At 25.0% G+C, this 144,179-nt stretch overlaps 6 protein-coding genes across 7 annotated transcripts; 4 read left to right on the top strand and 2 right to left on the bottom strand.

Moving 5' to 3' along the window:
* Nucleotides 1-57,776: 57,776 nt before the first annotated feature.
* Nucleotides 57,777-76,887, top strand: LOC134828510 (zinc finger protein Xfin-like). Its single transcript, XM_063841490.1, has 7 exons — nucleotides 57,777-57,889; nucleotides 66,028-67,815; nucleotides 71,819-71,922; nucleotides 72,335-72,593; nucleotides 72,666-72,959; nucleotides 76,260-76,653; nucleotides 76,708-76,887. Exons 2-7 carry the CDS (start codon nucleotides 66,044-66,046, stop codon nucleotides 76,885-76,887), a joined length of 3,003 nt encoding a protein of 1,000 aa, XP_063697560.1. The 5' UTR covers nucleotides 57,777-57,889; nucleotides 66,028-66,043.
* Nucleotides 76,888-79,946: 3,059 nt separating this feature from the next.
* On the bottom strand, nucleotides 79,947-115,835 carry LOC134829297 (protein real-time). 2 transcript variants are annotated; one of them, XM_063842325.1, is made up of 8 exons: nucleotides 115,383-115,835; nucleotides 84,300-85,292; nucleotides 83,983-84,241; nucleotides 83,008-83,129; nucleotides 82,548-82,622; nucleotides 81,679-81,931; nucleotides 80,543-80,643; nucleotides 79,947-80,480 (listed from the first exon to the last, which is right to left on the bottom strand). In XM_063842325.1, the coding sequence occupies exons 1-8, from the start codon at nucleotides 115,443-115,445 to the stop codon at nucleotides 80,301-80,303; spliced, it is 2,046 nt and encodes a 681-aa protein (XP_063698395.1). In that variant the 5' UTR covers nucleotides 115,446-115,835; the 3' UTR covers nucleotides 79,947-80,300. The 2 variants fall into 2 exon arrangements, with proteins under 2 accessions (XP_063698395.1, XP_063698396.1); XM_063842326.1 differs by lacking the exon at nucleotides 82,548-82,622.
* LOC134831138 (solute carrier family 22 member 2-like) lies at nucleotides 97,714-100,686 on the top strand. Its single transcript, XM_063844794.1, has 5 exons — nucleotides 97,714-98,105; nucleotides 98,169-98,370; nucleotides 99,198-99,649; nucleotides 99,706-99,907; nucleotides 99,967-100,686. Exons 1-5 carry the CDS (start codon nucleotides 97,729-97,731, stop codon nucleotides 100,624-100,626), a joined length of 1,893 nt encoding a protein of 630 aa, XP_063700864.1. The 5' UTR covers nucleotides 97,714-97,728; the 3' UTR covers nucleotides 100,627-100,686.
* Nucleotides 108,686-110,603, top strand: LOC134832246 (uncharacterized). Its single transcript, XM_063846222.1, has 3 exons — nucleotides 108,686-110,220; nucleotides 110,277-110,359; nucleotides 110,427-110,603. Exons 1-3 carry the CDS (start codon nucleotides 108,774-108,776, stop codon nucleotides 110,601-110,603), a joined length of 1,707 nt encoding a protein of 568 aa, XP_063702292.1. The 5' UTR covers nucleotides 108,686-108,773.
* Nucleotides 115,836-117,718: 1,883 nt separating the features above from the next.
* Nucleotides 117,719-118,911, top strand: LOC134830784 (small ribosomal subunit protein uS17). Its single transcript, XM_063844366.1, has 3 exons — nucleotides 117,719-117,743; nucleotides 118,173-118,298; nucleotides 118,493-118,911. The coding sequence occupies exons 1-3, from the start codon at nucleotides 117,729-117,731 to the stop codon at nucleotides 118,820-118,822; spliced, it is 471 nt and encodes a 156-aa protein (XP_063700436.1). The 5' UTR covers nucleotides 117,719-117,728; the 3' UTR covers nucleotides 118,823-118,911.
* A 16,465-nt stretch (nucleotides 118,912-135,376) lies between these two features.
* Nucleotides 135,377-136,183, bottom strand: LOC134828509 (skin secretory protein xP2-like). The gene has a single exon (XM_063841488.1). It carries the CDS (start codon nucleotides 136,181-136,183, stop codon nucleotides 135,377-135,379), a length of 807 nt encoding a protein of 268 aa, XP_063697558.1.
* Nucleotides 136,184-144,179: the final 7,996 nt, after the last annotated feature.

Raw genomic sequence — 144,179 nt, 5'->3', positions numbered from 1 at the left:
ACGATGATGGTGGAATATCGTCATTTTTTTCTTTCTTTTTTCAGCCAACTTGCCTCAACAGCAACTTTATGACCTAATCATGACAGTAATTTGCCTTAAAATGTTAACGCGCTTTTAATGCGTTCGCCTAGAATTTATTGGGAATTTATTGAACTGGTTAACTCTTACGCGAATTGCACTCCGGGTTTACAAGTTTTGCTCTTTAAAATTTATTGTTATGGTTAGCAACTCTTTGAAGCATCGGACGATGGACGATGAACACGCGGAGATTAACTTTTAATGCTATTTTAAAATAATAATTCTGTTTAAAAGGGTCAATTATCATAAAATTTTATTCGTTCATCGCATCAATATTTGCATTTTTATCAATTAGCGTGTCATGAATCTTTTTTTTCAAAGCGATGAAAAGGTGAATTTTGCATGAAAGAAAAGAATTTTAAGTTCTAGTTGAAGAATTAAATGTTTGAAGCTGTTTTATTAATTAGTGAATTATTTAAAAAGAGCGGCACGGCGATAAATGTTTAACATTAAATTCATATCTTTTGAAATTAAATTGAAAAAAAAATATGTTAAAGAGCAATAAATTAATTTTATTTAATATTTCTTTGAAAATTTTTTTAAAAAAATAAATTAATTAAAATAATAAAATAAATAATAATATTGATCATTGTGTTTGAATTTTCAAATATTTTTAATTTTTCAAAGCAATTATTTTTTTAATGAAAAATTTAAATTTTAGAGAACTCGATTATTTCTTAAAAAAAATTAAATTTAAACTCGGTTTGATAAAAAAATGTTTTGTTTAAATTTTATTTTTTTAATTTGTTTAAAATTTTCACAACTTTTTGAAAATATTTGAAAATATTTTATTATATTTTTCTTAAATTTATAAATATTTTTCAAACGTATTTAATGAAATTTTTCAATTAGTTTTTAAGTAATTATTTTTTAATAAAATAATTAAATTAAATTTAATTTCATCAATAAATTATTTTTTTTCTCCAAAACAAAAATTGATTTTTTTCATTTAAAAATTATAAATATTTATATTATTTGAACAATATAAATAATAAAAAATTTACATATTTATTTAAAAAAAAAAAATTAAGAATAAAAAAAAAACTTTGAAAAATTTAAAAATAAAAACATTTTAATCAATTTTTTTTTTTTAATTTTAATTTTTTGTCTTTTTATTATATTTTTAATAATTTTAGTAATATTAATAATTTAAATAATTTTATAAAATATAAACCTAATTTAATTTTTAACTATTAAATAAAATTAATATTATTAATATTTAACTCAAATAATCAACATAAAAAAGCATCAACTCTCTCTAAATCGATTTTCTTTCATAAAAAAAGAACATTAAACATTACTATCGGTTCTGCATGATTAAAATCAACATAAATTCATAAATATAAACATTATTATGTTATTTATTTTGTAATAACTGTAATGATTTTTACAATAATTTAACATTATTATAATAAAACAACTTGTAAATTTATAAAGTATTTTGTATAGTTATTCAAATTCAAACGAGAACAGGTTCAATGATGCAATTCTACAAGTGTCTTATTTGAAACATGAACTTAAATTTATGTTAATTTTCTTTATTTTATTTTTTTTTACTAAATAATAATTAAAATATTTTCTTTATTAATATCGCCGATTAAAAATGTTATTCGTGTTACTTTTGCGCACACACCTAAAGCGAAAAAGAGAAGAATTTCGCTAAATTACATACATCTATAATTTTATCTTTTTTTAGTCATTATTGATGTTTGTTGTACATAAAAGAGCATTTCTATACAATTAGTACTCGTGTCTCTGTCGCTCCATACATCATCATACGATATAATTTTAAACAATGTGGGCCTCATAAATCAATTCATATATATTATTATTATTACTATTATCATTATATGATCATTCATTTATATAAAATACACATCTATATAAGACTTTTTGTGTGCATGGACGACGACGACGTCTATTGAAACGAAATGAAATACGAAAATACATCATATTATAAATGTTCTTGTTTGAATGGTAACACACACACACAGCCCCATTGGTGGAATGATAATAAATTATTTTATCATTCATATTCATTTCAATTCAATCGTGTTACTGTTTGTGTTTAGTTTTGTGGCAGACATTACACGCCGTCGTACAGCTGTAATTTTTTTTCTCGTATTTTTGTTTTGTTTGAATTGCTCCGAGCAAGTGAATGGAATTATTATCATTATTATCATTTTAGAGATGTGGTTTTGAAAAGAACGTTTCTTTTAGTCTTGTTTGAGCATTTTTTACGAGGAAGAGGAAGAATTAGGATGTCCCGAATAATTTTCTCAAAAGAAGAAATTTTTTCAGTAATAATTGGTCATCCCAGCGAAAAAAATCGATTTCATACCGCGAGAACGTGCTGTTATAAATCAATTGATTGACATTTTTGTATCGAGAGACTCAAGTTTCAAAAAATGCCCATTTTCTGTGTTCAATAAATGTTAATTATTATCATCATCGTTTTTATATAAAATATTTATGTATTCACTTTAGTAGGTTGTTCGGGCATCAGACGCGTACATTGATATTATTATTATTGTGAATTAAAATGCTAACAGTAGAAAATGATATCAAGGCAAATATCACCATATTTTATGCATAAATTAACAGATATCATGACATATACGAGCACAAACACAGACGGACATGCCGTTGTTGAATGACGCGCGCTGGAATAAGCGAACGGACAACGACGACGACGACGAAAAAAACACTGATGAGGTATTTATAACGCAACAGGAGTGCGGAAAATATTAAAAGAAGGCAATTCTATTTTACGATTATTATTTGTCAATTTTGTGAAGCAAATAAAATTGTATCGGGCAATAAATTAAAGAAAAATAAAAATTTATATTTTAAGACAATATTTTTTGAATGGCATTATTTTGATTGGCAATCGATTTTTTTTATTTGATGGTCCATCCGTTTTTTTTATTGAAATTAAAAAAAAAGGAAAATTATTTAAAATTTCCATCATCATCAATTTTTAATCATTTTATTTTTATTTATTTTTTTTTTTTTAATTTTTTAAATTTTATAAATAAATTCTTAAATTCATGGACTTTTATTAATAAAATCGGTAAAAATCTTAATTTTTATTTTAATTTATAAATGAGAGTTTTTCATTTATCATTTTATTTATTTTTTACGTTTTTATTTTCTTGGCATTTCTTATTAAAAATTAATTTAAAAAAATATAAAATAAAAAACGATTAAAAAATTAATTCTATAAAATTATTTTTATTATTTAATGAAATTTCAAACTAAATTAATAATTTTTTTAAAAGAATATTTTTTAATTTTATTTCTTTTATTTTAAAATAATATAATACAAAAATCAAACGAATAATTTAATATTAATTATTTAAAAAAAAAAAATTATTTTTTTTATTTATTTTTAAAATATCAAAATTAGAATTCAATTTTCATAACAAAAAATTAATTTAAAATACAAAATAATGTTAAATAAATTTAAAAGAAAAGAAAAAAAATACCAAAAAATATTAAATAATTTATTTCGTTACATTTCCTGTTCAGTTGTAAAAAGCGCTCATGTAAATTGACACAAAAAAATTTTAAAAATAATTCTTGATAAGACAAAAAAAAAACTTAATAATAAATGCAAAGAAAGATTCTCGATTGATCGGCTGCCATTTTTATTATGATCGTTTTATTCGTTTTCTCTTCTTGCGTTGTGTCGTTGTCGTCGCTGTCAACATCATTCTTAAATTTATTGTTAATACCTTTTTTGACCCACGACTACAAGGCAAGTTTTTTCGGTCTCGGTGCTTTATGGTCTTATTTTAAAACTTTTTTTTTTTGTTCTTCAAGACTTACAAAAAACATTCCCTCGTTAGTTGACACAAAAAATTATAATAAATAAAAATAAAACAAATTTATTTACTCGTATAAAAAATTGAAATAATTGAGCAGAGACCTGAAATAAAAAAAAAGAATGACGAAGAAAAAAAAATAAATTAAAAATCATTAATATACACATTAACAGACAGCAGGCAACTTAATAATAAAATAATAAGGTCTTGATCGAGCGACAACTTTATATACGAAATAAATGAACAAACAAGCATGTTTCGTGGAGTTAAAAAGCAGCGAACGACACAAGTCAGCCAACAACTTAGGGAGAGAGATTTATTAATCAGCTTGCGTAGGTGTCTTTTTAAAAGCAACTGCAGCAACGTAAACTCTTGCCTGCTCTTTTTGCTTATTTATTTATTTATTTTTTGAATGACAGTGATTTAGACTTTAACGCGCTTCAATGGAATTAACATACGGATGCAGAATTTGTCGCAAAGTGAACGTTTTATATTTATGAAGGATTGCTTGAACTTTCAAGGTCATCCGGAGATGCAATGGAATGCATGCGTTCATATTTTATATTTTTTTCCGAAAAATGCATAAATGATAATCAATTATGTGTAATACAATGTTACCGAATGTAAAACAAGCAGAATTTATATACAAATAATAAAAATAAATATTTAAGGCAAAAATAATATAATAACTATCGTGCTAAAATACACACTCACAAACAGTTGTAACTTACATGGGGTCGTTTCATTCTAAAAATAAAAAAATCGGAAAATCACGATCTTTAAAAATTGTATTGTATTAAAAAAATAAAAAAAAAATAAATAAATAAAAAATAAAATAAAATAAAAGAAAATTATTTAAGAATTTTTGAATTATTTTTGATTATTAATTTGGATTATTATATTATTTTTTTTTAATTTTTAAAGATTAAAATTCAATAAAATATATGAAAAATTTAATTAAAAAATTTTTTTTTCATTTTCTTGAGACAAAAATTAAAATAAGTCTAAATAATCGAATTTTTTTTAAATTTAATATCAAACTTTAATTTATTTTTAAAAATATATATATAACATCTTTTTATTTTTAAAAACATAAATAAAATTTATTGAATTTCAAACAATTAAAAAAAAAAGAAAAAAAAAACAAAATGTAATAATTAAAAAAAAAAGTTTCTAAAGTAAATTTTATATAAGACAAAGTAAAAATAAAAAAAATATAAATAAATAAAATATTAGTTTTTAATTTTATAAATCAAGAGAATTATTATTTTATAATTTTTAATTCAATTTTTATAAGGATTTTTCGGAAAAACATTAAAACTGTTCAAATTTTAATTTAAAAAAAAATTAGAGAAACATTTTTTTTTTTATAGAAAATGATAAAATTGCATTAAAAAAGCAAAAAAAAAATTATTCACTTTGTTCATAATTAATTTTTTAATTAAACATTTTTAAAATTATTTAAACAGCGAACGTTTCTTTTTTATTAATTTATTTTTTTTATTTAAAAAAATATTAATTTAATAAATTTTTGGGTTTTTTTAGAATGAAATGTCCCTCCTGCATTTAATGATGATGATAATAATACGCCGGTCTCGTGTATCTCGTGCTTGCGATGAATTTGTGCTTTTTTGAAGAGAAACACTACAAACTGTTGTTGTAAATGAAATTTATTGCCATAACAAAAACACTAAACAGACACTACTCGATTTCACGATTTTAATATTATTTTATATTTTAACTATTAGCTATATTCTATTCACTGAATGTTGTTCTGTCGCTGCATTTCGATCGTTGCACGGCACACAGAATACGTGTCAGGAAATTTATGTGTTTGTTGATATTATTACTGGAAAATATATTGATGTTATAATTGTGTAAGCTGAGCATTACTTGGCAATAATTAACAATTTTTTTTTATTTGTTTCGTTCGAATGACGAGATGGAATGATTTTCTCACACCTTCAAAAATTTCTATTATTTTTTTTTATTTTGCACAACAATGTTGCATTTCAATTTTAGCGCTAGAGAAAAAAAGAAAGAGAGCGCAGAAAGTCTGATATCAATATACAATCTAATTACTGCCAAGAGTAATGATTTATTAGTATCAATAAATTTTCTGCCTTTTTAATAACTCACAAGCGTTTACATTGAGAGAACGCGTTTTTTTTTATTTTTAACAGCAAGAAAAATAGTTCGTGCCATGTCGAACATTTAGCAAAAAAAAAAGTTGTGCAAACGGTGTGTATATGAAACTTTTGTAAAAATAATAATATTATAAAGTTTTTTTTTTGAACGATTTACAGTTTTTTTCACACCCATTGAGAGGTCTCATTGCAATAATTTCATTCTTTTCCCGTGCTGCACTTTTGTACAAAGAAATTATTATTATTTCACTTTTTCTCTCTCGCTCTGGCTCGGTGTCGAAGCACAAAAACATGCATCATGAACACATGTCTATGTCTCGTTGCTCCGTTCGGGTCTTGAACGAAAAGTAATGACGATGCATAAATCATATGCTCACTTTTTCCTTTCCCTTCACACACACTCACACACAGCTTAAATATTGCACATTGATGAAGAAATGAGCACAGTTTGGAACATAATTTATGCGATTTTTATGCGCTTTCCTGAATTTATGCATTTTCTTCACTGTCGTCGTCACACGATGCGTCTGATAAGAAAAGACCTGAAATTTCGCGCAAAAATCATGTTGAGACCTGATTTATAATTAAAATTTATTTTTTCGTAAAATTGCGTTCGCAAAAAAAAAAGAAAACAAAAAATGACAACAACCGCGACATATAGCAGTCATAAGTATACGCACCTCATTATCTCATTTATTTTAAAATGTTTATTTCGTATTTATCCACAATGATAAATGATTGAACATGCAAATAACAAATAGCATCAACATTGAACGATAATTATGGTAAATAATTCATTCCACCCTATTTATTTATTTTATTTTATTTTTTTACTCTACAACTCTAGTCATTGGAAAAATATATATAAAATGTATTTAAATAATATTATTATTTTTAAAGGAAATTTTTGTTTTGTCGAATTTTAAATAAATATATTTTGTCTGCTTAAAAAATTTCAAAAATAATCAGTTATTTTTTTATAAAATATTAAATAAAAAATATTAAAATTATTTAATTAATTATTTATTTTTAATAATTTTATTTAATTTTTAATTATTTTTAATTAATTTTATTATTTATTTTTTTTTAATTTTATTTTTTAATTTATTTATTTTTTTTGTTATTTAAATTATTAAAAATTAATGGTTTTTTTTTGAAAATAAATTTAAAAAAAAAATATAAACATTTTATTTTAAAAAAAGTTTATTAAAGATTAAAAAAATATTATTTTTTTATTTAAAAATATTTATTAGAAATTATTTCATATAATTTATTTTTTTAAACATTAGAAAAAAAATTTAAATTATAAAAAATATATACAAAAAATATTATTTTTTAATAATTAATTTTAAAAAGTAATTTTATTAAAGAAAAAAATTAAAGTTTTTTTTTATTAAAATAATATTTTATTTTATTTTTTTTTAGCTTGACGAATTAAGAATATTGAAATAATAAAAAAATTAATTTACGGAATTTTTCTATTTATTTTCAATTTTTTTTTATTTTTTTTAAATGAATTTTTAATTAATAATAAAAATAAATGCGATCAAGCAATATTTAACCTTACAAGTCCCTCACCTTTATTTATTATAATTATTTATTTGTCATACAGCACATGCACTCTGTAAAATTCCGGTAAATGATCCGTCAATGTGAGTAAGTCAGTGCAACGAACAGAACAAAAAAAAAGTCGCAAATAAATTTGTTTGATTTGCTTATTTTTCCTGATGATTTTTATGTTTATTTTGAAAAGGCTATTGTAATATTTCACGTATTATTACTGAAAATGTTCCTCGTGCGCGTTTTTTTTTCAATACAAATGGACAAGATAATGTTTTTATATAAATTATGTACAAAATTGTACACATGCAGGGCGCGAGTGAATGTTTGATCACTTAATATGAGCAAAATATATATAATAATAAAAAAATAATAATATTAATGCAAAAAAGAGGCAAAACATGAAAAATATTTAATCATAATAGCAATAACAATAATATAGCTGGGCACTGCCATTTATGATTTGAATTTATTTAAAAGCTCAATGAAAAATATGACATTTTGTTAGTTTTATTGAATTAAATAAATCACAGTTAATGGTTTGATATGCAAATGATATCCTGAATCGTGTTTTATTTGTGAATACTAAATGAATAGAATATTCGTGATGTTTTTATGTGAAAAATAAAAATTTCAATATAAATAGTTAATGGAAGTGTCTAACAATTTTTTTTTGTATATAATTTAGTAAAATTAAATAATTTCGTCCCACAAAATTGATTCTAACGTACAAACTTTCTCTGTGGCAAGAGGCAATGGAGCGCATCATGAATGAAATGAAAATATATTGATCATTCATCATTTCGACATTTTCCGTTTTAAACTTATGATTACTTTTCTGTCCATCTGTTATTGCTTTTGTACCGTGTGTTTGCTCAAGTTTTCTTCAATTTTTTTTTTTTTTTTTTACTTTTTTCTATATTCTCACATTATTTTGAATTTTGTTGCTTTTTATTTATTTTTTGTATATTTTAATTAATTTTTAAATTCAAAATAAAATTTTAATTGAAGTAGAAAATTTAAAAAATAATCAAATTTAAAATATTTGATAAAAAAATTTAAAATATTTAATTTAAAAATAATAAATAAGAAAATTAATGAAAATTTTGAAAATAAAGAAAAGAATAATATTTTAAATATTAATTAAAAAAAAGCTTAGAAAAATAAATATTTAATTTGTTTATACAATAAAATAAAATATATAAAAAAATAAAAATAATTTATAGATAACTAAAAAAATTTTTCAAAAATATTCGTATTAATAAAAAAAATGTTAGGTTTTGAAAAAATTATATTGAACTTATTAATTATATTGAATTAATTTTTAATTAACTAAAATTAATAAAAACTTCAAAAATAAAAAGTGATACTTTCTCAAAAAAAAAAATAAATTTAAATTTAAAAAAAATAATTTAAATTAAGATTAAAAAATATAAATTTTTAATTTTATTAATTAAACTATTTATTTTTAATTATCTAAATAAAATATGAATTAATTAATTTAAAAAATTAAATAAAATCAAAAATTAAATAAAAAAATTTGAAGAAAAGAAATTAAGGAAAAATGAAAACTAAAAAAAACATAAAAAAAATAAAAAAATATATAAAAATAAATTAAGTAAAAAAAATTAAGTGAACCCACAGTACATGTAAGTTGCCAGTTGATTCTGTCTGAAGATGAAGAGGCATGTTTGATGATGATCATTTATGTGTACTCACTCACACACGAGAAGAAAATAATAATGAATAAAATAACTTGAGCGTTGTTGTTATTATTTTATATATATTTTTTTTTGTACAATCATGCATGTTTATTAATAAAAATATATAAATAAAGAAAAAAAAGAGAAGTTAATCGATTGATTTATGATTGCTTGTAAAAAATTACATTCTATATATCATTTTCTTTATATTCCTCACATGAACATCGCGGAGAGATGTGTGCCTGGTTTTCATTTATCAATTCACTTTAGCTAGAGAAGAATACCAGAATCGCATTTTTTCGTTCTGTCCGTCATAAATTTTATAAAAAAATATTTTAATAAAACTCTGTCGAATAATTATCTCGTCCTTTTGATCAATAACAAATTTTTTTCATAAATATTTTTTTATTCATTATTAAAAAAAAAATCGTGGGTTAAACGAACAGCGAGCAGAAAAAAATGAGAAGCGCACATCATCAGCAACATGCGAGAAACTAACTTCCATTTTTTGCGTCTTTGCTTCGCTTTTCGCATACCTCGCAACATCGCATCATCATAAAGATCGTCATCAACACGAAAGTCAGGCAAAAATATGGTTGTTCCATACACCATTTTGAATCAAATTCACGTCTCTCCTCGTACAGCATCGCCACACAAACCAGCAGGGTGCATTTTCATTAAGACTGTGTAATGATAAATAATCAATCATTTTCAACTTTTGCCATGAATTCGTTCGAGAGCGCCTGCTTGTAAAAATATCTTCCCTTCGCCTTGTACTTCGCTCTGTACATGATCGAATTCATTCATTTATTTCAGTTAAAAAAAAAACTTTTTTTTTTCGTCCCACATTCAATTGTTCGGAAAGTTACTTCAATTGCTGCCGTTGCCGTACAGGGGGACGTACAGAAATTTATTTAATCCCTCAAAAAATACATTTAATGCTTGAATTTTATGCAGTGGTGTGTTCTTAACTCGGAATAACAACCGGGTAATCAATCATTTTTTGTGCCTGTACGGAGGTTTATGGGCCGTAGAGAGTTTAAAATGGATGGAAGAGCGTCGAATCTAGAAAAAAAAAGTGGGAAGAGTGAAACAGGAAGACGACATTCATGAATCAAGTGCTGATTTACATACAAAGTTTTGTGCCTAGTTCAAGATCGTCTTAAAAAAAGGGCACATTTTGATAGTAAATCAAAAAAATTTTTAAAGAGGAAATCGTACGTTGGTCATAAATTAAATTGATTATAAATTCATTTTTTAGGGGCGATTTTTATAAAAAAAGGTCGATATGAAATAAAAAATAATCTTGAATGTTGGTGATTTTTTAAAATTATCGAAAATAAAATATTAATAATAAATTGTAAGAAAAAGTAAAATTTTCAAAAAAAAATTGAAATTTTTCATTAAATTTAATTAATTTTTTTATTCATATATTTTCAAAGAGAATAAATTTAATTTAATTTTTTCTGTTTTACCTATTTTTTATTATTATTAATTGTTATTAATTTATTAATTTTATTTAACATTTTAATTTTTTTTTTTATTTTTACACAATAATATTTGAATATTTTTTTGAATTAAATTCTAGAACAATAATTTTAATTTTTAAATATAATAATTATAAATTTTTTAAATTAAATAAATAAAATTGGTAAAAAAAAAAATAAATAAAATAAATTATAATTAAAATTAAAATGAATTATAAAATTATGTTTGTCAAAAATTTAAAAAATTCAAAAAAAATATTATTTTTTTTTTAATTTTAATTAATTTTATTTTATTTAAAAAAAAAAATATTTAGTCAAATTTTAAATTTTGTTTGAATTTTTTTATTATTTATTTTATGTTCATTTACCTAATATTTATTAAATTAATTTAAAATTTAATTTTATTCAATTTGAAAAAAAAAATATTTATTATTCATTTTATAAAAATTATTGAATTTTTTCTTTAATTTTTAAAGTTTTTCAAGTTAAAAAAAATTAAATGTAAAAATTAAAAAAAAATCAAAAATAATTAAAATAAAATTCTTGTCGTGAATATTAAAAATAAATCTTATTTATTAATATTTTACTTAAAAATATTTAGCAACCAATGCCTTCAAACCCAAAAGCTGTTAAAAAAAAGTTACTTGTTGATTCTTTCAAAATTTATTACTTTTGGATTGAATTTTATAGTAAAATTAGAAATAATTCTTAGAATCGAAACAACTTTGAATACAATAGCCGATAGCCGAACCATTATTTTTTTCTATTCAAGTAAGAAGCTACTAACTAGCTAACTTTTTCTCCTCAGGTCTTGATTATTATATTCAAATAAGCCAAGCTATTCTTCCTGCAGTTACCTCGAGTGTTATTGTTATTATTACTTGCATCGCTTTTTAAAAGACCTATCAAAATCAAAATGGGTAGCAAAGCATAACAACCTCGCTCTTTATCTCTCTCACATATCAATATCATAATATTATTAAGGCAAAAAAAATGTTTATAACAGCAGAAAATAGAAATAATAATAATAAACTTTTTCCCGTTCAATACGTCGTCGTCGTTGTACGAAAAAAAAATCTGCAATTGAAAAGGTAGAAGAAAAAAAAATGATATGATAATAATATAAAGCGAGCCCGAAAGGTGCATTCTCGTATCAATATGTGAAAGTTCATGCTGGATAAAAATGCAATTCTTCTAAGAAAAGGCACACACACACACGAAAAAATATCGTAAAGAAATAATTTAACCATTAACCTGTAAGGTAGAGCTGTAAGTGAGTTGAGGTTGTCGTCGTCGTTTTTTGAAAATGTTCGGCTATTATTATTATATTTTTGCCTCAAATAAACTCTCGAATCGATAATTTTAAATGACACATGAATAGAAGTGGATAAAAAAATCGTTCAAAAGCAGGAGGAACGAAAAAAAAGAAAGAAAGGGAGTCACATACTGGTTTCTTTTGTAAATATTTCGTTTTTGTGTACAATTATTTTTTTTTTTGCTCTGATTTGAAATTTCTTCTAGGTCTCTGCCCTCTTAAAAAGTATTTGTACACGAAAATTCTTATCAGAATGACTTTTGTTTGTTCAGGAAATTATGACGTGAAATTAGAGTAACTTTCTTTTCTCTTGTGTTTTTTTTTAATTTTTTGTAACAAAAGGTGAACAAAAGATTCAGGTAAAAATTTTTGGTTAATCTTGAGTCAAGGTCGAAATTTATGTTTTTTTTTTGCAAAATTAAGTAATTGTTAGACGAAAGTTTACATCATTTTAAATCTTTTAAATTTTTCTAGCTTAATTTTGCAAAAAAAAATTTTGGGAGAATATTGAAAGCTTGAAGAAAAAAAAATAAATAATTTACCAAAAATATTTTTTGCACTCATGCCATTTTTTTGTATAAAAATTTTTTAAAAATCATTAAAAAATAAATTAAAATTTATTTTATTTTAATTTAAATTTATTAAATTTTTTATAACAATTTTTTTTTATTTATTAAATATTTTTATATTTTTCAAAGTATTCAAATTGAATTTGAATAAATTAATAATTATTTGTTTGGTGATTTATTCAATTAATTAAAAGAAAATATTTTTTTAAATTAATTTTTTAATAAATTAATTTTTTTTTTAGTTAAAATTATTTTTAAATTGGAATTATTTATTAATTATTTATTATTAACTGGAATTAATTATTTTTAAAAAATATTTATATTTATTTGGTTTTTTATAATTATTTACTTAAATGGAAATTTTATTCAAGAATTATTTATTCAAGAATTAATTATTTAATTTTTCGATTTAAGGAATTGTATTAAAGCGTTTTCAACTTTGCATGAAAAAATAGTGAATTTTATAAAATTTCAAAAATTTCTAATTTTTTTTCTAAATATTTTAATTCTAAAAATATAATTTTTTAATTAATTTTCCTATTTATTAATTTTTTTAAACAATCTATTAAAAAAAATTAATTAAATTAATAAAATAGAGTCAAATATTTTTTTTACTGAAAAGGCGACATGTAGAACAAAATCTACGGGTCCACAATTTTTACATAAAACTCGACTAAAAAACCTCATAATTTTTTTTTGTCATCGAGACAGAAAACCAATTTACATCAATCTCAATTGCCTCGTTAGCGACATTCCCTAACGAAAAAAATTGTAATATTTTTTTAATTTAATTACAATCCAACCAACTCAGTCACTTTTGTCCGCATAACATGACACCGCGCGCCGAATGCCATTCAAATTGATACTCCGCAACTCTACAGGGAAATATTTTTTTCTGATTTTTATGCAAAAAAAAAAGAAAATGTGATGCCTGATGGACTCTTCTCGCCACTTGCTGAACCTGATTAGAGCAAAAAATCATCGCCTTCGCACCGGAGAGAGAGAGACGAACGACATGCACCATTATTGCTGTAACATGCAACGCGCACTCAAAACTCATTCATTCATTAAAAAAGTGTTAATAAAAATGCACTTCCCATTAAATTTTATATTGGCTCAATAAACAACGAGCAACTTGCTTGGCTGTCGCGCTGCCTACACACATGCACCGATTTAGTAAAAATAGTACATTGTTGTTGTTGTTGTTGTTGTCATTTTGCATGCATTTTACATGCACAATTGCTCTGATTCGAAATAGGCGAAAAAAAGTGTGTATCATCACCCTGAACCGCGATTTTTTAATGTTTTTACTGCTTCACACGAGAATCGTTCGCCACCCTCACACATGGAGCAGCACTACTTATGACCGGCACAAATATAGTTATTATGTCAATTTAAAATATAAATACAGAGAACAACCGGCTGCTACACTCGCTAGATGATAATAATAATAGATAGAAGAGCAACGAAAAAAAAAATGCGAACAAGGGATTCTGAAAAATGCATAAATTGGTTTTTATGCGATTTTTTTTTCGCTCGTTGGAGAGTAACGCGACTTTAGGAGTTAATGAAAATTGCATGGGATGCAACCTGTTGTTCCCGAGTGAGTTTTTTTTTCGTGCGTCTAAAAAGTGATAAAATTTAGATTTTTTTAATGTTTTTTTTTTGTATTCAGGATTAAAGTGATCATGAGGTTGATATGGAAAAAAGTTGAAATATTTTAAAGCATTAATCATGACCATCTGGTTCGGTTAACAAAGATCTTTTCTTCGAAACCGGGAATTACAACCAATCAATAATAGAGACCAAATGTCTAATAAGCTGTACTAATAGAGATGAAATGAATAAACATGGAAGGTGATTAATCAAAAGTAATGTAGAAGGCAGGGATGGGCTTGTTTGGAGAGTTGCGGGATTAATTTTGGATTCAATTTTTTTTTAAATATAAAAAAATTTAAAATAAAAAAAAATTAAATATTTTTTTTTTATTTAAAATTTATTTTTTTAAATTTTAATTTTTTTTATTTTTATTTTTAATTAAGTAAAATTTTGAATTAAAATAAATAACTAAATTACGAAAAAAAGTGCAATATAAAAAAAATATTTTTTTAATATTTAATTATCTACTTTACATTTTTTATCGTTTATCAGTTTTTTGGCATGTTTTTATTTTTTTTTTTTAAATTTATATTTTAACAAAAAATTTTCAAAATTATTGTTTTCATTTTAAAAAATTGTATTTAAAATACATCTTAAAAATGAATTTCAGAAAAAAATATTTGTAACAAAAAATTTTGAAAATTATATTTTTATTATTAGAAAAATTATTTTGGAGGCGAAAATACATCTTAAAGTATGAATTTTATTGAAAGAAGGTTAAAATAATTTTTTTAAACATTTATAATATCTCATTTTGTAAAATTTAAAAACAGAAATCGCCTTTTTGAAATGGAGTTTTTTTTTAATTTTTTTTTTTTTTTCACAGAAAATATTTTAAATCGCACAATAACAAATGACAAAAAGTTTTAAAATAATTAAAAAATAATTTTAATGTTATTTATTGATTTTAAGGAGAATATTTTAAAATTAAGAAATTTTTTTAAATATTTATATAGGTAACATTTAACATTTTAATTAAAATTTAAAAACTGCTAAATTTCGTTCCTGTTGGTTTCGTTCTTCCAAAGAACTCAAAAATATTCATGGAGTTTTATTTTTAAAAAAATTCAAAATATACATAATTTTTTAAATTTTTTGTTTCACAGAAAATATTTCTGTTTCTGAAAAAATAACTCACAAATTTTTTTGAAACGAAATTTGAATTAAAAAAATTATAATTTTTAACAAATTTTGAACTAAAATGATGTATTTTAGAATTATTAATTAATTATGAAATAATTTTTATTTTTTTTTGAATTTTATAGAAAAAAATATGTAAAAAAAATTACATCCCTGAACTGTCTTACTAAAACTCTTTCATCATTACCTGCGAGAAACCATCACACAAGCATTCCCAACCCATGCAAGATTACCATTGTCTACTTTGAATAGAATCTAATTTCAATGGATTTTTGATATTATTTTATTTATTTATTTATAATTCCAACAAATTCAACATTTTTCAACTCCATTTTCTATAATTTATTATAACTAATAGAAATATTAATACAAAATTCATATAAATACATCTATTTTATTAATTCTTTGAAAAAAAAAACCCAACATTGAATGCGACATTGCATTTATAGTTCCTCGTCTTTAATAGAGCTAAATCTTGAAAAATTGACAGCAATTAATCACAAAACTGATCCCGCATTGATTCTCCCTTTTTTTATTAATAATATTACTTTATTCTTGTCTGCATCTCGCTTTGTTAACGAAAAAACGTGAGTTTTTAATGAAAAGTCTTTTCAACATGGCCTCAAATGTGCAGCCAATAAAAAATAAAGAATAATCCGTTTTTTTACGTTTTTTTTAGTTCCGTGTCAAAAATGGTGCGTTGATGAATTTCAAACGGAATTTAATCTCAAAAAAAAAAATCATAACGTAACGTCTTTAATGCCAACCACATCAAACGTCCATCATCACATTATTGCCTCACCTTGTATGGCGACAACAAATTGATTTTTCGTTCCATAATTCATCTATGATTTAAATTAAAACAAAAACTTTTTTTTTTTTTTGATATTTCATCAAAAATATAAAAATTAAATCTGGTTGTTTATTGCTAAAAATTTAATATAATTCAAAGCGAATGAGATTTAAAAAATTTTTTGTCAACAAATAAAAAAAATTCAAAACTTACCGAAAAAAATTTCAACCACTCTGATGAACGATTTTTAGCGGTAGCTGCAAAAACAATGATTTGATTGAAGTGTCACCCCGAAAAATCCAATGATTTAGTTTAATTATTATAATAACAATATATTTAAGTGTGTTGAGATATTTTTTTATATTCACAATCTGACCAAAAAAACACAAAAATTTAATAATAAAAAAATCACTTATGTTAATATATAAATATTGATTTGGCTAAACTAATGCGATGATTTACGTATATCTATGTGGTACGTCATACAAATAACGTGTGTAACATATATAGATGAAAAAACGTGATTTTTTTCACAATTTATTTTTTTTTTATTTTTAAATATATTTACGTAGGTCGGATAAATCATATAAAATTTTTTAGCACATTTCTATTTTTTTATTTTATTTTTTTTATGTTATATTGTGTATCACTTTCGGCGGTGACTGACCACGTTATAATACACTCAAAATTATCATTATTATCATATTTATTGATGTAATTTATGGTACATTTGATGCTTTTGGATGATGATGGTGATGAAGATGCCGGAGACCCATAAAACAGTAGTTGAGTTGTGTGTTTTTTTTTTATTTAATACTTTTTTTATACTATTTATTGTCAAACATCATCGTCTGTTGTGTATCATCATCATTATTATTTATATACGTTCGTTCATAGAGAGACGTTCAGAGAAAGAGAGACGACTATTTTTGTTCATGAATATTTATTAGCGAGTTAGTTTTTATGATGTTTTGTTTTTTCTCTATTTTTTTTTAAGTTTAAAGTTTATTATAATATAAATGATTATTATTTGCTGATACTTTTCGATGAAATGATGTAGGATGACTTACATAAACGTTTAACTACTACTGGTTAGTTGATGATTTTTCTGGAATGAGACGAAGAGAAATTGTGGTTATTTAAATTTGGTGATGACATTTGTGTTAAATTGATTGATTTTTTCTTCAGATTTTAAATTATTTGTAAAATTTGACAAATTTTTTTTTGACAGTTAGATGAATTAAAATAAATAATTAAAATTATTTGAATTGAATTATTCTGCATTGAAATTTATCTGATATACTTATATACAAAATGTCAAAAATTTATCTTATTTATTTTATTATTATTAAAAATAATAAAAAAAACTTTAATAATAAAAAAAATTATCAAAATTAATTTTTCAAATATTTTAATTACGGATTTTTTTGTTATACCTAAAGAAAAATTTCTTTTTTTTTTTAAATAAATTTAAGTTTTAATAAGAAATTTTTAAAACTTGTCACAAAAATTACACAAAAGTGAAGAAACAGTAACGCTAAACATTAAAAAATTTGCAAAAATTATTCTTAAGGTTGAAAAAAACGTCAAACAATAGAATAATTTTAAATTTATTTATTAAAGGAAAATCGATTTTTTGACTTCCTCTATATATTTGATAAAAAAGTTATTTTTTTAAGCATAATTAATAATTTAAACTTTAGTTGAGATTCTTCTCTTAACATTGAATTTCTATTCTTATCTAAAAGTAACACAAAATAATCCAATTAGACTTAAAAAGAAATTTATTTCTTCTTCTTCAATTGAATTTCTATTAAAAATTTTCTAAAAATAATAATTTTTAATTAATTTTAAGAGTAAAGTGTAATTTTTAAGTAAATTAAGATTTTTTAATAATTTCGTTTTACCCCTGTTTTGCTCAATAATGCTAAAAAATAATTTTGATTTAAATTTGAAGCATTTCAAGTATAAAAATTAATTAAAATGTGAGTAATTTACTATCTAAAAGTTAAATTAAAATGATAAATTTTAATTTTTGACGAATATCTTTAAAAATTTAAAAAATCTACAGAAAATCGACATGACTTTTAAATTATCTTGACTTTTCAAGAACATAAACAAACTTTTTATGTTATTGAAGACTATTTTCATTCAGTAGTTCCGGCTTTTTATGACCTAGGTCAACATATCGGTTCTTTTTTCGTACATATGAAAAACATAAATTCTTACCATTAAATTCGCTTTAAATGTTTCGTTCAAATCTGAATTCATTTTGGAAACATTTACAATTATTTTCTCTTTAATTTGTTCAATTTTTAATAATTTATTAATTTTTTTACTTTTAAATATACAAAAAATTCACTTTTTAATGAAATTTTTCAAAATTTTCCTTTATTTCACATTTTTAATAAAATAATCTTCAAAAATTTTCACTGATTTAAATATTTTTGTGTCATTTACACCCAAAACTACCTTCTTCCTCGACGAAGAATGTCACTTCAAACCAATAATAACAATAATGTTCAATACGTTCCACTTTGTTTTTATTGTTATTATTCTTCTTATTTTTGTTATTATTGCTACAAAGGACGCAAAAAACAGAATTCTCTTCGAAAATGTAGCAACAGAGCAGCAGCAGCGATATTTGAAAAGCACTGTTGTGGCACTATTCGAAATACTCTTCTTGTAACAACTGCCGCGTTTTTGTTATTGTATGTATCGGTTTCTTGCACATGATATTATTACACGTTCATCGTTGTCGTCTTCGTACAAACACACACACGAGAAACACGTTCATCGACGAGTCTGCTACAGAAAAGCTCATGTTTCCTTTGCACACAAACGGAGGACGACAATGCAGTTTTAAAATTTTCTGTAGTTCAATTTCAAGGAATGTTTCGGTGCGAGAGAATGTTCTCTTCGCTCTTCGGTTTTTGCATGCAAGCCGGTGTATGAAAAATATTTCCCCGTTTTTTGCAAGAGTCAGACAAGTGAGAGAGATTCAGGGGCAACATGTAGAGTTGTAGACACCAGTTGTGTATTTTTTTTATTCTGCGTGACGAAGATAATTGCTTGATTTTTTTTCTGTACGTGAATTGATCTAAAAAAAAATAAATAAATAATTAAATAATTTTTAAAAAATAATAAATTAAATAATTAAATAGTTTTTTAAAAATTAATTCTTAAAAATTAAAAATAAATTAATTAATTTCAGAACAAATTTAACAAAAAAAAAATAAATAAATAAAAATTAAATTTTATATATGTAAGTTTACAATTTTTCTTAAAAAAAATAAATTAAATTAAATTATTTTAAAATTTTAAATAAAAATAAGAAAAAATAAATCCAAATTAAAAAAAAAGTTTAATTTTTATTTATTTTTTAAAATTTTTAATTTAATTAAGTGTAATTTTAAATTTTTATTTATGAATTTTTTTATCAAATAATTTTTAAAAAAATATAATTTTGAATTAAATAAATTAATTTTACAATATTTTTATTTAAATAGATAAATAAAAATTAAATATAAATTTATTAAAATTTTTATTTATAAAATAATTTTAATATTAAAATCTAATTCTTAATAAATTATTATTTTTTTTATTCATTAAATTTTTAATATTTTTTATTTCTCAAAAACTCAAATTTTAAATTTAATTTAATTTATATATTATTTTTTATAATTTTTTTTTTTAAATTTAATTGTTAAATTTATTTAACTTAATTTAATTTTATTTATTTAAATTTTTAAGAAAAAATTGTAAACTTGATGAATTGATATCCCTTCAAGTGAGGCAGACTTTCATGTCGCTTACGAGATTTCTCGGTACCCAAACAGTAGTTTATTGTCCGTTTCTCGGAATTCCTTCAATAATAATCCATAAATACAACGCAACTCATATACTCCAAATCTGCACTGTCTTGTCTCTCTCGTGGCTGTTTTTTTTTGTTTTAAATCTTGCTTACATTACATTCGCGTTTCAATTTTTTTAAAATCTCAATATCTTACATTTATGCATCATGTATCGACGACCACGAAAAAAAAATATACAAAAATACAACTCACCTGTCAACGAAACAGCATTGTCTTGTCACATTAACTGATACGCAACGATTCATATTGCAACACATTCTTTATTTATATTTATATTTATTTATAAAGAAATATTATCAACCGACGACGACGACGACGACAACGAAGAGTGGACAAGACCGGGGTGTGACAGACCCTTCTTCCTTCGTGATTTGAATTTTTACGAATATTTTTAGAATTTCACATCACTGCGAAATTCTTACCGGATTTTTTTTCGTCGTCGTCGTCGTTTATTCTTATTCGATCTTTGAATTCTTTCTCGTGCTCGTCGCAGGTTCTTGTGCGCTTGTAATGAGGAGTAATAATACAGAAGAACAATATGCAATAATGGAATTATGTTTGTTTTGTTTTAAAATGATAATAAATAAGCGTATGTTTATAATAATAATAATAACAGAATAAAAAAAAATAAGAAATGTCGCTACCTTACGAGGAAAATGTTGAGATTTTATTGGGAGGAGCCAATTTTCATGTGATTTGATGAGAATTTTTTTAAAAGGTTTTATGATGATGATAATGAGATCAATTTTTAATTAAATTTTCAGAAAATATTTGTATAAAAATTTTTGTAAAATATAATGAACAAGAAATTAATTTTATTATAAATTTAAAAGATTTTCTAATTTTTTTAAAAATTAAGATTATACAAAATCAAAATTTTAATTTTTTTTTTTTGAAATTTTCCTTTTCATTCCATTCAAAAATTTGTAAATCTTGTAGAGTTTTTTTAAATTAGTTTTTTGAAAAAAATGTCGAATTTTCAAAATATTTTCTTCATGTTTCATGAGAATTTGTAAGAATACCAATTCTGAACAATTTATTGAAGATAATCTAAATATTGAAAAAAATATTTTTTTTTTTTTAAGTTTTTTTTACAAAATAATTCAAATTATTTATTTTTCTAAACCGCGGGGGTATTCTGTATTAAAGATGCATTAAATTTTCAATTAAATAAAAATTATTTTTTAAAATTATTAGTAAAAATTATTTTTTAATTAATTAAGTTTAAATTTAAAAAGATATATAATTTTTTTAAAATTTTTTAAAATATTTATATTTATTTCTAAAAATAATAATATAGAAAAATCTCTTTAATTTTATGTGGATTTTAATAAATATTATTATATTATATTATATATTATATATTATTATATTATTTATATTTTAATTTTATTATATTTATTATATATTTATAAAATAATTTTTTTAAAAATTTAAAATACATCTTACTGAATTCCGTTAAAGCTTTGTTTAACAGTAAATTGAAAATATAAAATCAAAAATACATTTACAAATAAGTTTAACCAATAACTCTTTTTAAAAAAAATATTTTAATTTTTAAAATTATTGAATATATTTATTTAAAATTTATCAAGCTTGCCATTTTAATATATATTTTAATTTTTAATCTATTTTATTTAAAAATAAATAAATATAATAATAAATTAAATTTTTAAATAAATATTTCTTAAAAAGTCTCATAAGAAAATATTCCTAAAATTTATTTAAAAAATATATTGAACAAATCCAATAAATTTTAATTTCATTGATTTAACAATTTAAAAAAAAATATTTAATTCCAACCCTTAAAATAATTTCTTCATAAAGAAAACCAAACTTTCGGGACGAATTTTTATCAAATAAAGAAAATACATAAAAATAATTCAAAAGCGAAATATGTACTTGACAACCCCTATTATATTTTTATGATCCTTTATATCACATTTCTTATTGAAATTAAGCAGAACATCATCTAAAAAGACCCCTTTTTCCATTTACCAAAAAAAAAATAATTATTTTTCCATTTCAGCAGAAAAAAAACAGAAAATATTATTCACTCATATCCATAAATTCCACATCGCACAGACACACACCCAAAAATAAAAAGCACGCTAACTGCTCGAAATAAGCCAGAACCCATCAAGAGAGTCGCCATAATAATATCAATAATAAATAATAAAACATGTCAATTTGATTTGATGTATTACTTTGAAAATGGCAGCCAAACAGTGACGTGTGCATGTAGAAACGGAGAATAACAAGAACAAAACAATTGTATGGCCGTACGGAGGCAAATGTAGCAAGTACAACGACAACGACAACGAAGAACAAAAATAAGGCACGAGAGGCGGTACCTACACATTTGATTTGATGATGAACTGAACATGTACAAACAACGAGCAAAAAAAAAAACAAGTAAAGAGTACAACTTGACTGACGACTGATTTTAGTTTCAGACAAGAATTGCATTTCGTTCTCGTCGTAGAAGTGCCACCACAGAGGAACGGCGACGTATGAAAACGATGTAGGTCGGTTCCGAATGCGCACGTTAGTACACCCCAGTGCTGTACGACGCACAAAAACAACAACTTCGGAATAAGGGAGCGTGTTTTTTTTTTGACTTGACAGATGCATGATGGATAGGTTTTTGTTATATTATTGTTCTGTATGTGTCGTGTATGAATGTTGGAAATGGCATCTGCGCAATAAGTACAAATGAGATGATTTTTCTGGTTCTGTCCTCGACGCACGACAGCAGCGACAACGTTGTTGTTGTTTTAATTTTCTGTTCAATGTTCAATTTTTTGTTGTTGTCTCTCTCGAAAAACATTATAAAAATAATTATTTTTCATTTATTTTTCAGGCACGCTCATTTGATGGTTGGCAACATTTTTTATTGATTGAAAAAAAAAAGATTTACATACAACTTTTTTTTTGTGTTTTTCAATTTCATAATTGAAAAAATTACCCAATTTACACTTTTTGCTGATTTTGAGAGACGGTTCCACGTGTGTGTGTTGTGTGCGAGAGACACACAAAAGATAATTTCGATCCAAGCATCTGTTTCAACTTTATGAGTGAAAAATATTTGCATATTATGAGTTTTTGTCTGGACATTGTTGGATATTTTTTGGGTTAATGCTTTAAAAAATATTTTTTTTTCTTATTTTTATTTAATTTTTCAAAATTAATAAATAAATAAAATTAAAATAAATTAATTAAATTAAATTCTTAATTATTTATTTTAAAAAAAAATAATTTTAAAAATATAGGAGAATATTTTTTTAATAAAATGAATAAATTTTGGTATTATTTTTTATTAAAAATTATTTAAAATTTTATATTTTTAAATTAATTTAATTTAAATTTTTTATTTAAAAAATTATATTTATCTGATTTAGAAAATTTTTGAATTTAAAAAATTCATTATTCAATTTAATTTTGTTAATTTATAATTTTTTTTTATTATTATTTATTTAATAACTTATTTAATTTAAATTATTTATTTATAATTTTAATTAATTTTTAGCAAAATGAATATAAACATTGTTTATATATTATTCACAAAATTATTAACTTTTCTAAAAATAAATGTATTGTAAACTGATCATCACGAAAAATTTTATATTTAAAAGAAAATTTCAGAAATCCAATTTTCTTAAAAATTTGTAATTTCTTAAAATAAAAATTAAACTGGATGAAAATAAAAGTAAATTTATAAAAAAAAAAATATTTGAAAATAATTATTTAAATTTATTAAAAAAATTAATTTTTATAAATAAAAAAAAATAATTAATTAAAATTATTAAAGTTAATCATTTTATCATTATAAATTGAAAAAAAGTTATAATTTTTTTATAAAATTTTTAATTTATTTTAAATTTTTATTTTTCTTTATATTTATATTTTAAATTGATTTTAATGAAAATTTTAAGTCTATTGAAAAATTGAAAAATTTTTTGTTTCAAATATTCGATAAAAGACATAATTTTTCAAAAAATTCTTCGTGAGATTTTTTCAAAAAAAAATTTTTTTGTTGGTCACCCTATTGAAATTTTTACAAAACCTCCAATATATGATATCAATTTTATCCGTCTTTTTTCGCACATTCACTACTAAAAATTGAATAAAAAAAAATATTTTTTCCATACAACAACTCTTGTTGGCACGTATCTCCAACGTACAAATTCCGCTCTTGATTGATTTTTTTTCATTTTGATTTATTTTGTGGAAACACGCAAACTTAACATTCGTCTTCGCTGCCATTTCACAAAAATACAAAATGAAATGAGTTCCTTGTTGTCTGTGCCGTGTGTGTGTGTGGAATGAAATACACCTTTTCTGCATGTTACTTTGAAATTTATTTATATTGACTTGCCGTGCTCGGTTTACGAGTCTCGCGGGAATGCAGTTTTTGCCTCATAATTGGTAAACTACCCTCGATTTGTTCGCCCATCAAACGGCTGCCTTTTTACACGACTTTTTATTAAGTGTCTTGTCTTCAATTTCTCGTTCGCGAGAAGAAAAATATTTATGGAATGCAATCATGACTCGGGAATCGTTTACATTTTGACATGATGTGTGTTACATGCGAGCAATTTATCAGCCGAGCAAGTGATTGAGCAAAAAAAATTTTTTTTAAACTTGCCGTGAATACAAAAATAAGCAACAACAACAAAAAATCTTACAAGGATCAATTTTCTCGTGTGTACGACGGCGTTGTGGATTCGTGTTGTCGTTAAGGTGCGTAATGGCATTCAGTTTGCATGAGAAAATAGCGCATCTCTGACATCGATTAAACATTAGACACGTCAAAAAGAAAAAGAAAAAAATTTCTTCATTCGCCGTATGGCACTGTACCACCTTGGAGATAGATGCTTTTCATGTTTTTTTTTCAGCGCTCATCGTTGAGATAAAATTAAAAACAGGCTTCTGGTAACGAGAACTTCTCAACAAATCCCGAAAAAAAAACTCACTCCGAGAGAAAAACAGAAAAATTTACATGAGATTTATGGAATATTTATATTTTAATGTGTTTGTACAAAGAAAAAGTAAGCATTTTCATTCATTATTTTTAGTATTATTCCTTCAACACACACACAGTGGTGTGATAGGTATATGCGACACACGTAGCGAGCTAACAACGTGCACAAACAAATAACAAGTCTGAACAAAACAGGCGACTGGAAAAGAATAATTTTAATGTATTTTATTGTTATTACTATTATTAGTGTCAGGATATAATATTTTTTGTATAAAATTTAATTTTCATAAAAAACATAAAAAAAGGAAAATTTAACAAACGTTGGAGGAAACGAACGAACGAAAGCTTAGACGAAATTTATTTGATTTAAAATAAAAATGTTTATAGAAAAAATTATGGAAAAACATTCAGGGAAAATTATTAATATTATATTAAAAGAGAAGAAAAAAAATAGACAATATCATGAAATTTTCTAATTAAATTTTTAGTTCGTCATGTGCTCATTTTTTTTATTTATGAAAATTTTTCTTTTAAATAAATTAAATTTATCAGAAATTCATCGGGAAATAATTTTTTTAAAAATAAATCGAGACACTTTGTATTTTAAAATATTTTTAAATAATTAAATTTTTTGAAAAATTAAATAATTATATTTAAAAAGATAAAAAATTAATAAACTGTATTTTTATAATAAAAAAATTATCTTTGAAAATATATTATTTTTATTTATAATTTTTAACATTAATTTTTTGTTTGAATACCTAATTCTTTTTTTTAATTTTATTAAATTTTTTTTTTATTAATTTTATAGAAAGTTTCATAAATTTAATTTTATAAATATTTAATTTTTAAATAAAAATTTAACTTCTGATTAAATTTAAAAAAAAATTATTTAAGATAAATAAAAATCTAAATATTTTTTTTTTTATTAAATGAAGAAAAGTAAAAATAAATAATTCAACATTTCAACATAATTGAAAATTAATAAAATTTAAGTTTTTTGAATTAAATTAAAAGATAAATTAAAAGAATTAAAATTAAATAAATTAATAGAATAAAAATTAAAAAAAAATATTTAAAAAAACCGTCAAAATATATAAATTATAAAAAAATTGTGAAAAGTATGTTGATGTTAAGATAGCTTTATTACAAAATAAAATGTTTTTATTTTTTTTATAAGAAAATTGATTTTGTTAGAAATTTTTTACTTTTTAAAATTAATTAAAAAAAAAATAAAAAAAATGTTAAAAAAAATTTTAATAAAAAAAAATTGAAAGGTTTATTGATGAAACTCTTTAATACAAAAAAAAAAAAAAATAAACGAAAAATTTCTTAAACTTGTAATTTTGCTCTAATGCCCTAAAAAAGTCTCTTTCACAGGAAATACACAGGGAAAAATATCTAATCTCTTAAATACTCACCTCAAAGTAATTCCCTTGTTTTAATATCTCTTGGACTTTTCATTTATCGCATTTAACTGCTGCCGCACCGCGCTATCACACAAACAACAACAAAAAATGAAATATACATGAAAAACAGTCAAGTTTGTTGTTGTGTAATGGAGAGACAGAGCTCTCTCGCTACGTTTTGTTTAAAAATTGTTGTACATTAGAATTTACGATTTTCTACTAAACACTATAAGGTAACAACAATAACATTAAAAATTTATGATTATTAAACATATTTTATTTTATAAACGTGAGTATACCTACTGTTGCTCCCGCCAACGTGCACTTGTGTGTTCGACGAATGGAAAAACAAAACGGGTGGTGGCGGTGCCGCTTTACCTTATTATTACAAAGGTACGTCATCGTTCAGCAAAAAAAAAAAAAAAAAAAAAATGAAAAAAAGGAAAAAACTTTGAAAAACTACGTTTTTGTACGGCATGTTGTTAAATTGGTTTTTAAATTTTTCACTGTGGATCTACGTGAAAAGCACCTGAATAATGATGATTTGGTTTGAGGGTTGGGAAAAAATTACCAGTAATATATTTTTTAAGTTTATTTTTGTCTTCGTTCATATTACACGAAAAATTTTTGCTCTTATTTATTTATTTATCGTAAAATAACAGGCACCAGGCTTCATTTTATATTTTTTTTCGTCTTCTTTCTAATATGTATGATGCCCCCGAAAAAAAAACTTTGGCTACGGCGAAACACTGCACAAAAGCAAATGAGGGTGAAAATAAGATACCAAGTGTGTAATAATTAACCTCTCAATAGGCTCATTTAGTTTGATTTAATTATCATAAAAAATAATAAAATGAAAAGTTATTTGATTGCGTGGCACCTGGCTGTTATTATTAACGACAAGAAAGAAAATTAGAAAAAATAGAGAAACGAGAATGGCTGTGCGGTAAAAAATCCCATAAGTCACCCAACCGATCGAAATGAAAAACATGTTTGTTGATTTTTTAAACAATGAAACTAATAAATTTTTTAAAAATATTATTATATTTTATTTTAATCGGATTTCTTTAGAAAAAATATTTAAAAAAAATGTTCGAGAAAATTCTAAAAAATAAGAAAAAAAAATAAATAAAATTAAAACAATAATATTTAATAAAATTAATTAATTTAAATTTAAATTATTAAAAAAAATAAATTTAAAATAAAAATTAAATAATTAATTAATTATTTTACTTATTAAATTTATTTCAAATATTAGTACATTTAAAAATATTATAAAAACAAAAAAAAATAAAATATAAAAAAAATGAAAGTTAAAAAAGTATAAAACAATTTTCTAAAAAGTATAAAAATATAGATTTTCATTAAAATAAATTATTATTTAAAAAAAAAATATTTAAAAGCTTAACAAAATTTAAAAAAAATAAATTAAAAATTTAAAAAAAAATTAATAGAAATGAAAGATTTTGGTAAAATTTTGTTTGAAAAATTTAATAAAAAAAAAAATTAATAAAAATGAAAAAAAAATATGCATGAAAAAATTATAATTTATAGGTATTCATAAAAAATAAAAGAAAAAAATATTTATAAATTTATTTGATAAAAAAAATTAAAAAATACCTATATTTAAATTTTTAAAGTAAAAAATTAAATTAAATTATTAAATTTTTTTAAAGTGAAAATTTTCATTTGTTAAAAAATCAAAAATTACATAATTTATATGTCAAATTTAATTAAAAAAAAAATAAAAAATAATTTTATTACATTTAATTTCAAATGAAAAAAAAACTGCCAGTAAAATCCTTGCACAATTTTTCTTTTGGTGCTAATAATTTAAATTCCATTTTCTTTCGTATATTTACACAAAATTTTATCATTCTTGATTTAATTTGTCTAGAGGAGCGCGTTTCTCGTGCACAACGATTGTTTGCTTTTAAAAATATGAGGATCTGCATAGGATTAAAATTGCCTCTTTTTCTCGCTTTTTTTTTCATTCATTCAAGGATCTCATTCCGTTCATATTATATATAAATGTATTTTGTATATGGAGGAATGATGTCTCTGATGTGTATCGTTTCTCGCTGCTCAGCACCAACGACGACGACGACGGCTCGGATGATGATGAAAGAAAAAATATCATAAATTAGTTTTATGTTTTTAATGGAAAAGGCACACAGCAAAAATTTATTTTTTTTTTGTTGTATATTTATATATAATATTATAGAGAGCGACTAGAGCAAAAATATAAGTAGCTGCATGCTGCTCTGCGAGATGATGTAGAGAGCATATAAATGAGTGAGGAAAGTGTTGTTGGTACATGGCATTGACGAAGAAGTTAAAGGGAACGACAAATACGACAGCAGAAAACCCGAGCGGCAAGACGAGTGAAGAGTGAAACGAGAAAAAAAAAGAAATTATTGATTTTTATATAAATCAAGATAAATTATAACTTAATTCTTGCTTTGGGTGTTTTTGCCTCGTAGAAAATGGAATGGCGCGCGTCCCCAGATAGAATTCAAGCGACAAATATTTGATTTGATTAAATTTCGGTTGTGATGGTGACACGCAGCAAACCAGCATGCGAACACAGAAAAAAAGCAGCAGAAGAAAAAAACACAAGAAGAGAGTCAATCAAGAATAATGGTTTCTGTAATAAATCAATCCGCTCTGCGAAGAAAGTCACTTTGATGCGGGTGAAATGTTTCTTCATGAAAATTTTCTTTTTCCTCCTCTTTTTTTTTCTCTCGTGTTTTTATGTCCTTTTCGTCTGTCATGCTGCTCATGTTCAGCGATGTTCACGATAAACTTGCCAGCGAACGGAGATAAATAAATAATCGTACACGAGAAAGAAAGAAAGCAAAAAAAAACAACAACAAAAATATCGTCATATCAAAAGCATGGCAGGCAGGCAACTCACCCAGAAAAAAAGGAATATCATCCATCCAAAAATATCGTCGTCGTCGTCGTCGTCGTCGTACAGCGGAGATGATGTACAAAAATAAAAATTCACGACAATGGGAACATCATGCAGAAGAGATATATGCTGAAATGAAAGACAATAGGATATAAATCAAGTTGAAGTGACGTATGCTTTTTCTGTTTGCAGTCTTTCTGTGTGTTTGACTGTGCGCTATGTTATTTTTTTTTGTGAGAGCAGAAAAAAAGGAAGGTACATTATGAAGTCAGAAAAATGAGCATGAACATGGTGATGGAACAATTTTGTTCGTCAGAAATTTTGTTTTATTTTTTTCTGTTTGTTTGTTTAATTGTGAGTACAAGTGAACGCAATGCGGATGAATCATGATTTTTTTTTTTGTTTTTTAAAGAAATAAGCAAAATTTATTCAAATAAATTATAAAATTTTAATTATTTTTTATTTCTTTTATTTTATTATTTATTAATTTATTTTACTTTATTTTATAATTAACTTTTTTTAAACCATAAAACATAGGAAAAAAAATCATTTAAAGCAAACCGAAAAATTCAAAAATATTTATCAAATACAGAATTTTTATTTTAAATTTGGTAAATATTAATATATTTTAAACCTTTCAATTTTTAAAGAAATGAAAGTAATTTAAAGATTAAAAAAAAAATAAAAATGTTTAAAATACATGAATACATACAAATAAATAAATATTATTTTTTTTTGCTATCCTTTAAAAAAAACAATTAAATAATTAAATAAAAAATTTATAAAAAAGAAAATAATTAATTATTATTTTTACTATTTTTTTTAATTCAGATTCATTTTTTCTATTTTTTTTTATTTTTCATTTAAAAAGAAAAAGAATTATTCAGATGATTTTTAAATCAAATTTTTCTATTTTTTTAATTTTTAATATTATACTTGATGAAATTTAATTTTATGAATTTATTTTAATTTTTAATTTAATTAATTTTTTTTTTGTAAATATTTAAAATAAACTATAAAATATTAAAAAAAGGAAAAATAAACTAAATATAACATAATTGAATATTTAATTAATTAAAAATTAAAAATTAATTAAATTAAATTAAATAATATTAATACTTAATGAAAAATAAAAAAAAATAAAACTTAGAAAGTTTTTTGATAATTCTGTTAAAATCGAAAACACCTGAAAATTAAACCTCTGCTCCATATGAAAATTTCCATGCAACACACTAATTTCCCCCCATGAAGCTCATAATCTCTTAAACACCGAAAAAAACGTAAAAACAATAACAAAGCGCATTGCAAAAAGAAATAAATATTTAGTGTATCTTCCCAGTTTATATTATTATTTTTTTTCGGTTCCTCGTTGACTTCACTGCTTTGCGAGAGTATTTATTTTTACAACATACTCGTTCGCCGAATATCTGCAGATAATAATTTTAATTTTTGTCAAGCCAAGCAGACAAACAGACAACATTTACGGTCGCCTATTGTTAACAAAAATAAAATACTTATTTGACATTTTTCTGCATTTTCATTTAATAACATGGCAAGCCATATAATAAGGACATTGTTTAGCTTCTTCTTCGCGCACGATCGTATGGCATGCAAAAAAAACACACACACACGAAATTAGTGATATATGATTGAAGATAAATGTTTGAAATTTTTTTCGCATTTAATCAGAAGCAGGTAGATTTTTAATTAAATTCGAAATATTTAAAAAAGGTGTAGAAAACCAAAAAAAAATTAAAATGCGAGAAAATGAGCAAATAACAACAAAAAAATAAATTCACAGATGTTCCAAAAAGTCTGCTTGCGATATAAATATTTTTGTTTGGAATTATAATAAATCTTCCTATTGAGACAATAATATATAATATAATGGAAAGGAGTGTAAGGAATGATGATGATGGTTTTTGTGCCCGTTTAAAATTTTTTAATAATAATGTTATTATTATCGTTTTAGGATGACTCGTTTAACGCAAAAATTGGTTTCTTTCATTTTGATTGATTTTTTTTATTAAATTAATTTTTTTTAAAATTTATTTAAAATTTAAAAAAAATAAATTTAAAAATTAAATTTTATAGAAAAAAAAGATTAATTATTTAAAAAATTATTTTAATAATGATTTAATTTTTTTTACTATTTTAGAAACATTTAAATATATTTACAATAAAATAAATAATAATTTAATAAAAAAAATAATTTATAAAAAAAATAAAAATTTTAAAATATTTAAAAAATTAAATAAATAAAATAAGTTTTAATAAAAATTAAGTTTAAAAAAAAAATCGAGAATAAAATATAATTATTTTAATATAAAATTAATTAAAAATACTTATTCAAAATTTTAATTAATTTTTTAAATATTTTATTTTTTACTCTTTAGAAAAATTAATGATTTAAATTTAATTAAATTTAAAATTATTAAAAAAAATAATAATAAATAAATAATATTAAAAATTATATTATGACGCATATTGCATCGTTCCCGGGATACAAACAAAAAATCCTGTTCGATCTAATGTTATTAAAAAATCTGTGAAAAAGAAACTCCATCATCCACAATATGATGCCATCCGCATAAGAAGCACAAAAGAGTGTATGCACATTTAACACTCGCACGAAGCTGACACGCTCTATTAAAAATGTCATTTTTATACAAAATTTATATCCTTAAAGATTCGCTTCGTGTATACGGAAAAAAATGACAATGACATACAAGGCACATTAAATTCATAATTTTTATGATATATATCAAACGCGATTATAACACTTGGTGCCTCTCTTTTTTTAAAACGTACAAAAAAATAAGAGCGTTGCTAATATTTACTGAACTTGTTCAACTTCACTCCGGCAGATCCTTGCACGAAGACGACGTTGTTGTTGTTATTATTATTATTTTTCAAAAAATAAAAAAAAATGTATAATAAAAATTGAGTGATTTATTGTTGTATGAATCGTTAGGCACCCATATAACTATTGCGTTGTACGAGTCCTTGTCTTTCACTGCTGCTGCTGCTGTTATCTTTACTTTTTTAAGCGTTCGTTTATATTTTAAAAATAAATGAGAGTACGCAAAAAAAAAACAATTATTGTTAATAAAATATGCAAGGAAAAAGATGTCTCTCTAAGCTTTCACGATTTATGATGGTTTTTAGCGGGAGGTGGTGCGGTTGGAAATTTATTATTGAAGGAAAATTATGGAATGCGGAGGGATGAAGTCAGTATGAGATGAGGGTGGATCTGTTTGTTAATTGATGATAAAATACAAAATTTCTTTTGTTTGGTTTTAATTGTAATCAAATGGGAATTTTTGATGAAAAAAACATGTGGTCGTCAAAGCAATAATTTATTTTTTTTTTTGAAGATTCAAATATTTTTTTGTTCTTTAAACAAAAGTAAAAATAAATAATAAATTTAAAAAAAAAAGGCTAAAATTCTACAAAAGTAACATCTTTAATTTTCATTGCGAATATTTTAAATGATTATTAAAAATTATTAATGCAAGTTTTAGTTCATGACGTAAAAATTTATCTTTTAGTCTCCATTGTGTTAAAAAAATTGAACAAGCTGATTGAAGCAAATTTTCGAAAAATTTTTTTTTTAAATTAACAAAAATTTATCTATTTAATCATAAAATGTAACAATTTTAAATTTTTTTTTATTAAAAACAAAATAATCTATTTTTTTAAATTTTATTTTTTTTCACCAAAGCCATGTTCTGACAGAAAAAAATATTTAAAATCTTTTACAATTTTTTTATGTTTGCAATTTTATTTTTATCAAATTTAAATTCTTGTAATAATTTATTTAAAAAAAATATTTATTTAATTATTTTTCCTAAAATAAATATTTAATTACTTTTAGATATTTTTTTTAATTTAGCCATTTAGCTAAAATTCAAATTTTTAATTTAAATCTTTAAATTATCAAAAATAAAAAATTATTTTAAAAACAATTGCAATAGTTTAATTTTTAACTAATTTTTATATTTTCGTAATTAATTTTTTCGATTTTTATTATTTTTTTATTAATTTTATTTTTATTAATTATTATTTAATTAATTTTTATAAATTATTTTTATTTTTATTTAATTTTTTACTTTTTTATTTTATTTTTAATTTTTTTTTTAATTTAAATTTTATTTATTTTATTCATTTATTTTATTTCATTTTTATTTATTTTAATTATTTTATTTTTTCTCATTTTTAAAGAATTTAATTTTTACCTAATTATTTTTTTAAACTTATTAAAAAGTTACAACAATAAATAAATATATTTTTTATCTACCTTATTTGAAATTACCATGAGTATAGTTCCAAAAATCTCAGTTCTTTACCAAAAAATGTGAAAATTTGCAAAATCACTGAAAACACTTTTGTAGCCCGAGGAGTTAATGTAAGAAGTCCATGTTTTAATACTAAAATCAGCAAACTTTTTGCAAAACACTTTGTTAATGTTGTCATCTTCTTCGTCACGAAGCTCATAAATCACGCTAATATCCATCATTATCATAGACTATTCTTCACATTCTTCGTTGTTTATGATTTTTTTAATGAAAAAATGTTCATTTTATGCTTTATTCTTGCAAAACATGCACTGAAAAAATACGCTTTTTTAGAAAAAAACATTTTTACTACGAAGGAATTTCCTTTTTTTTCTCTCTAAAACAAAAAAAAAATAAACAAAGAATGTCCGTAAGACATATAATTAAGACACCTTTAGCTGCTTTCATCTTCGTGAGTTGGGATCATCACATGATCATCATCATTATTTTTTTTTTCTCTTCAGCTACCGTTTAATTTAGCTCTTAAGCGACGAGCGCTTAATGATTTCGCTGGAAACTGGGACAACGACACGTGCCTTTGCCGAAAAAAGCTACAAAAATCACATTAAAGCCCATAAAGCATGCTTCAAGGTAGAATTTGTGGAAAAAATCGATGATAACCTTCAATATTTATGTTCGTTTTCCTCCTGCAAGTGCCGAGAATTGTTCGTTACAAGACCGAGAGAGCGAGTACAATGTGTCTGGAATGTGTCTGTAGTTGTAGCAAAAATAAAATAATAATAACAATACCTCGGTATGTTCTCTGTGTGTGGAAGAAAGGTAATAAAAAGAAAGTTCAATATACCAAAAATGGCACAAAATGTCTCTTTTGTCATCAAAATAATGTGCTTGAAGGTCAGTTGTCTTCGTCTTTTTCGAGTTTTCAGACGAATTTTATTTTTTGTCGTACATCAGTTGCTTGCCTGGCTCATCATCATCAACACCGAGTTGGAGAAAAAAACAAAAAATCGCATAATTTTCTCATAAACTAAGAAAGCAAAAAATTTATATAAATAAATAGCTTCTCCAGAGAATCATAAGTAACAATTTTTGCGTTTATATAAAAGTTTTTGTGTGTACATAAAAGAGGGTGGAAACTTCCCCTTTTTTTATTTTTTCATATTTCTTCATCTCCCGCAACATCTTATCCATCCATCCATCAAACCGGCTGTACGCTTCTCGTACCTCCAAATACACACAGGGAATCGTCATTTTGATACGTTGCCGACGACGACGGAGGAAAAGGAAAGAAAAATCATTTTATCGCGCATACTCCAGAGATGATGCCTCTCCTATACACGTTCATGTCATTCAAATCAAACTTTTTTTTTTTTCGAAAAAATAAGTTTGTTCTGCGTCGTATACGAGAGTTTGCCATGATTGTCATGACACCAGCCTCGCTTCAAACTTTGAAGGAATGTAGCGAAAGAAGAAAAAGGGGTTCCATTGATTGCAGAAGAACAAGAAGAATCGGTAGGTAGGAAGGGAAGCACGAAGGGAACAGTGACACACAATTTATGACATCATTCATCCCATTTTCCGCTTTTTCCTTTATTTTTCTTCTTACTTGCTCGTGTTTTATTTTTTTTTTTTCAGTAAATGCCAAAAAACGAAAAAAAAAATTCCAGACACATTTTGTGGTTTTTTCTTCTCCTTTTTCCTCACACTACTAATTTTTTCGTAATATCAAGGGTATGACATGTTGTCTAGATATAGGAATATTTTTTGTTAAATATATCGTAAATTTTAAGTAGCAGTTATTATCATATTTGGCCTATCACACCCCAATTTTGTTGAGGGATTTCTCATTTTTTTTTAGGTTTTTTTGATCGCAGATATGCGTGAAAAAGGAATTTTTCGTGTTTGCATGAGTTATTTGTTGGATTAACTGATTATGTTTTGGAAAATAAGGGAATTTTTTCGAGAAAATTCGAAACAAATTATTAAATAGAGATAAGAAATTGCGCGAAAATTGATGATTTTGTTAATATTTTAAAATATTTTTCATTGAATTCTGACAATTTTTTAAAATTTTTTTTTATAAAATATTTTTTATTTTTTTATTTTTATAAAATTTATTTTTTTTTCAATTTTTTGAAAAACAAATTTTTTTGAAAACTTTTTTTGAGATTTTCAACAAAATTGATACAAATAAAAAAAATAAATTAAGACAAAATCAAATAAAAAATTTAAAAAAAATATATTTTTCAACAGACTTAACAAAAATGAAATTATTTTAAATTATTTAAAAACTCCTAACATTTTTACAATTTATTTATTAAATTTTATTAAATGATTTTAATTATTTTTAATTTTATTTTCAAATTTTTAGAGAATGTAAGGAAAATTTATTTTTAAAGACTAAAAAAATCATCTAAAATATATTCTTTTTTAAATTTCATAAAATAAAATTAAAACTTTTTTTTTACAAAAATATTTTTCTCAATTTTCAAGGTTTCGATATAATTTTAATAAATTTATTTTTAAAAATTAATTGTTTTATTTATATAAATTTAATTTATTTTTTTAATTTAATTTTTTTTTTAAATTAAAATTTATTTAATTTAATAAATTTATTTTTATTAATTTTTCCTTTTTTAATTAATTAATTAATCATTGATTTTCTTGTAAAATAAATTAAAACGCGTCAAATATTCTGATTTTAACTATTTAGTTATTTTACAACCAAGAAACTACTAATTTGTGGCAAGTACAAATTTTATCTTGTTCCATCATCATCATCACATTCCCCGCAAATCTACCATCTATTTCACGTTTCTTCTGCAAATCGCTCTTTCACTACCGAAACCCATTGCCAACATCATTTACAACACCAATAAAGATAGTTCTGCGGTACATTGTCGCACTATAATTTAACTTTTATACATTTTATCATCGTTACTAATTTGAGAGAGTCGCGCGATGTTTATGATGGTAAATCACATGTGTGTGTCTTAAAGGTTTTTCATATCGAGACAGACTGAATTCAATTGTTATTTATTTTAACAAAAAAAAAAAAATAATTTTGTACTTTCGTAAATTGGATAAGTTTTTTTTTTATTAATTTCTTTAAAGAAAGAAAAAAAAAGATAAAAATGGTCAACAAAAAATCGTGACACATCACTCTTATTGTTTTTATCTCGGGATTTTGTCAATATTATTTAATGTTACGTATTTGTTGAGCGAAGAAAAGAGAACAACTCGTTTATTATGAGATACATTGTTTCATCCGGGAACACGGGACTACCTATGTGAGATACGTCTTGATGGAGGAAAAATTGCGTATTTTTTATGCAGTTACGATTTGCAAATAATAAAATATATAAAGGAGAAACACACGAGAAGACAATGCAATAATATAATATTTATATAAATAAAATATAAAATAGTGGAGAAGAACCAGATAGAATACAATTGATAAACTTATGAAATGCACGCATTCTTGATATGCATAAAATTGTACTGTACTTCAAAATGTTACAAGGAAAGTATTTTAATCGAAATTTTTTGATTTTTTTAAAAAAAATTAAAATAATTATGATTTTTTTTTTTAAATTATTAAAATTATTTTTTTATTAATTAATTATTTATTTTATTTTAAATTCTTGTTGTTTATTTTCAAAAAAAAAAAATTAAATAACTTATTTTTTATATGAAATTTCAAAAATTAATATAAACGTTTAAAGTAATAATACATAAAAAATTATTTTATTAAATTAATATTTTAATTTTAATAAATTTTTTAAATAAAAAATTTATTTTAATTAATTTTTTTATTTAATTAATTTTTTTTTTTTTTAAATTTTTTAATTAAATTTAAAATTTAACCTAAAATTATTATTTTTTTATTATTTAAATAAATTTATTTTTTCACAATTTTTTAAAAAATATTTTCGAAATTTTTAGGTTTTTTGTGTATTTATTTTATGCTTATTTTGATTTTTTTCAATTTTTAAATTACTGTCTTTTTAAATAATTTGATAAGAAAAATATTTTTTTCAGATTTATTAAAAAAAAAAAATAAAAAAAAACTCTCCTTGTCACTGCTACCAATTATGGAAATGCACGAAAACTTGTGTTTGCTACAAGAAAAAGAGGCAAAAAAATGAAACTATGCTCTGATTAGTGTAACGATACACAAACTTCAAGTACATTTCCAAACAGTAGCCATTTTGTAACCAGCATGTAGATTTATTGAACGATATTGATGGTAAGTAGTAAACGTTTTTCTTTTTCTTTCAACTTGTACTTTTTTACACAATTGACTCACAGGTAAATTGTTACGCTAGCTGCAACAGGAAGTCAGAAAAAAATTAAAATTCCTCAATCATGACAAATTTGATCAAGTCGACAACTTTTTTTTTTTTAATTTTTTCATTATCAAAAGGTCACTTTCGGTAATTAATGGGATTCAGTTAATTCCTATCAGAGAGTATTTAATTGAAGAAAAAAAAAGAAGAAAGATTTCTTTAGAAAATAATAACATAATAAATAATAAAATTGAAAGAAAATGGAAAGAAAGAATGGAATAAAATGATAAAACCTCATAAATTACGAAATTTGAAAAGAGAAAAAAAAACTTAACAACACAATAAATACTCACACAAGAGAAGAAAAAAAAATTAAAAATTATTAAGATGTTCATTTTGAGATTTCACAGCATTACGTCCATCTTACCACGGAAAACATGGAATTTTATCATTAGAGTGGGATGATAAAATTTTTTTTTCTAGAACTAACTTTAAACGATAAAAAAAATATTTTTTTAAATTTTGTCCCTTTCTAGTCACACTCATTTGTTATTTTTTTTTTATTAAAACCATCTTACATTAAACATTTTCTGTTAATTCCTCGTCATATTCCGATGCGCATTTAATATTTCATACATTCACAAACAGTAACATTGTGTGAATGATTCAATGTTTGATCTTAACATAATTTATTGGAATTCCAATCTTTATTTTTTTTTTCGTACAGCTTTTGTTGTTGTAAAAATGATGCGTGAGTACCTGTGTTGTGCTTACCTTTCGATCGTAATGAATGGATGCGTCAAATGTTATTAATTGTAGATCCAGAAATAAATTAAAGAGGAAAATATTTTTTTTTATCGATGCAATCAATAATTATATCGAACAAAAATGGAATTTGATTTTTTTAAAAGTTAAAGTACCTTGATTTAAAAATTTTTATTAAAAAAAAAATAAAAATTATTTTTAAAACAATTTTTTTATATTTTTTTAAGAAAATTAATTAAAAAAAATAATTTTTTATTTTATTATATTTTTTTAAAATAAATTTTAATTTTTTAAATTCAATAAAAAATCAATTAAGTTTAAAAAAAAATTACATTTTAAAAAATTAAAAAAATATATTTATTAAAAGTATTTTAAAAATAAGAAAAAAATAATAATAATATTTTTTTATTCATTAAAACTTATTTTAATTTTTAAAAATATTTTTTTAAGAAAAATTAAAAATTTTAAAAATAAAAAAAAATTTTTTAATGCATTTAAAAATTCTTTGAATTTTTTTAAAATTTAGAATGATTTATTTAAAAGAAAACTCTCGGATTTTTATTAATTATTTGAAAATAATAAAAATTAAAAAAATGAATTTGCTTCACTTTTATGAAACTTTAAATAACAATCATTGCTTGCAAAAATCATTCACCTTCACCGAATGTCAAAATCGTCACCCATAAACCCATTAAAGTGTTAATAATTCCTTTTATTTTTATTTTCAGCACAAAAAAGGCATGATTTCGACAAACTTTTCCAACCCAAAAGCACCCCCTTGATTTGACCGACCTCGATTTTGACAAAAAATATCCACAATCCAATCAAGTGAATCAAATGCGACACAAAAATACGGCAGAAAATATTTCACAATTATGGCTGCTGTTGCGGCTTTATGGAGATCCAGTGCGAGAGAATGGCCATCATCGTCATAACAGCACAATTTTTTCAACATCAAACACAAAAGAAACGTTTGACGTGAAAAAATGAGGCAAATTCATTATAAATATTCCCCTATTCAGCTCTCTATTTATTTATTGTTATTAATAATATTATTTATTCCATTTCATTTATGATTTGTGTGCATCAGGGAAAAAGTAATAATAATTTTCTATGGACAGACATGCATTTCGTACGGGACATTTATCGAGCGCATCTGATTAGCTGCTCAGGGTATAAATTTGTGTTTGGTGTGCGTGTGTCGTATGATGTGACAGCAGCTCAGCATTAAAATTAATGCACGTAAAATGAATGAACAAATAACATTATTATTACACAGACTGAAAAAAAAAAATATAAATCAGCTTAGTGATTAATCATCGTTACTTTATTAGGAGTTGTGTCGTTTTTTTTCTATAATGGACGCACAAACAATATGGAAGACAAGACGACGAGGTCCAGGTATATCACAGAAAATTCCTCCAAGCGTTTCATTATTTTTTTCGAGAGAGCGAGAGACGTAATTTAATGAAAATGCATAAAAAAATGTATATAAAACGTGTGACAAAAAAGGGTAAAGAAATGCAAAAAATGTAAAACAATATCCCTGCTAATAACACACACACACAGAAACATTCAATTTTACACGCAGAAAAATATTTAATGACATGTCGATATAACTCACATTTTTTTAATATGTTTTTTTTTTATTGCAATTAAATATTTAAAAAAAAAAATAAATAAATAAGAATTAAAACTCAGAATTTTCCAATTTTTTCCTCAAACATGTTATATTTAATAATAATCATTTATATGAGGTTAATTTAGATTTTTTTTTATTTTTTACATTTTACTCATTTTTTTACATTTTTAAATATTCAAAATGTTTAAAAAATACTAAAAAAATAATTTAATTTAATTTAATAAAAAAAAATTAAATTAAATTAATTATTAAATAAATTAAAAATTTTTATTTTTTTTTATAAGTTATTATGCATAATTGAAATCATTTTATTGTTAATTAAAAAATAATTAATTTAATTATTAAAATAATAATTAAGTAAAATTACAATTTTTTAAATTTTTTTAGTCGAATTTCCTCTAAAATTGTTTTTCTTAAAAATTTTTGTAGCAATATCTTCAATTTGAGAAGTTTTATTAAATAAAATAATTTTTAAAATTTTGTAAAAATATTTTTTAATCAAATTAGTAAAAGTTTCATGCTATTTTACAAAAGTTACCTACAGAAAATTTCAACACTAAAAAAAATTAAAAGCAATTATAAAAAATAAAATAAAAAATTCTTCATATTATAAATAATTTTTTCCGTAGCAATAAAGATTTTATGAAGAAAATTTATTCATGAATTAATAAATTAAATTAATATTTAATAAAATTTTTATTAGATTAAATAAAATAATTTTAGTTTAAAATTTATTCAAAATAATTAAACATTTTTAATTAAAAAATATTTTTATGTTAAAAAAATAATTAATTTATTAAATTAAAAAATTAATATTTTTTAAACTTTTTCCAACGAGTATATTTCCAAATTTTTCTAATTGTTCAAATCAAAATTTTTTATCAATTTAAGACTTTTTGACCAAAATTACATAATTTAAAAAATTCAAAAAAATTAATAAAATTAAAATTATAATTTTTACTATAATTATTTAAAATTAGTTTAGTAAAATTTTAAAAAAAAACTTCACTTTTTGTTCAGAATAAATTTTAAAAATTAGGCTTTTTACGAATTGTCAATATTTTTTAATCGACCAAGCCAAATTATAATTATTTTATAAAATACTAAAAATCAACTAAATATTTTTTTCTGCGTGTAACAGAGAAGCTGGCAGCCACTTCACTCTTCCAGCAGAAGTAGCAACGACAGCAGCAGCAGCAGCAATAAGAGCATAAAAATATTTATATGCAAAAAAAAAGTATGGATGAGGCGTGCTTACCTGGTCGATCTCTCGATGTGTGTGTGTATGTAAATCTCCTGTAAGAGCATAAAAATGTCTTGCTTTGGAAAAAATATGTGTAATGCACATGATGGCACTGCTACTAAAGCATGCAAAAAATAAAAACAATACAATAGGTAGATAAATCAGAGTAATTATTTCTTTCTTTACCCTGCTTCTTCATCGTCGTCGCTCGTCGCTACGAACACGGACGAGTGCATTTAAAACAATTGATAGTGCACACAATTTCTGCTGCTGTACGCGAGCCTCATACACACACACACACACGCCAACTAACAACCTAAGTAGATGCAATTGATATAAATGCATAAAATACCAATTTTTTCAAGCCATTGCATGACAACAATTTTATACTTCTTCGTCTTCTTTTTTTCCCCGTGCTGCTGATGTGACGCTATGCAACGCGCTGTGAAATGCATAAAACAAATATAATAATAATAATGCTAAAACAACAGCAAAAAAAAAACGAGAAGCATCAGAAGCTTATTTTAGATTGGACAATGATTGTGAACCAATGTTATATGTCGTTACACTGTTCTTGTTTTTATTGTTGTAGTATTTTTTTTTTTTGCAGAAAAATTAAAAAAATAAATTTACTTCTCTCCGCCCTTTTACAACTTTTTGATGGTCAATTTTTTATTTTTATTATTTTTTCACAAAAAAAAAACAAATTTTTTGATTCGCAATAAAATTAAATTGAAAAAAATATTTAAAACAATAAAATTTGATGAGTAAAATTTCTCACACGGGATGCACTTGCAATTTTTAATAGTTTTGTGTTATTGCTTGATAAAGCACGCGAATGACATTTCAGGGAGTAATTTGAAAGAAATTTAATTTTAAAAGTATCTTTTGGGATGAATTTTTATTTTTGATGATATTAAGGCAGAATAAATAATCAAATCGAAATAATTTTCATAAAACATTAAAATTTAAAAAAATTTACAAATTTGGATTAAACGGTTGATTTTTAAAGTTGTTTAAATTTTTTTTTCATTTAATTAAAATTTGATTAAATAAAAATTAATTTAATTTTAAAATGTAAAATAATTTTTTTAAAATAATTATTAATTTAATTTAATTTTAATTGATTCATTTTCTTTAAAAATCAATTCAAAATTAAATTTATTTTTTAAAATTAAATTAAATTAATTTTTATTCTTTAAAAATTAAATTTAATTAATAAATTTAAAGAAAAATCTAAATTTAACTGAAAAATTTAAAAAAAAAATAAAAATTTCGAATTTAAAAAATTATTTAAATAAGAATAAATTCAAAATTAAATTTTATTAATCAATTTAAAGCTGAATTTAACTCAAAAAATTAATAAAAAAATAAAAATTTAAAAATTAAATTAAAATTAAATTTTACTAAAAATTAGTTTAAAATTTAATGAATTAATTATTTAATTAATTCATTTAATTAATTGCTTAACTTAAATTAATAAACCTAATTAATTAATTAATAATTTAATTTTTATTAATTTTATTATATTTAAATAAATTATTTTTACTTATTTAAATAAAATATTAATTACCTAATTACGAAAAATCAATTATTTGAATTTTTTTCCCATTTTTTTATTTCAATTTTCTAGGTATTGCCTTAATTTTTTAACTAAATAATAATATAATTAAATAATATAGTAAATTAAATTAATTTTAAAATTAAAAAAAAAATTTTACATGAAATTTTGTTAAAAAAGAAAATTTGAAAGCAAAAATTAAAAAAAAATAATTTAAATCGAAAATTTTAAACTTTTTATGATTTTTTGAATCAAAATTATCAAAACATTACATAATAACTAATTTAATCATAAAAATGCAGTAAAAACATTCACTAAAAAAAATTCTCTAAAAAACCATCATTAACGTGAGTGACAACTGTTGCATTCTAAAAACATCCATTTTTCCCCTGTAAACCAAAAGAACTTTACAAAAACATATAAAAAAAAAATCCTGAGCCAATGAAAAATCACTCGTCATAAAATATTTTACGACTTTTTTAGAGTCTTGTAACCCATAACAATCATCTTTATATTTTTATATGAGCGACTATTTCTCTGCTCATCATGCGTGCGGTGACATTATTACAACATACACAGCACATAAGCAATTTAGAACGAATTGAAAATAAAATATTTGATTTGTTGTCGTCGGTTCATAAAGATATTTATTTTTTTTTCTTGTTCTTTACTATTTTTTCCCGAGAATCAAGGAAATGAGCTTCTAATCATTTTATCATAAATAAAAGACCATAAAACAGAGTTTTAAGAAGAGACAAGAATAAAAATTCTTTATTAACTCGCATTTTTAAGTGTAATTGACGAGAAGACAAGAAGACTAAGATGAAAATTTTACGAGTCGCGTAATGTTGGTAAATTATGAGGATGAAACAGGTTTCACGTCATTCGTTGAATTTATGGATCGTTTTGATCTGGTGGGTGTCATTTTGTGGCAGCCACATAAAAATACGGATAATGAGTTCTTTTTTTTTAAATAATGGAATAAAATCATTCCTGTTCATGCCAGATTTTAATATTTATTATTTTTGTTCTTGTTCCGACACACACAATATCATGATAGACACTCGTTCGTTCGTTCGTTCGATGGAGAGAAAAAAAGTGCAAGGCTCTTAAATTCATTTAATGCATACAACGCGCGCTCTCGTGTATGACTGGAAGCTAGATGGCAAAGCGCATGCGATAAAAATTTCATTGAATAACAATAAATTTTCAATTTACACTACAAACATCCATCGATGCAGGCTTCACACTTCTAAAACTATTTTTCCATGAGCGCACTATTCCTCGAAGCCGAACGCAACGGCCTGGCAATGGCAAACAACTCGTAAAAATAAAATATATAAAATCTAGGCTTTTTTTCGATATATTTATGGGGAATGATATGAATGCTTCTCTACGATTTTTTTTGCTCGTGCTGCCTTTATTTTGCTCAGGCATCGTAGTTACTTGAGTCATCGCACAGGAAAAATTCTTTCCTTCATTCATGCAAGCACGATTGATAATTTATTGGCATTTTGTGTGTGCGGGAGAGAGTACATATCAAGACAAGACGAGGAGGAAAAATAACATGAATTTGATATACAAGGAAAAAATTTTCGTTTGGGCAATGATTGCGTCTGTGGAAAAATTTACGATTTATTGAGATAGGGCAGCCAAACGCCCCAAAATGTCTCTCAACTGGCCAAAGCACTCGGAGTTCTGGCGGAAATGGCAGTCAAGAATCAGAAGCAGGGCTGATAAAAATGTTTGAATCAAAATAATATGAATTTTTATTTGAACCTACAAAGAAAAAAAAATAAAAAAAAACATTTTTTTTTAAATTTAATTTATTTTAATTAAATTTTAAATAGGTATGAGGAAATTTTTTATTTTTTTTTCAAAAATAATTATTTGAGTTATTTAATTTTTTAAGTCAAATGAGAAATTAATTTAATAAAAAAATTAATTCAATATTTATTTGACTTAAAATGTAAACTTAAGCAAAATAATTGATAATTTTTGAAAAATTTGATAGAAAACTTAAAAATTATTTGACTTAATCTTTAAATTAATTTCATATTATTTTACGTAAGTTTTAAGTTAAAATTAAGTTTCTTAACAATATTGAAAAAACTTTTTGTTTAATTAAAATTGACTTAAACTTTTTACTTGAAAAACAAAAGATTACTCATTTTTAAGTTTTAAGCTTAAATTTTCTTTCGTTCTTAAGTCAAAAAAAAAAGTTAAAATTTTAAGAAAAAATTTTTGTTTTAGAAAAAATAATTTTTAGTTAAAAAAAAATCAATAATAGGTACATAATATATTATAATTTACCAAAATAAAAATTTAAAAAAAAAAAATATCGTTAAGTCATTTTGACTTAAGATTTTGCTAAAGTTTAAAATTAAAGTCAAATAAATATTGAATTATTTTTTTAATTTAGCTATTTTTCATAATTTTCACATTATCAGTAATTTTTTTTTTTTTAATTCTGCTCCAGAATAATGCAAAGCAAAAACATTTACAATTAATTTATTTTTTAGTTCTTAAGTTTTAAGTTTCAACCTTAAGTCAAGTTAAGACTTAACTATTTTTTTATTTAATTTTCTAAAAAATTTTAAATTTTTTCATAAATTTGGTTGAAAAAAATAACTTAAGCTTAAGTTAGAATTTCCTCAAGTTGAATTTTTTAATCAAAGTTAAGTTTAAGTCAAAATATTTTTCAGCCCTGAGCAAAAAAAAAATCAAACAACGTCGAGAAGAGCAAAAAGGAAGAATTTTTCATGATTCACTTCACTCTGAACCGATTGATTTATGTCCTTTCGTTCCTATTGTCTCTTCTCTTATCTCTTTCTCTCTGGGTAACGCATTCAGACACACACCATGTCCCTAGCTGCTAAATTCAATCACATTTCTCCATGGCAAACAACCATGACATGACCATATTACTCATATCTTTGAATTTTGTATTTTTTTTTCCTCAGAAAATCGACGAAGAACAAAGAACCAACTTTCTATTTTGGTCACATTTCACATAATATTAATACGTTTCTATTGTTTCATAAATCTATCCATCCAAGAAAAAAAACATAAAAACGAAGGAAAAAAATAAATTACAACAGGACAACATCTGAAAGTCGTCCATCCATCTCTCCGTGCATGTGAATATGTGAAAGAATGAAGGGAAAGGAAGAGAAAAGGACACACAAGAGAAAAAAAAACGATGATGTAAAACTAGAGACGAATACTTGATTTATGGCCGCAACACTCTATGATACAAAAATTTCTTCGTACAAGAAAAAAAAGTTAACATAATTCAAAAATCTACTCTCACTTCACTGAATTATTCCATGATTTTGTACAAAAGAAAGACGTTGCGGAGAATGAAATTTCTTTTGAGACACACAAAGTTGATGTATAGTTGCCAGAATAATAATAAAATGAAATTTTCGGTCTTCTAAAATGAAGAAAGAAAGGAGAGAAAGAAAAAAAAAAACAAAATTTTTTGGTAATAAATCTGTCAAAAATATTTTTTCAAATGTCTTCCAATGATACGCTGGAATTTATTGATAGATACACCAACATATTTTTTTGAGAGATTATTTCAAGAAAAAAAAAGTATTGGGATCTCGAAAAGTGTATTAAAATTTTGAAGAGATTCGATTTTGTCATACTGTCGAAGGAAGCGGCATTTCTTTGAATATGATTCGTCTGTAGATTTATTGCGTCACACTAATTTAATTCACAGATTAAAGTTTTTTTTTTCGTTAAAAATATCCTCAGACGATCATCAAGAATAAAAAAAAATAAAAATTATCTTGGTCAGATTTTTTTTTAATTTAGAATTTTTTTAAATGATTTTTAAAAATTTAAAATGTGCACTGGGCTAATTTTTTTAATATATTAATTTTTATTAATTATTTAATTGAATCGAAAATATTGAATATTTGGTTTAAAAAAGAAAAATATGCATTGAGAATAAATTTGAAATGTGTCTTGGGTACAAAAACGAATTAATGAAAATTTCTCAAATATGCATTGGGGCAAAATTTTGTAATCTTTTAATTTTAATTATTTAATTATTTGAGTCAAAAATATTGAACAAAAAAGAAAAATATGCAATTAGGTTAAGCTCTAAATGTGCCTTGGGTAAAAAATTTCAATAAGAGTTTTTTTTTAAATATGCATTGGGTCAAAAATTAAATTGAAAATTTTCATCTTGGCAAGATTTTAAAGTAAAATATTTTTAAAGAAAACTTTTAAATGTGTATTGGGTCAAAAACTAAAAAATCTTAATTCTTTAAAGTATACATTAAACTGAAAATTTGAAATGTTCATTGGGTCAAAAATTTGAAAACTATTAAAATTCGAAAAATGGAGTCAAAAATTCAAGATTTAATTGAACCGAAAACATAAAAAGTGCATTGGGTCGATTTTTTAAAATGAAAACGGGAGATTAACATCAAAATATGCATTGGGTAAAATTTTAAAATTTTTATTGGAATGCAAAATTTGTACTGGGTCAAAAACTTAAAAAATGTTCATTGGGCTGAAAATTTAAAATTTTCATTGGGCTAATAATTTAAAAAGTAATTTATGTTAAAAAATTGTCTTCAAAATTAATTAATACCTTAAAATACGAATAAAACAAATTAAAATCGACTCATCTTCATGTCTTGCAAAAAAAAAAAAAAAAAAAAAATATAAATATTCATCGTCATCTAAAATATTCAGTCGTGTACGAGACTGGTTAAAGCACACTTTTATCACATTAATGTTGATTGTTTTTTGCACTTAACATGAAATAATGAATATGATCAACATCAAAATGGTCACATATTAGACGGGAGAGGAAAAAAAGTTAATGGAACGGTGTTGCCAGAAACGGACTTTCCTTCCTGCTTCGTCGCCGTATCCTCTCATAAAGTCACCAAGACTCATATTTATTTCAGAACAAACCATTATATGCTTGTCTAACATAAATTGGACTGTACACATGCCCATTTATGTCTACTTACTAGCTTAACTGTTGTTGTTCGTTCTTCTTTCGCCCGGCAAAACGTGTACTTGCAAACTAGAACGCTTTTTGCGCAAAAAGAAGGATTTTCTCTTGTGCAATTTTACATAAATGCGAGATGATGATCAACGTAACGTAACGTAAAAGGTATTTCTCTGCGATATATGGTCAGCAGGCATGTACGAGACGAGGTACAAACCAAAGGAATATAAAGAAATAAATGGATATTGACTTTACTTTGACTACTTTATGATTATGTGTGTTACTGTTATTGATGGATATTAAAATGTACTTTGAATTACTTTTATACATGTCTTGCTTCTAATGCTGCTGCTTCTGCTGCCATTGTTGCTGCTTTTTCTTCATAGGAGGAGGAGGAGGAGGAGGATGTCGAGAAAGGTTGATAAATATAAAGACCGAAAAGAGAAATGTTACGAGCATTTTCCGGTTGATTTAATTTTATTCAAGATGAAAATTATGGTTATGTTGGACCGTGTGTCGATTCGTCCCTCAGAATGTGTCATTAGAATAAATGGACGACGACGAGTTTCTTGCACAAGGGCGGGCAGCGCGTTCTCTTTCTGACAACTACGCAAAAATGTCGTCCGATCACTTGTCTTCCATTTATCATCAAAGGAGATACCTTTCGCGTACATCATCTTGTGAAAGTGAAAAAAAAAATTAAAAGTTTTCGTTCTGAAAAACGACCAATAATTTTATCGCTTTTTGAATTTTCTAACTTAATAATTGAAATTATTTTAAAATATTAAATTAACCACGTGATTAAAAAAAAGTCACGTGGTTAATTTAATATTTTAAAATCTAGTAAATATTTTTAAAAATTAAAACCACGTGGTTAACTTATCTTTTTAACGTTTTTTTTTCTTTTAACCACGTGGTTAGTTAAATTTTTTTAATGACATGGCTAAATTATTTTCTTTTTTTTAACCACAGCATTAAAATTTTCTAACCACGTGGTTCAATGAATTATTTTAAGTCAGCAGTTCTTTAAAAAAATTTTCAAACCACGTGGGTAAAAAAAATTACTCTTGTGGTCAATTTGATTTTTATAATTTGATTTCACAACATTAAAATTTTTAACCACAAACAGCAGTTCTTTAACAAATATTTCAAACCACGTGGTTTATTAATCAGGATTTTGTTTTATAATTTGATTTAACCACGTGGGTTATATAAATTTTTTTTTAACCACGTGGTTATTAAATTTTCAAAATTACAAATTTTTAAACATGTAATTTTATTTAAAGGAATTTTTTTTAACCACGTGGTTTATTAAAATTTTTAATCACAGGATTAATTTTATTTATTTTAACCACGTGGTTGATTTGAAAATTTATCATTTTTCAAACCACGTGGTTAATTAAAAAGTGAATTATATAAATTTTTAATTTATTTTAACCACGTGACCTTGCGTATTACCGCATATTTTCATCGAAATGCGGTAAAAAACAAGAACAAACAAAATTGTAAATCTCGCATGTGTCAAAAAATTTCTTTCTCTACCTTGGTCACATTGACATCATACATGCAGAAATAAACCATCAAGCACTCGCTCTTCATCATATCATCGTCGTGTCGGTCGTCGAGATGATCGTCAAATTGTGAGACGACACATACACACACATGCCTAATAATAATAATAATCTCATTTACACATAAATTATCACACTGACATTTAACACAATTTAAAAAGTTTGATGACGATTCTTCACACAAATGATATATTTGTCCCCCGCGCGCACCAACAACAACAAAACAGCAGAAAATGTGTAATTTCGTTCGAAAAATTCTTGATATCTCTTTGAAATATGTTCGTATGACGATCGTACAAAAAAGAAAAAGGCACGTCGTAATTTACTGGTATTTAGGAAACATTTAACTAAAGCAGAAATTATTTAACAACACAACGCGTCGTGTACAAGCCAACGACAGACATACGCGCATGGATGGCGTTTTTGAAAACAAATGTGCGTTCCATTAATTTATTATTTTGAAATTTATATAAATAAATGTCTAAACGCATCATTTCATCATTTTTTGTTACATTTTGTGTGTGTACGAGAGTTTCTTTTTTTTCTGCTTGTGCCATTAAAATGATGTATCAAGAAATGTGTGTGATCTATATGGATGATGTGTCTCATTGTGACATTGATGAATTGGACTGGTGAAAAAATTTTGGTATTTTTATCGTTCTTGGTAAAGGGCATTTTTTAATTGGATGTGAAAATTGCTAGAAATTTGTCTGTCTGTATTTTTTTTTTGTTTAACGTTTCAAGATTTTTCTATTCAGCAAATTAAAAGTTATTTTTAAAATTTTTATTCAGCAAATTTCCTTTTTTAATAAAAATTTTTATTCAGCAAATTCCATTTTCAATAAAAAAATATTTTAATTAAGCAAATTCCTTTTGCAACAAAAAATTTTAGTTCAGCAAATTCCATTTTCAATAAAAAATTTTATTTCAGCAAATTCCATTTTCAATAAAAATTTTTAATTCAGCAAATTCCATTTTCAATAAAAAAAAATTTAATTCAGCAAATTCCATTTTCAAAATTGAAATTTCAGAAAATTTAAGTTTTAGTAAAAAAATTTTACTCAGCAACTTTCATTTTCAATAAAAAATTTTAATTCAGCAAATTCCATTTTCAATAAAAAAAAATTAATTCAGCAAATTCCATTTTTAATAAAAAAATTAATTCAGCAAATTCCATTTTCAATAAAAAATTTTATTCAGCAAATTCCATTTTCAATAAAAAAATTTTAATTCAGCAAATTCCATTTTCAATAAAAAAAAATTAATTCAGCAAATTCCATTTTCAATAAAAAAATTTTAATTCAGCAAATTCCATTTTCAATAAAAATTAATTCAGCAAATTCTATTTAAAAAAAAAAAATTAATTCAGCAAATTCCATTTTCAAAAAAAAAATTTTAATTCAGCAAATTCCATTTTCAATAAAAATTTTTAATTCAGCAAATTCTATTTTCAATGAAAAATTTTTAATTCAGCAAATTCATTTTCAATTAAAAATTTTAATTCAGTAAATTCCATTTTCAATTAAAAAATTTTAATTCAGCAAATTCCATTTTCAATAAAAAAAAATTAATTCAGCAAATTTCATTTTCAATTAAATAATTTTGATTCAACAAATTTCATTTTCAATAAAAAAAAAATAATTCAGCAAATTCCATTTTCAATAAAAATTTTTATTTAGCAAATTTCAATTTCAATTAAAATTTTAATAAAATTCACAAAAACTTAAAATAAAAATGCGCTTACAAATAACTTGACCAAAACCCTTCATAGACAAATTCACTTTCGTTTGTATTTTTTTCGCCATCATCTAGATATGAAAATTTAAAAAGAAATGATGAAAAACATGAGTGAGACAAGATAGACAGCTAAGGTATGCATTAAAATATTTTAATTGGAACAATTTACTTATTGTTGATGCAAATTATAATAAAATCTTGATTATACGGAAAGCCTGTTGTTGTTGTTGTTGTTGTCTGGTCTGCTGGGAACATTGTGCGAGAGCGAGGTGTAAATTTAGCAGTGCATGCAATAATAAGACGAATAATAAACAGAAACGCACAAAGCAATAAAAATCGAGGTAAAAATAAATAAAATAAATCATTTGTTATACATTTATATTTAAATGCCGCACATCAATTTGACTGACTTTGCCGAGGAAAAAAGAGGCAAGCAGCAGCTGAGGATTCATCATTTTTATTTTTTGCAGGCACTGTAGGTATAAATTAAACGAGATGAGAACAAATTTTTTGTTGTAACGAATAATAATTATGATTGTGTGACTACTTTTCTCGTTGTTCTTGGTGATGCGGTACGAAAATGCGGGTCGTCGTTATTGTATAGGTAATCCATTAATTTATTATGATCCAACCCATTAAGGTGCCTGCCCTGTTTTTTTTATTTATTTATTTATTATTTTTTTCGATTTGATTCACAAAGAAGTCTCGAGACGAGCAAGAAGAAGAATAACAACGAGAGAAAGACACATTCCTCATCAAAATTTATCTTTTACGCATTGATTCTCTTCTCGTTCTCGGTACGCAACACATTTCCATCCTGTTTTTAAGATTTTTTTCTTCTATACCAATCATAATTCATCTAATGTGCCCGTAGCGCTGTACGACGCCTGTGAATGCGAACGACAGGCAAAGAATCATGAGATATCGATCCATTTTGAATGACATTCCAATTCAGAACAGAAATAATAAATTTTAAAGAGGCAAAACACGGTATGATGTCCATATTTTTTTCAGTCCATTTGTCGATGTCTGATGATGATTATATTTTGTGTCTGTACGTTACAACGGGAAAAAATATGATTATTATTAAATTTTACTGGTCTCTCTCTGATCTTCTTGTGAGAATTCGATTTAACGATCTTCAAAATTTTTAATAATAACAAAAAAAAAAAAGATGAATAATGATGAAATCAAAAAATATACATATGAAAAAAATCGAATCAACCGCCATTATTTTTAATTAAATGTGTTATTTTTCTGACCACGACGACGCGCGATATCAATAAGAGATGAATAATCATAAAAAATTCAAGAGAAGAAAAAAAAACTTGATCATCGTCATTAATATAAATCAAATCAAGAAAAAAAAATTAATTCCATTTGCGGTGTCTGTCTCTGTGATGAATCTGAATATATTTGCGTGGCATGGTTAATGAATGAAGATTATCGCTGCCATCACATTTATTGAGAGTTTTTAATTATGTCGAGTTGAGGCAAAAAATTGAACTAATTTAAATGGTCGTCCGGTTTATTGACTCAAGTAGCTTTTTTTGTTTCCTTCCACTTAGCGTCTGAGGTCATCTTGCAGTTTTTTGCAATATTTTTGAGCGAAATTGCATAACAGTTTGATGTTTTTTAATGAAAAATAATTTTTAATAAAATTTTTAAAAAATATTATTTCCTCGATTATTTCCTTAATTTTTTACAAATATTGTTGGTTATTTTTATGTGTAAAAATTTGAGGAAATAATAAATCGTATTTTTGTCAAAATTAAATGTTTAAAATATTTTTGACAGGAAAAAGTTTACATCTTAATATTCTACTTTTTCTTTTAATTTTTAAAACATTTTATTTATATATCTTTATTTTTTCCTTATTAAAAAATCTTTTTTAAACAAAAAACAACAAAAACTAAAAATTCACGTTTAAAAAAAAATTAAATGTAAAAAAGAGTACAAAATATCAATTTAATTTTCTCTTTATTTTAATTTATTCAAATTTAGTGAAAAATAATTTTTATTTGTTTAATTTTTAATTAAAATTTATTTTTATATTTTTAATTATTTTTTAAAAATCAAATTAAATTATTTTTTTAAATTTTCATTTTTAAAAAATATATTTAGTATAGTATTTTTTATTTAAAATTATAATTAGCCTCTTATAGAAAAAATTTCATAGATTTATTTAATTTAATTTATTTATTTATTTTAAAATTTAATTTAGAATTTAAAATTTTATTCTTCATAAATTTTTCATAAAAATAAAATTTAATTTTTTAATATTTTTTTTTAAAACAGATAATTTATTTTGTAACCAGTGACTTTTTATTTGTTTATTTAAATATTTTTTTTTATTTAATTTAAATTAATATTTTTAAATGATTTTTTTTTAAATTAATTTTTATTTTTTTTTTTTATTTTAATTTTTATTAATTTTTCTTTAAAAATTCTTCGATAACTAAAAAAACTTTAATGAGACTTGATAAAATTCATCAAAAAAATCAAAAAATCTTCCCTAAAAACATTTGCAACACCCAAAAAATTTTCGCAGACAATTGCCTTGAATTATGATAATTATTTCCCATCTCCCATCTGAAGTTTCGCAAAATCTTAATTTACTATTCATAGTTGTGTCGCTTTTAAATTGCCTCACACATGCAACTTCATAGGTACAGCTCTCAGTGCATATATTATCAATTGTCAACCACAAGGTAATAAAATATCTGAAGTTAATTAACTCAAATTTTATTATTTTCGTTTTAGGGGGATATCATCCTCTTATCGACGACACGACAAAACGAGGACGACGACAACGACAACGGCATGCAGCAGCGTTCGTTCTATCAAAAAGTGAGAAATATTGTTTTTATTATATTTTTGTGCCTGTTTATTTTTCCCCGCGTGCACTCGAGAATCTGTAGTTATAAATATTCCCGTGTAATTATTATTTTCAGTACATGCGTGAATATTATTATAAATATATATATGCGAAAGTGTGTTGCGTTGTGGAAAATTTTCCCGCACACTCGCACAAAAACAACAAACAGCATCATAAACAATGTATGGCACCATATGTTCTTATTTGGCAAATTCTGTAGCAGCAGCAGCATCGGGAGAGAAGTAAGTGTTTTCGTGTATATTTATGGAAAAACAAGTGGCAAGTAAGCGCGCGTGTTCAATTTTCAACAAATTATTATCCCCCCTGTACTTCTAAATATCACGCGTTTTGTGACCGAAACGTTGCATGGACCGACAAGAACATCAAAACTAATATAAAATCCCGAAGAGATGAGTTTATTCGGTAGCGGCACACACAACGGGTCTAAGTACTTCCTCTTTGGTGCATGATAGGCAGATTTAACAGGCAGCAGATTCATTATTTTATTGTTTTCTCATCGTCCGTCGTCCTTGCGTCGACTCGTTCGCCACGATAACACGATGTTGCCAATTCTCAAGCAGCAAGAACTGTAAAAATTTAGTTTCTCGCAACCTAAAAGACAAAAAATTTAAAACTCATTAAATTGATTATAACATCGATTTTTTTTTACTTCAATATGAATTAGGAATCAAAATAATTTAAAAATTATTTTTGAAAAATTAGTTTAAAAAATTTCTTAAAATCGCCAAAAAAATTACTTTTTATTTTTGAAAAATTAAAATAACTCACAAAAAAAATTAAATTTCGAAACTTAGAAACTTTAAATTAGAAACTTTTCTAAATATTATTTAAATAAATTAAATTAAAAAATTAATTAAATAAAAATAAAATAAAAATTTTGCTAATTAAATATTTTAAATAAAAATATTAAAAAATTAATTAAATTAAATTTATTTCTTTTTAAATTTTCATTGAATTAAATTAAAGTTTTTTGTTTGGATAAATTGGATTAGATTTTAAACTCGAATTCTATTTTAAAGAATTCTATTTTGACGATTTTTTTTCAAATTTTTCGGGACTTTAATTCATTTTCAACCTAGTTAATAAAAAAATAATTTAAAAAAAATAAAATATTTTTTAATATTTAATTTAATTTAATTAATAAAAAATAAAATAATTTCTGGAGCATTTTTTTTTTGGTTTTATAAAAATATTTTTTTCAAAACAATATTTTTTTAAATTTTTAATAATTAATTTAAATATTTTTAATACATTTTTCAGTTATTTTTAATACATTTTTTAGTTATTTTTAATACATTTTTCAGTTATTTTTAATCAAAATATTAAATTAATTTTTTTTTTTAATTTTTCGCAGATATTTTCACGTGCAAGACAACGATTTCCCGCAAAGTTTAGATATAGGTACAGATGATTTCACAAATTATTTTCATCGCATTCAAATATTTTGTGTGAAATGATGATGCTTATATGCCGCAGTAAGTATATAGAAATGCGATGAAACACAACAATTTAATGTAAAATAAATATCTGGACGTGCACGAGACGAAAACGATTCGGAGAGTAAAAAGGACAAATTTACACCAGAGAACCAGCAAACCAAAAGGCAAATAAATATATTGTTGCGTACGTCTTGCTGCTAGTTTTGCATCCTGCCAGAGCCATCCAGAGAGAGGAGAGTATTATTTTTTGGAAAATGTTGCAACAAAACCGTTAAAGTACTTTATGGATGGCCCATAACATGTGTAATATCTTTTCCTCCTGTGTGTGTGTGCCTCATGTCGCCATGCATGCGATAATTTTCACATATTCACCGATTATTTCTTCTTCAATCGTCGTTGTGATGTCGCATCCACACACAGGTTGTTGTTGTTTGCGAAAAACAGATTTACGTTAACTAAATTGTAAAATAAAATAGGTAAACGACTTAAATACATTAGATTTTCCTTTGTACGCTTGGAATATGTCGAGTGTCTGTGTGTGTTTGTTCAGGAATTATTGGACTCGGCAAACGTTTGTTGTCATTGGTCATGTGTAACTGCAGAATTTATCCAGTCCTAAATGATCATTATTGGAAGTTATTTGACAGAGTTTCAGTTGAAAAACAAGTGAAGCAATTCAAAAGCTCTCGTTAGAGTGAACGTTTTATTCTTTTTTGTGTGCTTTGAATTTTTTATCTGAATTTAAAAAAAATAATTTGAAAAAAATTAAAAATTCATTAAAAAAAAAATTTAATTTTGAAAAAAAATTAGATTTTTTTTAATTTTTTTTTTCTTTTTTTGAATTAAAATTTTTAATGATTTTTTAAGCTGAATTTAAAAAAAAAATAATTCAATAAAAACTGAAAATTCATTGAAAAAAAAAATTATTTTTTTTATTTAATTAAAGACTTTTTTTTAATTTTTTTTTATTTTATTAATAAAAATTTTTATTTTAATTCTCAATTTTTTTACTTTTTTTATGAAAAATACAAAAAATTAAAAATTATTTTTTAAATTTTCTGAAATTCAAAAAAAAAATTTAAAATCAAAATTATTTTAAAAAAATGAAATTCGAGAAAAAAAATATTCGCAAAAAAATTAATCATATAAAAATTATTATTTTATTTACATAAAAAATATTAGTTTAAAATAAAAAAAAAAATAAAAATTAAATTAATAATTTTTATAAATAATTTTAAAGTAATAAATATTAAATAAAATATTAAGTCAAATTTAAATTCAATTTTATTTTTATTTTTTCATAAATTTTTTAATCCCCGCTTATTTTCTGTTTCTAGCATGTAACATCTCCCTACTGCCGAAAAATAATATCTTTCTAAAAAGTTGTTTATGTGAATGTTCCAATCCACTTGTGTCAAATTTATTGCTTGTAGATTGTTGTTGTTAATAGAACTCTTGATATTTGCCTATGGAAATCGTTTTGTAGGTACCTAAATTGAAATCAAATTAAATTTCGAGTAAATTATTATTATTTTATTTTTTTAAAAAATTTATTTTTCGTGAAAAAAGGGGAATTTTCATAATTTGATTAATTATTTTTTTTTCATAAAATTTAAAAAAAAAATTACAAATTTAACATTTTTTTCCTATAACAAGTGACACGTAACGTATATTCCTATAGAACTCGTACAGCTTATAAAAAATGAATGATTCCCCTGAAAAAGAGAATAAAATTGAGAGAGACTCTCTCATTAAACGTGTTCTCTCACAGAAATTGACAGCTGCTTTTTTCGCAAAATTTATTGTGATTGTACGGACGCGGTTGTGATACAAAAGTTGAGTGAAGAAACTTTGTCTATAAAATCATTTAAAAAGTGTTTTACAGTGAATTTTACTGATTAAACCTTAAATAAAGTTTAGTTCTTTAAATTAATACAAAAATTCATCAGAAAAATCCACGAAAAAGTACAAAAACTGGAGAAATTAAAATGTAACAAAAGACCGACGGTAAGTTTTTATTGAATTTAATTTAAAATGTTTTTATTTAACTTTATTTTTTCGTAAAACGCGATTTTTATTTAAAAATATTTTTAAGTTTTTCAAATAAATTAACAGTTTTTATAAAAATTTCCTCGCCAAGAGCCGGAAAAGCGTTTCCTTCAAAATAATAACAATAAATAACAATTTGACTGCTTCTTTGCCTCTACGCTAATTCACGATTAGTTCATTTTCTCGCCACTGAGAGAGTGTGGCAGCACCTCTCGGACTGTTTCTCTCGTGAGAGCGGATTTATTTCCCCTCTTTTTACTCATACTCTCACATTTTGTCAAAGGCGGAGTCTACGGATGATTGACAGATGACATTTAGAGTTCGACGCCATGGAATTGATCAATCAGGGCATTTTTTGTCATAAGATTTTTATTTTAAATTATTTTTTAAAATAAAAACTTAATAATTTGATGTCATTTTTAGCCATTTGAATGTTCGAATGACAACAAAAAATATTTTGATAAGATTTTTATCGCACAAAGACACGGGAGGAGATTTGGATGTGACAAGATCACTTGATTTATGCGACTTTTTGTTCTTTTGCGAAAGAGGATTAAGTTGTGCGAGCGTCGTTTTCGGTTAGAACGTTAGAGAGTGTATCAAAAAACATTTAAATGCTAATTATTTAGCTACAGAGCGCCCTACAGCATTAAAAAGGTACATTATTTTGTTTGATGAGGTACAAAAGACCATTAAACTGTAATTTAAGGGCATCGTGTCGTGTACGCGGCGCTCAAACTTTCTTCATAAAACCATCAAAAAAACATTTCAGTCGTTCATCTTCCTCATTCCATTCATGCACCACCCTCTCTTGTTATGTTTTTTTTTTGTTTTGTCTTATTTATTTTTGTACGAGGTTACCCCCTTTGCCGCTTTGCAATAATTTTGTTCTTATTTTTCTTTTAATGTCTTCCATTCCCTTTCATTTATAAAATAATTTTTAGGTGTCGTTTTCGTATAAATCGCACCCATTCCACTCTACTTTTTGTGTACGACGCGGCAACCCCCGTAGGCAAATAAGCTTCGTATAATAATTCTTCTCTGCTCCCCCAAAAAATTTATTATTTATCGGCCATTAACAACATAGCTCGTTATTTTTTAATATAATTAATGGCTATTTTAGTATAAATTGTCGTTGTACGAACGAGCTTTTGCGAACGAACAAAAGGTTAATGTCATTCAATTTTTGTCGTAAATTTATGGGTCGTTTTTACATTCGAGCACGCTGGAGATTAGGAGGATGACGTTGATGCCGCATGCCACTATGAGGAGATGAATTAGGAAATTTTTAATGGAAGTTCTTTTCGGAAGTTTTTATTGCTTGCCATCAGAATAAAAAAAATGAAAATAAAGCAGAAGAAGAGACAACAAAACAAAAGTTGAGCAAGTGGCAATTTTTTTTTATTTTGTTCTGTTAATGACTGAGTACAAAGTGTGAACCTTTTCTCGCATAGAAATTAGGCAATTCGAAATTTTATTTTTTTTTTTCGTGTATTCCCCAAAATAATTTATTTTTTCTAAAATTCAATGAGATAAAAAATGAAACTCTTCTCATATTTTTTTTAAGAAATTAAAAAAATAAATATTAAAAAATATAATATTTAAAAAATACATAAATAATATTCAAAATAAAAATTAAAAAAATTCGAAAATTATGAAATTATTTACAAAATATTGCATAAAAATTTAAAAAAAAAATTCAAGAAAATTGATTTTTTTTAATAATAAATTAATTAATAAATATTAATTAGCTAATTTAATTAAAAAATAAAATTTTATTGTTTTAAAAAAATAAAATTTAAAAAATTAATTAATTAAATTTTTTGAGCGGCAAAATTAAATTTTAAATAATTAATTGAAATAATTTTTCATTATTTTTTGAGCGGCAAATTTTTGTATTAAAAATAATTTTAAAAAATATTTAGAAATTGACTAAAATATTTTTTTTATTTTTAAAATTTTTAAAATAAAATTAATTAAAATTAAAATAAAATAAAAATTTCGAACTGCCTTATCAACGACAAAGAAAAAACAAGCAAATGACTTTTTTTCTCGTTCTCGTAGCTTTACGTCATTTATGGCAGTTCCATACATCCGCAGACGCACAAACGAGTCATTCACAGGGAGAAAGACACGCTGCTGTTATAATATTATTTTTTTGAGAAAAGAAATTTTTTGACAGATTTATTACATTTGGGTCTGTCTCAAGTTTGAATTATGTCTTTAAATACATACATTAACACACAAAACACACAGAGAGCCACGCAGAGAAACGGAGAAAGATAGACGAAATGTATATTTTTTCTTGTTAATAAAATTTTTCACTCTTCGTCCTCGAGACTCGGCTAGAAATGTGTCTATAAAATTTCTCTTTTTTTCTCTCTACCCGATTCGACGGGACATGAATTTCGTGTTCTTGCATCTTTATGACGAAGTTTATAATAGAAGAGAATAATATTTAACAGACATGGCAAGAGGCAAAAAAAGAGATACAACAACAAGGAATAGAAGATAGAAGAATGAAGTTTGAGACAGTTGAATTTGAATGGAGTTTTAAATTACAGATGAATGTGGTAGTGGCTACTGTATTGCTTGCAGTTGTCTGTTTTGTTAGAATTTTTTTTATGACACAAAAAAAAATATGAAAGGAGGTGTGGATCGAAATTCATGTGATAAGTGGCTTTTGAATGTTATTTATGTGTCAATTATTGAGTACTTTTTTTCATGGAGAGTTCAATAAATTTGGATTTTTCGTGAGTGTTGAGAATTTATTGATATTTTCGATTTTTCTTGTTTATCGTAATCTTTAATGACTTTACGAGGAGATTGACTTAAAACATTAATATATCGATTACAACAGGTTTTCCTCTTCTTTTAATGTGCTTTTTATTGAAATTTAATTAATTAAAAGTCATTTTAAGTCATAGCTGATATATTTTTTAATAAAATCGAAAGTTTTTTCAAAGATTGAGATCCAAAGAAAATTTTTAAAATTTTTCTAAAATATTGAAGATCAACATTTAGTGTCGAATAAATTGTTTTTTTTAATGTAAAAATTTTAAAAAATGTTTTTATTTTAAAGAGATATCAAAAAGGTGAACTTTTAAAATTTTAAAAAAATAATTGTAACATTTAGGTATATATCGGAGATGAATTTTTAAAAAATAAGTAATTTATAAAAAATAATTAAATAAAATATTTAATAAATTTAATTAAAAAAAAATTAAATACATAAAGTAAAAAGAATAATTTGTTTTATTTTTTAATATATGGATTTTTTTTATATTTAAATATTTTATTTTTAAAAAATTACTTAATTTTATTATAAATAAAAAAATTTATTTTGAATAAATATTTTTTTAAAAATAAATTAAAAAATTGTTCAATAAATTAAATAAAAATTTTTAAATTAATAAAATTAAATAAATTAATTTTTTTTATTTGCTATTCTAAATTTTAAAATGTGAAAAATTTAAGGAAATAAAGCAAATTATTGAGAGATTTTAAAGAGAGTTAATTAATTTTAATTCTTATAATTTTAGTTAAAATTAATATAAAAACTAAAAAAATAATTTTAATTGAGTTTAGAATTTTAATTAGTTAATTTAAAAAAATTAATTCATAATTTTTATTAATTTATTTATTAAAAATTTTATTTAATTATTTTTTTGATTTATATTTTATTTTATTTTATTAAAAAAAATTATTTAAAAAATGTCTGAATAAAAAAAATAATTTAACATTAAATTTTAAATGATTTTTAAACCTTAAGATAATCAAACAAAAATTATAAAAAAAATTATTTTTATTCAATTGTACAACGAAAATAAAAGAAAATAATTTTCTTCATCTCAGTGCTACCTTTCATCACACAACAACACATGTAAAAGCAATTATTATTATTTTTTTCTTCTATCCATCTCTCTTCTCTTAAAACACTTGACGCTTGATTTTCCATGACCATTCACTTATTCATGCATTGCAATAAAATGTATCGTCGAACATTCAAAGCGTACATTAATACATTAAAACGTCATAAATGAACAAGTTACGAAGCATTTAAAGAGCGATAAATGTTATTAACGAGGCGACTGATTATTAGAAAAGATAAAAAAAGAGAGAGAAAAACGACGACGACACGGCAGAAGTCATTTAATTTCTTATGAAATTTCTTGAAGAAGAGGACGGTGCGTAAACTATTCCGAAACAAATCATGATGTTAAAGAAAACGGATAATTTGATCTAATTTATCATCTAACGAGCTAGATACGAAAAAAAAAGAGAAAGAAGGTGCATGAAATCGGTTATTTTATAGAGTTATCCAGGAAATGACTTAATCAATTCGAAATAGTTGAACGGCGATTGAGTCATTCTCGAAGAAAAAGTAACATGGCGAAGAAGAGGCCATGATTGAGAAACATCTGACTGATACGAGGAAAAAAAGAGAGGAATAAACGTGAAAGATCACATCACTCATTCGAATCCCTCAGGAGACATCACTTTCGTTTCAAACACATTTCCATATCTTTTTGGGTAACAAACAATAGAAACGCAGGAGAAATAACAATAACACGAAAAAAAAAACTCAAAAATATTACATTTTAGATATCAATCCAACAAAACGACGACGGAGATGAGAAGAAAAAAAAGGATAAAAACAATCATTAAGGTGCGTAATGGTGTCTCGACATTTTACATTAATAGCGCATCCTTTCAGCTCGAGTTCGAGGTAGGAGAGGAAAAATTTTGCCTCATTTTGCTTTCATTTAAAAAATAAAACAAAAGTATAAAGCCGCCATAAAGAAGATGAATGAAACATTAAATGAATTGTTGTTGCCCTTTTTTCTTCGCTCCTCACTCGTCGCTCTTCACATCGCACAATCCGCAACAATACAACGCTTTAAAGTCTAAATGATACTCCTATTTTATGTTTTTTATGATTATGATGTCATTTACTTTGCTTTGTTTGTTTGCGCCATACATGACACAGAATAACACGGGAAAATTCTGTACAAAAGTAATAATTTTGATGGAATGTGAAATGAATGGAGTTTGATACAACGACGAGAGTTGGCGCTGAAGACAGAAAAGAAAATCGTTACGTTTTATGAGATTTTTCTGTGATATGGCTTTGATGTGGTTTAAAACGGTGACGAGGTGAAAGGGTTCATTTAACTCGAAAGAGTTAAAAGTATTTTTTGAAAAATAGGTTAAAAAGTTCATGAAGATGCAAATTTGATTAAAATAATTAAATGTTTGAAAAATATCTTTAATTAATTTTAAATTTTAATTTAATTTAATTTTTAAAATAATTAAAATTTTTAATTGAAAAATTATGATTTTTTCTATTTATTAATAAAAAAACTTAATTATATTAATTTAATAATTTAATTAATTTAATATGCCTATATTTATTAATTTTAATATATTTATTAATTTATTATTTTTTTTAATAAAAACTATATAAAACTGACTAAAATTTTATAAAATGGATTTTAAACTGAAATTTAAAGCAAAACTTAGAAATTTTTTTTCCTCAAATTACCTAATTGGAATTAAAATAAATAATTTAATTAAATTATTTAATTAGTGATGTTATATTTTTTGAGATTTTAAGTTCCATTTATAAAATATAACAAAATTTAAATTAAATTAAGTTAATTAATTTCTTTAAATTCTTTAAAAAAATTGAATTTAATTTTTTTTATGTATGAAAAATTTAAATTTTACAATTAATCAATTTTTAATTTTAATTATTTAGTCATTTAATTATTTTTAATTTTTTTTTTGTTGAATTTAAATAAATAAAAAAATTACTAAAAAATTTCAATTAATTGAATAAAAAAAATTTTCATTATCAAAAATCATAAATTTTTTAAAAATAAATTATTTTTTTACGATTTTTTATGTTTATTTTATAATTTTCGAAAAACTTTATTTAATTTTTTCATGCAAAAAAATATAATGTAAGTTAAGAAATTTAAATTTAAAAAAAAATAATTTTAAATTATTTATTTAATTAATTTTATCCGAAATTTCTTTATTTATTAAACTAATTTTTTTAATAATTCAGAATAATTTTTAGCAGAAATCCGAATCGTAAGTTTTTTATTTGGTAATATCCATTAAATTATTAAAAATTCAAATAACTTTTCTAGCATTTTATACAAAAAAAACTCGACAAGATAAAACACAAAAAAAATTATCAGAAAAATCCTCATCCTGTCTTGTCTTTCAAAAAAAAAAAAAAATCATAGCAAAAAGGACGAATGGAAAATAAATTCGAATGTTCCATCGCATCGCCTCAAAAGTACACATAATGACCGGATATAAATCCCCCTTTTTTGATGAATGGCCAAAGTTGTGTCTAATTGTTGGAATAAATTTCTCGTGTGTGTGTATGTGCAATAAATGTTAGTTTTGTTTTTGATATATTGTTTGTAAATGGCAAAGGAAAGTCTATGCTGCAGTGTTATTAGTGTCGTGTTCATTGGCGAATTTCAAAAGCAAGCACCGCAGTGCCCTGTGGCAAATTTGGCAAGTCGAGAGCGACTCGTGACGAACGTTAATTCAGGAGGAAAAACTATCCCTGTTATAATTCCGGCAGAGACAACAACTAAAACTATATTTTGAGTCGTATTTACTTAAATGTATATATTTTGGTCTTAAAATTTCATTCATTTCATGATTTATCTATTTTTTAGAGGACACATGTGGATACTTTGCTTCTTCTTTCATGTAACAATATTCATGATATGTCGACAAAAATTATTATTATTACGAAAATTTTTGTTTTTCTTCCTCTTTTTTTCCTGTCCTGTGTCGTCGTACATAAATAATAATAAGGAGAAAACGTTCTTAATTAACGTATGAATCCCACATGGATTAAAGAAATCCCATTCATTTTCGTTCACTCATCCATCCATTATTTGCATTTGTTGGTCAAACTTTTTTTTTCTGTGCCTCTTCATTAAATACCAGACGATGCGATGATTACAGGCGTTATTATTATTTTGGCTTAGAATGAGAAAAAATAATAATTAATTAGAGTCGGAAAAAGTTTCACCGGAGAGACAAAAACGTGCAAAAATATTAATTTGAGTTTAATATCGGATGATTGATTGCTAACGAATTAATTGAAAGCGGTGCGAATATTTTTGCCAAATTTATTAGGGCAGATTGGTTTTGCATTAAAGTTGATTTATTTTATGATGAATTTAATGAAAATAATTAATATACCTTTTTATTTTAATAAAATCCTTAAAAAATTAATTTTCTTTTTAAAAAATATTTTAAGATAATTTTGCTTACATTTTATTTAGTAGTGCTTTCATATTGCTTACACTTTTGCTTCTTTTAATTTTTTTTAACGTTTATTTTACTTTTTTTTGTGCAGTTGTATTAAAATTGTAAATTTAAAAAATTCTTTTATGGCCAAAAATAATTTTAGATTTAAATCAAATTTTTGAAGCTCTTTGTTCTAAAAAAATTTAATTCAATATTTTTTTTTGTGAATTTTTTATTGAAAGGAACATTAATTCAACGATTTTTTTAAGTCTTGATAATTCTATTAATATTATGAAAAAAGTAGAGAAATCAATAATAATTTTTTATTTTTTTTAAAGAACAAAAAGTATGAAATAAAAAGCCTAATAAATCTAATAAAATTGAATTCTGTGTCGCATTAAAATTAATTTATTTATTTATTTTTTTTTTTTATTTTTTTTAACTCAAATAAATTAATTTTTATTTTAAAAAAATATATATAAAAAAAAATTGCTAAAAATTTAAAAACATTTCTACGATTTTTTTTTTATTATATTAATTTATTTATTTATTTTTTTTGAAATTATTAATAAAAAATAAAATTACTAAGCTTAAATCATTTGATTTTACTTTTCTCAATTTTTTTAAAACCTTTAATTTTTTTAACATTTATTTTTTTTATTCTACTGTTTTTTTTTATTGAAAATCTTAAAAATAAATTAAGTTTATTTCGGAAATATTATATTTTTTTTAATATAAAAAATTGAAGTTTAAAAAATTTTTATTTTTTTTTAATTTTAATTAATTTTTTATATTTTTTTATTTTCTAGGTCACTAAATTAAAAAATGCTTGAAGATCCCTTGGATGACGACACCCACATTTGCATCAAATGCAACGCAACCATCGTCGGTCTCGATCAATACATTCGTCATCGCAAATCCAACTGCGCTTCTACTTCCAATCATCAAACCTCTCAACCAAAAAGTCCCGTAAAAGCTCCCGAATATTCGTTGCACGATCACGCTTACGATGGCGACAAAGACCATCACTCCCCGATGCACACTTTCGACTACGACTTGGGCGCCGATTTCTTTTTCTCATCTCTCGAACTCCAAAGTAGCACGAAAAAAGTCGCCGGAGGCAAAACTCTTCCGACTGGCGGAAAATCCATCAACCCTCGCGACAACAGTCCCACAGACAAACTTTTCAGCGCCGTGACTGTCGACGATGCGATCAATCCAAAGCCGATAAATTACTTTGATGATGACGACGACGACGTTTCGCCAGATGAGGAGCAAGATGACACCGACCCCGAAGAATATGGCGGCGATATTCCGCCGAGAAATTACACGGGTGGCAAATGGAAGCCGGAAAATCGCCCGAGTTCGACACTTTTTCGCGGATGGGAACGAGCTTGGGACGACGATCGCTTGGAAAAGTCCTTCGATGAGAGTGTTTACGATGATGAGGCACCGCCGCCCGGGCATACGAAGGGAAAATGGGTGCCTGGATCAAAAATTACAAAATTAGTTTACGATAAACCCGAAGCAGTCCCTTTGTCGACGCAATATTGGTGCAACTCGTGTAACAGAGGACTTGCCTCGAAAATCGTCTATGAGCGTCATTTGAAGTCAAATTTGCATTTGAAGAAAATTCAAGAGGAAAAAGACTTGGAAACTGTCGTTTGTCCAATTATTGAGCGACCAGAGCGGATTGGGAAGCGAAATCCAAAGCCGAGCGTTTATTCGAACGAAAATTTGTTCGAAACTTCCACTTCGGAGGACAAACAAAAACGAATTCGTCGAAAATATTTCACAAATTGCGACATTTGCAAGACTCGTCTCCCGATAAAACTCTTGGGAAAACATTTAATTTCTCATTATCACTACCGCCGCATGCAATTGTGCCCCGAAAAGGCTTACGAAACAATTTTATCAAATATCGACAAAATTGTCGTTCAATCTCCGTTCCAATGTGCTCCGTGTAAATTTTACGCAAACACCCAGGAAAACTTTTTTCGACATTGGACGACGAAAAATCACGAAATCCAAGCAAATTCTGTCCCCGGGAATTTTTTGTGTAATTTTTGTAAATTCGAAACGCCGGAATTGCTCGAGATGACGTCACATTTGAGCGATGAAGAACATCAAGAAGTCGTCAAAGCCATAAATCGCTCGGTGCCGATAATTATTCAGAAATTTAGTCCCATCGTGTGTGCGGGAGGTTGTGGTTTCAAGTGTCGTTTTAACATCGAAATGAATAAACATCGAATGGAATGTAATGAAGAAGCTTCTCACGAAAATCAAGTGAGATGCGAAAAATGTGAGAAAAATTTCAAAACGAAAAATGCTTTGGTGAAACATTTGACGAGTGAACACAAAGAAACGGAGGTTAAAAAGTTCTTTTGCTCGATTTGTAAGGAAAATTTTGAGACGCCAGAGTTGGCGAGGAAACATCGAAGGACGACGGAGCATCGTGTGAAGTCAGCAAGACTGCGGGGATTGGATAAAGATGGCGGAATGAGTAAAAAATGTGGGATTTGTGGAGCGAATGGTTTTAGTGATGTGCTTGTACTTAAAGAGCATATTCGGGTTTCGCATCCAGAAATTAAGTACAGGTAAGAGAAAAATATTTTAAATTAATTTTATTATTTTTTGAAGTTTTATTTTTTTATGAAAAATAAACATGATAAAAATTAAAAAAAAGGAAAAATTAAAAAAAATACACTTTTTTTATGGATTTTTGGTGTTTGAGTAAAATTTTATTTATTTATCAAAAACTGTGTCAAAGTCATTTTTGTCAAATTTTGCTCCAAATGGATAAAATTTTGTCAGAGGGCTCTAATTTATCATTTTTAATCATTTTATAACTTAAAACTGCAAAAAAATTGAAACTGAAAAAAAATTTTTTCTTTGACATAGTTTTGTTTTAAAAACTAAATCAAGAGCAAAAAAACTGTGTCAAAAACTGTGTCAAAGCAATTTTTGTCAAATCTTGCTCCAAATGGATAAAATTTTGTCAGAGGGCTCTAACTTATCATTTTTAATCATTTTATAACTCAAAACTGCCAAAAAATCGAAACTGAAAAAAATTTTTTTCTTTGACATAGTTTTGTTTTAACTCAAAACTGCCTGAAACTGAAAAAAAATTTTTTCTTTGACATAGTTTTGTTTTAAAAACTAAATCAAGAGCAAAAAAACTGTGTCAAAAACTGTGTCAAAGCAATTTTTGTCAAATCTTGCTCCAAATGGATAAAAATTTGTCAGAGGGCTCTAATTTATCATTTTTAATCATTTTATAACTCAAAACTGCCAAAAAATCGAAACTGAAAAAAAATTTTTTCTTTGACATAGTTTTGTTTTGAAAACTAAATCAAGAGCAAAAAAACTGTGTCAAAAACTGTGTCAAAGCAATTTTTGTCAAATCTTGCTCCAAATGGATTAAAATTTGTCAGAGGGCTCTTTATCATTTATCATTTTTAATCATTTTATAACTCAAAACTGCCAAAAAATTGAAACTGAAAAAAAATTTTTTCTTTGACATAGTTTTGTTTTAAAAACTAAATCAAGAGCAAAAAAACTGTGTCAAAAACTGTGTCAAAGCAATTTTTGTCAAATCTTGCTCCAAATGGATAAAATTTTGTCAGAGGGCTCTAACTTATCATTTTTAATCATTTTATAACTCAAAACTGCCAAAAAATCGAAACTGAAAAAAATTTTTTTCTTTGACATAGTTTTGTTTTGAAAACTAAATCAAGAGCAAAAAAACTGTGTCAAAAACTGTGTCAAAGCAATTTTTGTCAAATCTTGCTCCAAATGGATAAAAATTTGTTAGAGGGCTCTAATTTATCATTTTTAATCATTTTATAACTCAAAACTGCCAAAAAATTGAAACTGAAAAAAAATTTTTTCTTTGACATAGTTTTGTTTTAAAAACTAAATCAAGAGCAAAAAAACTGTGTCAAAAACTGTGTCAAAGCAATTTTTGTCAAATGCTACAAATGGATAAAATTTTGTCAAAGGGCTCTAATTTATCATTTTTAATCATTTTATAACCAAAACTGGAAATGAAAAAAATTTTTTTTTTTGTCAGAGGGCTCTAATTTATCATTTTTAATCATTTTATAACTCAAAACTTCCAAAACATAGTTTGGTTTTGAAAACTAAATCAAGAGCAAAAAAACTGTGTCAAAAACTGTGTCAAAGCAATTTTTGTCAAATCTTGCTCCAAATGGATAAAAATTTGTTAGAGGGCTCTAATTTATCATTTTTAATCATTTTATAACTCAAAACTGCCAAAAAATTGAAACTGAAAAAAAATTTTTTCTTTGACATAGTTTTGTTTTAAAAACTAAATCAAGAGCAAAAAAACTGTGTCAAAAACTGTGTCAAAGCAATTTTTGTCAAATCTTGCTCCAAATGGATTGAAATTTGTTAGTCAGAGGGCTCTAATTTATCATTTTTAATCATTTTATAACTCAAAACTGCCAAAAAATTGAAACTGAAAAAAAATTTTTTCTTTGACATAGTTTTGTTTTAAAAACTAAATCAAGAGCAAAAAAACTGTGTCAAAAACTGTGTCAAAGCAATTTTTGTCAAATCTTGCTCCAAATGGATAAAATTTTGTCAGAGGGCTCTAATTTATCATTTTTAATCATTTTATAACTCAAAACTGCCAAAAAATTGAAACTGAAAAAAAAAAAAAAATTTTTTCTTTGACATAGTTTTGTTTTAAAAACTAAATCAAGAGCAAAAAAACTGTGTCAAAAACTGTGTCAAAGCAAATGGATTGAAATTTTTGTCAAATCTTGCTCTAAATTGATAAAAATTTGTCAGAGGGCTCTAATTTATCATTTTTAATCATTTTATAACTCAAAACTGCCAAAAAATTGAAACTGAAAAAAAATTTTTTCTTTGACATAGTTTTGTTTTAAAAACTAAATCAAGAGCAAAAAAACTGTGTCAAAAACTGTGTCAAAGCAATTTTTGTCAAATCTTGCTCCAAATGGATAAAATTTTGTCAGAGGGCTCTAACTTATCATTTTTAATCATTTTATAACTCAAAACTGCCAAAAAATTGAAACTGAAAAAAAATTTTTTCTTTGACATAGTTTTGTTTTAAAAACTAAATCAAGAGCAAAAAAACTGTGTCAAAAACTGTGTCAAAGCAATTTTTGTCAAATCTTGCTCCAAATGGATTGAAATTTGTTAGAGGGCTCTAATTTATCATTTTTAATCATTTTATAACTCAAAACTGCCAAAAAATTGAAACTGAAAAAAAATTTTTTCTTTGACATAGTTTTGTTTTAAAAACTAAATCAAGAGCAAAAAAACTGTTTTGTCAAAAAAACTGTGTCAAAAAGTCAAATTTTTGTCAAATCTTGCTCCAAATGGATAAAATTTGTCAGAGGGCTCTAACTTACCATTTTTAATCATTTTATAACTCAAAACTGCCAAAAAATTGAAACTGAAAAAAAAACTGCCAAAAAAAAACTGACATGTTTTGTTTTAAAAACTAAATCAAGAGCAAAAAAACTGTGTCAAAAACTGTGTCAAAGCTTTTTGTCAAATCTTGCTCCAAATGGATAAAATTTGTCAGAGGGCTCTAATTTATCATTTTTAATCATTTTATAACTCAAAACTGCCAAAAAATTGAAACTGAAAAAAAATTTTTTCTTTGACATAGTTTTGTTTTAAAAACTAAATCAAGAGCAAAAAAACTGTGTCAAAAACTGTGTCAAAGCAATTTTTGTCAAATCTTGCTCCAAATGGATAAAATTTTGTCAGAGGGCTCTAACTTATCATTTTTAATCATTTTATAACTCAAAACTGCCAAAAAATCGAAACTGAAAAAAATTTTTTTCTTTGACATAGTTTTGTTTTGAAAACTAAATCAAGAGCAAAAAAACTGTGTCAAAAACTGTGTCAAAGCAATTTTTGTCAAATCTTGCTCCAAATGGATTGAAATTTGTTAGAGGGCTCTAATTTATCATTTTGCAACTCAAAACTGTCAAAAAAATTGAAACTGAAAAAAATTTTTTTCTTTGACATAGTTTTGTTTTAAAAACTAAATCAAGAGCAAAAAAACTGTGTCAAAAACTGTGTCAAAGCAATTTTTGTCAAATCTTGCTCCAAATGAATTGAAATTTATTATTAGAGGGCTCTAATTTATCATTTTTAATCATTTTATAACTCAAAACTGCCAAAAAATTGAAACTGAAAAAAAATTTTTTCTTTGACATAGTTTTGTTTTAAAAACTAAATCAAGAGCAAAAAAACTGTGCACAAAAAAAGCACAAATCTTGCTCCAAATGGATAAAAATTTATCAGAGGGCTCTAATTTATCATTTTTAATCATTTTGCAACTCAAAACTGCCAAAAAATTGAAACTGAAAAAAATTTTTTTCTTTGACATAGTTTTGTTTTGAAAACTAAATTAATTTATTATTTTATTTTATTTTTAATTATTTATGAAGAATAAAAAAAATTTACACTTATAAATTAATTTAAAGAGAATTAAGTAAAAATTAATAAATAATATAAAAATTTAAAAAACCAGTTCCTGAAACAGAATTTTTTCAGAAAATCTAATTTTATTTATGATTTTTTTTCTCTCCTCAGTTGTCCTCATTGCGCTGCTAGTTTTGTACTTCCACAAGAACTTAGTCGTCACGTGCGTGATAAAAATTGTAACTTTTTCACATCCAATCAATCGAGCAACGAAGGTAAGTCACAAATAAATTTCCGAAACAAAGAAGGGAGAAAAAGAGAAAAGACGAGATAATTATGCCTCTGATGAACATTTTTCGATACTCCCATAAATAAAATAAATAATGAAAAGGGTTTACGTGTCTGTTGGAAATTTTCTGTCCTTCTGTTTCAGAAATTTTCTGATAAAAAGATAAAGATAATAATAAATGAGCATAAATTATGACAGAAAATACAAGGAAAGGACAAACAATAACAACGAAGGAATTTTTTTTCCTTCAAAAAATGTCTCGCTTCGCACTGAGGGAAGTGAAAAAGAGACAATAATCATAATTTTCCGTATGACTAATAATAAAAGTTGCTTTATTTTTGGTGTACGTGCCTCTTTCAAATAAAAAAAAATAATAATTTTTGTCTCTCACTTGACAGTCGTCGCAGTGCCAAATGTGAGATCAGGTGCTCTTGTTGTTGCCTCATCATCAACTGCCACAAACAACATTGATGATATCGAAGCAGAGGACACAACGCCGCCCGAACAATCATATTTTACGATGACAGCATCGATGTCAGGCACGTCCTCCGATAATGGTATTTATGTTGATGAAATTGACGGTTCAATCGGCAACTCCGCTTCTTCCGTCGTCAGCGTCGCCCAGCAACTGTGGAAATGTAAATTATGTACTTTTGGGTAAGAAACGTGACATCTCCTTAAAATTAACAGCATTTATTTTGAATTGGAAACCTTTTTTCTCGGATGCAGCACGAAAAGTCGGGCCGAATTTATCCATCATAAAATTCTCCATAATGTGCCAAATGTGAAGCCGACAGACAAGCTGGAGTGTCCGTTCTGCAAGCGGCACTACGTGAAGGCATCGTTGCGGTGTCATCTGCGAATTCACACGAACGAACGGCTTTACGGATGTAATCAGTGCTCGTGGAGCTTCATACGTGCGGCAAATCTGAAGGAACATATTAGGAAGGTGCATGAGAGACCGTCGAGGGATGAGGAGCATTTGTTCACATGTGACTTTTGCTCGAAGGATTTTCGGTTAAAGTGAGTATTTTAAATTAATTTGTCACATGTGGCGGTAAATTGGGGGAATTAATTAATATGAAATTATTTGTGGCACGTTTTATGAAAATATTTGATTTTTTTATGATTTTTTTTAAAACCATTTTGAAAAAAATTATTTAAAAAAAATCAAAAATTTTCAAGCTTGAAAAAATATTAAAATTTAAAAAAAAAATAATAATTTCTTTTCATTGAAAAATTTAATAAATTAATTTATTTTTTATTTAAATTAAATTTAAATTAATTTAAAATTATTTATTTATTTAAATTAATTATTATTTATTTTTATTCATTAAATTTAATAATTAAAATTAATTTAAAAAATATTAAAAAAAACACAAAATAAATAAAAAAAAAAAATAAGAATTTTAGATTAATTTTCCAAGTAAAAAAAAAATAAATTTAATTAAGTAGCTCAATAATTAATAAGTAATAATTTTAAAATGGGAAAAGTTAATTATCTTGTGATTTTTAAATTATTTTTTTAACTTTATATGTTCCAAATTTTTAGTTTTTTTTTCTTAAAATTTTTAAATTGTTTAAATTTCATAGAAAACAATTTTATTAAATTTTAAGGCAAATATTAGCCTACATTTTTTATTTCATTTTAATTTTTTGTTCATTTTTTAAATTTTTACCCAAGTTTCTCATAATTTGTTGCATAATTTTTTAATAATTTTATACCATAATTAAATTAATTATTTTTTAAATAATATAAAAAAATTAATTTTTAATTGTAAAGATGAATAATAATTTTTATTATTTTTTTAAATTTTTTTTTTATTATTTTTTATTTAAGAAATATTATTAAAATTAAACGAAAAACAAATAAATAGAAAAAAATAGAATAATTTTAATTAAAAATAATAATTATTACGAAGGAAAATTCAGAGCAAGTTTTTAAAAAAATCCTTTGATTTTAAATTCAATACAAAAAAAAATCAAACAATGACCTATGTCTTTTCACATAATTCACACATGCTACCGTTCACCATTCAAACGACAAGCACCTGAACAATCTTTATCATTTTCTATTAAATTTTAAAACAATAAACGGCGACAATCTTAATTAAAATCGCCAAAATAATAAATAAATGGTCAACACGACAACGAACTTCATGCCAGCCAAAAAACCTCCATTTTTACGTGAGAAGACCACCGTCGCACGAAAAACATATTTTAAAACGAGAAAAGTTTGTGGTCAGCAACGTTCGTCTTCAGGATAAGGTTTAGTGAGTTATAGACCGTGTCGCATAAATAAACAAATTCCAATATAATAAATAAATACAGATATCTTCTTACACGCCGCCGCCCGGGAAAAAGGACCGGGAGAAAAAGGGAAAAATATCTGTGTGACAAGTAAAAATTATTACCGCCGTTTGTTGTTCTGTAAGCAGCGCCGCGTACAGTCCGAAAAAGACCAAGTTAAATTCAATTTAATCTATTAGAATCTCTGTTCTGCATCTCTTCTAGATTTATTATATTTTATTTTTTAATGTCGTCGTCGTCGTTTTGTTGTTTTTGCGTGTGTATGTGTCGCGCTTAAAAAGATGACCGTGTACATTTTAATGGAATAAAAGTGATAATATCCTCGGTCCTCGGAAGGCAAAGGAGGAAAAAAGGTTTGAACGTGGTGCGCTTCGCTCCGTTGCTGCTTGTGAGATGAGATAAAAGTATTTAATTCAAAAATTTATGAAACAATAGATGAAGGGACAACAACGACTTGTTAGCTGTACGCGTCTATGTATCTTTAACAATTTTCAATTTTAATCCATTTTCTGTTGTTTTTATCTTTATTATTATTGCTGAATAAATTTCCGTCTTTTGTTTCGCTCGCTTAGGTCGAAGATGGAAACGCATATTTTTGGGCTCCGAATTTACAAAAAAAAAATATTTCTCCTTGATTTATATTTTATTTACGAAAAAAAATTCCAAAACCAAAATACTATTTTTATTACATCCTGTTTTGCTTTAATCTTGTAATAATTACACTCGTTCCATATGGAGATACCCCCAAATGTGCATATTGTATGAAATATATGTCTCGCGGAATTTTTAAATCATGAAAATTTTAAAAAATCTTTAAAATTAGAAAAAAATAAATTTTTTTGTACTTTTTTAATTTTTTCTTAAGCATTATTTTCAAAATAAAAAGGTAAAGAAGTTACAAAGTTATACATTTTTTTTGAAATTTAATTTAATTTAAACTTTTTCTTTATTATGAAGAAATTTAAAAAAAAGTATCAACATTGGTCCTGATTTAAAAAAAAAATAATATTTTTATACATTTTTTTATTCAAAATTAAATCATTAATAATTTATTAATGCAGAATTTATTCATTAAATTTATTAATTTTGAATAAAAAAAATAAATAAAAAATTTATTTTTTTTTTATTAAAAATAAATAAATTTAATGAATTATTTTAATAACTCTTAAGTTATTTTTTAATCCAAAAAAAAAAAAATAAATTTATTTAATTTATTTATTTATTTAATTTATTTTTTTTTATTTTAAAATAATACTTTTATTCATTTTTAATATGAAAAAAAATTGAATTATTTAAAATTAAATTTTAATCTCTAATATTTATATTTTATTCATTTATTTTTATTTAGGTACCTACCTATTTATTTTATTTCATTAATTATTTTTTATTTTTTAATTAATCAAAATTTTAGTAATCTGTTTAATTTTGAAATTTAATATTTTTTATTAATGCCTATTTTAAATTAAAAAATTAATTAAATTAATTTAATTAAATAAAAATAATAATTAAATTAATAATTAGTAATTAAATAAATTAATAAAAAATTTAAAAAAAATAATTTAAATTAAAAAAATAATAAATTTAAAATTTAAAATTAATTAAATTTAATTAAAAAAAATAAAAATACAGAAAAAAAATTGGCTGATTAAAATTTTTCTTGTTTCGCTTATATTTTTTTACCTTGCGAAACATAATTTTTCAAAGTAAAAGACAAAACATTGGAAAACCACTGACGACGCCCATTCACGTGATGTCGTATATGTGAAGTAAATTCAAAATTATATTCAAGCTGTTAGTTAAGAGAAAAAAAAGGACAATTACTGGACTCGTAAGCGACACACCAGTCAAAAGGCACATTAAACTTGAATTATGACCGTCATTATAAAATAAAAATAGCAATTTTATTATTTTTTTTTTAAGACAAAATGCCCGTAGCTCTCTTTTTATGTTATTTTTTTTACTTTTTGTAAAAAATGTCGCCGTTTTAAAAAAAATATATATTTTATTTTTCAGACACCTCCTTTCGGAACACATTCTTTCCGTACATCGTGTCACAACTGATTGTCCAGCAACCTCAACCGTTAGTAAGAAAACTTACAATTGTACTCAATGTTCGTTTATTGCAAAGACCAGTTCTGGCTTGAATTCGCATGTCATGAACCAACATGAGGAGTCGTTGCTGACCTTTGAATGCAGCGTTGAAGGATGTTCGTATCAAGGAAAGTCACAAGGCTTGTTGAAACGGCACATGGAAATTCATGAAGCTCCGAAACGGGTTTACAGTTGTACGAAATGTGATTTTGAAACAAGGCACTCGGGTCATCTGAAGCGACATTTGAAGGTGCATGACACAAATGAAGACAGATTTTTGCAATGTCCGCATTGTGATTATCGGTGTAATATTATGGTGAGCCGTTGAAAAATTTTCTTTTATGTAAATATCTGAAAATTTTGTTTTTAGGATAATTTGAGAAAACATGTGATCAAGACATCGAAACATATCGGAAGGTATTTGTACGAATGCAGTGATTGTAATACAGGGACAAATTCAACGCAAGAGTTTAAGGAGCACTTAAGTAGTTATCATGGACAATTGAATGTTGATTTGAGTGATTATTTCATCAATAAAGTTCAATATTAAAATTTATCGTTGAATTTTATCATTAATTTGAAATAAATTTGTTAAAAAATTAATCTTTAATATAGCGAATAAATTTAATATATCCATTTTTTGTCGCCCTGCTCCGATTTTGTCGAAAAACTTCAGGGGGAAAAGTATATAAAATATAAAATAAAAATATTTTTGACACTTTTGGAATTTATGTATTGTAAAAACTTGAAAAATTACTATTTATGATAAAATTATTCAAAAAAACACAAGAAACTTTTTTTAAGTCACGTGACCAAAATATTTTTTTTTAAATTTTTATTTTAGGAGATTTTATTTGATTTTTGTTCATTTTTAAGCTCAAATTTGAAAATAATTTGAAATTTTTTTTTTGCAAATTTTAAAAAAATTTAAAAAATATTTAAAAATTAATTTTCCTGAAGGTACGAATTTTACCACATCACCCGATATCAGCATTTTATCGAAAAAAAAATGGCATGAGATTTTTTGATGATTTTGTGTTATTTAGGCCTAAAGTAGTCCAAAAAACCTAGATTCAAAATTCTACAACGAACCAAACGAATTTTAGACATTTTTTATTGCATTTGGGTATATAAAAATACAATTTTATCTTAGCAGCAAATAATTTATCTCACTGAAAATGCATATTTTTTCGTTCTAGAAAAAAAAATTTTTTTTTGAACTATTTTAAAAGGCCTAAAAAACAAAACCATCAAAAAATCTCATGCCATTTTTTTTTTCGATGAAATGCTGATATTGGGTGATGTGATCACATTAAATTATTTTCAACAGCAAATATTTTCATATTCGCGATGTTTAGTCGATTCATGAATGAAATCAAAAAAAAAAAAAATTAAAGACAAAAAGAAAAATAAACACATGCATATTTAACGGATAAAAGTTAGTCTAATGCTAATAATTTTGCTTCCTCTGAATTTGATTTCGTCTTCTTAAGAGTTCGTTGACAAGTTTTTCGATTTTGCCGAGCTCCAATAACAAGTCACTTTTTGTAGTTATCGATAAAAATAATTAATTGAATTATATGAATTGATTTGTTCGTTATTTCCCCCAACTGTTGATTTCATTTTTAAGCTTATTTATTTATCATTTTTAAGATTACCATGAATATATTATCAAAAATGGGCTATGTCGTCATTTTTCTCTTCTTGATATTTTATACACTTCCTGAATTTCTGCTTTTAAGAATTTCTAATTTGAAGATCCAACGACTCCAAAAATGTATTTTAAACATATGATACCCACATGATCCGTTTGAGGCTTTTTTTATTACAAAGAAAAAAAAATAATAAAAATTAATACAAGTTGACATTTTTATGTAATATAAGTTTCATATCATATTCCTTTATTTTTGTAACTATTTTTACAGTACTTTTCATTTACTTATAATTTTATTACCCATTTTTTAATTTTTTTAACCTTTTATAGTTCATGTACTAATAATATAGTAATAATTAATTTATCCATTACAATATATATTTTTTTTAATTATATAAATTCTAAAATGAAACTTGATAAAAGTAAAATATCATTTATTATATTTTCGCAGCTCCATAAACTTTAAACCTTCTCATTTATTTAATAATAAGTTTTCTTCACTTTTTTCATTTAATCATAATATTTTTTTCTAATTTTCAATAAAGTTTTTTTTCTAATATTTTTTTTATTTATTAAATATAATTTTTAGTGGTTTTTATATATTTGTTCTTTTCGAGATTTTTTTTAAATCAATTTAAAAAAATAATTTTTATTATATAATTTATTTAAAGGAACGAAATTAAAATCTTTTAAAGCATGGAAAATAGAACGAGAATTAATTTCGTACGTATTTGATTTGAAACGTTTTTTGAGGTAATTTTTACGTTTTTTTTTAATAGATTTTTTTCGATCATTTTATGTCATCTCATCTTTTTTTTCATTTCTCATGATAAATATCTTCTCATCTTTTTGATTTATTTTTTATGTAAACATTTAACTTTTTAATTTTTTTTTAATAGGATGATTTTTTGATTTATCACAGAAATATAATTTATTTTAGTTTATTATATTTATCTGCCACTACAAAAGCAAACAAAAGAAACACAATTCAAAAAGTGGGAAAATCTACATTTTTTTTGCTAATTTTCTCTAGTATGAAAAAATTTTATTAAAGAACTCTATATGTTTACCACTAAAAAGGGATATGAGCTTTTTTTTATTTTTTTTATATAAATTCAATTTAAACCTAAGCCTACACACAAACTTTCAAGCATCTCCTCGCATAATAATTTTTTTTTATTAAAAATTCAAATCCTTGTCATGATATTTTCATTTTTCTTAATTAACTCCAATTACGTTCAGCTGCCAAATTTATTTTTTTACACATTCAGTTAATGTTTTAGGTATATGTTTATTAATATATATGTTGTTAGAAAAAATTCCCTAATCATTTACATTTTTTCCTCTGTCCATTTTAATATTTAACAAACTCGAAAATTCAAGTTGTTAATATTTTGGAATCAAAGTTAAAACGAATTTTGTTATATTTTCACATCTTTAATTAAAGAAAAAGTCTTATTCTTTATAAATATGAGGATTTTTATACCTCATCACATATATTGCGGCTAAAACACAAAATTTTTAAAGCGTATACTTTGAATTTGAATTAATTTTGTCGAAAATCGAAACGGACGTTTATTTGGTCTAAATGCACATTTATTTTGTTTTACATTGGATAGAAATATTTTGTTAGTTAAATTAAGATATGTTCTTAAAAAAGGGCAAATTAGGTAAAAGATATGGATTAAAAGTTAATTTAAAAAAATAAAATCTTAAAAATATATTTTTTGTTTGTTTAAAAATGATATTAAAATATTTCCTTAAAAATAATACTTTTTTCTGATATTTTACTAGCTTTGTTATTTTACATGCCTACATGCTAACTTTTATATTTATTTTGTTTTTTTTTTTTTTAATTGAGTAATATTTTTTGCTACGTAATTAATAATAATAATAAAATTATTTACAAAATTTAACTTGATTATTCAAAATTTTCTCTAAATTTTTAAATAAATGAATAAAAATTTAAAACAGGATTACGGGATGAAAATTTTTTTGATGATGGTCGAAGCATAAATTGTCAGCTTCAGTAAAGTTAATAATTTTTTTTTTTATTGAAACATCGTTAGTTATCAAAGATTTTGATTATAACAACCACTTTTGAGATTCATCTTTCATCTTGCTTTTTTTTCTATTCTTCATCGTCAATTTTTTACTTAAAATTATTTTTTTTCTTGGCAATTTTTTTTTCATTATCTCTTGATTCGAACTGATTACAGTAACTTTTTCATCCACCATTAACGTAAATATTGTTATTATTTGTTGTTGTTGTTGTGTTGTTATTATTACTGCGAATCAGGAATTCATTATCATCGGGATTGCTGCGAGCTGGCAATGCTCATCGCTGATTGTAGACTAGTCATTGAGCCTTTGTAGTTTGCTGAGCTCAGGATTTCGTAAAAGTACATTAATTGAGCGCCCGTTGTAGATCCAGGTGGCAATTGCCATTGCAGGATATAGGTACCGTGTGACATCATTTCGTGAGAGCCCTACAATGAAAAATTTTGCGTTAATGATGATTTTTATGTGAAATTAAAGGTAAGAGATTTACTTGACAACTCTCCTTTGGATGACACGTTATTGTCTGCTCTACTTTTGTATAATTGACACCTTCCTCGAAACCAGACAAGTCAAATATTGACGAATATGAATCTGAAAAAAAGCAGGAAATATGTAGGTTAATTTTTTGTAATTTATTTATATTTTTTGATAAAAATTTTAAAATAAATTAAAAATATTTTAAAAATTTTCTTAATGTTCAATAATTTTTTTCAATTTAAATTTTAATTTATTCAAAAATAATTTTAAATAAAATTAATATTTTAATTAAATATTTTTAAAATATTTTTAATATTTTCAAAATTACTTAAATGAAATAAAATTAATATAAAAAATTAAATTAAATTAATTATTAATATTAATTAAAATATTTTTTGTAGTTAATTTATTTATTAAGGTGGTAAAACTTAAATAAAAATAAAAATTAAAAAAATATATAAAAATAAAAAATAATAATCATTTAAAATTTAATTGCTTGACAAGAATTTAATGAAATTTTATTTTAAAATTGAAAAAAAAATTAAAAAATATTTTTAAAAAAACATTTCAGAAAATAATTTAAAAAAAAATGCAAAAAAATTTCTAAAATAAAAATATTTAGATGAAATGAAAATATTTAGGTTAAATTTTTGTAATTTATTTATATTTTTTGATAAAAATTTTAAAATAAATTATAAATATTTTAAAAATTTTCTTAATGTTTATTAATTTTTTTCAATGTAAAAAATTTATTAATTAATTTATTCAAAAATAAATTTAAATAGAATTAATATTTTCATTAAAAATAATTTAAAATATTTTTAATATTTTCAAAATTACTTAAATGATAAATAATAAGAAAAAATAAAAAAATTTAAATTTAAATTAATTATTTATTTAAATTAAAAGTTAAATAAGAAAAAATTAAAAAAAAAATAATAAAAAAAAATAATTTAAAAAATTTAAAATTTAATTGCATGAATAAAATTTATTTATTTATAAAAATCGAAAAAAAAAAATTTAAAAATATTTACAAAAAAAACATTTCAGAAAATAATTTTAATTAAATAAATAAAAAATTATAAAAAAAATGTTCTAAAATAAAATTATTTATCAAAAAACTGATAAATAATTAAATTCTCAACTCACCTCCTAAGTCATTAGGCAATTCCTTATCAGTGTGATAAACAGTAAACAAGACATCTGCCTTTGTACAATCAAAGTCCCACGTTATCACACTCTTGGGATCGTTATTTTTGATCATGAGCTCGAAAATTTGTCCCGCTGTCAGATTTATTGTTTGATACAAACCACTATGATCGTGATGACTTCCATCGTGCTCATCCATTGACTCGTTGCGGTACAGCGATTTTGGCACAAGCCCACCTTCGTGTATGAGAGTCTGCAAAAATTCAAGAAATTTATTAAAAATCAACTCACATTAGGTCAAAAAAGTAACAAAAATTAACAACAATAAACAAGAATTGCTGCAAAAACGTTCGAAAACGAAATTTCGAACATTTTTCACGTACAAAAACGAACAATAACAAATTTCCAGGCATGGAATGATGGATGACGAGTGATGAAAAAATGGACATGAGACACCGCATTGATTGATGAAAGTTGAAAATGACAGCAAACTAACAGAAAATAACCACAAATTAGCAAAAATGAAATGAAAGTTAAAAGAATTTCCCGCAAATTGACAGCTCTGGCGTGCTTTTGTGCAATTTTTGATGCCGAAGCAAGCGTTTATCTACAACAAACATTCCTTTTTTGGGTGAAAATGATCTAAATATGACAAAAATGTGTTTGGTGAGAGGGTTGCGTGAAAGGAACTTGTTCATTGTCTCCAAAATGACAACGATACACGGAAAAATTAGAAATGATTTATGATGCGAAAGTAGTCAGAGACGCTTAGCGAGATAAAATATTCATTAATTAAACAAATTCTAATCATAAATATAACAATAAAATGAAATAAATTTCAATAAAAAATTCAAAATATTTTCGCTTACACAGTGACATGCGTGTGTGTAGCAACGGGTATAAAACTTTGATGAAACAGATTCCGGTCGAGTTATAAAGTTTGCCTTTAAAGTCAAGTTCAAGGACAAAAAGTATTAAAAAATTGCCATTTAAATATTTAATTAATTTTATAAAATATTCATTGCAACGTTTTCAAGAGAAAGGGAAAAAAAGTCAATAGGAACTACGGAAATAATTTTAATAAATAAAAAAATTGTGTGGAAAAAAAATTACGGAGAAAAAATCATTAGTAGGAAAAAAGGAAAAAATTATTAATTTTTTTTTTCTGAGAAAAAAGGTCAATCAATCAATAAGGTGCCAGATAGAAAGGGAAATTATTTTTGTTTTCATCGTTCGTCAATTTGTGGCCAATTATACTAAAAGAACGACATTTATTGACAAGAACAACAGCAAAAAGTGGGTTCTGGTACTGAAAAGTGTCGTTATTACCGTGCAAGGACCTCCAAGGAAATCAGGAATTTTCTCTACTGGCATGTAATGTTCCAAGCCGTCTTCAATGTGCAAGCAATCAGGTCCTCCAAAGAACAGGAATTTTTGTCTTGTGTTCTCATCTACAAAAGAAAAATATTTTAAAATATTAAGAGTTCAGGTTAAGGTAAAAAAAATTTAATTTTTCAATGTTTTGTCAATTTTTTTTTTAAATCAGGATAAAAATAATATTAAATTATTTATTATTAATTAATTAAATTAAATTAAATTAATTTTAAATCTTTTTTTGAATTTGGAACTCTTTGAATTTATTTTAATTTTTTGTACCAAAAGAAATTTTTAGTAAAAAATAACTTTTCCATATTAAACGACTGAATTTAATTTTTTTTTTTTTTTTGTTAACATTTTTTGTTGATCAACGAATTTTAGATAAAATTTCAAATTATAAAAAAAGTTTTTATTAAGAAAATGAGTGAATTCTATTTTTTAAGATTTTAAAGTTTTTTCGATATTCAAATTTAAAAAAATGGAAAATTGATAGAAAAAATTAAAACTTTTACCTTAACAAAATCAAAATAAATTATTTTATTAAAATTAAATTATTAATTAATTTTAAAAATGATCACAAAGGCTTTAACTTTATCTTTAGTATACTTTAAAAGTGAAATTTGGAAAATAATTTAAATAATTAAATTAAATTAATTTTCATTAAAATTTTTAAATATTATTTTTTTTTTAAATTTATTTTCCTATTATAAATTTGAAAATTTGAGCTAAAACGCATAATAATTTCAAAAACTAAAAATTAATTTAATATAAATCAGGTCAAAAATATTAAAAATCGCAGTTTCTCATATTTAAATAATTTTTCAAGAATTTTTTCTTTTTTTTTAAATACTTTAATTTTGCGTTTAGAACATAATGCGACAAAACATTTGAAAAAATTAAATAAAATCATCGTAAATTCTTCCTTACGAATGAAAGCGCTGACAATAGTCCACAAAATGGGAAAAACTCTTGGAGCTCGAACAATCAACACTCGTCCCATGGTTTCTGGGTAATTTTGCTCCACAACTTCGATAATTCTCAAGAGAGCCTTCACTCCGGGACGCCACAAATGACGCATAGAAAGTCCTTCCAAGTCGACCAAAAGACACCACGACCAAATTGGTTTCTCTTCGCGGTTCGTTTGTTCTTGCATCTTCTTGAGACCTTCTTCGCAAATGTGTAAAGTCTAAAAAAAATTAAAATTAATTAAAAATTGTTAGTCGAAAATTCATGAAAAATCTCACCAATTTCAATAAACCATCTTCTCCAATGGACTTGAGCAATCCCTTGACATCCATGTGCCCCAAACGGAGAATGTACAACGGTCTTCCGTCTTTGTCAAAGTCATGCCAGCCTCCGGGAAAGTGTTTCGTCAACACCGACGGCATCCGATACTCGTCCAGCAAGTGATCGACACGATGTTCCTCGCGCCATTTCAACGAATCCACCAACATGGTGTACGATTTTTCAATACTGAAGTCCCGGGCACGCAAAAAACGCAACAAAGTCGGGTAATCCGGATATTTTTTTACTTCGCTTTCTTCCAGTTTTTGTCGCAACTGCACCAAACGCGATTCCTGCAAGGGCGATAATTGCCCGAGATACTTGAGAATGTAGTCGGCATCCAAAAATTCGCTCAAACTCTTTTCCTCGCTGTTTGCGTTGTTCGAAGCGGAATTATTGCTGCCTTCTTGGTTTTCTTTTTTCTCCTCGACAGCGGGCGTTTCTGTTGGTGCCACGTATCCCGGCGGATCAACCCATTTATCGACATGCGTAATTCCCTCGTTTTTCAGCTCTTCAATGAAAAACTCAATAATTTCCTTGCCCTTGAGGATGGTTTGTGTGTATTGCTTCATGCCCCATTTCTCCAACGAATGCTCGAATCCGAAGAAGTTTTTGATGTCCAGTGTGGCGGTTTGATCGAAACAGGTCCAATTGGGATTGTCGGGATGCACGTAATAGCGACACTTTTCGAAAATTTCGACGCGCGACGAGAAAGTTTCGTTCGTTGCTTCGATGTTGAGTGTTCGGGCGCGCATATCCAGGAAATTTGTTTGGAAAAAGAAGGCCACATCGATGCCGATCATCTTTTTGAACAAATAGGGAGCGTCAACCGCCAGCTTGCAATAACGTTTTGTCTCGCGTTTTGCACCGTTTTCTGTCTCGATGTCGTGAATCACTGAGCAATCCAGCACAATTGGCATCTGGGGACATATCGGAAAGCGTCGTTCGTATGCCTGAGGGAGAAAAAAGAAAAAAAAATTATTTAATATTTTATTAGGAAATGAAACGTGATATTTATTGTCGTGTTTGTTCACAAGAGCCATCCAATCACACGGAAATCAAATAATAATTATACAGTTCGCTCAACTCTTGCGTGACCTTGACAGTGCACTGCACACTATCGGAATACGAAATGAGAACGAGCCGGTACACACAATTATAAAATATGTGGTTCACGACCCGATTTTAGGGTTGCCAATTTTTTTTCGTCTAAAGTTTTTCTAAAAGTTTTATAAATCAAAAAATTACTTGTATAAAAAATTTAAAAAAAAAAATATTTCTCTTGTAAAACTGCCTTTAAAAAAAATAATTAAATTAAAAAATAAAAAAAATATCTGTTTTTATTATTTTTTATCTTTGTAAAAAAAAATTATAATATTTGGTCAATTCAATTTAAATAAAATTGAAAAATATTTTTTTTAGAAATAAAGTCTGACTAAAAAAAATCAATTTTTTCAAAAAAAGAAATTTGAAAATTTCTAAACTTTATATTAAAATAATTTAAACATATATTTTTAATATTTAAATTTTTTTTTACTTTTGATAAAATTCTAATTTTTACAACAAAGAAATTTTTTTAAATTTGAATTTAAAAAATTGATAAAAAAAAATACATTTTTTAATAGATAATTAATTGAAAACTGATCAAAATCTATTTAAATTAAAATAAAACAGAGAAAAAATTATTTCTTTTTAAAAATGATTTTTAAATTAAAAAAAATAACACTTCATGTCTTGAATTTATAATTAAAAAAATTATTTTATTAAATAATTTTAATTATTTATTATTTTATAAGCCTATAAAAATTTTTGAAAAAAAAAAATAATTAATTAAATTAAATAAATAAAATTAAATTTTTAAAATGAAATAGAAAATTAATTTATTTAAAATTTAAAAATTAATTTAATTTAATTAAATTAAAAAAAAATAATTTATTTTATTAAAAATATAAAAAAATATTTTTATTTTTAAAAATTTTTAGTTTAAGGAAAACTCATAATTTGATAGTAGAATCAAGACATGGCAAGCCTATTTCTCCGTAAAAAAAAATCATTAAAAAGACATTCATCTCTATCAAGCCTTGACATTGTGCCCCCATAATCTACAATAAAGTGTGACATATCGATCCGTGAGAATTTCCAATGAAAAATTTACGCACCTGCCTCAACATGAACTTATCTAATTACATTACAATCGTCTGAAAAATTATAGTTTAGTTTAGTTTAATTGCACTGAAACCCCTGTCATAAATACTCAATCCCACTCTGAATACGATATGTTTTTGTTTTGTGGTTTGTTTTTTGTTGCCGGTCACATTTCATTATTATTATTTCTTCTTCATTGCTTCCATTCGCTCTATTTTTAGTTGCGTATCGTTATTATTGGAGGCTTGTGCGGTGCGATGCTTTCATAATAATCAACACGTGTCAGGCTTTTGTAGACGGGAAATCCTTTCAAAAGGCGTTTTTATTACTTTTTTTGTGTTATTTATTTATTTATAAATAGCAAAGTCTCGTTTTATCGACACACAAAAAAAAATTATATTGAGGGAAAATTACTCTTTTCTTATTCCATTAGAGTAATGAATAAATACTTTGCATAATTCGTTCCCACAAGTAGGCATGAGAAAAATTCATACAAGAGTAAATAATTTTTACAGTCAATTTATGAGCAAAATATGCAGATAAATAAAGGCATTTAAATGTCACTTAAAATCATTACTCGACGAGGATGGCGTGTTTGAAATGGATAATGGCACGCATTAGTGTACTTCTGCTACTGAGTGACACCGAAACTGATTTCTATCGAATGTGTGCAGGAAATGGCGTGGGTTGGAAAAAAAGTCAAATATTTACGGAGATGAGTAAAAGCCACTTTTCATATGAAGTAGGTCAAAAGTAGGTAAGTATAAAAAGTTCATTGAAATTTTTTCGTTTTAAAAAAAATATATATTTATCTGATGAGTTTTCATAAAGCATGTAATTTTTAAATTAAAGAGCTTGAAAGATTTTTTTTTAATTATGGACAAAAAAAACAGTAATTAAATTTGTAAAATGTCAGAATGCACAAAAAATATATTTGTTTTCCAATTTATTTTTTTTATGTGCCGATTTAAAAAATTGTACCTTTAAAAATAACAAAATTATTTGTTTTTAAATTAAATAAAATATTTTTATTTGATATTGAAGAAAAAAAAAATTAAATTATGAAACAAAAAAAAATAAATTTATTAAAAAAAATAATTAAATTAAATTAAATTAAAATTATAAATAATTTAAAAAAGTTTCATTTTTTTGTTTCTTTCATTTTATTAATTTTTAAAAAAAATTTTTTTTTAATTATTTTTTTTATTTATTTATTTTATTTATTTATTTTTTTTAATTGTTATACAAAAATAACTTTTTTTTAAAAATATTTTTTAGTTTTCTAAAAAAAAATAAAAAACTTTGTTAACCGTTATTATTATATATTAATTAGTAAAAATTTAATTTTTAATTTTTTTTTTAAATAATTAAAATAATGAAAACTCTAAAAAAAGTTTTATTTTTACTTCACAGAATTTTCCAAGTAACAATTTTTTTTTGATTTGGAAAAAAAATCTAGATCGTCCTCATTTGAAACATTACTTGCTCAATTTTCAATTGAATTTCAATCCAAATATTGATCTAAATGACATTTAATTTTCCTCGCTGTTGTGTACACTTCCGTCTTTTATTAATAAATAACATCGTATCTATCTAAACATCTATAAATAACATTTGTTTCCATATTTTGTTAAAGCAAAAAAATAGAATGTCAGCATTACTTTACTAAATACCTTCATTGCGTGTATTTGAGTGCCCAAAATAGAAAAGGTACAAGAAATTTGGCTTTTTCATGAATTTTCGCCGAATAAAGATGAGAAAGTAGCACGCGACTCGAGTGTCTGGCGTGTCCTTTGTACGAAAAAAAAAAATATTATTGACAAAAATAACGGAAAGTTACTGATTTATTTGTCGCGACGTGGTCTAGAAATTTTTTTCTTGTCTGGAGACGACTGGTTCTTCACATTTTCTTAAGAATTTAAACTTTTTTTCGCAAAATTTAAAAAATCAAAAAAAAAATCATTTAAAAAATAAAAAATTTAAAAATTAAAATTTAATTTAAAATTTAATTAATTTAATTTCAAAATTAAAAAGTTTATTTTATTTAAGATTTTGAGTCGTTGATACGAAAAAATCAACAAAAAAATTTAATAATTTTAAAATAAGAAAAAAATATTTTAAATAAAAATTTCTGAAAATTCATAAATGTTGATAAGTTTTGCCAAAAAAAAATTTTTTTTTAAATTAAAAAAAAATTAAAATTCATAAAAATTTTTTTTAAATATCTATTTTTTAAGAAAAAAAAAATTAATTTTGATTATTTTTCTTTCGAAGCTTCAAAATTTGCTCCCGTTAGTTATTTTCCACAACTTTTGACCAAGTAATAAAAAATGCTCACGTTAACGATTCAATTACTCCCTCAATTTGCGACAATTTAATCAAATCACTGTCACACATATTTGTGCTTCCATTCGAATCACGACTAACAATAAAATTACTTGTTTAATGTTGTGCACCACACTACTTTGAAAATTCTCTGACACAATTTTGTGTTTGTTTGATCGTATCAGCAACTAGCAAGTAGCAGTAGACGTTTGCGTGTGAAACAATCAATTTTTATCCACTCATAACTGTTCATTAACTGATAATGACGTCGCATCGGATGACAATTGTTCCTGTCGTCGTCATGTCAAAACTGGCGATGTCTCTTAAAAAACGGAAATTTTTTGACAGGAGGTGTGTTGATGTGACGTTAATTTCGATGGAAACGCCTGGTTCGTTAATTTCGAGGCAGTTCTCGTGAAATGTTTATCAATGGAAAAATCGTTGCATGAATTATTGATGTGAGAAAAATACCAGAAAAATAAATATGAATTGCTTTATTTGCCTCCTGTTTCATAACACTATTCCATCGTCCCACGTTCCGTCGCATGCACAGAGAACTTTCGCGACATAAACAAGCAGCTGAGATAAAATTGTGTGGGCTTTATTATTATTTTCCATGGAAATGCAAAGCCAGACAAATTATTTTTATCCTTTTTTGTTGTCGTTGCGCGATGATTGTCAGTTAAGGAAAAACGTCACGTCAAATAAATAAACAAACAATTCGCAAAAAAAAACTTAATTTTTAGTTAAGAGGCAATTCGTAACCATTTAATTAAGGAAATTTAAATTTTATTCAGATAAGCAAAGAAAATTCACTTTTTACAAGGAAAGATTATAAAATAATGGAAATATTTTCGGTTGACTTGAGACGGAGGCAAAACTATTTTAAAGCAAATAAATATTTACTAGAGACAGTCTTAAATGAGATTTTCTCTTTAATCCGGTAAACGTGCTGTTTGCCTGATTAGGGTTTTAGTTGCCGTGTAAGGACTGAATTAAATTCAAGTGAAATGGTTTTTCGACGAATTAAAATGGAAAAGAGGTCAGCATTTTGTTGAAGTAAGGAAACTAGATAAGAGTTTTTAAGTACTTTTAAGTGTAAAAGGAAATTTTTATACGAAAAAAAAGTTTTAAGAATTTTAATGGTTGTCTGTAATTATTACGAATTGACCTGATTTCCTTGATTGTCGAACATATTGAAGTAAACGAAGGGAAAATTCAAGATTTTACTTTCTTGAATTCATATTTTCAATTTTTGACCCAGTGCAAATTTTAAAATTTTGGCCCAATGTGTCTTTTAAATTTTTTCCCAGGTCAAAATTTGAATTTTTGACCCAGTTAACAATTAACTTTCAATAAAACTAATTTTTTTTTCAATTTTGCTGCAGTACAAATTTTTCGACCCATTGCAAATTCTAAAAATTTGACCCAATCAATATTCAGAAATTTTTCCTTAGGTAAATATTGGACCCAGTGAACAATTAATTTTCATCAAAATTCAAATTTCGAAGTTTAATATTATGTGAATTTTTGTCCTAGAGCATATTTTCATTCCCAAATTAAAGAATTTCAAATTTTTGACCCAATGCATAATTTTTATTTAATTTTTTTTTAATTTATCCTAATGCACATTTAAAAGTTAAAGGACAGTAGTTAAAATCTAAAACAAAAAATGTGGCAAAATTTGAGTTACTGATCTTAGCAAAGATTTCAGATGAGTTTTTAAAGAATTTTTAAAAATTCTGTAGAAAGTTTCTATTCAATTTTTAAAAAAATCGTAGTTAAGGCACAAAATAGTAAAAAAGACAAAGAATAATGACCCCAATTATCGTTTTTGTGAAAAAGAATATTGCCTTTGATGATAATTGCATATCTTTCCTCTTAAATAATGCTTTAAAGCGAATTAATAGCCATGATGACGACGATGATAAAAGCAGAAAAATTATGAGGCCATTGTGATAAACGTTTTTTGCAAAAAAAAAAAAAAAATCATCCTGAATTTTTAACTAAAGTGCTTTTAAAAGCTTATGAGGCGTTTTGAATTTTTTTTCTTGTTGCCTTTCATTCAAAAACACTTCCCATGTCTTTCACAATAATCACTTCAATTTCCTTGCCAGAAGACGAGCAAAGACTGACGAGACTCAATGAGCTATTCATAGAACGCTTCTATTGTCTTCGTTTTTCTCTCTTCTCAACAAGTACATCCACTGCTATTATATCGATTTTCCGACTTTTTGCCTCCTCTTTTGTTTCACTCAAACACACACATGGATGATGTGTTTTGTATTGTTTAAGGCCCTGAATTACACTTTTGATTGCTACAAAAAGATGTAATTTTCCATTTTTCCATAAAAACACACACAAAATAAAACTGTATCTGTCTCTCTGTCAGTTTTTGAGTATTTTCTGCTAATGTCTTTTGTAATCCATGGGAATTACAGCAGAATCAAGTACTCAGACAGCAGATTGAAAGCTGGCTTTGTTCGTGTTCCTCCCATAAAACGAAAAATCATCACTGCATACCAAAAAAATTTTTTGGCAAACATAATTTTCGATGCATTGGCAATTTCGAGCGATGAACGTCCAAAAAACCAGCTGACATTGTTTTCGTGCCCAATGGGAAGAAATAAATTTTTTTAAGGCTTTAGGGTTTAAAAATAAAATATAGAAAATAAAAATTAAAAAATAATAAATAAATAATAAATAATTTTTTTAATTTTTTATAGGAATAAAAAAATAATGTTAATAGAAAGTTAATAGAAAAAAAATAATGATTTTAAAATCCGAACATTTTTTAATGAAATTTTATTTTTTTTTAAGAAATTTTCTTTGAAGTTTTGAAATTTTTTTTCATAGGAATTAAAAATAATAAATTCAAAAATTAGTAAAAAATCAAAAGTAAGTATTAAAAAAAATCTTAAAAAAATAAAACTTTTAAAAAATTAAATTTAAGAAATTTTATTTTTTTTTACAAATAAATTAAATTTAAAATTTCCTTTTTATTTTCTTATTAATTTTTTTTTAAGAAAAAACAAAAAAAAAAAATTCGTTTTCTTTTGAAAAAATTTATTTATTTTTTTTTATTTAAAAAAAAATTAATAAATTTTCCATAAAAATTAATTTTGTTTTAATCCTATGAAAATTAAATAATTTTTTTTATTACCCCTCAGAACCTTAAAAAAATCCCATATCGTCCCATTGGGTGTTGTTGTTACAATAAATTGCAAGAAGAGATATTTTTAATACTGAACTACATGAAAAATTTGTGCGCAAAAAAAAATTACTGAAAATGTTTTGTTAGCTGCAGCCAAGGAAACGTTCGAGAGAGTGAGAGAAAATTTTCAAGGTTGATGCAGTAGAAGCGGTTTTGTTTATTAAATTTCACGTATAAATAATTCCTCGTTGCACAGGAAAACTTTTACATTGTAAAAGGTTAATTAATTATTAATGAGCTCGTTGTGTCTTCTAGTTTAACTCATGTGTTATAAGGTGATTTACTGCTGTACCCTACATACCCCTAATACCGTAGCGCGTACCGCATGACCTTTAAATTTACTTTTCGCTTGGCACGATGTGAAATTTTATTTAATAGAATTTATGAGGGCGTATTTAATTTGGGTTTATGATCGCTCTTATTGCGATGTTAATGCTTTTTTGGTCTAGACATTTTTTTTAAATTTTTTTTTTTCAATCGATTTGAAATAATTGGATAAAAAAGGATCAAAAAAAAGACGAACGTCATTAATTACCTCAACGGAAAAAGTAAAGACTCTTTAAAATATTCATGACGCGTAATAAACATATGTTTTTTCTCATCCAATGTGTGTTTTGTTCCTTGTCAGTGCAATGTATAGGAATGTAAGTTCAGTTAGAAACACGCTTAGGGCGGTAATTATAATTTATATTATTATTCATAAAGTTCAGAGATTTTGAGAAACCAATTTAATTAAATGTTCAGTGTGTACTCTTTAGAGACAGTAGTCGACATCCAAGTCATCGTCATCATTGTTTGCCCTTTTACAAGAGGAATGTAAAAGAAAATCGACAGAATATGGTAATTTTTTTTATCACAATTCGAGGAATTTTTCAGTCTGTTGATTAAATGTCTTTTATGATAAAAAAAATTAAATTTCCGAAATATCTTATGATTTTTATAAAAAAAAATTAGAAAATTATAAATTTTATTTTTTTTTTTAGAATTTTTTTAGGTTTCTTAAAAAATTTGAAAATTTTTAAAAATCTTTTTTTGGAAAATTAATTTAGGTCCTGAAAAATTAATTTTTCACCTCTAAAAAGAAATAAGCACCTAAAAGTATGCAATTAATAACATTTTTAAAGAAAACTTCCGGACCCGTATACTTCGTCCTACCCATCGAAAATATTTTTTTTTTAAATACAGATATTGGGCCTTTAAAAATATTTAGTTGTAAATGTATAAATCAAAATAAATTTTAAAAAATTAAAAATATATAAAATGTTTTGAAACAATTTTAAAGAAAATATAATTTTTGCCCTTATATGAGGTATGCAATGAATTTTACTCGCCATATTTTAAGAATTTTCTAATATATGTGATTTTTTTCTCATTTTGTTAAAAGTTCTTGCATCAAAACCTTCTATGAGTCAAAAAAATCACATTTCAAAAAGCTGTAAATAAAATTGTGAAGCAGAACTTAAGTTATTGCGTTACAAAAATTGTATGGAATTTCAAATTTCTTTTTTAAAAAAGATAATTTTAACTTAAAAACCAATACAAAATTTAACCAAATATTATTTTATTTTTTCTCGAATCTCTTCTGGATTTTTTTATCGTCTAAATAGATCAATTCAAGAAAAAATAGGCAAAAAATTAGAAAATTTGAAGAAAAATTATAAAAATACTATTAATATGGCGTGTTAAATTCATTGCATACTTTAAGGGCTAAAATTATTTTTTTTTTAAATTTAATAATTGCGAAAATTTTCTTCATAAAAAATTTATCAACAAAAAAAAAACAGATTTAATTTTTAAAAAAAATAATAAAAATGCGATTAAACTCCTCATTTCACGAAACTTTTACAAAAATTTCCTCTCGTTTACATAAATATAAATTCTCCGCACAAAACACAAGAGCAAATTAATTCATTCAAAAGCAATTAGAAATATTGAATCGATATTTGCGTCATCGATAATTCGATTTGAAGTGCTCTTCAGGGGGGTCATTGTTGTTGCGCTGTTGCTGCTGCTTCACATATTTATTTATTTTAATTGAAAAGGTCAAGAACTAAAATAATCACTGCAGAAGCACACGAGACCGCATCACGTTTTGCCTGTCAAAGTATTTCCGTGCGACATCATTCAATAAAAAAAAAGATAAGCCACTTAAAAAAATAATTACTAGCACACAAACTATCACTTATCACTCTCTCAATATTTTTATTTTTTTCGAAAATAAATAAAAAACAATCCCGTGGCATGCAATGCAGTAAAAAACAAACATTTTGTACACTCACGTGTCATCCATTTGTTGCATTTGCTCGTCTGCCATGTACCGAACGAACACACAACATGAATGAAAATGTGGTTTAAAAACACAAAAATAGCACAAAATTGCTAAAATAATGCTAAGCCGATGCGAACGAACGAACGATGGAGGTACGTAAAATTATTTATTCGCAAAAGTCATGGTCAGACGCCGCCGTCGTGTTCACACCGCACCGCGTTAGATCGTAATTTAAAATGGTTTCTTCCTCGTACCTATTTATTTTTCGTTATTTTTTTTTTATTTTTTTGAACATGACCCGCGGTGTTGTGCTAATAAAATTTTCCCGATGTGTGTTAAATGTTTATTATTTTAGTTGAATTTTGTTTATTTGGAATGAAAATATCGGTGTTGCGATTATTTTATTAATTTTAATGGATTTTCGTGGTAGATTGACGGTTTGAGTTTAAAGCACAAGTTTAATGAAATGTGAAATAAGGAGGAAAAACTTTTATTTTAAACATTTAACCTTCAAAAGAAATGGGGGTTAATTGTGCGAAATAATCGATTATCTTATGAATTTATTCAAATTTTAGGATAGAATGAAAAAGAGATTAAAAAGTAATTAAAAGAAAATAAAAGCGATTAATGAGGAAATTGTTTTCATGCCTTTGATTGAAATTAAAAGTTGTCAATCATAAATAATAAAAAATAATTAATTTAAAAAATTATTTTTATGAAAATTAATTATAATTAATTATAAAAATAATTAAAAATAAATTTTTAAAAGAAATATAAGTTCATTAAATAATTATGTAATATTTAAAAAATATTTTATTTTTAATAATAAATTAAAAAAAAATAATTTTAAATAATTTTTAAAAATTAATAAAAACCATACAAATAATTATAAAAGATGAAATATATATTTAAAATAAAATTTAAATGAAATTATTAAAAAAACGTGAAAATTAATTATATTTCTTTTAAAATTAATTTTCACGTTTTTTTAATAATTTCATTTAAATTTTATTTTAAATATATTTTTTTGTATGATTTTTATTAATTTTTAAAAATTATTTAAAATTATTAATTTTCATAAATTATTTAAAATTAATTTTTTTAAAAATTTATTATTAAAAATAAAATATTTTTTAAATATTACATAATTATTTAATGAACTTTTATTTCTTTGAAAAAATTATTTTTGAAAAAATATTTTTTAATAAAAAAAATAAATTTTATAAATATTTTGTTTCTAATTATTTATTGTTTTTTTTTTATTAAAAAAAAAAGTATTTAAAATTTAATTTTTTGTGAATCAAAAATATAAAAAAAATTATTAAATTTAATAATTTAAATATTTTATAATTTTTTATTCAACCAAAACTCAGTCATGCTTCACTTTTTATTTTTATTTAAAAAAAATCTGCATAAAATTCTTCAAATCCAACCTTTTTCTATTTGATTAAATCTCAAGTGCGTCATAAAATGCTAAATATTTTCCTTCATTTTCTCCTTTTCACTTTCAAAAGTGACGAGAAACCCAACGAAGCATATAAGACTTATTTAATTGTGAAAAATATCGTCATTCGGACGAACATTAACCCCTGGTTACCCATCAAATCAAAAAAGAAAGACAAAGAAACTCTACATAAAAAAATTAATGACCTCACAGTGCGAGCTCTGTTATCATTCATTTAATTCAAATTTGATTATCGTACAGGGAAAAATATAATATTTGTTGACACAATTAATTTATTTTTGTTTTTTTTATGAGTTTTGAACTTGTTTTTGTTTATGTGCGCAAAAAAAAATAAAAAAAATAATCAAGTACAAAAAATAAATTGTCAACCATTATGACATGACCTACATCGAGCGCATAGAGAAAGGTGATTCAAAGTAATTTTTAATGATTGACGCGAAAATGTAGAACACAAAAAAAATATTAATAGAAAGAAACTCAAAGAAAGGTTTTACGTCGTTAAAAATTAATGAAAGAAACGACATGTGTCAAGAATTTTTTTTATTTTTGATGAAATTAATGTCAGTGACTCCTAACATCATACGGGTAACGCACCATTCAATTATTGATGAATCATTTTTATTATTGAACTTTGTTAATTATATGATCATGATTACGCATTAAAATGTGAACGGCAGATGTGGGAGGCGGAACAGTCATAAAAATATTAATAAATGGCATTTAACAGTTAATTTAGGAGAAATGTGACGTCTGGACTTGATAAAAATGAACACGGAAGGAAATTTATTTCAATAATTTCGAAATTTACGATGATTCATTTGATAGAAAAATTAAAAAAAAATAAGAATAAAAATTAATTCAATTTTTTTATTGAATTAAATATTTTTCAAGTAAAAATTTTAAGTCAATTAAAAAAATTTAAATATTTTTTTTTAATTTAAATTTTTTTTTTAATTGGAAACCTATTCAAAATTTATCACAAAAATTGAAAAAAAAAATTAATTTACTAAAAATTAATTAACTTATTTATTTTAATTAATTTAAATTTTTTTTTTCCTATATAAAATTAAGGGAAGAAAAAAAAATTGACTTAAATTTTTAAAACTTAATTTAATTTAGTCAATAAATAAAATTAATTTAGTTAATAAATAAATTAATTGATTAAAAGATAAATAAATTGAAACTTTTAGAATAAATTTAAACTTAATTAGAATTTTTTTGACTTAACCTTAAACTTAAAAAAAAAATTAAAAATTACTCGAAAGTTAAAAAAAATTTAAAAGTCATTTTTGACATTTCAAACATATTTTTTTTCATAAAATATAAAATTCAAAATAAATAAATTTTATAAAAATAAAAATAAAATTAAGAAAAATAAAATAAAGTAAATTAATTAATAAATTTAATTAAAATTTTATTTGATTTAAATTTTTTATTAAGAATTTTTGTAACTTTTCCTTGAGAATTTTACTCATTTTAGGCTTTAATAAAAAAAAATAATTAATTTTTATTTTTAACTTAAAAGTTTTTTGGCCCAAAAGTTCATTGAACCTTAAAAATCGATAATTTTATTTTTATTTTGATGTCATTACTTCAAATTTGTCGTTCATTCATTAAAAAAAAATGTCGTAAAATCACGTCTCCAACTGATGCTAATGACAAAATTTTCCACGTTACGTCCTTTGATGCTCGAAACAAAAAAAAATCACTGCAAATGGCGACAACAACAAATTCCGTATCAAAGTCGAGTTCAAACCTGCTGCCTTAGGTGTGATAGCAGCTTCCTTTTATCTCGTATCGCGCATCATCGCTCAAAAATTGAATAACAACAAGCCGTCGACGACTTGCTAATCATTTATTTAATCATCAATCAGCAAGTTTCTATTGTCGACGACCATTTACAGCGCGCTGAAATGCCTCGGGCTCCGTCTACGAGTTCAGTTTTTCAACACTTGTCTATCGCGAAAGTTGATGCTAGTTTACGAGATTGAGGAATTTCGGCGATTTTCGATGGGACAACAAGAGAGCTTTGAAATTGAACAAATCCGCAAGTCGTGGAAGGAAAAGCAACCCGATTCGTGGTACGAACATCACGTAAAATTCGACGATGATAATCTTCGGAAGACAAAAGAGACGGGATCGAAACCTGTGAAGATGGATTTTGACGAATTATTGCCACACGTCGGAGAATATGGAATTTATCAAGTGTTTTTGTTCCTTTTAATGTGTCCATTTTTGTTCTTTTTGGCGTTTGTGTACATGAGTCAGATGTTCATGACATTGACGCCGAACGATCATTGGTGCAATGTGCCTGGAGTGAGCAATTCTAGCATGCGAGATGAGGAAATGTGAGATTTTTAGATTTATTTTTCCAAAGTGTGAAGGTCGTTAAGCGCAAATATTTATTGCAGTAAAGCGATTTTCATACCGAAAGTCGATCATCAGCAGTATTCGAGATGCACGCGATACGACGTTGATCCAAATGAGGTGCTAACGAGCATCGCAAACGGCAGTGATATTGGGCAGCTTCAGAGGGAATGGAAGGAAATTGAGTGCGATGTAGGATGGAGTTACAATCGAACGGAGGTTCCTTATTCCAGTCTTGGAATGGAGGTAATTTTTTTTATTTTTATTTTAAATTGCACAAAATTAATTTTAAAAAATTTAAAATTTCGATATTTTTTATAATTTTTCAAATTATCTTTAAAAAAGTAATTTTTAAGGTTTTTAAATTTTAATTAACAAAAAATTAGTAAAAAATTTCGTTTCAAAAAATATTTAAAAAATTTTTATTAATTTTTTATGATTTTTTTTTTAATTTTTTAAAATAATAATATTTTTAAATTAATAAATTATTTTTTTTTCATTGAAAATTTCAAAAATCATTTTAAATAAAATAAAATATAAAATTTTAAAAATTTGCTTACTTAAAATAAATTATTTTTTTTTAATTCAGAATTTTAAAATTATTTTTGAAAAAATTCATTGACTGATGAAAAATTTTTGACTGTTTTCAAATTATTTTGGAAAATTTTTTCAAATTTTAAACTTTTATTAAATTTTAAATTTATTTGATATTTTTTCTTGAAATACTTAAAATGATTTTCAAACAAATAAAAATAAATTTTTGAAAATATTGAAAATATTTTTAAAAAAGCATTTTTTAAATATTTTAAAATTATTAAAAAATGGTAAAAAATTGAAATTTTTATATTATTTTGTATGAAAAAGTATTTCAAAATTTTTAGTTAAATATTAATTATTATTAATAAAAATTTAATTAAATATTATTTTAGTTAAATCGACAAAAATTGTTAATTTAAAAAATTATTCAATTTTTTTTATTTAATTAAATTAATTTAAATTTAATTATTTATAATTATTTTTAAATTAATTTATTATTTTTAAATAAATTTTTAATTAATTTTAATTTTTTTCAGCTAAACTGGGTTTGCTCTCAAGGCTATTTCCCGAATGTCGCCGTGTCAATTTACTACGTTGGCGCCATTCTCGGAGGACTTTTATTCGGTTATCTCTCCGATCATTACGGGCGTTTGCCCACTTTGGTCCTTGCTAACATGGTAGCTCTCGCATTCGGACTTTCAACGATTTTCGCAACGAATTTTTGGACCTTCAGCTTGTACCGCTTCATGGTTGGCTTTGCTTACGACAATTGCTACGTCATGTTCTACATCATCGTGTTGGAATACACGGGAGTGAAATGGCGAACTTTTGTATCGAACATGAGCGTCGGAACATTTTTCACTGCTGCCATGTGTTTAGTTCCGTGGCTTGCAATTTGGACAGAAGATTGGAGACTTTTTACCGTTGTGACAGCAGCTCCTATTGGTTTAGTTATTTTTGCACCGCTGGTTTTGCCGGAATCAGCAAGGTAAGTTTTTTTGAGATTTAAATTTTTAATTTTTTATGAGTTTGAATGGATTTTAGATGGCTAATGAGCATGGAAAGGGTTGATAAATGCATTAAAATCATGAAACGAATTGCACGAATTAACGGAAAAACTGTCGATGATGCCGTTTACGAGGAATTCCGGAACTCAAACATGAATCAAACTTCCGTTCCTGAGGAAAAAACAAATTTTACCATCTTGGATCTCTTCAAAACGCCAAGAATGCGAAAAATTACCGTTGTAAGTATGAGAAAATTTAATGAAAATTCCTTTTCGATCCATTTTTTATTAATTTTCAGTTACTTTGTGTCATGTGGATGACTACATCGCTCGTCTTCGAAGGTCATGCTCGAAATGCCGGCAGCATCGGATCGAATATTTTCATCGTTCATACAATCGGGTCCTTCACGGAATTCCCTGCCGATATAATTCTCGTCTTAATTCTCGATAAAGTCGGGCGTCGTTGGTGTTGTTCGGTTGCTCTCATGCTCGGCGGGCTTTTTAGTCTTTTATCGACTTTAGCTCCGTTTGGCATTTATTCTGCTGCTCTTGCGATTGTCGGACGTGCCACAGCGAATTTTTCCTACAACTTGGGTATTCAATATGCAGCGGAACTGCTACCAACTGTCGTGCGAGGACAAGGACTCACTTTTGTGCACATCATGGGATATTTGGCGAGCATGGTTGCTCCGTTGGTTGTTTATCTCTCGAATATTTGGACATTGCTACCAATGATCGTTTTGGGTATCGTAGGACTTGTTGGCGGATTTTTGTGTCTTTATTTGCCCGAAACGTTGGGATGTGATTTGCCTCAAACAATTGAGGATGGAGAAAATATCGGAACTGAGCAGAAATTTTTTGATTTTCCTTGTTGCGCGAATCGGAGAATCAGTAAAAAGGATGAAAAGGAAATCGTTAGGGTTATTGTCAAGAATGCCAGTGTTAGTGAAGGCAAATAAAAAATATATTTTAAAATGTAAAAAAAATATTAAAAATTAATAAAAATTGTGTTTTGAAGGCTTTTTAATTCCCAATTTATGAACAAAAATTCAGAAATAGTCAAGGACAAATTTTGCCTTTTTGCAAAAAAAAAAATTAAAATTTGGTAAATTAATATTTCACGAAATTTCTTCGAAAAACATGATAAATTAATTTTTTTTGATGTGAAATATTTAAAAAAAATCTTAAAAATTTAAATACTATTTTTACTAAAAATTTTAGATTAAAACTTATTCAAAACTTAATTTAATTTAATTTTTCTAAATTTTTAATTTTCAAAAATAAATCATTAAGAAGTTTTAAAAATCATAAAAAAAATTAATAAAAAATTAATTTTCTTTAAAAAAAAACAGGAAAAAATCCTTATAAAATACTTATTGATATGCAGATATTGCTAAAAATTATTTTTTTTTTTGCTAAATTTTATGAAAGGCTTGAAAAATAATAAGCTTTATTATTGATAAAATTAAAAAAAAAATATTTTGCCTTATTAGATTTTCGACTTTTAAAAGAACAAAAACTTAAAAAAAATATTTTTTTATTTTATTAAAATAATTTAATAAATTAATAATTTAAAAAATTAATAATAAATAATTAAATTAATAATTAAAAATTTAATAATTTAATTATATTAATTAATACCTGATAATTTTATTGTTTTTTTCATTTTAGTTGGATTTTTATCCCATTTTATTTTAGATTCGTATTTTATTTATTTTTACAATTTTTTTTATTATTTTTATTTTTGAAAAAAATTAAATTATGAAAAAGAAATAGATTTTTGAAAAATATTTATTTAATTTAATTTTAAAAAAATTTAAAATTTAATTTAAAAAAAATAATGAACAAAAATAAAAATTTCCCACATCGCAATAAGATATGTAAAAAAATAATAAAAATTCCGTAAAATCAGCTGTTGCATAAAAAAATGTCACTCTCATCACATCTCTCACATATTAGTCCGTGAATAAATCTGACCTTAAAACCTAAGAATAGAAAAACATCATTCCGTACAGCGCCATTAGTGATGATAACGTAATATATTTACTTCACACTTGTGTACACGAAAGAACGCTTCATTATTCAATATTTATCTTTTAAATATATACAAACTTTTGTGTTACCCTTCACACGTTATTATTGCGACAAGTGAGATGAACGAGCGCCATGCAAAACGTTATCACACAACGACCGCATTTTTGTTTACATTACAAAACAAAAAAAAATCATTAGCTTAGAAACTGATCAAAGATCGAACAACGGATCACGTTCAGAATGGGTGACAGACAATTGTTTTGATTTTTTTTCAAATTTAAATTTTAGATCAGAAAAATTGAATCAGACTGTTTGCATTAAAAATTTAAAATAAAAAAAAAATCGTGAGAAAACTAGCGCGTTGAACCGTTCATTCGTTAAAACGTTTCTTCTGTTTTTTTTCATGACGACGAGGCACGTGTGCGTTACTGACTGTCCGACACACTTGCCTGGTGTCTAAAACGTTTTACTTTGCCGTTCACACATCGAATCGTGACAAAAAGATGACAAATTAAATTTTTATCGAGATTTTTTTTATTTGTCTAACAAAACTTTTCGAAGAAAATTTCCCTCGTCCCGTGATTTTGTGACATTCCGAGATAATAATATTAAAAATTCCTTCGTTATGCTCTAACAAGTGTAGAAACATAAAAATGAACACAAAAGTGAAATGGGGCATCCCAAATTCCTTTCATCGAATTTATCATCTTTTTCTTATTTTGGCAACGCCTCAACAGAAATCGGAGAAAGAGTGTGAAATTATGAGAAAATGTTTTTTTCTTGTTTTCTCAATAAAAAAAAAGAAAAAAAAAAATCGACAAACTTGCCTTTGACTCGTCCTAATAAAATATTTATACGTAAATGACACACGACAAAAAGACCAAAGTAAATAGACAAGAAGGCAGTAAAAACCTTAACAGACATTTTGTCGACTCGTGCGAACATATGCGACGACTTGACTTTGTTGTTTCCACGCTCATTATCACGGAAAATTGTTGGAAAGGGATGAAAAATGTGACGGAATGAAATAATTTATGAAACGAGTCAACTAGTCTTGTGATTTGACATGGAAAATCCCGTGAAGCTAGAATTTATTAAGAGACGTAATTGAAAAATGTTTGTCGAGTAAGTTTAACCGCAATTTTCTACGAATTTCCTTGGATAAAAAGATATTTTCAAATTTATCTGAAAAGATTCTAATTTTTTTTAAAAATTAAAAAAAAATAAAGCTTTTAAATTTTTTTTTAAATTTTGAGATTTTTCTAAAATAAAATTTTTTAAATTTTCAAAAATAATAAAATTTTTTTTTTTTTTTTTTTTTTAAAATTTTTTGAATTTTTTTTTTAAAAATTTGTATTTTTAATTTTTTGAATTTTTTTTATCTTTGTTGAAGTCACGTTTCCTATAAAATATAAAAAAATAAAAGTCGTTAATAAAAACTCGTAAAGAAAAATGCGAAAAAATTTTTTTTAGATTTTCCGCGAATTTTCCTTCAGTTTTTCAGAATATTAACAACTTTTCGCTTTTTATTTCATAAGTTTTCCTCATAATTTTTTAATAATTTAAAAATATTATTTTTTCGATTATGATTTCTACAAATTTTCAAAATTTCTATTTTTTGAAAAGCTCTCGAAAATTCATAAAAAATAAAAAAAAATAATATTTTCAAAATCCTTAAAAAAAATTAAAGAAATCTTAAAAATTGAAGTCTTGAAAATTCTACAAAAAAGGAAGAAAATTTGAGGAAAAACTTAAGACTTTCGCAATTTTTCCTTAAAAATTATTTTCTAAAATTTTAATTTTTTTTAGAATCTCCGAATCCGAATTTCTCTTAAAACCAATAATCTGGTAATTTTCTGCATAAAACCACAAAATAAATGTGAAATGCGGTAAAAAATGGAGTCGCCTGGTACTTTACTCCATCTAAAAATCCATTTTGATGTATTTCCGTGCCATTGACATGAATTGACAATCTCATTTTCCGTAAATAACTATAGATTTCGTGAGAATCCATTTTCGGCTTTACTTCATGCGTTGCCATTTCGACAGATAAACTAAGCAGATAGCAACGGATGATAGAATTATTTATACATTTTCTTCCCGTTTCTGTAACACGAGTATCTCTGCCAAAGGAGCAATTTACATTTCAAAGCGCACAAACGTGAGATACATGTTAAACAGTTACCTGAGTTTAGATTTAGGAGAAAACGAGGCAAAAGACAAGCAAAGTCGTTAATTTCAATTATCTGAGAAAATTGTAAATTTTTGACAAAATGTCACTTTTCTTGTTTGCGTATTTCCTTCCGACGTTGAAACCACTTCATTTTTCATCTGAAAACTCGCAAAGTGACTCAAGTTGTCTTACTCGTTCGCAACATTAATACATCAGGAAAAACACACAAAAAATAAATAATGTGCAAAAGATACTGCCAAGCACTTGTTTTTCTGTGGCTTTAAGTGTTGCAATTATTTTACCTACTTCAAAAACATGCAACTAACACATCATATGCACTTTAACTAAGTAGCAAATGTACTTTTTTGCGGTAGAATTAGCTAAGTAGCCGCATATATTCGCTTCGAAGAAGGAACGACGAAACAGGTTTTTCAAGGTAATAATTTGTTTTTTTTTTTGTCGTAAAATTAAATTAAAACTGCATGTAATTATTTTACTGCTGTTTTTTTTTGCATACAACTTTTATCGATCTATCAAAAAGAGCTGAAAACTGTCAATAAATGTTTATTGCGGTTGAAAAAAGTTGATTGAACATTATCGGAAATTTCCGTTCGACGCAAATAAGTCGAGAAAAGGTCTTAATTGCGACTTTGTTTTTAATTCGATGATTGACATTCAAAATCCTCTTGAGGTAGAATCAAGTCCTTTTTAGTTTTTTTTTATTTATTTGCACGCGAACCTTTTAACGTCTCATCCTGTCACGCAAACATTTTTTAATCAATCAACTTTTGCGGTCTCATGAGAGACATTCACGAACATCTGTCCGATTTATGGATTCTGGTAAAAAGGAATTTCGCAATAAAGTTGAGGCAATAAGAATAAATGTTTCAACGTGGAAAAAATATTTGACCTTGTGATGATGGAAAAAATATATATTTTCTTCGTCGTCAAGGTTTTGATGATTTTTTCATATAAAACATAAATTTTAAAAAATTGAAAAAAAAAATTTTTTTTTTCGTAATAAGCGTAAAATTAAAATATTTTTTCTGGATCATATCTAAAAATATAATTATAAATTTAATTTTTAAATTAATTATTTTTTTTTTAATTTTTATAAATTTAATAATTATTTATTTTAAAATAAAAAAAAATATTTTTAAATTACTTATTAAATGTTTATAAAATTTATATTTTTTTTTAAATTAATTATTTTTTTTAATTTAGTTAAATAATTAATTTTTATTATTTATTTTTAAATTTATTTTAATTTTTTAATTAAATCTAGTTTAAATATTTTCCTCGATATTTTCTTTATTTTAATTACTTTGGTTAAACAAAAAAAAATATTTTTTTTAAAATCAGATATAATTTGAATGAAATTTATTGCATTTCTATGAAGATGCAGGCTTATACAAAAGTAATAATTATTATATTATAATCATATATTTTTTTCAGCCCTGAATTTATTCAATAAAAATTTTAAATTTAAATTTATGAACGTTGTATTCAAATTAAAAATCCATACAAATTTTGTAACGCTTTAACTCAAATGTTACTTCATGAATTTCTTTAATTTTTTTTAGATTCATCATTAATAGTTCTGAGAAGGTTTTTTTACAATAAAAATTAAGAAAATTACATGTTTAACCAAAAAAAATTAAAAATTGCAAGTGTAAGGTTAATTGCATACTTTTGAAGTAAAAAATTCAATTTTCTTTAAAATAATATTAATTGCATACCTTCAGGTGAATTTTTACTAAAAACAAAATGTCTCATTGGTAGAACGAGATTTACCGGTCCTCTAAGAAGTTTCAAAAATGGTTCATATCAACTTAATATGATTCAAAAAATAATACATCACATTATCCTATAAGCATGTCTTTTTCATAAGTACATAAAATTCGCAATTTTTTTCATCTCCAATAAAACATTAAGTATCTGACCTCGAAAATACTTAAGCTGTAATGAAAAACGTCATCTTCTTCTTAAGAAGAGAAAAATTACGTAACTCTTATTTATTTACTTTTTTTTCATTATTTAATCGACGAATTCGTAACAAGGTAAAACAAAACTTTAAACACCACTTTCTTTGATGTTTAAATGCCATTTAAACCTGTTTTTATTACGTTATATGTCTCTTCTCATTTTTTATTAAAAAAAAAAATAAGATACAAAGCCGCATGTAAATTTTTTCATTAACTTTCGGAGCGGTGATATAAGTCGAGGTAGGTCAGTGGCATTTATCGTTATTGACAAAATGAATAAATAAAAAAATAAAAACAAAACTACGTTAAAAAAAAAGAACTCAGCATTCGACAGATTCGAAAACAAAAAGAACAGGTTTACTTTTCGGACAAAAGACGCAAAAAAAATTCAACTGGTTTTCGGTCAACTCTATTGACCGGGTTTCAGTAGAATTTCTTGCCACATGATTTTGTTGCATTTAAAAAATTTCTCATCGACCGATTCTTAAGTCGTCGTCGTTACACAAGAAATCATTGATCCAATTAGATAAATTTTTATAGGTCATCGTAAGGACAGATGCAGCGTGACTTCGTGTACAAATGTATGACAATGCATGAATGAAATGCAGTTAATTCAGTGAGCTTCTCGAATTTCGTCGATTTCTTAGATTTTTTCTGATGAATTCGGCAGCAAGACATATGTTTCGATAATTTCTGTTAAAAACCATGCAAAGGAAGCATGTTTCACACAACTACATGAACAAATAAGAAGAATGTTTCTAATAGCAAACTTTAATTTTTTTAAGGGTTTCTAGTCAGGTACGCAAGTTGTACAAAAAAAAAACATGCCGCACTACCTGAAACATAAAGATGCAATTGTGTGAGTGTAACAGAAGAAAAAAATCCATTTAGAATTTTTTCTGTACAAAATTCCTCCTAAATCAGTTAGAGGGAAGTGCATCGATGTGTGAGTGGGGTACAAAAACGCACACAGATGCACTTTATTTCTTTAGAAGAATGTCAGAAAGAACGACTGCAGAAGGTAGAAATTTAAATTTATGAATTTATGGGTGTTGTAAGGATGATGTAATAATAATAAATGGATGTGTACGGCATTAAATGAAGACCTAGAAAAAATACATGGAACCATAGGCATGTTGCTCAATGGGCATAGAGTGATGCAAGTTCCACGGAGAATTCATGCCATGCATTTTTTAAAGGACCATTTAAGGTAAAATTCTCAAGGAGCCAAGAAAGGCTGATACAATTATCGATTTTTATTCTTAAAGAATTTAATTTTATTAGAATCGTTTTCTAAAAAAAAATTCTCAAAAATTTACTTTAATAGAGAAAACTAAAGCAATTCTAATTTGAAAATTTTTTTTCACTTCTCAAGATTTTAGAAAAAATAACATAAAATAATAATTTTTAAAATATTTTTTCCTTTTTGAAAAATTTAAAAAACTTTTTTTTTAGATATTGAGAGAAATTTAAAATTTATTTTTTTTTTTATTTTTAAGAAATCAACTTATTTTGAAATTTTTTTTCAATATCGATAATTTTTCGGCAGTTTTTAATAATTTTTCAGTAATTTTATAAAATTTTTAAATAATTGTATTTAAATAGATTTTTTTGATTAAAACAAAATTAGATAAAAACTGTTGAAAAGCAAAAAAAAATATTTAAGTAGAAATTAGTTTTGTAAAATTTTTTGAACAAATATTGAATTTTTTTTCAAACATTCAACTTAAAAATTATTTGAAATACTTAATTTCAATTTAAATTTTGTAACGCCAAAACTAAAGTTAATAATTTCATTTTTAATTATTTTTAATTTTTTTTATTTTTTAGTTAATTTAATTTTAATAATTAATTTAATTTAAGTTTTGTAACACCATAACTAAAATTCAACTCTAAAAATCTCTTCAAAATTTTTCTAAAGATTTTTTATTGACTGTTATGGTTTTTAAAAAAATAAGACCAGTTTTAGAAAATTTTGCAGAAAATATGGTAAAAAAATTTAAAATTTGTTTAAAAATACTATTTTTTCCTATTTTCTTTTGAAAACTACATTTAATTCATAATTTTATGAGCTAATATTTGTTTTAAAAAACATAAAAATAGGTAGAACGAAGTTTACGGGTTCACTAATTTTCTTTAAAATGTCTTAAGATTCGTCAAAATTTTTATATGAATTTTTTAAATTTAATTTAATTTAGATTTTTTGTCTATAAATTCGAAAAAGTAGGAAAATATTTTCTTTTGAACTGATGTAAATCGATTTTTTATTATTTTAAAATAATTTTTAAAGAATTAAAAAATTTTCTAAAAATTTCTGAAAAAAAATTAATTATTGTATCAGCCTAACAATCGATTCCAGTTACAATGTCATGCCTAGTCATCCTATGCTCCTTTCTAGACCTACATTAATTTTTATGACCTGAACCATTCTTCTTGTCTTATATGCATTTTATGCATTCCATAGACACACATACGCACGTACAGAAGGTATACTTTATGAATAACTGGATTCTGTAATGGGATAATTTTTGGTATTTGTCTATGTATTGGTGACGATTTCCCTCCAAATTCATACAGAAATTTGGGATAGATTAAAATAGGTATACAGCTTGAACATTTCAGTTCTTTCTTTTATTACGTTCGAAAGTGCTGAAAGGATACCATCTCCGCTCCTTTGGCACTTGAAATTAATTAAATATTCATAAAAAAAAAGTGTAATAAAAAGAAAACATCAAAAGTACTAAAAACAAAAGGAATTTGTGAAAAAGATTAATTTTTAACAAGTTGTTAAATTTAATTGAAATTGTTCGTGAATTCATACCTGCGTACGTCTATAGACACACGTAACCTTATAAGATTACAAAAAAAAAGAATCTTCGTGAAACAAAAGAGAGTTGAAGACATCTTCTAAACTATGGAGGAAAGTCGTTACAAGTTGCCCGAACACAAGCAAGGCATGACCATTCAAATGTTGCAACAGCAGCAGCAGCAACCGGCAACCATCCAACGCAAACCTGTTTTGCTCAACGGTCAAATTCCGCAAATGTTCAATCATCAAGGGACCATCATGGACAACATCCCGAAGACAGTGCACACTTTAGTCTCTCACGACTCGACTGGCGTTCATTTTCAAACTCCCCCAGTGAACTCGCAATCAACAGTTTTGCAATTTCAGCAGAAGCCACAAGATGCCGTAAGTACAACTACAGTTTCAAACTTGTGGCTTCTCGTTGAATGGGAAGCCGACGGCGAAAACATTTACCATGTCATAAACGCTGCTGAACTCATCGGAAACAATTCCGGCACAATTCAAACTGGGAAAAGTGTTTGGTTCAAAAATGGCAGTGTCATCATCCAAGCAACCATTGTCCTGATTTCCGACGATAAAGTTTATATCGATCGCGAACTGAATGATTTGCGAAAAATGGCTGCCCAAAATCTCGCTGATAACAATAAAAAACGAATTAACGGAAGAAGCACTTCGACTAACGGAAATTCTCAAAAAGATAAAACGATCGTGCCACGAAGTTCGTCGCAAATTAAACAAGATGCGAGAACAGGTTTCAGCAAACCCATGACGTTCGACCAACAGACCCAAACCGATACACGACTCAGTGTTGGCAATGGCGCGAACGCCAACAACGAAGAACTCGTACAAAAGATGAACGAAATGATGTCGAAACAGGAACAAACGTCAAAAATGTTGGAGAAACTCATGACCCAGGTGTGGTCGTTGTTCGATCAAACGTCAGCCAACAACCGAACAGTGAACGATTTACAAACGCAACTCACACGGATCGAAGGAAACTTGAAAATGAACACGAGTGAAGCTGACATTCTCATTCCGAAGCCCGTGGAAGAGCAAAAAACTGAATTTATCTTTTACGACAACCAAAACGAGTCAAACATGAGCAAAGCGAATTCTGAAGGGAACTTGGTGATTGCGGAATATGAACATGGAGCCAATGGAGAGTTAATTAAGAGACCTACAAGTCGCGTTTCGTACACGAATGACGCCACAAATCAATCTGCCTTTTCAACGGATGGCTCGGAGTTCATTTTAACCGAATCTCGGGCGAATTCAACAGTCATCACTTTAAACACGAGCAAAAATACGAGAAAAAGCGATTCAAAGAGACGCTCAAATAGCAATTCCAACATCAGTATCATCATGGATGACTGGAAAGATGAAGAATCCGACGGAAATGTCTCAATTGGACCGAATCGCACCAAAGTTCCGAGTGGCATTTATCACGCCATTGATTGGGGATCTTATAAAGCTGCAACGCGAAAACTTTTGGTCACTTTGTTCCCGAGAGAAGTCTTGGCGACACATTCTTTAACGGGAAGACCATCGCCAGGTGAGATTTTTTTAACAAAAAATTTTTGAAAAAAATCTAAAATTTTTTTTTTTTAGCTTTTCACGATAGAAATCGTCCCGCCAAAGATCGTCTCGATCAGAAAATCATCACCGATATCGTGTATTCAGTGACAAAACATGTAAGTTCATTATCAATTTAGCCATGCCCGGAACACGTGTTTAACTCTTTTTTATCTCTGTTTGCAGTGTGACGTGCCAGAATCACTTGTGCGTACAGCGATTACGACAAAATGTGCGGACGAAAACAAAATGAGTCGTCAGCGACAACAAAAGCGGAAGATAAAAGACGAGCATGGCGACAGTCCATTTGGGAAAGTTCCACATTATGACAAGGAGAATTCCATTTCGATGAGCAATAATTAGAATGTGCAAAACGCCCTTTGAGGAAATATTTTTTTGTAAGGCGAATATTTTTTTTACTTTTTGTCACATCAGAAAATTGATAAGAAAATGATAAAAAAATTTAATCTTTATCAAAATAATAATTTTTGATTAAATTAAAGATTAATTTTTTAAAAATTTAATTTTTAATTTAACTTGAAAAAAAAAAATAAATTTAAAAAAAAAAATAATTTTATATTAAAAATTTTAAAACTTTAATTATTTAATTTTTTTTAAATAATTTTTATATTAAATAAATTTTAATTTTTTTAAAATTATATTTAAATTAATTTAATTTTACATATATTTTTTTTTAATTTTTATTTTTAATATGAACAATGATTGTTTAAATTAAATTATTTAAAAAATTAAATTTATAAATTTATATTTTTTTAATTTTTTTTTAAATTAAATTTATTTAATTGAATTAAATTTAAATTAAAATTTAATTTAAATTAAAATTAAAAATTTAAATTAAATTAAATTTAATTATTTTTTATATAATTTTAATTTGAATTAAAATTATATTAAATTTAATTAAATTAAATAAAATTAAAAATAAATTTAATTTGATTTAAATTCGCAATTAAAAATCCCTTGAATTTTGAGTCGAATTGTGACTTGACAAAAATAATTAAATTTATTCGCCTAAAAAGAAAAATCAAGTGTAAATACCTATATTTAAATCAAATTGTAATAATAATCAAATAAAGAGAGAAAACAAGACTGACTGGCTTAGATTTTTATAAAAAAATATTTTTTTCTGTTCGAACCTGTTTTGTACATAAAATGAACAGAGCTTAATTTAATTTAACTTTTTTTTTGTAAATTAAACATATTTAGTGAATTAAGCATTAGAATAAATGTTTTACAAATTAAACGCATGAAACGTGTTTGGAATCTCTTAATTTTTTTTTGTCTGATATCAAATTATGGCAACGATGACAAGAGAAAAAAAAATTGTACCCACACTCATCAGTGTTACGTATATTTTTTGTTTACGTTATTCAAGCAGCAAATCACCGGATATAATAATTCTCCTTTTCGCTACGAACGACAACTATTATCATTCAACTGGTTGCTTCTATGCAAGTCGTAGGTGATATTTATAAAATAAAATAGCAGGTAGTAGTAAATATTTTGCAATATGCGTTATCATGAGCAAACACACGGCGAATGAACGAGAGAGAAAGAGCATTAATTAGACGAACGTCACTTTTGTTTTCAGCTGATGATGATGATGAAAATAATAATAATAAATAAATAAATGGTGATGATGATGAGCAAAGGCGATGCGATGGAACGTTGCATCGTAAGGGGAGAGATAAGATTTTTACATAAATTACAGAGTTTATGGAATAATTAGAGGCGCGAGAGAAGTATGGAGCAGTAATTGATTTTGTCATTAGAAAGGAAGTGAATGTTGACAACGACAGTCAGGTGCAGTTACTGGAACAAAGGAACTGTAATTTAATTTTAAAGGTCAAGGGAGGAGGCGGATTTATAATACGGAAGTTGGGGGAAGTTTTCTGATTTTTTTTTAATTTTTCTAAATTACAAAATTTTACGAAATAAAATTTATTAAATTAATTTTTTTTGTTTCTTAAAAATTAATCTAACGTCATAATTTTAAATTATATAAATTAAAATAAAAATTAATAAAATTCGTTAAACTAATATAAATTAAATTTTAAATAATTTTTTTGTAATATTTATTAAAAATATTTTTTTTATTACTTAAGATTTAATATTTTAAAAAAATTAAATTTTTTAAAAATAATTTGAACCATTATTTATTTTTCAATTATTTTTTTTTATTATTATTTTATATTTTGTTATACAAGTTTTAATTTTATTTATTTGAAATTTGAAATAAAATAAAAATTTAGAAAAAAAGTTCAAGCAAAAATTTTTAAAATAATTTTTTCTTTAAATTATGTTTTTTTAATTTTGTAGAAGAAAAATAATTTATACATTAAATTATTAAAAAATTCTTGATTAAATTTTAATTTTGTTAATTTATGATTTTTTTTGATTAAATTTTAATTTTGTTAATTTTTTATTTTATTTCAAAATTTAATTAAATTTATTTAATTTATGTTAATTTTATTTTAATTTATTTATTTATTAAATTTATTTAATTTAATTAAATAAAATTTTGATATGGTTGAAATTATTTAAAAAAAAAATAAAATATTTTAATTTATTTCTAAAAAAACTCATACATTTTTAAATGTAATATTAAAGGCAGCTCCTTACAAAAAACAAAACAAAAAATGAAACGCGAACAAAAGTGCAAGAAAAAAAATTCAATTTTCAACTTTCTTCAAGCACAATTTTTTTTCCAATAGTAATCAAATTATTTTTCTTTTTTCCATTAGAAAACCATTCAAGTCAAACCTAAACAACTAACAAATAAAAAACAATAAAATTTCACTTTATCAATATTTTTGTACCGAACCAGATCGATAAAATAATTGCTGTGATTTCGAACTACATAATAATAAAATAAAAAACTACGACTTATTAACAAAACAAGTGTAACATTTATTTATTTAGCTTCCGTACACCGCCTATGATACCTTTCATTAGAAACATGTACATTTATTGATGAATGATAGACTAATAATCGAGAGTTGCTCGCATAGAGAAAATCGAGTGATAGTGAAATTAATTTAGTGCGATTTTCAAGTGAAAGACAACATGCATTTATCTTGTTATTTTTATGTTTTTTCTACCAACTTCTATTATTAAAGCACAAAATATAATGAAAGAGAAAATGGTACGGTCTAAAGAGGTAATTAAAGTGTGTCGTTCATTGAAACTTTTTTAATCAACCGAAAACATGATTTTTTATTTCTGCCAACGACAACAACTGATGATAAGTGACAATTAAAGTTATGATTACGTAAAGGAAAAAATTGCTGATAAAATTAATGAAGTCATTTATTGCAGAAATATTCCTTTGAAATATTCAAATTAACGCGTCCCGACATACTTGAAGCAATTTAAAACCAGTTTTCTGTACAATTATCCACTTGCTGGATCTTGTTGATGTGTTTATTATTATTATTATTTACTGCTCATACGAAGGTATCGCATGCAAAAATCTCTACGAGACTCACGTTTCAATGGCTTTGTATGAAAAGTGATTAATCGATCAGTGCAGACTTTGGCCCGGTGCGATCGATGTGTTAGTGTACGAAAAATGACAACAAAACAATGAATCTTTTTGTTTTTTTTTCTTTTTAAACATTTATATTGCGTTTGATGGTCAAAAAATGGTCGTAATTGATGATCTTTGAAACGGGGCGTTTTATAGAAGAGGTTTCTTGGAGAAAAATGATCTATTTGGAGTGGTTTTTGTAATAAAAGAAAAAAAAATGATTGATAACTTCATAATAATTTTCAAAATTTAAAAAAAAAAATAAATTTTTCTCAAATATTGGTCGAAAACCCAAAAAATTTCTGATATTTGACTTAAATTAAATTTAAAAAAAAATTATTGAACTTAAGCTTAAGAAAAAATTTTTAAAATAAATTGACTTAAGCTTAAATTTAGTAAAAAATCAATATAATTCAGGCTTTTTTTTTAACAATTTTTAGATTTTTTTTTTTAAATATTTTAAAGAAAATTTGAATAATTCGATATTATTATTTATTTTTTATAATTTGATGTTAAATTATGATAAACTTATTGCTTAAGTCAATTAGTTGTGATTTAACAAATTTTTCATATTTTTGCTTTAATTTCATGAGTGAGATAAAAAAAATTGCTTGTTTTATACTTTTTAGTTCGTTTTTCTTGATTTAATTATTTTTATTTTTTTAAAATTAAAAATTTCAACAATAAATTTTTTTTTGTAGAAATTATTTTTTTTAATTTTTAAAAATATTTTTTAAATTTTTTTCTCATTTTTTTAATATTTTTCAAATATTTTTTAAAAATTATTAGTTATTTATTTATTTCATTGCACGATTCTAAGAAAAACAATGAAAAAATCACCGAAAATTGGCTCGACTCGAAAAAAGTAAATCATATAAATTGCTTAGCCGAGCCAAAAAACAACAAAATAATTGCAAATTTCAATTAAAATTAAATCAAATGCTTAAAAATGCACATATTTGTTATAATTATATTGCTTTGTGTCGAGAGCAGTACATTAGACAGGCACATTCAAAAATAATTTCATTCATTCATAACAACACTTTTGGGTCTTCATATACCCCGCTACTGAATTAATTCCATACACTTCCGTGTAACCTCCAAACGAGTGCACTGTACATTTAGACGAAAAAAAAAAAGTTCAATGAATTCCATTACACATTTTTTGCATTCAATAAATAAATAAAAAATCGTGAGAGAGCATTTTTCGGGTGTTTTCTGCTCTCGTCGACGACTTGCAACATCAACACACTTGATTGATTTGAATTTTTTTCGCTAGTAAAACACGAACACGCCTCATTAAAACCCATTTAATGGTGTCGGGTACGCGAAAATTATGAAAATTTTTGTCCACACAGCCGTGCAAAGCGCGAAAATGAGCGTTTCGCCTTGAATTTCATTCATACTTTTCGCGAGAATCATGAAAAAAAAATTCAACTCTCGGGGAAAATATTCATGAAAAATATGTGTGCCGACGATTATTGATTTTTCTTGCTTGCAGATTTGCGTGTGGTGGCTCCTGTGTGTCAGTCGTACGATGGGAAATTTCGTGGATGATGGTTTTAAATAAAATATCAAGAGTTCCGAGTACTCACTTTCATGACCAACTCGAACGGGTATTTGTAGATGCGAACGGGGCTCGTGTATTTTTGCACCATTTTTCACTTTTTATTTTTTCCTTTGCTCTTCGGATGTTTTTGTTGAAAGATTTTTTTCTTGTTCTAGCAGCTTCTCTTGTTCAAAATTAATTTTTCCTTTGTGATGGGTGTTACATATAATCCTTATGTAGTGAATTTTTAATAATTTTTCCGAAATTTTAATTGATACGATCGGAAAAGGAATCAAAATTTTTCCTTCCCAATGATTGAATCGGGAAATTTCTGGCTTCCCTGCGAATTGGAACGCAAGCGAATTGTCAGTTAATGAGTAAAGAGCGTTCTTTTGACTTGTTTAAACACTTTGACAAGGCTTAATTGGGCTCTGAACAGGTCTTTTTCTAGCTGATTTGACAGATTTCAGCAGAGACTGAACATTTTTTCGATCCGCTTTCGTCAACACCGATTTAAAGACTGAATGAAAACTTTGCTGACAATATGATTTTGCTTACTTTTTCGTTTGTAAGCAGTAGGCAATTTCGAGTGTGAGACGAATAAAAGTGATAAATGTATCCCAGCTTGCAAAAAATGGTTTTTCTGTGAGCTGGGATGTAATACAGTTATAGTCACGCCATAAAACTTTCAATTTTGTCTTAAAAATGCTAAAAAAGCAACAAAAATTTGATAAAAATTAAGAAATAAGAATCTAAACTGCCTACTTTTTGAATTATTTTTCCTCCGAAAACATTCCTGGACCGGAAATTATCAATTTTATTCGTCTCGGTAAAGTTTTTCTCCGATAAAAATCCTGAAACGTCGTTGAGGAGTACAAAAATGTGATTTGTCAACCGGCAAATTGGAGAGATTAAACGTACGATTTATAATTTCTCTAAAAATTTTTAAAAATAATTAAATTTTATTATTTTAATTAATTAATTTTTAATTATTTTGATTTCATGAAATTATTTTTAAAATTTTTTATAAGTGTTTATTTGGGGAAAAATGAAGTTTTTTTCCATGCCTCATTTCAAAAGTCGAAAATTTTATGAGACAAAGTAAAAAATTAAAAATTTTTTTTTTAATTTTGGGTTTCCTTTAATTTTTTGGATTTTTAAAAATTTTTTTAAAAAAAATTATACTTTTTAAAAGATTTTTAAAAATTTTAAAAAAAAAATTAAAAAAAAATTTCATGTAATTTAAAAAAATTAAAAAAATTTCAAAATTTTTGAAAAAAATTCTTTTAAAATTTTTTTTTAACAAATTTTTTTTTTTTAAATGTTTTTGACACAAAAATGATTATTTTAAAAATCGAAAAAATCAAAAATAAAGTAAAAAAAATTAAAAATTTCATCTTTATTAAAATAAAGAATTTCTCAAAATTTTCAAATTTTTCAAGGAATGTTAAAAATTTTTTAAAAAATTTTTAATTTTTGAAATATAAATTTCTTCATTTGAAAAATTTAATCAAAATTAATATTTTTTTTAATTTTTTTAAAATTTTTTCAAAAAAATTTAATTTTTCAAAAATTTTTTTGAAACTCTTAATTTTATTAAAATTTTTTTTTTATATTGCTCATTTTTTTTTTTTAATTTTTTTTTAAAAAAATTTTTCATTAAAATTGCGTTGGAATTATTTAAAAATTTTAATTAAATACAAAAAAAAAAATAATTAGGCCATTAAATATTAATTATTTCACTTTAAGAAAATTGACTTTTAGCTTAAAGTCAAAAGTAAAAGCTTAAATTTTCCTCCGATTTTTCAAATAAATTTGGGGAAAAAAAAAATTTTAAAATTTTGACAGTTTTTTGGTATGAAAAATACTTTCAGTAAAAATTTTTTTTTTAATTTAACTTGTTTTTAAAAAAAGTTATTATCGAAAAAAGATGAAAAAATTTAAAAAAGCACGTGAAATTTTTTTATTTTTTTTAAATTTTTAAATGAAATTTTTTCAATTTTTATTAAAATAAAAAAATTTAAAGCAAATTTTTTAAAAATTAAAATGTCTTCAATTATAACGTTCTAAAATTCAAAAATTTAAAATAAAAATTAATATTTTTTATAAAATTTTATACATTTAAAAATTCATTTTAAAATTGTTTTTTTATGAATAATTTAAAGAAAAAATATTAAATTAAGCGCCATAAAAAATAATTAAAAATTTTAAGTAAAAAATCATAAATTAATGTAACGTACGTATTCTCCTCCTTATGTTCAAGCTGTGATTGGTCCATTTCCCTTTTTTTCAACCAATCACAGCAAAGCAAACATTTTGAAATACCAACTGGGATTGACTTTTCACCCAAAATGCTACTTGGGCAACACCATGAGGTTCTTTTCCTCTGAAAATGGCTGATCATCAGGTACTGGCTCGTGATTTTTCCGTGTTTTAAGTGGATATTGGGCATAATTTCACCGCAAAAATGTGAAAACTCGAATCTAGTGTGTGCCAACGACACGAATTATATGAAAATTCGCCTCAAAACAGTGTTAAAATCGTGAAATTCGCATTTGTTATTGCTCCTCGACAGCAACGCGAATTCGAAGCTTTACGCATACGTCACACGTGTGTAATTCTGCCCAAAATCCGGACAATTTTCCGCCTTTATGATGATAAATATCATGACGGTCTTCTGAAATATATATGAGGAATTCATGTTTAACCCAGAAATGTTTTACATTTCACTGATAAAATGCGGAAAATTGTCTCGCGCAAAAAGTAACCTCGTTTTTTTTCAGTGCAAAATTTCGTTTTTGGATAAATTTTTAATAATTTTTTCTTTTTTTCGCAGGCTGAGCGTGCTTTCCAAAAGCAAATCGGAGTCAACTTGAACCGCAAGGCTACTCTTGGTCCAAAAACAAAGAAGCCAGCTCGGTTATTCAGAAACATTGGACTTGGCTTCAAGACACCACAAGAAGTAAGTTCGCAATTCAAGCGGAAATTTTGTTTTTTTCGCAACTGATGATAAACATCATGACGGTCTTCTGACTACAAATGTGCGGAAATCTCATGTTAACCCAGAATTTAATTCTTCCTGATGCTAATTTCCGAAAAATTCCCAATTTTTTTTTCAAAAAAGGACATTTTCTAACTTTTTTCTCTCTTTTTTAGGCAATCTCCGGTCACTACATCGACAAAAAATGTCCCTTCACCGGATCCGTTTCCATTCGTGGCCGTATCCTTACCGGAGTCGTGCGTAAGATGAAGATGCAACGTACCATCGTCATTCGTCGCGATTACTTGCACTTTGTTCGCAAATACAACCGTTTCGAGAAACGACACACAAACACCAGCGTACACATGTCACCCTGCTTCCGTGATGTGCAACTCGGTGATATCGCGACAGTCGGCGAATGCAGACCCTTGTCCAAGACAGTCCGTTTCAACGTGCTCAAGGTTGTGCGTGCTGCTGGTTCCAAGAAAAAGTTCAGCAAATTCTAATTCCTTGGCGTAATATTTGTATTTTGAAACGAGAAACATGAAATTAACACAAAAATAAAATCTTTTGTGACAAGAACATCTTAAAAAAATATTTGAAAAGTTTTATTTATTTCTAAAAAAAATCGATTCCCTCTTGTAACTTTTACGCAAGGCTCAAAATTTAATTATTAATTTTATTTTTGGGAGATTTTTGGTAAATATTTGATAATGTTTGGCTTCAAGTTATCTTTAGCTGACAGTTAAGAGACTTTGTGACCTTCAAAAATCAAAAATTAAATTAAATTTAAATTTTCTTTTATGCGGTTTTAATTTTTTACATCAGATTTGTATTCAGAAGGAAGTATTTAAATCGATTTTTGTGAAAAAATAAAAATAAATATTTTTTTTGCATTAAAAATTTAACAATTAAAATCAAAAAATATATCAAACGTTGAATAAAATTGAATTTCAAACTTTTTCGATTTTATATCTAATTTATTTAATTTCTACTTTTATTCAAAAAATTGTAAGTAATGTTGAATGATTAAAAATTTTTTTTTTCTAATTTAATTTTCTTGTGATTTTTTTTATTTTAATTTTCAAAAATATGAGATTTTTTAAGTTTTTTGAGCTTTAGTATTTTAATTAAAATTTGTTTTTAATTTTTTATAAATACATACAGAGCTTTAATATTTTGAATAGGCAATTTTTCACATTATTTTCTATTTTTGTACTCATAGTCACAATTTTTATTAATTAATTGAATTTGAATTATATTTAATTTTCAATAATATTTATTGTAACATTTTTTTTGTTTTTTATAATTTTTTAAAATTTATTTTAATTTTTTTTTATTTTTTCAATATAAACAAAAAATATTTTTTTAAAGTTGAAAAATTCTATTTATTAAAAAAATTAAAATTTATTCAAAAATCATCAGATGAAAATTTTTTGCTGTAAAAATAAATTAATAATTTTAAATTTAAATTGTAGAATTAATAATTTAAAAAAAAATATTAAAAATTTAAGTAAACGAAATTTTTTAATTTCGAAATAATTTAACTATTTTTTTCTTTATAAATATTTTTTTTATTGAAAAAAATAAATTGAAAAAAAATTCAATATAAAATGTAAAAATAATTTTAAATTTAAGAATTAATAATTAAAAATAAATATATTAAATTTCGAGTTAAATTTAAATCCTTCAGGATAAAAGTTGCAATTTTTCATAAATCAAAACTTAAGGAGCAATCTATATTTTATATATTTTGATCATAATTTCAGTTAATTTTTAATAGAAAGCGTTTAATATTTTAAAACATTTTATTAAATTAAATTAAATTTAAAAAAATATACAAAATAAAAAAATATTAAAAAATTATTTTCTCTCCATTTATCTTAAACCGTTCTTAAATAAAGTTCTCACTTGATTTTTCAAAAAATTTTTTTTTTGTATCAAACTATTCTGTACATATTTTAAACAAGAACATGTACTACTCAGAACATTTCATTTAACCCATCATTGCACGACGCCGCATCCAAACGATGATTCAATTCAATAAACGACGATCAGAAAACATGAATGAGCGCGTAAAAATCGTAGTTCCTTTATAAACAAGCACATCCGTAGACACAAATTGCGATCCACACAAACATCAAAGTCCATGCAGCACACAAGCATTTCCATATGTTTTTTTTTTATTTTTCGAATTTTGTACATAAATGTATGTAACGACGAATGTCGTCATAAAAAAAGTGAGTACCATACGCACAAAATGAAATTATTAACAGAAAATAAAATTAAAAAAAATGTATATATATTTGATTATATTCTTGGTCGAATGTTGTTGTTGGATGCTTCGAAGTTATCAGTTGTACTCTGATTATTCGGCAGTTAAGTCGTGTGTCTCGTGTCTATCGAAAAAAAAGTATTAAAAAGTGCGTGTGTGTGGTAATTAAATTATTTTATAAAACAAATCAATATTTGAGATTTTTTTTGCGTGACTTTTAATTAATTTTTTTATTAAAATAAATTTAAAAAAATATTATTTAATAAAAAAAACAAATTTTAGTGAAATTCGCTAATTAAAAATGTGCAACAAAAGAAAAACCGAGTTTTAAATGCATTTAAAATGAAATTTCGCATCCTTTGTCGTCATTTTACAAAACAGACCGCTAAAAATGTCTACTAAAAGGAGTCACTGAACTGAAAATGTTGCGGTTTTTATCATCATCTGACATCATCCCGGCATTTAAAAAAAAATCATACCCTGAGATATTGTTTAAAATTAACGAAATGTAAAATTTTAAAACATTTCCACAAAAAAACAAAAAGTTTCGACAGTATTATTGAAAGTCCTGCGAGAGTTCATTTTTTTCACGAATTTATTTCAAAAGTTTAAATCAGAAAAAAATTTCACAAAAAAGTTCATCCAAAATTTTATTCATTGTTTTCTCAGTTATTCATTATATTTTTTGGGATAATTGAAATACATATCTGCAAAACTATAACTATTTTTTTGTAGAATTTTATTTTATTAACTCGTCAAATGTGCACAGAATGAAATAAAATGAAACAAAAATTTGGAAAAAAATTGGACAATAAGGTATGAAAATACAGTGAAACCACACAAATAAAAATAAATGAAAAACATGAACAAACAAATGTAAACAATCCTTTCTACATTTATTTATTTATTTTATTCACTTTTTTTTGGCGATCGGTATTCTCAGTGGTAGTTAAATTCCATTATTATATTGGAATTTTTTATACCAGACAACGACAGATATGCAATCAGTCATGGTGTGTTATCGATATTTTATTGTTTGATGAAATTTTGGTTGAATCAAGAGATTTATTTGCATGTTAGTTATAAATTTATTGAATATGGTCGGAAAAATCATTGATGGTTATTAATGCAGCAGGATAGTTTGCTTATGATTTTAAACGTTTCTTTTAATTTAATTTTTTTTTATTAATTTTAAAATTTTTTTTTATTAATTTTTTTTTTTTTATCAAATTTTTAAATATTTTTTTAAATTGAAATATTTAATTAATTTAAAAAAAAAATTAATAAAATTTTTTAAATCATAAAATTATTTTTTTATTTATAATTTTAGTGTACAAAATTATTAAATTTTAATTAATTAATTTTATTTTAATTTGATTAATTATAAATTTATTATTTTTATATATAAAAATGATAAAGTTATATTTGATGTATTAAATTATATATTTTTTTTAAATAATTCATAAAAATCTATTAAATATAAATTATTTTTTTCTGTGCAATCAAGTTTCTTGCATTAATAAGGAAAAAAATATATAAAAATTATTTATAAAAATATAAAAAGAAACAATTGAATAAAATAAATTAAAATTTTAATTTAATAATTCATAAATTTAAATTTATTTATTTTTTAAAAATTTATTTTTTTAAAAATTATTTATTTATTTTTAAATTATTTTAATTTTATTTTTATTTTTTTTTATTTTAATTTTATTTAAATTTTAATAATTAATTTACTTGAAATATTTAAAAATAATAAATTTTAAAAATATTTTAAATTGAAAAATATATAATAAATTGCAAACAAATAAAAATTTAATCAATTTATTAATTAAAATTAAAATTAATTAAATAAATAATATTTAAATTAAAACCTTTTAAACGAAACTTCAATTTGTATTGAATTTTTTATTTTATTTATTCATATATTATTTAATATTTTTTTTAAATTTTTTCATAATATTTAATTTATTTAAAATAAAAAAATTATTTTTTTTTAAATTTTATAAAATATTATTATATTTAAATAAATTTTTATTTTCAAAAAAAAAAAAATACTTTAATATATAATTGAAACGAAACATAATTAATATAATGTTTTTTTTTGTTCAAATTAATAAAAAAAAATCATTCTCGAAATTAACCGGGTCGTTTAAATTTATATACCTATTTTTCCATAAACCACTCTTCGGTAGCACACAAAAAAGCCGAAAAAAATATAAATAAATATTGTTTTTCCATTCACATAAATTTAACCCGAATCGGATCAATGAATGAATAATTATATTGTTACATTTTAAATTTACCCAAAACATTACCTGTATTGCTCATCATCAATATCTCGTTAGTTATTTGCCTCCACAATGGATGTGTTGTCTCGTTATGCTAAAAAAAAAGTAATAAAATAATTCTATATATTGCATGATTTTGTTATTGATTGTTTAGAGATCATTTATGGCGCACCTTGTTCTATTTAACATTTTTTTTTACTTGCTTGCTTGTTGTACCACAACAAAAAATAACATGAAGCTGGAATTTGATGAAAAATGATTTATTGCTGTCGAAAGAAATGTATGAAAAAAAATGTCACATGAGAGAAAAAGGTCATCACGTAAAAAATTGAGCGTCTCCGAAAATTTTCTCCAAAAACTATTCAAGCATGTTCAATCTGCTTAAAAAATATAAAATTAAGTATTATGACATCATCATTTCACTCGTCGTCATTTTTCAATGTCTCTCGCAGGGCAAAGCATAAGTAACAAAAATATTATGTGATGGCATCAGAACACACATGTACGACGAAAAAAAAAGTAGCTGGACCAAAATATCAAACAATTGAATAAACAAAAGAGTTTTAAATGACATACGTAGCATTTTTATGTATGGGATACGGAAACATTAGAAATAAGCTGTGACAAATCAGAATTAAAAACACTTTATTACAGATCAAAAAATTAATTTATTGATATGCCTTTGGTTCTAAATAATTTCAATGTTAAGGGCCCAAAAAAAATTTTATTTTTTTTTTTTTGAAAATCAATTTTGGTTCGTGTCCATCATCATCAAAAGACACATTTCAATGTCATTTTGCGTGTGGACATAATGCAGAACCCTTTTTTGCGCTGACTCATGCCAATCATCAACTTTGATCTTTATTGAGATCAATGAAATTTTTTTCGCAAGTCCATATGACGAATGGAAGAATGCCATTAATTAATAAAAATTATTTTTCCTTTACATCACCAAAAAAAGATGATGAATTTTTTTTATGGGGCTTCATGCGGCGGCGACCGGCAGATGATGGAGCATAATTAATTAAATATATTGTTTCAATAAAAAAATTTGCTTTAGTCGATTTTCGTTTTTCTTCTTGAACTGACTTCCGATTTTTTTTTATGTAAATAAAAAAAGAAATAATTAATTTCAAAATCTAATAAAAAAAAAATATAAAAATAGCTAAATTCATTTCAGAGGTAAATTAAATCATCAAATCATTGAAAACACAATAAAGCTCACAAATTCAATTAAGTCCACTGAAGTTACAATAAAAAAGAGCAAAATAAAACATAAAATAAATCAATAAAACTTTGGTCCATCATCAATGCTGATAACAAAATTGAGACATTTTTATTGACAACAAAAAAAAAACTAAATGTGAAAAAAATTGAAAATAAAAAAAATAAAGATGAAAATTCAGGCGATACTTTTAAGGTAAGTCCCATTTTTTTATTTCCTTTTAATATTTTATCTGTTTTTATCGGGAAGACCACCATTGCATTCATGCAACTCAAAAGTGCAATAACACATAAAAAATTATTTTATTTGAAATGAAGAAGACCAAATGCATCTAAATCCACTTTCAAATCGGAAATGATGTCTGGTTTGTCTTATTCTATTATTTTCATGGCTTAAATATAAATAGAAGACAAAAAAATGACTGTCCAATGTTTTGACTTTTTTTATGGATTTTTAATATAGTGACTATTGGTGACTCAATTAAATCAAAAAAAAAATATCTTTTAACAAATTTTATTACTTGTTACATCTTCTTAATAAAATAAATTTTATTGCTCTTTTATTGGAACGCAGTACTTTCTATTTTTTCGTGGATTACAGAGATAGTAAATGAATAAAAAAAATAAATCGTAAAAAAGTGAATTAAAAATAGAATTTTAAAGGGCATTATTAAATAAATAAACAAAAAAAAAATTAATAATAAACTTGCGGCAAAAGTAAATAAGAAGATGATGCATGTAATCCATCAAAAATTTTGAATTTAGTTTTATTATTTGATGAAAAGTTTTAAAAACCACACTTGAATGCTTTTGACAAAATATTGTCATAATCAAGTCATAATATTTTTTTTTGTTCTTCGATCATTGGTTTTTATAGTTTTCTTGACAAGACCTTGTTACTGGTGTGTTTTAATTTTTTTTTAGAGTTGAAGATGTATTGGTGCTAATAAAATTTAATTAGTTCATGCTCTAATTATATTCAGATTTTTTTTGCTGGATTTTTTATGGGAATTATGGAGCAAAATAATTTTTTAAAAAAGTTCTTGCATTTTTTATTTGAAAAGAAAAAATAAAATAATTTTCGAAAATAATTCATATTTTTATTTAAAAAAATATTAAGTTTAGGTATTATTATCTTAATTTTTTTATTAAATAAATAATTTAATTACAATTTATTAATTAAATAAAAATTATTAAAAAAATTATTTATTAATTAGATATTTATTTTATTAACTAATTCTTTTTATTTAAATTGGAGCGAGTTAAATTTTAAAAATAAATTTTAATTAAATTATTTTCGAAAAACAAAAATTTATGAAAAAAATATTTATTTTTAATTTTATATTAATTTTCGAAAATAATTCATATTTTTATTTAAAAAATATATTCAAATTTTTATTAAATAAATAATAATTTAATTATAATTTATTAATTAAATAAATATTATTAATAAAACAAATTTTTATAACATTTTTTTTTATTTAAAATATTTTTTTTGGAAGAGTAAAATTTAAAAAAACAAAAAAAAAAATAGAAAATTTCGTATTTTAAAAATAAATTTTGAAAATTAATTTATTTTAACATTTTTTTTTTATAAAATGAATTTTTTTATGTTACATGAAAATTAATTTAGTTTTGCTATAATTCATGAAATTTTTTTGCTACAAAATACAACGCTTTAAAAGTAATTTTAATTCATGACAAAATTTTACTTTCACTAATTACAAAAAAAAATCAGATATTTTCCTGCGAAAACTTGTCAAAAAGTATTTATCTTGTCCTCGTTAATCGCTTAAAAGCGTGACAATTTAATTAAAATTTCATTTGCAAATTAATCAAAAATATTTTCACTGATCATTGATCACCTAAATGAAGTGGCATAAATATTGATAACGAAAATTTTATTAAATGATTTTTAATAAACATAAAAGTTTTTGCGTTTTTCAATAATAAATTTAATAGGTAAAATTAATATTATGAATAAAATTATTTTTTTCATGAGAAAAAACGTGCAATAAAAATTTAAACTATTTTTTTCACTAATAAACCAATTTATGGAGAAATAAACACCTGCCAAGCTAACAAACATGCTCAAAGCAAAGCGAAATTGATTTCCCGTTGTCGCTAATGAAGTCCTTATCATCGAGAATATTTGCATTTATTTTTGCCTCATGTGGTCCAAATGCAACGTTACGCTCTGCATTATTTATTGAATGCAATTTTATTTGCTTTTATCAAACATTTCTCGTTGTTGCATCTGATGTGTGTACTTTCTAGACGAGCTCGGTTACTTTGTCAGAGCAAAAACAAACTATTCGAATGCGAGTCAAGTGCTGGTTTTGATGCAATTTTCAACGATTTAATGGAAATAAATGTTTGAACAATTGCGCGAGATTGACTGTTTGTGTGAGAGAGAAAATTATTACGCAAACATGGATTTAGAGACTGCAACGCATTACTGACTGATACATTTTGATTTGAAGAATTTTATTTGTTATTGCTTTTATGATAAGCAGAGACGACCCATATATTTTAACAACGCGTATTAATATTTAATTTTTTAATGGGTCTTAATAACGTTGTGTTGAGTTTCTTCAAGAGTTGCAACATGCAGTGTTTTAAAAATTTCATTTTTTTATTGATTTGATAACGCTTCGACTAAGACGCCCTTATTAGGAAACAAATTTTTATCGGAGAAAACGTTTTTTTTCTCGAAAATTAGGTCACTTTTAGATTTTTCTCTCTCATCGAAAATTTGTCTGATGTCTTAATTATGAGCTGTCAACTCTCTGTAATTCATCATCATCACGATCCGCGAAATTCTTACTAATAATTTTTTTATTGCATACCACAAGTTGACGCGTCGAGGAAAAATTCCGAAATCTAAACTATGTTCACATTAAAAAACAATTTTATTTTATTTAAACCTAATTAATTAGTGCGAAGTTCACCGCAATAGTTTTTTTCTTCTTGTATGTGTAATTTTTTAATGCCTTTTAAACTCGAACGTTATTTATTAGATCGCTTAATTTTGAATTATGATCTTTTACACAACAGTGTGAGATACAAATTTTGCCCTTTAAAACGTTGATTTTTTAAAATAGTTTTGAAAAAAGCGCGCAAGACATTAATCATTGTTGTCAGACTTTTTGGTGATAAATGGCGTTAATTTTATTTGATGAATTACTTTTTGTGTGAGTTAGGTAAGTTTTGCAATCAAGTAGAATGTTTATCAAAAATTCTTTTTAATAATAAATATTTTAAGAGCAAGTTTGTTGTTTAACTTTGTTTTATCAAACAAACAAAAAAAAAACATTGAGCTATAAATACTTTTTGTTTCTTATGAAATTTAATGTTGGAAATGATTTCTTTTAATTTATAAAGTGTGATCTCTATTTATGTTGTGAAGACATTATCTCTGAATTGCTTTCATAACATTCAAAAACTTTATAATTTATGGAATTTCGCGTTATAATTCGATAACGAATAATAAAATTTTTACATTAAAAGGGGTGTCAATTATTACATCATTATAAGCGAACCCCTAATTCTAGTTTTACAAGTCAAAAGCATTTTTCACTTCATATTTATGATTTTTTTTGTTTTTCACAATCATTTTATTCCAATATATTTTCTATGCCAAACCTGCCAAAAACAAATTCTAAAAAAAAATTAACTTTTAGAAATTACACGTTTAGAATTAAAAAAAAAAATCATAATAATATTTTGTCATATTAATGATACCATTTTCATTTCGATTTGTAATAATTCTTCTAAAAAAAGTGAACACGAAGGATTCGTTAAAGAAAAAAAGAGATGAAGTTTCTGGCTATAATAGATGTAAAAGCACTTCGTTGGCTTCAATTTGCAGGTGCTTGAATTACGCCGGACTTTTACTGAGTGAACCTTATGTTTTTGTTAAAAAGGCAGTTATGTTATGTTATTATCTATGAAGGCATTTCACAATTTCTGTGCTAAGTCTAATAGGTTTTTGTTGTATATTTCCGTTAAAAGCATATTGAAGTTTATTTTTTTTGATAGGCAGAAATTTTCCATCAAGATCTTCAGGAGTAGCTTTTTGAGAATAATCAGAAATCCATATCTTGCATACTTTGCTTTTCCTAAGCAGCTTTATCGGAAGGGTGTAGTTATTAAAATCTTTTACTTGAGTTTTTTTTATCGATATTTAGTCTCTTCTTACAATTTTGGAAGTTCAGTAGGATAAGATCAGTTTTGTTCGAATGTACAATGAAAATTTAACCTAAAAATACATAAAAAAAAATTAATTTTTTAATTTTTAAAAATAAATTGAAAAAAAATTTTTTTGTTTACTTACTTGACACCCCTGCTACTAAAATAATCCATGTCAATAGAATTAAACAACCAAAGAACGTTAATAGAACTAAAAATAGAAATCAAGTTCAATTATAACAAATGACCCGATTTTTGATATAAATTCTCTTTAAAATTCTTCATCACACTTTTTTGTCTCACAAATTTTTGAAATATTAATTTATGATTTTTTTTTGTTACTCATTCTTTTATTAAATAATCTCGTGTTTATACACAAACCATATCTACAAGTGATTGAATGAATGAAATTAGATGAGACAATCACAGAGGCGTGAAATCTCTTTTTTTTCATTATTATTATTTATTATTAGGTATCAAAAAAGATCCTATTAATCGTTCTATTATATGTTTATTTATTGTTTAAATTGTGTCATAAATAGTTCGTGACCTACGTTATTTAAGCTAATCAAGAGGTCATTCTAGCTCGCGCTCACTTTAAATTGTCCCAGTCTCGGATAAGCCAATTTTATGACATTATTTTACAAAAACACACACAAAAACTTATTGATTTTACTGTGAAGCACGTTCGTGCTTGAGGTAGGTTGAAGCATTTAAACCCTGACATGTATAAAAATCACGTTTCTCCAATTTGTTCCTTTTTTCGGGTTATAAATAATCGTAAATATAGTTCTTTACCACGTGTGTGCCTCCGTTTGTCTGTGTGCGGTGTCTTCCGTGTGTGACACCAAAAAGGATTAAAAATATGATCTGAACAACATTCGCCATGACCTGAATATTGGCACTCTGTCGTTTAGGATGAAAACACGTCAAACAAAAGAGAAAGAGGCAATCATATCGCACACAAAATCACTTTTTTTTTGCGAGTTATTGATGATCGATCGGGGCACTTTTTAAATGATTTATTATTAAAAACCGAACCGGGACACCGGACAAGGCATTAACATATAACAAGAATAAATGGCTTTTTGGTTCGAATTATTTATGATTATAATAAGATTTTGGCGAATTTCTTTCGCAATAAAGTATGATTGATGAGACACTTTCAAAATTTGGTGTAAAGCACATGTTTCAAGTAATAATAAAATCTTTTTTTTATACTTACAGGATCCTTTTGTTCCACGTAACATTCCTCATCACACTGATCCACTGCAATTTATCCACGAAGGAGCGCATCGAGGTAAGTTTGACAGACATGCAACATTGCATATTCGCATTTTAATCACATTAACGTTTCCTCTCTCGTACCCGGGCCAAATGTACGGAAAATCTAATCAATCACGCGTGCCGCTGTACAGAGCATTCACCAGTCAACTAATGACAGTCAGTCAATATTTAGGTCATTCTCGTCAATAAATCGAAAATTTTCGTTCATGGATCATCTAACAAACATAATGAAACATGATTTTTGATGTACATTTGCGGCTTATTAAAAATTCAAATGCAAATTCTGCTCTATTTTAGTGACACGAAAGTGATGTTTCTTTTTTTTTTGTTGTAATTTTATTTTTTTAATTTTTAATTGAATTATCAAGTTTTTTTTTCACGTGACAGCGCCGACCCTTGACTTTGTCCGCATCATTTTGCATCATTGTAAAGGAAGAACGGTGACTTTTTAATTAAATTATAAATAAATGTATTGTTGGAGATGCGAAAATATGTGCAAAATATGAATGAATAATCAGATAATCACCGTGTAAAAATGTGCACGATTTATGATTAAAAATGATGATGATGCGAGATGAGATGTAAAAGATTTTTTCAAATGAGAATTTGAGTGACGAAAGCACATTTTAATGTTTGGGTTTGCAAAGACAGAATAACTGATGAAAGAGTTTTATTTGTTACAAGTGAAAACAAACTTAAATGCGTGATAAATGTGTTAATCTTCTAGTTGATTTCGTTTTCATAATAAGTGATTTATTTTCTGTTTGGTATGTGAAAAGCGAGTAAATGACGTTTCAATTTGCTTTATTTTTTACTCGTTTTCGGAATATGAGAACGATTTGTAATATTTTTCCAACAAATTTGTTACAAAGTTATTTAAATTTATTGGTTTGAAAAAGTCTGCTATTTTTTACAATTTTTTGTTTTATTCTTAAAATCTTCAAGATATGAACAAGAATTTAATGAGAATCTTTAATTTAAAAAAAAATGTTGACAAATAAAATAAACATAGATAAAATTTGCTTTTTTCGTCGAAAAATGAGGAAATATTAAGAAAACTTACATTTTAAATAAATTCTAAATATTTTTTTTGCATTTGAAGGCAATAAAATTGAAGCGATTTTTTTAGAAAAAAACGTAAATTCAATTAATTAAAGTTGAAATGCAAAAAAAATATTTAGAATATCAGAGTCAAAAATACTTTATGTCAAAATGAAAATTAATGCTTTTGCTCAAAGATTGAGTCAAAATTAAGTTTTAATAATTGTTTCTTAAAAAACTCTAAAATAAAATTTAAATAATGCTTTTCTTAAGTCAAAATTAATAAATTAATTTTCCAAAGATATAGTAAATGAATTTAAGTTCAGATTTCGGACTAACTTTTGGTAAAAAAAATTTTTTTTGTGAAAAAAAATTTTTTTTTAATTTTTCAAGAAAAATTTTTTTTTAAATTTTTCAAGAAAAAAATTTTTAATTTTTTATTAAATTTCGAATTTTTCGAAAAATAAATAAAAGAGATGAATTTAGAAAAATTTTAATTGTGACTTAAGATGAGTTTATTTAGAGTTTACTATTGACTGTTTTTGCAAAAAAAAAAAAACATGAATAAGTGAAAATTCTTAAGCCAAACATAAAATTTTGTTTTGACTAAAAGTATTTTCGACCTTGCAAAATATCATTTCTATTCGAGCTTTGTATATAAAAACTCAAATTTCAGCGCAGTTTCTTTAATTTCAAAACTGACATGATTTTTTGTGTTAATCCTGACAACTATTTAACTGCCTATCTAAAAACTACAAACCTGTTCATTTGATCTGTTGTTCAAATAAATTTATCAATTACTTACCAGTTATTTGCTCTGCCATTCATTATTCTCCTTGGAACGACCACTGAAGAGAGAAAAGAAAATAAAACACAAAATAAACAAGATAAATTTAAATCGATTAAACTGCATCAGCTACATTCCGACAGAAAATACTGAGCAGAGAGTGTGAGAGAGAGAAAACGAGCTAGAAGTTGAAATGATGGAAAAGACAGAAGTTCAAACGTTATTTATTTGTTTGTTTATCACTATTTTTATTTATTTTTTCCCTCTCTTATTTGCATTTGCAGTTGCACAAAGCCTGGCTGGCTCGTCACGGCAGTGGAAATAAAACGCCGTCATTTAACGATACAACCCTTAATCGCATCACATATTTGAGGAAATTGATCAAATTCAACAAGAATACCAATGAGCCAGTAAGCGCGAATGACGTTTCGTACGTTCCGCACAACCTGAGCGAGGAAAAAGACAGAAAATTACGTGTCAATCACACAAGTGACGAGAGCACCAATAACATTAGCAGTAATAGTATTAATAATAATCGAAATGATATTTATAAAGTAGTAAGTACAGATGAGACTCCGCTGCAGTCGAAAGATGCAACGACGACAGGCGATGAAGATATCCAGATTGTGAATAAAATTGATGAGATTACAAGTACGACAGCAGCAACGACAGATATTCCCGTTGCTACGACACAATTGGATAACAATATCCCGAATTACGATGCAAGTACGGAACCAACTGCAGCACTTGAGACAAGCACTGTTGAAAATTCCATTGAACGAGCACCTGAAAAGTCATCCGAACCTGATATTATCAAAGCGGAAGATTTGTCAGTCAAAAGTGTTTTTACCTCGTGGAGTAATTGGACATCATGTTCCCGATCATGCGGCGGCGGCGTAAAGTCTCAGTCGAGGAAATGTGTGAAACGAACGTAAGTACATTTTTGAACATAAATTTTTAAGTGACTCACCATCATATCTAACAAAGAGTCGTAAAATTCTATTTATCACTTTCTAACAATTAAATTCACGCAAGGAACAACATCATTAATCTATTTTGAGTTTAACGCCTCATAAAGTCGCCCAAAAAAAAAACAGCATGTAATCAAGGTTGACCAATCCGCCCATTTTTGTCGATCCAGAAAAAAATGCTTGTTTCAAATTTATTCAAATTCATCACTTATTCACGATAAATCACAAAATATTTAGTGTTAATGATGTTGTTTTCACATACGTTCATTAGTTATTTATTTATTCATGTGTTGTATGCAGATCCGATTAGATACAAGACAAAACGTTCAACAACTTCATTAATTACTATCGTTTCGATAAAAGACCCGTAATTGTATGAATTATTAATTGTTTGACCGTTTATTTGTTAACTTGTCATCATTTTGTTGGTTTTGATGCGCATTGTTCACAACTAAGTATTGTGCTATTACGGAATATGTACCTAATGTAAGTACATCCGATGAAAAGGTTAATTCGTTTATGTTTGGTTCGATGGTTTGTGCAAGAATCATCAGTTTTGTGTGCGTTAGAATGTTGAAATGCATGAATAATTTACAAAAGAAAACAAAAAACTGTTAATTATGGTGATTTTATACAAAATTAACTGCATTCGATTGATCAATGTGGAGCTCTTATCAAAGAAATATGCAGTAGAAAGATGCAAATCAAATGTTTTTTTAAACTGTTGAACTAGTTCAATTTTTTGCGAAATGCAAAAATTTTGATGTGCATCCAATGAATTAATTATAATAATTTTGATTTTTATCAGCAGCATCTTTTTGTCATAATTTACGATGTGGGCAATTCCAAATGAAGTAGAAATGATGATAGCTAACTTTTAAATATTTATCATATTTTTTTTGCTTTATTTTTTTCTTGAAATTTAACGAATTTTGAACTTCTTTAATTGTATTTAGAAATTAATTTTTTATTAATAATTTTTTGTTGTTTTCAGAGAAAGTATGCTTCAAACTTTTAAAGAATTTTAATAAATTTAGTTGAAATTTAGGAAAAAGGAAATCGAAAACTGGACCTGATTTTTTTATTATGGTATTAATAGAATGATTCTTCAACCAAACATTTTAATATGACAGAAACAAGTACAAGACAGAAAAATTCTCTAAAAACAAGTAAACACAGACAAGTAACAGAACAGAAATGTAAAAACCCACACGAGATGGAAGGAACATTGTTGACTTCTACACTTTGTGAAGCTGAGGACAACACGTTAAAAATTTTCTTATATTTTCATCGAAATTTGGAAGACCAGAAGTTCATGTTATTATTTTCTCTAGAATTAATCATATTAAGTAATAGTGCCTAAAAGTTATTGACAATCTTTAACTGAAAAAACAAAAAAAATTGTATAACTGACGATACGAGGCTCTAATAATTTATCAATCCCCTACATCAAGAAATTAAACACAGAAACCAAAAGTGCACAAAACCATCTTCTACAACTATCAATAGGAAAATAGCAAGATACGAACTTAAATCATTTCGTTCATCTTCTATAAAACATTTCAAAAAACCCCTAAATGCCATCAAAGAAGAATTTCATCTGAGCATTTTCAAAAGTAAAATCAAAATTTGGATGATTCAATGCCTTTTCAACTTCCAACTACTGAATGACTGCTAAATAAATATTTCTTCTAAATAAAACAAATATTCAAAAATACTATTCCAAAGTTAGGGATAATTACCTTGATATTGACAGAAACTACCATGGAACTGCCCATTAAACTTATTTATTTGCAAACAAAAACTAATATTTCATCATTGGATTTTGATATCTCCAAATGCAGATCTATCGCTGATTTTATCACCTTTTTACGCGAATAGGTTCAAAATAAAACAAAGAAACACAACGCGAACCGCCCGTCAATTATCATAAACTCTTTTAAACTGCATCGGTTTCAAGGTCTATGACAAACTATCAAATATACATATCGTAAAAAAAAAGTTTAAATGTTCCGACTATTCATTTCTCCATATTTGTGTTGAATTTATTACGAGTTTTGTTTGCTATACAACACTTTGTTGTTATACATTTCGTATTAAACAATAAAATATAATAATTTGTAATAAATTAAATTATGACTCTCTGAGTAATCGTTGGTAGTAAATATATGGAAGAAATTACAAATTAAATGGCGATGATAGTGTCGGATCAAATGTTCATTGTGTCTTTAATTAAGACAATATGGCACGAGTTTAATGCCAATTATGACATTTACGGCTTCAAATTGTGGGGCAACGATTTCCATTGTTACAAAAGAAAAAAAAACTATTACGAAGAACAAATGCAATTCTATGATTGATATGCTAATATGCAAAATAATTGAATTCATATGAATTTATCTTTTGCTCTTCTCTTTGTTGCTATCTTCGCATACAGAATAAAAACAATAATATCTCTATTTGTTTATGTTTTATGGCATGTCAAAGGTTGAGTCTCGTATCAATATCAATATGCCTTTCAAAAGTTTAATATATGCTGAAACATTGATGATTGAAATTATGATGATGATACCGATATCATTGAAATTTTATTAGTTTTGTGTTTGATATTTTTGCATCAAGCCATGAAATGTTGAATGAGCGTGATTTATGATTTTTTGGAAATCGGGACAATTTGAATCGATTGAACACAATATTTTCTCTTTTCAAATATTAGCTGTTTCGTTGTTCTTGCATTAATGAAAATATCCAGAGGTGAAATAACAAAAATGTATCTGTTATTAAATTTTGCTGCATCTTTAGCTAAAAGATGTTTTTGTTATGAGTTTCAATGAAAAGTTATGAAAAACTATTTTTTTTTAATAATTCGATTATATTTCAAATTTTATTTGCCAACAAAGAAAAAAAGAAAACATGTATCACATTACTCTAACAACGGCAACAATAAAGGGTTTAACAATTTTTTGGTATTTCTCGCGTTTTTTCGCTACGATTTACCATCCGCCAGCTCCTCCTTGAGCAGCAGCAGCAGCTGAGGCAACTTGAACGGCGAATTGGGCTCCAGCACCGGCACCAGCTCCATGGGAAGCTCCAGCAGAAGCTTGAACAGTTTCTTGGATGACACGGATTGTTTGTGGAGCAGGAGCAGGGGCAGCTGGAGCAGGAGCAGCACCTCCATGACCTCCTTGAGGAGCAACTTTAACGAGGAGAGTTTGACCGCCGGCACCTCCGTGTCCTGCAGATGGAGCTGGAGCAGGGGCAGGGATAGTTTCTTGGATGACACGGACCAATTGAGGAGCTGGAGCAGGGGCAGCTGGAGCGGGAGCAGCATGACCACCGCCATGTCCGCCTTGAGGAGCAACTTTAACGAGGAGAGTTTGACCGCCGGCACCTCCGTGTCCTGCAGATGGAGCTGGAGCAGGGGCAGGGATAGTTTCTTGGATGACACGAACCAATTGTGGAGCAGGAGCAGGGGCAGCTGGAGCAGCATGACCACCGCCATGTCCGCCTTGAGGAGCAACTTTAACGAGGAGTGTTTGACCGCCAGCTCCTCCATGTCCGCCGGATGGAGCAGGTGCTGGAGCAGGAGCTTGTTCTTGGATGACACGAACGATCTGTGGGGGAGCAGCTGGGGCAGCTGGAGCAGCATGACCACCGCCATGACCTCCGCCTTGAGCTTGTACTTGAACTTGGAGAACGGCGCCTCCTGCAGCAGCTCCAGCTGAGCTACCTCCATGGGAGTGTCCTGGGCGGCATGTAGCTACAGCTACCATAGCAAAAAGAACGATGAGGAATTTCATATTGAATTGAAAATTGAAGCTAAGTTGCTTTGTTAGAGAATTCAAGGAGTGAACTGATGATTTGACTGAATCACCGCACAGTTTATATACCAAAAATGTTAAAAATCGGTTGACATTCAATTCGAACCAGTTTTCGCTTTGCAAAACGTTTAACACACGCAACAAACGATCAACTTCCGAAATTTCATTCATGCATTTATTTTGCATAAAATATTTGCGAAAAAAAAAGACTAATAATAGACCATGCACAAAAGGAAGACGAATCGTTCAATTATGGTAATTTCCTGACCCAAAAAAATTAAAAATAGACCGCAAAACAATGGGAGATCCTCGAGACGATCATAGACGAGAAAAAAATTTGCAATCACATCTTTTTACCACAAACAGTGATAAATAGTAAATTTTCTGGTAAATAAATTAAAACAGATAAGATATAATCTACTTGTCCAAACTGTTTGATGACATACGTCCTAAATCCTCTTGATAGCCTGTGGGATGCTGAATTTGCATATCATTGTCACATTCGCATATCATCTCTCTCTCCCATTTATTGTCGCATATAAAAAGCCTCATACACACAAGTTGCGTACATAAATCTCATTTTATATTCATCACAAACCAATTCACTTGACAATTTGTCATATGTCGGCTATATGTGAATTTCGTACGTACCTTATGTGTATGCCATCAATGCCAACTGGCTCTCCTCCTGCCTGCCTTTGTTTTTGCCATTAATTTGCTGTGTGTATCTCCGTGTTTTGGGTCAATACCAATTTTCTGCCTACATTTTCGCTCATGTGTCAGAAAAAAACTGTCTCTGAATTATGAATGTGGATTAAAATCACATGAATTATGTTTCTGACAGTTTTTTCAAGTACGCGCTAGAAGAAATGACATTTGATCAATAAACGGAAATACAGGAAATACTCATCATTATTTCATTTTAATATTGATGTATTCGAGAAAATATTTCAAAACATTTTCTTTACAAAAATTTAAATTCTTCCAATTTTCGACTTTTTTCATTCAAAAAATTCTAATATATTTTACTATATTTTAAAATGTTTTATTTTTAAAATTAATCGTAAAAATTAAAAAAAAAATGAAAATTAGATTAAATTAATTTTTATTTATTTTTTTAAATTTTTAATTTTTTTAATGGTTTCTGTTTGATTTTTAAATTAATATTCTATTTTTCAAAAAATTAAAAACACAAAATTGAAGAATAAAAATTTTAAACAAAAATATAAAATTTTAATATTTTTAAAAAATATAAAAAAAAATATAATAAATATTGATAAATACTTTTCATAAAATAATTACTAGAAATTTTTATTATTAAATTTTTCAATGAAATAAAATTAAATTTTAAAACATTTAATACTAAATGCAATTTTAAAATAAAAAAAAAAAATAATTTTTATTTAACTTTTTAATTTTTTTTTTTTGATTTTTTAAAATTTTATAAAATAAAATAAAATTGGAAAAAATTTTTTTTGCTTTAAAATAGAAGTTAATAAATCTCACATCATGGTTCAAAATAAAAAATTCTAAACTATTAAATAATTTTTCTTATAATTATGTCAAAAAATGAAAAATTTATAGAAACAAATTTTATTCAAGTTAAAAAAAAATTAAATTTAAAAATTTAAAATAATTTTTTTTTTCGTATTTTTCAGTTATTTGAATGGAAAAAAGGTTCCCGGAATAAAAGCAACGCCCAGTAACGAGTGCATTGGCATCTATAAACGATATCACATTTGTAACGATCACAATTGCACATCCGATACAAATCCTGATTTTCGTGACGAGCAATGCAAGAGTTTCAACAACAAATTATTTGGCGGCAAAAAATATCGATGGGAAGTGTATCTCAAAGGTAAGAGAGCATTTCAAATTACATGGAATAAGCTTCTTTTCAAATTTTGTGTTTCAGATGACGCCGAATGCGAACTGAATTGTAAGCCGATTGGCATGCAATACTTTGCGACACTCAACAAAACGGTAATCGATGGCACGGAATGCACAAAACCCTCGGAATATTTTCGGCGACGCGACAACGGCAAAGCCATTTGTGTCGAAGGCATCTGCAAGGTAAGTACAATTTCCATCCAATTATCGATTTTTCATTATTCTCATTATCTCCGGCTTTTACTCTTATTCATGCAATTCCTATCAATCAATAAACGAGAAACGAAACGAATATCAATTAAAATAGTCATTCAACGCTTTTCCGCCGCTACAATGTGCGACCGAACAACACAAAAGGGAGCTAATTAACCAGAAAATTAGAGTTATAAATGATGATCGGGCTGCGGTGCCGCGAAACATTGAAACAGGCGTTGACAGATAATTAATCAAACATTTATATTTCAGAAATGCTTTGATTGATATACATTATTAGCGTGTGCTTTTATGGAGTGACGAGCAATATACCTGCATATTATGGCGTTTTTTGTTGTTGAAACTTTTTGTTAGAGGTGCGGCAGATGCAAAAATTTTGCGTGATTTCGAAATGCGTTGCCTCGAAATATTTCGCGAAATTTTATATTTTGCACGTTTTTTTGATTAAATTATTTCATGTTTGCTACAAAAAAGGCAGAAAGAAATATGTCGTCATTAAAGTATCGCGATAAGAAACCTAAACCTTTTAATGAATTTTTAGAATTTTTATCGAACCTTTGTTTGAGTGTCAACAAATGTTCACTTAATGGCGTCATTTTACGCAAGAGGCCCTTCATATTATCTAATATCTCGTCAAAAATAGTTTTTTTTTCTATGAAACTTATTTGCTTGAGCGTATTAAAATAAGTGTGAATAAAAAATTTATTTAAAAAAATTAATTAAATAAATTTTAATTTTATTAATTAATTTATTTATTAAAATAAATAAAATTTAAAAAAAAAAAAATATTAATAAAAATAAAAAAATAATAAAAATTAAAAATAATAAAAATTTAATTATTTTTTATTAAATAAAAACTAATTTTTTGATTTTGAATTGAATTAAAGTTCAAAACTAAAATTAATTAAATTTTTTAAAATAAAAAAATTAATTTTAATTAATTAATTTAAAAATAAAATAAAAAAATAAAAAATTAAATTAAAAAAAATTAAATATAAAAAATTAACATTAACAACAAAAAAATAAAAAAAAATAAAAATTGCAAATAAAAAAATGAAAATTAAACGGGTTTTTGGTCAATCTAATGAAAATTGTGAACTTTTTCAATTTTAATTTATTTTTCAAACAAACTTAAACAACAGAGTCGTGAATAAAAAAAATTTAAGAACTTTTTTAAAAAAAATATAAGAACTTTTTTTTTAAAAAAATTCAAATTTAATAAATTTTAATTTAATAAATAAAAAATCAAATAATTTTTTACAATAACCTATTAGTAAAAATAAAAAAATCTTTTAAGAGTTTGGATTAATTTTTATCTTCTCAGACAAAAATTAAAAAAATATTTTAAATATGAAAAATTATTTTAAATTATTTATCAATATTTAAATAATTTAGCTAAAATTTAATTTATTATTTGTCGTCAAAAAATACAAATTCTGAAAATGATTAAAATTAAAATAAATTTAGTTTTTTTTAAATTTTAATTAAAATTAAAAAAAATAATTGAGTAAATTAAATTTTATTTTAAAAAATCTAAAAATTATTTTCATAAAATTTTAAAAGCCACAAAAAATTGTTTACATTTTACCTCGATATCTTATCAATTTCCAACAATAGTCAAGTGCGAAAACAAAATAATTGTAATTATGTTTGCCGCTCTTTACTCGAAACACATACATTTCACACCTCGCACTCACATGCGAACTCGTATTCGTAGAAAAGTTGCCGTTCACTCGTCTTTGTCTCTCGGCAATTTCATATTTTAGCTTTAGTATTATTTCGAATTTCATTTGATTTATATTTGATTTTAATTATTGCACATTTGCATCTCGAATGTTATTGCGGCACGGCATTTGTTTTTGTTTTGGTCCCGTTTTTTGTGCATAAAATCGAACAAAACATGTTTCGATCGATATAAAATTAAAATAACTGACCGCAAATAAAAATCAAAAAGAGAGAAAGAGAGGAAAAAAGAGGGAAAATTGACCGATATGCCGTCATCAGAATTGGCCGCAACACAACAAGTTGTCTACACATCCGTGCCAAGTTCACCCGTATCTGGAATATCGACCGTTGGCGGCGGCGATTTGCGCGTCGATCCGCAAGATGAGCCATGTTGCCTTTGCTGCTTCGAATGCTGCGACTGCTTTTCGTGGTTTTGTGACTTTTTTTGCTCGTGGTTCGCCTGCATCTTTGGCTGTTGCGAGCTTGCCAATCAATAATTTATTTTTTGTGTTGAAATAATTTATAACGAATAAATGCATCTGATTCCGATCGATAGTTGTTGTTGTTGTTGTCGTTTGTCAAATAATAACAACAATATGTGAGAAGTCGACACTTCATCACCATTCAAATGAATTGATAATAATAATAGATTTATCGTTTCAAGGTGGTTTGTTGTCTATTCATCATCTTTCAATTTATCTTTCTTCTCGTCGGTGCTCTCCAGACGACGTCAAAAACGTGCAATAATGCACATGTGAACGGAACAAAAGACGAAGAGGTGTCGGAAAGACGATAATAAATATTAAATTTTGTGAGATCATGATAAACATCATTCAAGCTATTCAACGAAATTTCATTTCATTTGCAAGAAAAGTGATAAACAACAATTTACGTACAAAGTAAAGCGATTGATTTCAAACAAATTGAATGAAAACGAGAGTGGAATATTAGAGTTCCTCCTCTCTTTTATTTTTTTTCTCTTCTTCGTTCAACGTAACACAATAAAATCTGTCTAGATCTTGATTGATTTTCCCATTTTTCATTATTGCTTGGGTGTTTGGGACTGACGCACGTCAAAATTTGTTATGAATTGCCGGATCAAAATAGTCACTTGCGGGTCAATAAGTTCGAGCCTGCCCGAAATTTATCAATGATGGATATTATCATGGGCTTGTCATTTTTTTTTTCTTTTTTATTAAAAAAAATAATTTTTAGAGTTAAAACGACAAAAGTTGTTTGGAAAAAAATAAAAATTAGATGAAAAAAAATTAATTCAAATATAAAATAAAAATATTTTTCGCTTAATTTTTGAAAATTAAAAGGTAAAAATTAATTAATTATTTACCAATTTTTACTTTAAAATTTTAGAGTTTTCATAAGGTTTTAAGTTTCATTAAATTTTAATTAATTTAATAATTTTTATCATAAATATTTTTAATTTTTTCGAAAAACTTAAAAAATTTTAATTTTTTTTATTTAAAAATTAATTTCAAAAAAATAGTTAGAGTGAAAACTAAAACTTAATTTATTTATATTAATAAATTGTTAAACATTTTTTTACCAATTTTTTTATTTAAAGTTAATTATTTAAAAAAAATATATATATTTTGTTTAAAACTTTTTATTTTGAAAAAAAAATATTTGTTTTTTTTTAGTTTAAACGACAAAAATTCTTTGAAAAAAAAATTAAATTTAGATGAAAAAAAAAATAATTTTATATTTTCGCTTAGTTTTTGAAAATAAAAAAATATTATCAAAAATATTAAAAATATTATTAAATAATAAAATTAATTTTATCAATTTTTATTTTAAAATTTTAAACTTTTTAAGAGGTTTTAAATTTTATAAAATTTTAATTAAAATAAAAATTTTTCATCATAAATATATTTAAATTTTTCGAAAAACTTAAAAATCATTTAATTTTTTTTTATTTAAAAATTAATTTCAAAAAATTATTTTAGAGTGAAAACTAAAACTAAATTTATGTATTTTACTATTTTGTTTTTTTATCAATTTTTCATTTAAATTTATTTATTTAAATTGAAAATATTTTGTTTTAATTTTTTTATTTAAAAAAAAATATATTTTATTTAAAATTATTTATTTTTTAAATTAAATGAAAAAAATATTTTTTTAAAATTAATATGTTTGTTTTTTTTTAAATAATTTTTAATTTTTTCAAATTTTAAAGCAAAATATCTATGATAAAAATTAATAATTTTAATTAAAATTTAATAAATTTATTTTAAAAATTGAAAATAAACTAAAATCTAAAAAAAATATAAAAATTTGATATTTTTTGTTGCTACGACTCGAAAATTCCTTGCATTAAATTCCTTTAAAATTCAACAGATAATTTTACCATAATTTCATTAGATATCGTGTAATTATTTGATTAAATCTGAATATTTCCGAGGCACTATCATCCTCTAATAAAGTTTTTAATTACAATTGCCTTTATTGTTATCCAATTTATTGTTATTATTATTTTTGTTTTGTATCGCTTGCAATTTTTGTGGGTCTGGGTGATAAAATTTATGGGGATTATGTGGCGATACACTATGAAAATAAATGGGTCACCCCAAAATTAGTTGTACCTTTTATTTATATTTATTTTCAACCGAATTTTGTGTTACTGTTGTTCAAATAATGGGACTGCGTGGCAAAATTGGTCCAAAACTCCTTCTGAAAAATATTTTTTTTTATTTTTTCATAAAAAGATAAATTTTTTCGTCAAATTTTATTTTTTTTTTAAGCCGCGACTAAACCTAATGATCCCCATCCCAAACAAATGCGCCGCTGACCATTGTTATTCACCACACCGTATCCCAAACAGTTTTCATTAACACTCACTCGCTTTTCGCTCGCATTATTGTGTATTTGCCGCAACGAAACAACACAAATAAATTTAATACAAATGAAAATTAATACAATTATTATGCCATGTACACCCGAAAATAAATTCACTATAATTGCAACAAAGTCACCTCGCAACAACGTTCTACGAGCACTTTGATACGATAAATAAAATAATTGCACTCTGGATCACGGCACATACACGAAAAACGGGCAGTTCATAATTCACTGGAAATTTAATGATGCAGAAAAATGAATGTAGATGAGAACGAAATTGGTACAAGTGGAACGGTTTTATTGTCCTGCAAGATAGTAGAGATGGATGTTTATGCAATAAAATGGCCATTTATTGTTTTGCGTTCAAAAGTTGAGTTATTGCGGTGCAAGATCATTGAAAAAGTGCAGATAGTTAAATGCCAATATTTATGAGTTCATGTAAATCATTGAAATTGATAAAAAAGTTTTAACGAACTTTTGATCTACTCAAATTTAAATGAAACGATCATTGAAGCGCCATCTATATTTTAATAAAAGAAACAAAAAAATGAATTAGTAAAAGCAAATTTTAAACATTCATCTCAAAAATTAAAAAATTAATCAAAAATATTTTTAATTTAATAATTTAATTTAATTTTTTTTAATTAATTTTTTATTTTCTAATAATAATTAATTTTCTATTTAATAAATTATTTTTTAATATTAATTTAAATAAAATAAAATATCAATAATTTTTTATTTGAAACTTGAAGAAAAATTTAATTTTAAAATAATTAAAAAAAAATTAATTAATTAAAAATTCGTTAACCTCAACAAACTATAAAATTTTTCGTAAATATTGAATGTTTTAATTTTTTTAAATTAAAAAAAATTTTAAAATTCGTTTTTTTTTGTAAACAATCAAAAACTATGAAAAAAACTTAAAATAAACAAAATTTTTATCAAAAAACGGAAAATAAAACTAAAAAAAAAAAACAAAAAAAATTAGACAAGTCACAAAATATTCAGAAAAAGTTTAATTTTTTTACTTTCAAAAATTTAAAACCGTCATAAAAAACTAAAATTATTATTAAAAAAAAACTAAAACTAAATTATTTAAAAAAAGTTTGTGATATTTTATTACTTTAAATTTTTATTTTATTTTTTATAAATTATTTTACATGAGCAATTTTCTGTTCTTTTAATATTATTGCAACTATGCATAATATTATGAATAACAATATTTTCCTTTTTTGTCCGAAATTCTTCCACAAAATCTCTTTTAAACCAAAATAAAGGTTGTCTAAATAAACAT

The sequence above is a fragment of the Culicoides brevitarsis genome, chromosome 2 (assembly GCF_036172545.1).
Source record: "Culicoides brevitarsis isolate CSIRO-B50_1 chromosome 2, AGI_CSIRO_Cbre_v1, whole genome shotgun sequence".
Lineage (NCBI taxonomy): Eukaryota > Metazoa > Arthropoda > Insecta > Diptera > Ceratopogonidae > Culicoides > Culicoides brevitarsis.
Note: the sequence above shows the minus strand (reverse complement) of the source record. Positions and strands in the feature narration are given on the sequence as shown.

Coding starts and splice junctions, on each gene's coding strand:
- LOC134828509 (XM_063841488.1), bottom strand. CDS start 136,183: ATGAAATTCCTCATCGTTCTTTTTGCTATGGTAGCTGTAGCTACATGC.
- LOC134832246 (XM_063846222.1), top strand. CDS start 108,774: ATGGAGGAAAGTCGTTACAAGTTGCCCGAACACAAGCAAGGCATGACC. Junction 110,221..110,276: donor AACGGGAAGACCATCGCCAG/GTGAGATTTTTT, acceptor TTTTTTTTTTAG/CTTTTCACGATAGAAATCGT. Junction 110,360..110,426: donor TGTATTCAGTGACAAAACAT/GTAAGTTCATTA, acceptor CTCTGTTTGCAG/TGTGACGTGCCAGAATCACT.
- LOC134829297 (XM_063842325.1), bottom strand. CDS start 115,445: ATGGTGCAAAAATACACGAGCCCCGTTCGCATCTACAAATACCCGTTC. Junction 83,130..83,982: donor TATTGTCAGCGCTTTCATTC/GTAAGGAAGAAT, acceptor TTTCTTTTGTAG/ATGAGAACACAAGACAAAAA. Junction 82,623..83,007: donor TCCTTGGAGGTCCTTGCACG/GTAATAACGACA, acceptor TTGACTTTAAAG/GCAAACTTTATAACTCGACC.
- LOC134828510 (XM_063841490.1), top strand. CDS start 66,044: ATGCTTGAAGATCCCTTGGATGACGACACCCACATTTGCATCAAATGC. Junction 71,923..72,334: donor CAATCAATCGAGCAACGAAG/GTAAGTCACAAA, acceptor CTCACTTGACAG/TCGTCGCAGTGCCAAATGTG. Junction 72,594..72,665: donor TGTAAATTATGTACTTTTGG/GTAAGAAACGTG, acceptor TCTCGGATGCAG/CACGAAAAGTCGGGCCGAAT.
- LOC134831138 (XM_063844794.1), top strand. CDS start 97,729: ATGCTAGTTTACGAGATTGAGGAATTTCGGCGATTTTCGATGGGACAA. Junction 98,106..98,168: donor AGCATGCGAGATGAGGAAAT/GTGAGATTTTTA, acceptor TATTTATTGCAG/TAAAGCGATTTTCATACCGA. Junction 98,371..99,197: donor ATTCCAGTCTTGGAATGGAG/GTAATTTTTTTT, acceptor AATTTTTTTCAG/CTAAACTGGGTTTGCTCTCA.
- LOC134830784 (XM_063844366.1), top strand. Junction 118,299..118,492: donor GCTTCAAGACACCACAAGAA/GTAAGTTCGCAA, acceptor TCTCTTTTTTAG/GCAATCTCCGGTCACTACAT.